Genomic DNA, 144,179 nt, shown 5'->3' on the forward strand with positions numbered 1-144,179 from the left:
GTTTCAACAGGAAAGCTTCCATGCATATCTCTTTTTAAAAGTTAAAATGTCATTTGTTTTTAAAGAATTTGACTAATAAATACGGATTTAATAAACTCAAAATGTATAATGTCATGACATTTATATATCTATGTACACACACATTGTGTAATTCACAGCAATCAAATTAACACATCAGTCATCACTCAGACTTTACATTAAATCCCTAAAACTTGTTCCTCTTATGAGTGAAACTTTATCCTTTAATCCATATGCACCACCCATTCCCTAACTTCTAGCAGCCAGCGTTCTACTCTCTACTTTTAAGTGTTCAAGTTGTGTGTGTGTGTGTGTGTGTGTGTGTGTGTGGCATGTTTTACATCACATAATGTCATGCTTCATCCATGCTCTTGCAAATGACAGTTTTTTCTTTTTAAAATCTGGATAATATTCCATTTATATCTGTACTTTAATTTATTTCTCCATTCATCTTTTGATAGCTCCTTAGTTGTTTCCATATCTTGGCTGTTGTGAATAAGGTTTTAACTAATTTAATAAAGAAATCTAAAGATGTATGCCCTGAAAACAAACACTGGTGCAAACAATTGAATAAGGCACAAGTAGACAAAAAGGTACCTTCTGACTGGGGGTTAGAAGAATTTCTATCATGAAAACATTGGCACCATCCAATGCAAGCTACAGATTCAATGCACGACCTGTCTAAATTCTAATAACAATTTTCAGAAAGTAGAAAAAAAATCCTAAAATTCTCATGACACCAGAGAGGACTCCAAATAGTCAAGGTACTCATTGTGAGCAAAAAGAACAAAGTCAGAGGCATCACAAGACACCACAGTGCACGATGAACATGCTAGCTTGTTTTCTGATGCTATGGCAGAATGTGTGGGAGTGGATATTTCATAAAGAGTAGAGATATGCTTAGACTACAGGTCTGGAGGCTTAAAGCCAACATCAGGTGTCCACATCTGGCCAGGGACTCAACTTCCTGATAATTATGCTGGAAAAGCAGAAGGACCAATGGGCAGAGACTAATGAGACAGACACAAGAGGCGGCCTTGCTTTGTAATGATCTGCTCTCAGAGAAACAAATCTGCCAGGAGAACCCATCTAGTCCCATTCATGAGGGTGGTGCTTCCATGATCAATGGCTGATCAATGGCTTTGGAAAAGTCCTACCACCTCTCAGCACTGCACGTGAAGAAGCAGTTTTTCCAGCACTGGAATTCGTGGGGACAGAGACTAATCGTGGCGATGGGGAAAGAAAAAAGTGTTTCAACAACTGGCCAGAATGAAAGGACCTTGCCCAGCACCAACACAAAAATTAATTCAGAAAATGTTAAAGACTTCAATGTAAAACCGTAAAACTCCTGGAAGAAAAAATAGGGGAAACACTTTGACATTGTTCTTGGCAATGATTTTTCCACATACAATACCAAAAGAGATAAGTAGGAAGACACTCAAAGCTTTCCACAGCAAAGGTTTAAAAACAACCAAGTGAATATGGACGGTGGAGGATAATTGCAGGCATGTTCCTAACAGAGTTTAAAGGTCTCCACAATAAAAGAAGCAGATTCAGAGGTGGAGAGCTCACTGGAGAGGGCTGCAGCCCTGCCAAGTGAAGCAGGCTGCTTGTGGAGAGGCAGAGCAGCTGGACTGGCCCACAAATAAATGGCAAAGGATTGTTTCGCTAACTGCGGTAGCATCGCTACCATTTTAAACCAAGTTATTTCTCCCTGTTTACAAAATAGTGAAATACTTTAGGGAATCCATTTTCATTGTAATGGGAGAAATTTACAGACTATTAAAATTAAATAATAATGTTTTATTTCACTTTAAATAGTATTTTAAAGCATTTCATAGATAAAAGGAAAGAAAGATGATTATAATGACCTGTGGTTCTGTTTCCCAGATAACGTATATTTTCTTAAAGAAATAACAATAGGACCAAGGACTTAGCTCAGTGGTGTAAGCGCTTGTCTGGCAAGAGCAAGGTCATGAATTCAGATCCCTGGTACCAACAACAAAGACTCCTATATTATAGGAGTTAGAACATTTAAATAGTACAAAAAGTATAAAATTAAAAGAAATTTATTTCTCCTATAAGTGATCTTTTATAAAGACAACCAAGATTTTTTTTTTTTTTGAGAGCGAGAGAGGGCTTCACTGTGCCATTCAGGCTGTTTTGAACTCGGTGATCCTCCTGCCTCAGCCTCTCAAGTGCTAGCATTACAGGAAGGCAACCAAGATTAACAGGAACATATGCAAACTTACGGAAACTAAGACATTGCACCCTTGCTAGACTATGCACACTTATGTGTACATGTGGGTACTGTGTGTTAATATGCTCCCCAGATGTCTGATATCATAGGTACTAATATCAATATATTCTTACTTTTTACTTTTTAAAATAAATTTGCTCTGCAGTTCTTTCTACACAGATTAACTTCTTTATTTTTAAAGGCAGTTTATTTGTTATCTTCTCTCCTGACAAACATTTCTTGTCAAAAAAGAAGTATTGATCTACTTTACTGTCAATAGAATCCTCATCAATTTTAGATATCATCAAACATTTATAAATTGATAAGGTATCAGAAGGCTGAGACATGAGGATCACTCTGAGTTCAAGGCCACCCTGGGCTACATAGTGAGTTCAGGACCAGCCTGAGCTATATAGTGAGAGCCTGTCTCAAAAATAAATAAATAAATAAATAAATAAATAAATAAAGTAAAAATGATCTCTTAATTTGTTTTCTTTTTATAATGAGAAGTCGAGAAACTTTTTATTTACTCTTCATTGGGTTTAAATTTTTTATAAGATACTTTGACATTTTCCAGAGTTGCTTGTCTTTTCTGTGTTTACTGAAAAAGCAAGAAAACAAAACCATGGTAATACTGTTATAACACCTATATTTTTTTCTTTTACAGGTTTTTTAATAAGAATTTGGTCTTTCTCAGAAATGTTACAAATATTTATCTATCTGTTACTCTCTTACAGGTTTTTAAAATTTTATTTTAAAGAGAAGATGAAAAACAGAAATAAAACAGTTTCAAATTGAGCTATTAGGAGAATAACAATAATCACTACATTACGTATTGTTATCTCCACAGTAGTTACTCAGAATACAAAATGAAATATTGTCCAAGCAATATTAACACATTTTTCTTTTCAGTGTGCTAAGAGAAACTAGCTGTATAACTACGTGAACTATCTTGTGTGTGTGTCTATTTCTCCCTTTCATTTTGCGCTGTTTTGTTTTTCTTGTTGTTTTTTAGTATGTGCTGTCTTCCGATTTTATGATGTATTTTTCTGTATAGAAATTTTAAATGTTTCTGCAATTGAATGCATTAATTTCAGTTTTATGATTTTTGTGTTTTTTGTCTTATCTCAAAAGGCCTTTTCGTACTCCAAGATTACAAACTCAACAAGGCTCTTTTATTTTTTTTTTATTTTTTTTTATTTAAGAGGAAAAAGAGAAAAACACAAAACAAACCAAAGCGGCGTAAGGGTACACGCAATACAGAACTACAAAACAAAACAAAACAAAACAAAACAAAAAACCATAACAGTAAGAAATTACCTGCTAGTAGATTACACACTATTTTCTTGAAAACAGTTCCTCAAATCACAGTATCAAAGAACACAAGGTGGACATTCAAAGAGGGAGACTGCAAACAGCTGTGTTCAATGTTCCAAAAACATTAATATAGTCAGCTATTTAACATCCCTAAACACACTTGCTGTTATATCCGTTAGGGCTCTTTTTTTTTCCCTCCCTCTCTTTTTTACAACAAAATTTACACATCTTGGATTTTATTACTCCTTAGCGCTTATTACTTTCTTTTGGGGGGGGGGGAAGAATACAGTCAAATATGGCAAAACAAAGCTGTCAGTCAATACCAAGGATAGACATAAGGGCTCTTTTATTTTAATAGGCTCACTATTTATCTTTGAATCTCTGACTCATCTGGAATTTATTTTTATTTGCCAGTTTCTCATCGCATTTATTGAATTATTCATCTATTATTACTAGTTTGAATGCTATCTTTATCATGTAATATACTATGTATATTTAGGCATCCTTCTTTGACTTGTCCATTCCATTTTATCTTGTTTCTTTTTTTCTAAGTGATTGGCTAGTCTCTTCCTGTATATAAAGTTCAAGAAACAGGGGTGATGTGTGTCTTTTTGTGGTTATGCACATGCCATTTAAACCGGTGCCTGACATATCTTCAAAAACATTGCATATCTTTAGAAAACTGCTATTTTATAATTCATCTAGATAAAATCTACTGAGTCTCCATATAAAAAATTGGTAAATTAATACACTTCCCAATTTTTCCCTTCACCTTCTAATTTCCTGTTACTTTATTTTCATTTTTATGATTTTAAGAATTAGAAGACAAAAACTTCTGAAATCATATTTTCCACCTGGAATTAATTTTAGTTCTGACTCCAGTGCATATACTGCAATCTTATCAAAGTTCAGGACATTTTATTACGAAGAGCTCATGCCCTTCATGAGATTCATTTTTCTCTTATACAATGAATCAGCTAATATTTATGTACTTATTTCAACATATCAGACAACATATTAGACACTTTATTTTGCACAGTATTAAGCTAATTCAGTCACAGAAAGTAATAGCTCTTGAAGTTTCACAGATACTGCAGTTGGTGTTGGGTGTACATGGTTATTTAGCCTGATTTAATGATTTTGCATCAGCCGGCCCTGTACTCAGCCATCACATGTCAAATAGTGCAAAGACATTCCTCTACAATGCACATTACTAGGTCAACTTGCTACTTCTACTGTATTCCTAGGAAGATCATCTTGATCATCAAAGATATAATTTTAATAAGGTCCGTATTTGTGTATGTATACAGGAGTCGTTTGGTAGTTCGCTCCAGAACATAATGATATAACATGTTTAGTAGTTTTGTTAGTTCAAATCATTTTAATTCAGGGAACATTTTCTTGGATTATGTATTCTAATCCCCTCTGCCCCTGCTTGTTTTGGATGATTTTTCAGGTTCTCCCTCAGAATATTTCTGTACACATTCACTGGCCTGCCCTCCTGCCCTCTTAATGAGTGTTTTTCCAAGCTGGAGATAGATGCTCATTTACAATCTCTCCTCCATCTGTTAGTGAGAGGTGTATTTGGAAAGCGTTGGGGGAGACACTGGAGCCTCTAGGTTTTTTTGTAATCTGGTTGTTTCTCTTTGAAGATGTCTATTTGAGCAGTGTATTCTTTCTTTTATTTGTTCTCTAGGGGCATACTTATTTTTCTTCTTTTTCTTATTCTTTTAATTAAAAAAACTTACTATTATGTTTCATTTGGTCATTTTTCTTCAAGCTACTGTGCATCTACCATTTATTCTCCAAGCAGTATTCCACATGCTTTAGCTGCCTTGTTTAAAAGCAATGCCACCATGCAGGAATAGCCTTATAATCTCACCAAGTTCATCGACTTCGAGTGACTTCCTCAAGGCCACCAGAGGATTACAGTGGATGCAAGCCTTATCTTACTTTCCTCAGGCAGGGTGACAAAAGGAACTATGTTAATAAGTTGTTATGCAATAGCCTTGTTATTGAGCACTTACACTATGTCTGTTACTCTAAGTTAGCTCATTTGATCCTTTCAAAAATACTGGGAAGGTAGGCACTTTTATTATCCTCATATTATGGAGGGAAAATAAAAGACAAATGTGGTTAAGTAATATATCAAAAACCACACAGCTCTAAGTAGTAGAAATGAGGTCTCAACACTAGTGACAGTTTAAGTCACATTAAGCTTTCCGTATGGTACATACAGACTTCAAGAGAAGTTTGGTTGTCCTAAAAGCTGAGATAGCTTCCCAATTAAGTCAATATGTTCAACTTTGTCCACTCATTCAGATAGTTCCTATATGACATTCCCCACGATTGGCTTTATTCAAGTGCTTGCTTAACGGATTGGATGATTGTATTTCACATTGATACATCTTTAAATGAAACAATAAAAATAATTGTAATTATAGAATCATCCACATTTGTTTGCATGTTTAGAGATTGTAACAGAAGGAAAGTGATTGTTATTATTTATTTTGAAGTTGCTGTCTTTTGTTTACTTAGGTACTGGCATGAGAGGAAAGTACACATCTGGCCATCAGTTATGTAATTACAATTAACCTTGACCATGAAGGTGCACTAGATGAACCAGTCAAGTACTCCAGTACCTATGTGCATGTGGAGTTCCTGGCTTAGACCAAGGCACAGAAGGAAGTGTCCCTGCTTTGAATTTGTTTTATGTGCCAATTGAATTGTTCCTTTGGGACATATCATAAAGAAATGTCATTGAATACTCCTATCATGGCATTCACTAGAGCTACTTTTTGTTTTAAAAAAACAGCTTTGGTCACAAACTCAAATTTTAATCAAAAACAGAATTGCAGTGAATGGAGTGGTTTTTCCAATATTTTTTGACTTACATTTTTCAATAGTCACTAGCCCCATGGGTTTAACCTATATTTGAAAGAATTATGCAAAATAAATTCAGCATTTTACAGTTCAGTTAAAATGGAAGAGCTTTTTATTCCCTCTAAGGACAGCGCACAACACACACACACACACACACACACACACACACACACTCTGACATCACCTTACCAAAATGCTTTTTTTTTCCTTTCCACTGAGTATTATTCAAAAAGTATCTCAGAGTTTAAGATTTAAACTTGGCAATTGTGTAATCCTCCCAAGGGAGGAAATTCAGGGGAATTTAAAGAAAATTGGCTTAGCAATGTGTTTTGAATATAGGCAACAGAACATTTTCTATTGGGTACAACTACATCAATGAAACTTGAGTCAGTGGAAGTCTTGTCCTATGCCATTTAGAAGGTTGTCAGAGTTCAGGGAGGTGTTAGAAGAATACCAGTTGGAACAGAGAACTGCTTTCAGGAAAGACTCCATTTCCTTCTGTTTCCTGCCATAGATAAATGAGGACCCAATATAGGAAACCATAGGTCATTTCAGCAAATAGAAACCAATCTACCATTCTGGATATCATATATTGTGGTTATTGCTGCTGATATTTTGCCTACTGTGATAGATTCAAAGCATGACTGCAAATTCCTTGACACTTTGCCACTCCTCCCACACTCCTGGGTCTGAGTGGGCTTGTCACTGTTGCAACCAAGTGGGAGTTACATGAGATGATTTTGGAGGCCACATAATAAAAGGCTAGGGAGGGTCCACCCTGTTCACTGCAGCTCTGAGCTACTGTACAGTCACCCAGGTTGCCTGAAAGCTTCTGTGTTGACAATCACAGTCAGGTTAATGACTGAGAACATAGACTGACTGGAACTGGAGATACTGCCTGGGCTCAAATCCCAGGTCCTCCATCTGCTAACTGTGCTGCTGCTTCTCTATGATCTGTAAACTTGTGAGAAATAATAGGCAAGGGCCCATCTCCTGTCCTTATACCTGTGCCTTATGCAGTTACTTAGAGGGTCAAATGTGACCATATTTGTTAAGTGCTTGGGATCAAAAAGTGTTAAGTGCCAGTAAATAATGGGCACCATGGAAATGTGTGCTAAATAAAACACGTGTGTCCCCTTCAGATGTGCCTCTGAGGATTAGAACCACTTTGTACTCAGTACAGCTCGGAATCAAATTGTTTGCATTCTGGATTGCAGAGAGCTGATCCTCAAGGCACCAAAGGAAGATCCTTTTAAAACTCTGATGAACTGGAGCAAGTCAGACCAAAGAAAACCGTAGTATCTATAAAACCAGGGATGTTTCCAAAATGCCTTCCTTGCTTACATTTCCCTTCCGAAATTCCTGATGTTTGCTGAGTTTACATCATCAAACTAGGTATTTCCCTATTCATGTCCTAGCACTGAATAAGATATTTGAACTTACAAAATTTACAAGTCTAAAATAGTTACTAGCATGTACTCCCCCACGCCCCAGCTTGATTCACCCTCTGAGGGCTTTGGTTATAAAAATGAGTGAAATCATCACTTCTGTTTACCAAATAATCCCAGTGCTCAAATAAAAAAGGTAGGAGGTAGACAACTACTTATATTTAAGAGAAAATGAAGGTGTGTGGATACAGAAATACCTAACTAGGTATCTCACAGAGTATGCTAGCGGCAGACATATCATGATATGTCTTGATTGTCTTTAATTGCCTTTTGTCCCATTTTTAAATAAAAACAAATAAAAGGAGAAGCTAACATTTGCTAAAGCTCGGTGAAGAGGACATATAACTAGCTAATGTACAAATATGTGCATCTTCTGAAACACCGGATTCACTTTGATCTGCCAGTCTACAGTAAGTTTCATGCTTTGTTTTGGAAACTGCTTTCCCAGGCTCCCTTTCTCCTTGGCTCCCTGACAGATTCAGCCAAAAGAGAGGCTCAGATAGGAGATGGGAGGAACCAGATATTTCCCCCTTTCTCTGTGTTTTATCCTACATCTCCCACAATGGCTATCTCCTCCAGCACTCACCTCCCACTGGAAAGACCTGGCCATGCTGTGGCTCCCAGTGGAGGCAGTCAAGCTCTGGCTCTGGTGACACCATTCCCTCCTGCCAAACCCAGAAGTGGTGCCTGCTGCTGGCTCCCACTAATCTCTGCATTCCATCACTATCCTCTCATAACTTCTGACCCTCTCTTTTCTATCAAGTTCCTCCATTAAATTCCTTCTATTTGATATACCTAGAATAATTCCAGTTTCTCTGCCTTGAACCTCGTGGATATATCATAAGTAGTTCTTTACTTTTATGATTTCAAATATGAAGGAGTGGTGTTGACCTGTCATGTTGTAGATAAGTTATATGATTCACTTGCATTAAGGACATTAATGCATTCATATCAATTTTTATTTTACCATGTACATAGCAACCGATCCAGTTGCTTACTTAGTACGTGTGAATACTGAGTTGCTTAAGAGCGCAACTACTCAGATGAAATTAAATCCCTTTACACTCACTTCCCGTGGGCTCCTCACTGTCCATTCCTTATCATTGTCAAGACAGTTGTGCAGTATGTCAGACTCATCCAAGGGACCCATTACCCAATTGCAAAAGCTTCTTTCACTGCTGTGATTTAACAGATAATCTTTATGCAGGTGACTCTTTCCCTCAAGTAACATTCATACTGACCCTCAGGATTACCTACACTTTGTAGCAATTGTTCTCCATAAGCCATTTTATTTGCTCATATGATGTTGATTCATGTACCTGTACATAAAAATTGTGTCCAGTTCCATCAAGTAATGTCTCTGCACCCTCGGGGATCTACACCTCAGCAGAGAAGCCAGGATCCCGCAGTCAGAGCTAACTGTTTGCACGGCGGCTTTATTGCCGCTGCAGACTGAGTACGTATGAAAAGGTTTTCTGTGCTCACTTTCTGGATACAGCAGATTGCATCACCAGGAATTCCTGTCCTCTCACTAACACATAGTGACCAACACACCTTAATAAGCATTTGCCTTTTTATTTTCAGATCAATCACGTAATGCTCTCTGTTCACACGAAAACAGACCGGTTTTTTTTCCAAATTTTTTTTTAACTAGGAGATTCATAAAATAATAATCCCAATGTACTCACTCTACTATGTCCTCTGCATAGGTAGTCAGCCAGCTTAGTTTAGGAGGAACGATGGGCAAAGTGTGTCTTTAAATAAGGCAGAGTTTCTAAGGCACAGCTTCTGGCAGTGGAGTGTGTAGTCAGGGGAAGGAACTTGCATGTCCTTCCATGAGCAGATTCTGTTGGAGAGGCAGGATATTGGCCCCAGGCAAAGTCAAGGACAGCATCCTCTTAGCAAGGGAGAGGTCAGGTGCCAAACGTTCAAAATTAACACACTCGGACTGAAAACACTGACATCAGGAGTTACAGACATGGGTGCAGCAAACGGGATGCAGATCGTCCCAGTAAGCAAGAGGATCTGAGCGTAGTCAGCAGGCCATGGCAGAAGCAGGGCAGCCCCAGCCAGAGGTGGATGGGGCAGGGGTGGAGGAAGCTGACCAGGTCACAGGCCATAGGTAGGCTGGGCCCACAGAGCAAACCTAGGGCTGCCCCAGAGGGGCTCCTTCTTTCCCTGACTTTCTCCCAACTTCAAAGTCACCATGTTTCTTTAAAAATGCTGGAAAGGCTGTGAAAAGTCTCTGAGCAGCAGGGGCTCCATGGCTGCTAGGAAATGTCTTAAAGGCCTCAGGATGTCTGCCAGCATTCACAACACTCTGTGTTCACCTCTTTATCTACCTGATGGTGAATACTAATTCACAACAGGCCAGTGACTTGTGCAACTCTGGTACTCTCTCTCCACTTCTGAAAGCATTTTTGTGGCTCTCACGGAATGACTGAGTGGAGGATAGTTTGGAGTGTAGTGAAATAGGGATGTCATTGTGGAGATATTTTCATCCTCCAACAGCAAAACACACAAGCGGGAGTTAAATCACCTAAACAGACTGAATGTAAAGGAACAATGTTGTTGTGTAACCAGGCAGGGTGTGTGTGCATGAGTGTGCATGCGTGTACGTGTGTGCATGTGTGTGCCTGTGTGTGTGTGTAACAGTGACATGGTGCTTGGAGAGTAAGATGATTGGGAATTAGGATGTTCCCTGAGAACAGTCGGGCTCCCTCTTGGTGCCCTCTAGAACATTTCTACACTTCCTGTACTTTTATCACTGTGAAATGATCTCGCAGCAACCATCCCACTTCTCACTTCATGCAGACCTTGCATAAGGACCTTCCATTCACGGTCTCATCAAGCCAACAGCTAAAAACTGGTGCTAAGCAGATAATATCTAATTTTCAAAGTATCAGATTGGCCTGCAAACTCCTTTTTTAAATTTTTCAAATTTTTTGTCAATATATAAAACTTGGACTGTTTCCTGCAAAAACCTAGAACTCTTGCTTTTCTTGAAGACAGAGAAAATTGGCATATACTGGGTCTTCACCAGTGTGCCAGGTCAAAGCAATGGGTTATCCATCTGAGTGGGATAGGTGTACCTCAGATTTCCACAGGGTCCCACTCCCTATTGTATCCTAGTGTTGCCTGCTATTTTTGTCATACTCACAATGCTTTTGTTTCTTAATGTAAAATAAGAAAAAAGTGCAATATATATTACACCATCACAACTAGCAGATATAGGAAACCAAAAGAAACCTAGAGTATCTCTACACTCCAAAAATGTTTTCTTACACCAGTTTGGTTTTATTTCACCCCTGTACTTTACCTGTGTACATGGGTAAAATATGGGCACCTGAGTTTCAGAATCTGTTGGACTAGAAGTGTGTGAATGACGGTGAGTTCGACAGTAGCTAACCTCTGACCTAAACATGATTTCTTTTAGGGAGTGGTCATGACTCCCAATCGTGTTCTGTAAACACCCATGTCAGTGTGGACATTAATAAAGCAGCAGTCAACCCAGTTCAAGAATCTACCTGCTCAGAGCACTAGGATTTATTTGACCCATCAAATTTCCTCTTTTATTTTTGTAAGGAATGATTCCTGGATATAGCTTTTAAAGGCTAAATAATATTACCCTTACTACCCGTGTGAATGATTATGTACAGAATTATGTATGCACGGAGAGCTGGGCAGACTCAATGACCTCTTACAGTCTGACAGGCTTAGAGAAGCAGGTTGGAAGGTGGGCAGTGCCCATCAGTCAAGACTTCTGAACGAACAAGGCTGAGTGTTTCTGCAAGAAAACAGAGATTTTTTTTAAAAGTGGCTCTCTCTGAACTATAAAATCCTTCTTTAAAAAAAGAAAACCACAGATGGAAGCATTGTACTGAGGAGCTCTGAAGACTAATACATTTCAGGTTCTGGAGTTTTTTTTTAATAGACTACAGAGGTAGTTTTAAAAGGAGAGGAATGCTATTAGAGCTGAGCAATTAAAACCCTGAAAATATGAAACACACTCACAGGCCACAGCAGTGGCGTGTACTAAGAAACACAGTTTCAAAGAGAAACAAAATCAAGGCAAGCGCTAGATGAGGCCAATGATCAAGATGATATAAATCAATCAGGTGACATGGGACCTTCCTCCTTGGGGTGCCTGGGACTCTGAAAACTCAGGATAATGGGCACACTGCCAGTGTAAGCTCTATATTTTGTTTGCAATGCATCACATGCAGTCTGAAGCATAATTAACCCAAAAAGCAAGCCCACTTCCACATAATGGAATCTGTCTGGATCTTGACCATTTCATTTTTATATGTTGTGCATAATAAAAGGTTGAAAATTCAGATGTGGTTGATTATTATCCTTGCTTCCACTCCTCCCCAAGCTTCCCTGTTCCTTCTCCTCTTTGCTCTACCTTGCTGTGTCTTTGAGGTGCTTATCTACGAATGGAGTCATCCCACCCAGGTTCCTGGTGGCCTCTGGTAGAAAACTGGAGGACAGGAGGAGATGGAGGGATCACAGTACCCACTTCTACACTGTCTGCTGAGCCTCATGCCTGGCAGTGGGTAACTTCCTGTTCCTGGGCTTCATCTACCTTGGGGCAGCTATTCCTAGTCTGTGACTCCCTTTTTTTATGCCTTCAGACCTTAGGCAGGTGACCGCACCTTGCTGTGGGTAGATCCTGGCTATTTCTATGCTCCGAACTATCTCTTCTCAGTCTTTTGCACATGGTGTGGGCATGAAGTTCTGTGTAACAGAATCTTTTATTTGGGTTCCTTATTCCAGGACCAGAACTCGTTTGCTAGAAGTTTTGGGTAACTCTCAAGTACTTGGGCATTAGGATCAGTAATGATGATTATTATAATAATAGTTCAATTTAGTGGAGCTCTTTCGGCAAACCAGGTAGTATATTTTATCTCTATTGTACCAGAGGTAAGGTGTTTTTATCTTCTCTATTTTTCACATAGGGAAATTAATGCTTTGCATCATAATTAAATAATTTGTTCATGGTTTCAAAGTAATGCAAATACTAACCCTGAGACTCAAACTCTGGTCCCTCTGAAGCTATCATAGCAAGACAGGGTGGATAAAAGAGATGTTCTGAAATCGCTAAGGAGCTGCTGGGAAGACTTCAGTCTTTCTCTGCATGTAACCCAAGGGCAGCAATACTGCTGAAGTGTGGGCTCAGTGCTGCTCTTATTAGTATTTAGCAACCTGTTCTCTGTGTAGTGAGGGGCAGGGTGGTGATGGAGGAAGCACTGAACTCTAGTTCTGGGCAATCCCTGTGGTATAAACATGCCCACCATACCTGATGCCATACTACCAAATCGCTCAGCGTGGGCCTAGAAAGAGAGGCACATAGCCATCCTGCAAGTTGGCTTGCAGGTATGAACCTACTCCAGTGTACCACTGGCTGGAAGTACCAAAATATAGATATTTTTCTATATAAGTGGAAGAGCCATCTAAAATGCTCATCAGCTGACCTGTGAAGAAATGAGCTAATCATTTTGTAAGTAACTAGAGGTTCAATAAGTTTTCACGGCCTTGTAGAGGGAATTCCTGCACTCAACAGGACTTGAGTCAGCCTCTGTAGTCATGTCTAATGCTAGTATCAAAAGATTTGTGTCCAGATCACATGCATGCATGGTGAGAGGAAAGAAAAGAAATGTCACATGGATTCTATGGGAAAGAAACTTGAAGAAAAAGGAAAAAAAGGAACAACAGTCATACAAAGCTAAATGTCCTGATCTCAACGCTGCACAGAGCTGTGTGACTTTGAACAAGGCACTAAACCTTCCTGCGCCTGTGCCTTCTCCTCTCTAAAGTGGAGGTAACAACTCCTTTTCTTCTTGATTAAATGAGTGAGCTGAGAGAGGTCATCAAAGGCACTAGCTGTGCTCCCCACTCTCACATTTTCATTCACTCCTCCCCTACCTGCGGTGGAGGTGGACAGTAAGCACCCATATGGGCATCACTCTATAAATAAGTCAGTGGATCAGGTTAAAACACAAGACCTCTGTTCCATGGTTTGATGTAGGATATGAAAAAGTGTATAGCATACACTGAGTTGCTTTATAATGTGGCTCCGCTGGAATTGGCTGGAAATTGAAAGAAAAGAGAAAAAGAAGTCTACTGGGACCTTGACCACTAAGAAACTAAAAGCCGGAGAACCATTCTGATGTTCTCAGATCAGAAATGGAGCCAGCTGGAATGTTTTTGCAAGCCTGCCTCCAGTGTAGCGCTATCAGACAAAACAAACTAACAACCCGCCAAATTGGCTTTAGACACAACAGTCTACACTGGCACTGCACAGTAGTGTTCAAGAACAAGAAAAATAATGGCCACCCTTGCAAGCCCCGAGTCCTTTGAAAGGGGAGAGTCAGCACCTGACACTCAGGTTTGCCTGGCCATTGACAAAGGTGGCCCCAAATCTCAAGGCTCCAGCAAGAAAGCCATCATCACAACTCCCCTCCCTCACTGATGTTCCCAAGAGCTGGTTTCACTGCAGGGATGTGTGAATTTTAAAAGCACAGTTCATAGCAGAGACGGATGCCACTTGTATCAGCTGTCCTTTCGGAATCTCCTCCTCATTACACTGGGCTAAGCAAAGCGAAAACAAGAGATTACACATGGAGCGATTAACTAGGTGTGTCTCAGAGTAGGTGTGGTCCCCAAGGGCCCTAACCAGACTTCAGACGAGACATTCTCCTTAATTTTATTTCCAAAAAAGAATTTTTAAAAGTTTTAAGTCTAATTCTAAAGTTGTCACCTAATGTAGGTAGGATACTGCTTGATTTCAGAGAGGCTGGCAAGATTGGTTATGGCCAGAGCAACCTAGAAGTCTATGGACCATTCTCTATTTTCACCTCTTACAAAACTGAGCGTTTGAGGTGAAGAGCTGGAGAGTCATCGTTCCAGTGCCTATGATGTAGCAGACACTTTGCTGTTTCTACGTTGAAACTTTCTGAAAACTTTGTCCTCTTCTTCCCCTACAAGAAAAAGGGAAACTCGGTCACAAAGTAACTTTTCAAGAGTATAAAGGACAGGTCTGGGGAGACAGATCAGCAGCATATGGGACTGCCTGGCAAGTACAAGGTCCTGAGTTAGACTCCCAGCGCCAATAAAATAAAATAACCAGTCAAGTATATTTAAATCCAGCTCTAACGTTATAAACTTTTTTCCTACTCTACCATTCAACTTTCCACCCTATTGAAAGTCCTTGAGTGGTTGTAATGAACACTGAGCATCTAGCTAAAGCTACTAGACATCTGAGTGACTGGGTGGGAAGTGCAAAGTGCATCCCACCCAGGACATAGCTCAGGTCCGTCTCGATTGAGATCAGCAGGCTTGCTGTGCAGATAGAACCCGCTGAGCTAGACTTTGTCCCGGGAGGACTTAGAATCTTGGGAAAACAGAATCACACAAGAAAAACAGCAGATGCCACTACCCCGTGGTTAATCAATATAAATGGGATGGTTCCCCAAATCATCTCAACAAGAACTCAGCCAAAGGGAAGGCGGGTAGAGCAGATGTGCTGGGAGCACAGTAAAGCTGGAGGCTTTGGAGAGGGAGGACGTCGTGGTCAGGTTGGCTCTTATTAAGTCAGGGGATGATTAGAAATTAACTGAAGCCCAAAAGTGAAGGCCCACCCACGTAAAATCATAATACAATTTTGTTACATGCATTCAGAGGAACAAAAGTAAAACACTGGAAATATCAAGCACTCATAAGGATATGGAGTAACTGGAGCTCTCAAATACTATCGCTAGAGGAGGTGCAGATTGGTCATGGCCACTTTTGAAAAGGATTTGGCAGCTTCTTCTAAAACTAGTCACACAGCATAGATGTTCACCCAAAGACAAAATGTTAATCACAGCACATTCACAGTAGCCAAACGGGAAATTATCCTCATGCCTATTAACAACTGAACAGATTTTGTATAGGGAAATAGTAGCAGCGGAAGGAATGGGCAATCTAAAATCACAGCCCAAAACAAGGATAAATGTCTCTAATATTGAGTGAAAGAGGGAAGACCAAAAGAGTACATTCTGTGATGCCATTTATACTGTCAAAAATAGATTAAAACAGGTAAACCATTGCAAAGCGGACTGCATTGCTTTGCACTACTGTAAGTTAGGACAGTGGTTATCCTGGGGGAGCCCGACTGCAAGAGGCATTAACAGAGACGTTAGGGGTATAAGTAATATTCAGTTGTATAACCTGGGAGTCTGCCACCAAGGTATGTTTGATTTGGGAAAAGCATACAATTGTATACTTGAAAAATGTGTAGATGATCTATCAATAAAAGATTAAAAAGTAAATGCATGTGTAAGTGGCAATCATTACACAAATGAGTATTTCTTGAGTTTGTCTTAATACCAGTTTTTCTTTTTAAAAGGAAAGGGAGCCTGGCCTTGCAGAAGGGTGGTCTCTCTCTGTCTTGTTGTCATAGCTATAGTGACACTTGTGGTGGATTATGGAAAGCTGAGTCACACCTCCAGGCAAAGAGGTATGAAATTGACACCAGAAGCTGAGAAGTACCCTTCTCTTCTGTGCCCCCCGCCTGTGTCCTCCTGCATCTTCCTCCTGTGTCTGTATCACCTCCTGCTAAATCTTAGCCTCCTAAATCAACATATCTTGATCTTAAACCTCATAGGAAGGAATGTTTGCTTTTGTAACTGGGTTCAAAGTACAAACTACAGTAGTTGGCTTTTGAGGCTGTGTTATAGGCTTAATTTTCTTTCTCAAAATGAAATGAAGAATACATTAAAACTGAGAAAGAAAAACACCATGATTTATGAACTAGCTTACATGACTACAGCTTCTTAATCAACAACAATATTAGGTACATTCCTGTATTACTGAGATCAAGCAATATGCCTGGATCTAAATGACACAAAATGGTTTGAATTAGAGCCAAATAATTGCCATTCGGAGAGAACATAAACTTTTCTGAGGGGATTGGCAAACGAGGATAAAAAATAACTAATAAAATCTGAAGCAATGCTCACATCTAAGACCTAAGCTTCAAAGCTCTTTAAAAAAGGAGCCTTTTTTTCTGAGAGAGAGAAAGAGAGAGAGAGAGAGAGAGAGAGAGAGAGAGAGAGAGAGAGACAGGAGGAGTGGTTTTCCCAAGCTGATTTTTCTTATGGGGTGACCCAGCCTGGGTCGGAATGTGACCATGTGATCAGTCCAGACCGCTGCAGTGGCCCAGTCTCAGCACAGAAGTTAGGACTTTCTGCAGCATCATTAAAATAATTGGGAGAGAAAAAAAATGTTAAGCTCCACAAGCTTGAATCACAAGCCTCTTGGAAAGGTTAATAAGCTTTCTGCTGTGTACCTCCTCCCCTCTCCTCAATGCCCCGCCACCCCCACCCTTCCGACTTGCAATGACAGACTGGTTATCAGTCCTGGAGAAGAGAGGATTCAGAATAAAGCCTTTGTTTCCAACCGCTGAACAGCCCCAGCCCACTGTGGATGTTTTGGAGATTCTTGATTATGGCCATGAACAAGGAGCTCCAAAAGGGAGTCTCTGCCTTTGCTTTCATGGCTGGGAGCTACTGAGCCAGCAGACTCTTGAGGGCCAAAAGGTGTATAGATCCCTCAGCGTAAAAGGATGCCTGGGAGAGGAGAGAAGAGGGCTGGGGTGTGTAGGGCCGAGGCAGAAGCTGCAATGAGAGGGGGAAGCACAGATCCAGGGAGAGGAGACTTGAGCCTCCTTTATCCAGGGAAGCAGAAAGGGTTGTGGGGCAGAGAAAGTGTCAGAGCGTGGAGCCAGTTCAACTGCATGGGTCCTCTGCCAACTGGAGGGCCGTGAAATTGGATAACTGGCTTTGTGTCAGGAGAGAGAGAGACAGAGAGAGAGAGAGAGAGAGAGAGAGAGAGAGAGAGAGAACACATGGGAGAAAGGGAGGGAAAGAGACCAAGAGATGGATAGAGACAGAGATCAAGCAGAGGGGTGAGCACTCTTCCTCCTCATCCTTACTTGGCTTGTGGTCAAGATGGGCTTGACCACAGAAGACTATGGGCCAGGCTACTGTCACCACCTGCTGCTTGAAAATAGGACACAGCATGGTTAAATGATGAGACGGCTCCATGCTTCTCTCCATCATCAGGAACCTTGGGCAGGCAAGGCGGTACTCATGCTAGCTGTTCATGGGGCCGCTAGAAACTCGCCTTCCATAAGGAGCCAATGGCAGCTCGGTTTGGTGAAAGCTGGTTGATCCAAGGAAGTGGAGCCCCTAAGGAAAGAGAGAAGTACAGTTCTTAAGAAAGATATTTCTGACCATGACCAAGGGAGCCAGGACCCATAGGGGAGCTCTGCACACCCCTGCGTTGAATGGAAGATCTTGGGAAATGTGCACAGCTGTTTGTGTTTTGGAGCTCAGACTTCACAAACGCAGCTACAGCTCCCCCACTGAGTTCCACCTTCTGGGCCAGTTCACCATTGAGGCCCTCCCAGGAAAGCCCATCAGACCTCTTCAGCTGAATCCTTGCTCAGTTGATCAACCTTTTAGAATTTGCTTCATTCCATATCCTAATCCCAAGGACTCCCATACTGTGGGCTTCTTTCAGGAGATGAGCAGTCTTGTTAGTGATCCCCAGAGGTTAATTTTTAAATGTTATTTATAGGAAACTCCATGTAACCACTCAGTGATCCACACTCTTCCCATCTGCAGCTCTGCTCTCTCTTCTAGGGCTTTGGAGTCCTCACTATTCAGCTCCAAATGGGAAGGTAGATGGTATAAAAGACAAAAGGTTAAGAACGCTTCATTTGCAAGTGATATATACCATCTCTACTCAAAATCTGGGGAAATGTACTCACACAGCCCAACCCAGATTCAGGAGAGACTGGGAAATGTCATCCTTTCTAGAAAAGGACTTCTCAGCCCAAGAGCCCTTTTGGTCTTAAAACATAACTCTTTGGTAAATAACCAGCTGTGTACAACTTCCCATCGGACATGGGGATACCTGCCTTGGCCCCAACTAACTTGCAGTACCACTGCAAAAATATATGCTCTTACTAATATATGCAATATATGCATGACTAAAAGCCATGTAAATTAGAGGATGTCTTTGAGGAAGCTGAATTTTGAAATACAACAAACAGACAAAGCTCAAGGGGCAAAGCGTTCAGGTAAAAAAAAACTGATTCCCATTCATGGCAGAGTATAGGGGTAGGAATCTACAGTCTTACTGGTGAATGTTTTCCAGTTTTAGTATTGCAAGTACTTGATGGTAAGTCACATGATCAGAAAGGTATAGTGACAAGATTCAAACTCTGATCACCCTGGTTTGATACCTTATTATTATTGTTATTATTATTACTTTATTCATTGTTTTCCTATTCAGTGTTTTCCTCTCTCTCTCTCTCTTTCTCTTTCTCTCTCTCTCTCTCTCTCTCTCTCTCTCTCTCTCTCTCTCTTTCTCTCTCTGGTTGAATCCAGGGCCTTCCCACTAAGCTACATCCCTACACTTGTTCATTTTTAAAATTATGAACAGGGTCTTTCTAAGCTGCCCAGGCCGGACTCAAGCTAGTAATCTTTCTACGTTAGCCTCCCAAGTAGCTGGCTGGGACAAAAATGTGAGTCATTGAATCTGACAATAGAACTTCATAATATTTTTGGTAATAGGTTATATTTTCTCAGTTCCTGTGCCCTTATTGTTTCTGAAGTGTAAGTTCATAGTATTTAATACATTATCCACCAAAAAATGGAGTTAATTTTTCTATATCCATAGATGGTAGAGACTAAGTTATTTCTCTCACCCCATCCCTACTTCTGTGACCACAATGAGAAAAACACAACACAGAAAGATGCTCATCTGTCTGAGTCCTCAAAATGTGACAGATGGAGCAGATTTCAACCCAATCCTAAGCCTAGATCAGGCCTCATCAGCTCTCAATCTGAAGCAAGGTTGCCCAGGTTGACTTGCGAACCCACGAGGGACAAACATAAATTCTTATTCTCAGCCTTTAAGAATTAAAAGGATTTATTATTCAGCTGACTCATAAAATGTTCATTAGTTAGCAAAGTTACATACAGCTGCACTTTTCAAGCACCTGCTATGAATGTTTATATACAGCATATTATTTTTGATCTCATGTAAACTAATAATTCTTGCTTTAGCTTGAAGGGCAACCTGTGTCCTCCATGGCTAACAAAACTGAAGTTCTTATATGAAGGAAAAGTTCCTGTTTAACCCTAGAAAAATAGTAGATTTTGGAGAGCATCAAGAATGACATTTATGAAAGATTTAAGATTTGTCCATCTGTCTTTTTCTTTTTCATGCATTCAGGAGATTATTCGTGGCCAAAGGGGGATATCATTTCTCTCTGGTTCCAGTTCAGACCAAAAATCTCTTTGCTTAATTCTTCACCTAGCTTTTAGGTAAATGGGAAAAACAAATCAACAGTTATAAAGATTGGCAGCATCATTTCCCCCATTTGCACATCTTTCTCTGAGGCTCAATCACTTAGAATAAATAAACAGAAAACACAGAAGTGAAGGGATCAGGCCCTAGGTAGCATTTTGAATATGCATATGTCAAAGATAATTGGAATTTCTGAAGTAAAATTGTAAGTTTTCCATTGTTCATCCCTTAAGTTAGGTAATAGTCTTCAAATCTTTCTCTTCTTTGTCAGGGCAAAAAATAGAATCATATAACCAAGAACTCTACAGGCTAGGCATAGCCTGAAATGTGGTTTCATCCTGTTACATGCTGAAATAAAATGTCCAGATCTCTACTCCATTTAATTAGTTACCACAGAATTTTATTTGACATTAGTTGTTTGCGTGAACATTTTGCTATTGCGTATATACGATGTCTGTGTGACATTTCACTGCCCATCACTTACCCCACTCACCACAAAGGCACTGTCATGGCAGACATAACTAATCCACTCCCAGCCCTCTTCCTGCTAAGCCTCATATCCTTTCTTAGCACGGTGTTGCTGCCAGCAGTCACTACTAATTGATTCGTCTGAGATAAGATCTCTTTATTTTTCTTAAGATGTTATGTGTATTTTCTATATTATTATTTGTTTCAGGTACATTCTACCTTCTGTTAGTTTACAGTGTATAAAGTCACCTTTCACATAACAATCAAGGTAATTCTAAAATGACAGCAGTCATAAGTTATAATATTCCTAATTCATACCACATTCTTTTTTTTCCCTTGGACTTGAAATGGTCTACAGATAGCGATCATCATGATTAACAAAGGCACTGAGAAAATTGAAAGTGTTGCTTACAGAGAACCAAGAAAATTAACAAGACACATAGGAAACTGCCTGTGTCTTTCAGAAAAATTCCATAAGAGCTAGTTAAGCGCATCCTCAGAAAGCATGAGAAAGGCTCTCCCTGTGTCTCCGTGATTTACCTACACATTGGGAGAATCACGTCCAAAAGCAAGTAGCTGCTTTTGGGTCAGAAAAACAAATTTTATGTTGTAACTGGGTGAGATTATTCATAGCAAACACAGTATAGTTTCAGACAAACTAGGGGAAATGTGCTAAAGAGAAAACACATTATTAGCATAAATGACTCATGGGTGTTTTCAAACTGATTAAAATGCACAACTCTGAATTTATCAGTGCAGGGCTCCCTCTGCTCTCCACCCCTTCCCCCCGCCCCTGCCAGGCACCCCCTCCAATGTTCCCTTTTCTCCTATTCTGAATGCATCAGTGTCCCAGAAATTCTGGCAGCCCTCCTAGGCCAGCTGCTGCCTCTGACCTGGACATTCCCAGCTTTCTACAAGGTCACAGGACATGTTGTATTCTGGGATTCTTCTAATGCAAGATGGGAAGGGCTTGAAACTACACGTCCTCACTGTCCCCATGACCTGAGTCCCTGGTTGGCTGGTCCAGTTTACAAACTCAGACTTTGATTTCCAACCTTGTGGTCAGGATTTGAATTAAAGGTAATCCTTCATTTGTAAATTCAGTCCTTCATTCAGCCCAGCAACTGCCAAAATAATTTATGGAATAAATATCTGCCCTTCAATATTTCAGAGAGAAAAATTTAGACAGAAGTGTGTAGGTTTAGATGTAGTGATTTCGATGCTTTATTGCTTATTCCAGAGAAGAAAGTTGTTTCTCTACCCATAAAGACTATCCACACCTGCATCACAGGTGTTGAAAGCACCGTTGGCTGGGTATGTAGCTCAGTGGTGGAGTGTTTACTTGCCATTTGTGAGACCCTGGGTTTGATATCCACTGCTGCAAAAGATGGCATACATTTTTTAAAAAATAAAATTATAAAGCCCCCTCTTCAGTCTTCCAATGGCCTTGGCTGTTCAGTCCATCGCTGGGTGATGTTTACATACTTTCTGTCACTTATGCCCGTTGGCTTGTTTGTGCCGGCATGCTGATGGGAATGGAAGCCCTTCTAAGGAAAGTCTTGGTTTTGGGCTCACCTGGAAATGGATGGGACACCCACCCAAACTGTGGGCACACACACGTGTCTAGTCACTCTTTCCTGGCAGGTCCCGTAATTGGGGCCTGATTCCAGTGCTGTCTGGCAGAGGCCACATGAACAGAGGCTGCAGCAGGAAAGTCCTGCTCCCTCTCCATCTTCTTCCCGCCATTCTTACTGTAGAGAAAGAGCCAAACAGCATGTCCATGTAGATTAGAAGGAATGAAGTAAAGAAAACAAAAGTAAATAAGGAAAAAGGGAAAAATGAGGGAGATTTTTGGGTTGTCAGAAAAGGAGCAACTGGGTACTCCTGGCATAGACTCAAACCTGGAAAGCCAGCAAAGTCTGCCCATCGCTAATGATCACATAATGTGTTCCCCAGGGAGGAGCCGAGAGAGGCTATTAAAATACCAGGGCTCTGGTGCCCTAGAGGAGAGGAGCCTTCGGAAACGTGGTCCCTGTCAAGTTTCCCTTGAGAGTCAAAAAAACAAAAGACTGCTGTTTGGCCCCTGCCAGGTAAAATGATGGGAAAAGAAGCTGGGGAGGTTTCTCTTCCCAGTCCAAGATTTGGAAATGCCTGCATTCGGCTTGGGTATTTTAAACGTGGTGATGGGCCAGCTTGTTAAGTGTGCTGGCTGCCTAACCAGGTGACTGGCAGGCAGCCTTCAGGGAGCGGAAACTAAACCATTTGAGGGGTATGAAGTGGCCAAAAGAGCCAAACCCAGGCCTTTGTGATGTCTTCAATCAAAACTTTCTTTCAAAAGGTGCTGGCAAGTTTGGGTTTCCTTCTAGGGTGATACGGCTCTCTGGCTGTGTACACGTAGTCTTTGGGCACCCTGTGATCCCTATGGTAGAAGAAAAGCCCTAATTTGAACAAGTCTTATGGATTACACATGGCAAAGTTTGGCAAAAGGGTTTTTTAAATGGTTTTTATTGAGGTATAATTTAATACAATTAAATTACCCACTTTAAGTATGTAGTTCAAAAGGTTCTAACAAATGTATACACTCATTTAACCACTACTGAAATCCAGGCAGGACATTTTCACTGCCCTAAAATGTTTCCTCTTGCCCCACATTTGCAGGCAGGACTGTCCTCCAAACCCAGAAAACCACTGATTGTTGTTCCATGGCTTTACCTTGGTTTTGCTTGTTCGAGAAAGCCGTACAAATACCATCATGTGGTGTGTATTATTTTGCCTGGGGCCTCTTTTGTTTAGCATAATGTGTTTGCATTTTGTTTATGCTGTAAGTATTCAGAAGTCAATTTTGGGGTGTTTTTTTTTTATTACTGGGTAATGTTTTGGGGACTGAATATACTGCAATATACTTATTTACTTGTTGGATACTTGGATATCTAATGGAAAGAAGAAACAATATAACAGAGTAAGGAGAGAGAGGTGAAAATGGAAAAAGTGATTTAGGAAGCTGTAAAAATATGAGAAAAGGCTTAAACTGACACTGCAATGAAAAAGATATCCAAATAGCCAACATTCACAAATCAAAACTAAAGCAGGTTATCACTGTGCCCTCATCAGAATGGCTGAGATCAAAATCACCAAAACTAGTGTGGGCAAGCAGGGAGAGTCAACACAGCTCATATGCCATGCACAGAGGAAGGTAAACTGATAGCATGCTTTTGGGGAACTGTTTGGCAGTATGCGTTGGAGCAGAACACCTGGAAACCTGTGACCTGGCAATGCCACCCCTGAGACTTTGTGCCAAAAGAATAGACACCTGTGTGCATCAAGGGATGCATGCCAGAATGTTCACAGTAGAACATTCAAAATAACTCCACACTGAACATCTGAGTATCCGTCAGCAGCAGGAAGGCTAAAAAATTGTGATACATTTATTATTACACACCAGTGAGAGCCAATACAAGGGATGATCAAAATACACAGTGAATGTCTAAATTAAAGATTGTATTGCAGTAAAAGACACATGGCCATTAATCACCCTCAAAGTAGTCACTGTCACTTGAAGCACACTTATCCCATTCTTCTTGCCACTTTCTGAAGCAATTCTGTTGGATGTACTTGGTGGGCAGGAAGGAAATGCAATAGGAACTTCACAGGGCTGGTAATGTTCTGTTTATTGATCTGATTAATCAGGCTTTCCGTTTGTGAAAATTCAACATCTGAGCTTAATAATTTTTGTACTTTTCAAGTATATTATTCAATAAAGCCTGTCAAAATAGAAGCTCCTTTATATTTTCAATTCTCCATACTCATTTACACACACACACACACACACACACACACACAGAGCTGAGAAATTGTTTACCAGGCATGCTGCTGTTCATAGGATAGAAACAGGTGCTTGGCAGTACATGCCATGCCACTATCAAGAATCCCAGGACATTTGTGGCAATAGGGTGATGTCCAGGAGGTAAAGCCTTGAGGCCCACTCATGGAGGGAGATATTTGTGATAAATAAGCTATTTATTTATCTTATTAAGTTCTTATTTATCTTATTAAGCTTATTTATAGCTTATAAATAAGCTATCAGGCATCACAGAAATTGGTGTAACTCTCTCATGTGAATCCATGAATGCCGTTTCTCATTTTTTTAGCATGAGAAAGAGGCATGATTAGTTGAACCCACCGGCTCCTGACTTGTGTTGATCTCTCACATGTGTCAGTCTTTGCTTTTGGTTTTTCAGCAAGTTAACTAAGGCATCAAGAAAAACAATAGTTTGCAATCATGGTTGTGAGCAGCACAGAGAAAGACAAGTAATATAAAGAACCTATTTCTCAAAATTCCTCCCCCAGTATGATTCGAAATAGCACTATTGTAGAAGAGTTTGTTTTGTTTAAGGTGTCTCACCTATAAAGAAATGGTTTGTTTAAAACAATTACCACTCATGGGTACCAAGTTCTTTGTCCAAGGATATTTGTCTGAGTCTCAGCTCTGCCACTTCCTAGTTGAGTGGATTTAAGTAAGTTAAAAAGCAAACAAATAAACCAATAGCATTAACTTCTATTTAAGGTCGAGAAACATCCCTAGTTTGTAAATTAGGAAATGATAATGTAGAGAATGTCTCTGACACGCAGTAGGGGTCCCAAATTGGTATGTTTTATTCTTGTCTATTACATCTTTAGTTACTTAGTTTCCACTCCTTATAACTCATCTTGGCCTATTTCCAGGGAAAATCCTGCTCTGGGCTGCTCACATGAGGCACATAACTACCTGGTTCTTAGCTCTTGAACTCGACTCCTGTGTAGAACTTGATGATTCAAGGGAAACCATGGATCTTCATGGCCCCAAGGATGCAGCTGTAGTAAGATTTTCTTTCAAATGGAACCAGGAAAAAGAAGAAGACTTTCTATGACTCAGCAGTGATTAGCCTCCAACTTTCAAAACATTTGCAAACTTCTGCGTTTGGAGAGGACACATAGATCTCCGTTTGTTTCTAAAGGCAATACCAGTGGCAACCAGCCATTTAGGATGAAAGTGGAACTTGGGTGGATTTTGCATCATGTCATTTCTGGTGGCATTTCAAAGTGAAGTGAAGTCCTGGATTAAAGTGAAACAAAGCAGTGATGAGAACACCTCCACTGCATCAGTTTGACTTGGATATTACTCTAAAAGCAAATGAGTACAAGTTGTGCAAATTGATGTGTCTTTTACACAAATGTATGTGGAATCTTCTTTTATTGTTTTCAAAGAGTAACTATAAATCACTAGCAAGGTAGACATTTGCGCCCCATACCCTTCTCTGTCATTTACCTGTTACATGGCATTAGAAAGGTAGCAGTACTTGTCATCAACTTGATTGTCACCTGTACAAACCTGTGTATGTGCCCACATACTCTGGATATGGCAAGTGATGTGGCCAAATGACAAGACCATGAGTGCTTGGTAAGAACTTGATGAGTCTGGTAAAATCCAGACTCAGTCCGTGCCAAGCACCTGCTGTACACAGGACTTACAGAAGGGAAGAGTGGATGTTGCTAGCCAGGATATTTTATATTTTGATTATAAAGCTAAAATTTGCATTTTGAAGAAACAGTGATGGTCTGTGGGTGAAACTGCTTCAACAGGCCATACATGTAGTGTAGTCTTTTAGATTTTGCTTGAAAACACTTGTGGCACTGAGAATTCATTTGTCTCACAAAGATTCTTATTCCACTGCACCAATAGCATTGAAAGCCCCCAAGTCGCTGTTGGCAATCTTTCTCTCTAGACCAAAGCAGGGAGAGGTCTCCGCACCCTTTGTGAGAATTCCTCTGATACTGATGGGAGTTAAGGATGCTATATTGTATAGGCTCCTATCTTCTAGTCTACATACGTCAGCTACTGTAAGATTTGGTGTTCAAATTCTTTCTATACAGCCTCCTATAAAACTCATCTTAATCCAAACTTAGCCAAGTATAATTTGACTAGAAATACATACAAAGATAAGCTCAACATAACTAATGGGTCCTGTCCCTTAAACGCTTCCATTCCCCCTCACATTCACGCAGATTTTCACTGGCGTCTGTAGTACTGCTCTCACTTCTTTAATTTGCATTGTAATCCATTATCACAACTTGCGTGTGAAACTTCTCTTTTTCGTCTTTTCTGTTTCTTCCATATAGTTCTCTTTATAATCTTCCTGACTGCTGTTCTGCTAGTTCTTTCCTCCCTTTCTTTTTTTGTCCCTCTCATTAGAAATAGCATATGAACTGATCTACATACATAACCCCAGCTATTAGGGCATCACAGTAGTTCCACTTTATCCACTTTCTATGGCTTTGCTTTCTATAACTTTAATTATTCTTGATAGCCTGTAGACCAGAAATACTAAATGGAAAATTCCAAAATTAAGTGTAAGTTTCAAACTGCGTGCCTTCTGAGTAGTATGATGAAATTGTGTGGCTTCTCACCTTGTCCTACCCAAGATGTGAAGCATCTCTTCATTCAGTGTGTCCACACTGTATAAGCTACATGCTTGTTAATTACTTTGTACCAGCTCAGCTATCAAACTGACCGGCATGTTACTACATTAGTTTCACAGTGCTTGTGTTCAAGCAACCCTTCTTTCATTTAATAATGGCCTCAAAGCATAGCAGCAATAATGGTGGCAATTTAAATATGCCAAAGAGAAGCTGTAAGGGCTTCTTTTGAAGTGAAAGCTCTTGATTTAATGAGGAAATATGTAGGTAGCATCCTAAGGTTGCTAAGATCTACATAAGAACTAGTCTCCTGTGAAATTGTGAAGGAAAAAGCAATTTATTCTAGCTTTGATATTTTCCCTCAAACTGCAAAATGGTCACGTTGTAAATACAGGGAAAAAGTATGATATAATATATGGATAGTTTGGTGCTGTCTTGCTTCAGACTTACACCCGTAGTCTGGAAATATATCCCATGTGGATGTAGAATACTACAGTTGTTTCTGATTCAGTGTTTCATTTCCTGCATTTCCTCATGTTCTCCCTCAGTCCACTGAGTTCAGGCCTACCCACGTGACTTGCTGTGGTTACCAGGATAGGAGTGGACACTATGGATGGCCTTGCTGAGCAAAGTGCTTGTGTGGTTGGCTCTGTGACCCCCTCTTGTTGTGTTCTTTCATCATTAGGGCAAAGTTCCAAATGTTGCTATATCTAGTAATAGAGCAGTGGAGCCGTCTCCACTCCATGGGACGCTTGCTATGTGCGCAGCAGGAGGCTTATGTTGTTGTAAGCTACTGAGCTAGTTGTTACACAGCATAAGCTAGAAAATGTGACAAACACAATATTCTCAAGTGTACCATGAGCTTTTTCTAATACCATATATCTTATGTTTCTAATTGTATGTCTTGTTGACATCTACCTAGTTTGGTTAAAAATTAACTTGTTAGGATTTTCTGATTTTTTTTTCTGCCAAAGAAGTTCCTCCTTATAATTTCCCTATTTCTATAAATAAGATCTTGATGCCTTGAGGCAACATGAACTTTGAACCTTGGAATCAGCTTCAATTTTTCTCTTTTTGCTACTTCTACATTTAGGTAACTGCCAAGTCTGTTAAACATACTCATTTTATCTCAATGAATGTTTATGACACCTATTTTTTGTTGTTGTTTTGTTTTGTTTTGTTTTGTTTGGTTGAGACAGAGTGTCACTATGTAGTTCAGACTGGCCTTGAACTTGCTACATAGCCCAGGCTGGCCTTGACTCACGATGATCCTCCTGCCTGAGCCTCTCAAGTGCTGGGATTATAGGTATGCATCACCACGCCTGGCTAGGACACCTATTATAAATCTAGCATGATGCTTCTCTCTATGTGGCTTAAGGATGACTAAATCACAGCCTATCCCCTCATGTTTTCAGTCTTGTCTGGCAATACAATCATAAACATGATTTCAGTGTTCTGAAGTTCACATAGTGCTAAAATTATTTGGTAGATGGACAGAAGGATGTATAACCTAGCCTGGGAGAAGCTGGCTAGGGGAAATGATGCCAAGTTAGCATTGCAGGTAAGTAGTTCTGAGGACAGAAGATGGGGATATGGCAGACAGACAGACTATTCTGAAGAGAACAGACTATTCTAAAAAGGACAGTATGACTGAGTGTAGAGAATCTGGGCAGCTACATACTATTCAGTATAAATATTCACATTTAGTGACCCACCTGCTCAACAGGCTTATGACCAAGACGTGCTATTCAGACTTACAACCCATCTTTTTTCTTTTTTATACAGTTCTGTACATCTTATTCATATGGCTTCAATATCTTCTTTTGTGCAGTATACCTTGTATAGTACTATAATTTGTGCTGTATAATACAGTGCTACAGTTGTATGTTCTGTTACACATTACAGCGCTGCATATAAGAGTCATGCAAATAAAAGCAAAGTCATCAAGTTGGAGATTCCTCTGACCATTCCTTTGCTCTGGATGCTGTAATGTACATGCTATGTACGAGTCTTCATTTAGCCACCAAATCATTTAACCACCCAGTCACAGGAACTGAACTGAAACTTTAAAGAAAAAAGTCTGCACTCCTTAGAAAATACGGTGAAGCAGGGTGTGGATGGAGATGAGATGGGAAAATTAAGCAGAATATAATAGGCATCCTGAGATAAGTATAGGGTTCAGGCCTGCAGAGTGTTGGAAGATAGGCAAAGTCACATCCTTCTTCAATAGAGACGGTAGATCATTTTTATGTTAATTAAAACAGGAAGTATTGTATAGCACCTACAATATCAAATACCATTCTAAGTGCTGTATACATATTAGCCCATTTAACCACCCTAGCTCCCTTAGGAAACACACATTACTACATACTATGATCTACTTTTTACATATAAATAGAAGGAGGGAGAAAGAGATGAAAACATTTTTCTATGGACATAACTAAGAGGTAAGAAGTCTAGATTTGAACGCGACAGTTTGACATCCATATTCAGTTGTTGAACTACTATATTTTGCTATGATTGGGTGTCAAGCAACAAGTTAGAAGGTGACTGAAAAATGTTTGGTAAACAAGGTAGGGTTAGCGTGGTTATCATGGGTTAGCTTTAGGAAAGTTTTATGTAGTTGTGTATGCAAGGCGTGAGATTGACGGAATGAACGAGAGCTCTGGAAAGAAACTCATCAGCCTTGACTTGGACTGACAAGTTTGCTTGGTATCATTAGTGGTGTCATAAGTGGAATGTGAAACATGTGGGGCAGCTGATTTGGGAGAGAAGTAAATTCTATTTGGCACATGCTGAGTATGGAAGCCGGACTATAGTAAAGTGAAAACTTACTTAGGGACAAGAAGATAGGAAAAGCAAGGTTCCACTGACACCGTGCTAATTTGGGTGCTTTTTACTCACATCTGAAGTGTGTGGCAGCAGCCTCCCGACAGACTCCCTTGGTCATTATCGCCCTCCTTCAATGAATTCTGCAACCAATGTTAGCATAATCTTCTGAATGTGCCACTTCAGTGATGTTCTCCACTGCACACACATCTAAGGCTCCCCAGCTTCTGATTTCTCCCCTCTCCCATCTGAACTCAAGGTCTCAGAAAATCAAGCCCCATCTGTACATCTAGCCCTGTTGCCTCTCTTCTGGCTTTATGTTCTCAGCTGTTTCCTGCCTTCCCATGGTTTCCTGTAACTTTCCTCTCCCATGGCTAACTTATAGGTACCTGCCCTCATTTCGATATTCATAACAAAAATCTTTTCTTTCATAAGCTTTCCCTAATTACCCTAGCCATAAGTGGACACTGCTGCTTCTAAGCTTTGACTGTTTCACCAACTATTTCATAGGCTTGTACACAAGAACTAATTATCAAAGGCATTTACTTCTCACCTTAAGATGCAAACATTTTGTACCCCTGTCATCTTCCACCTATAAATGTAAGTTAATAAATTCACCAGTATCAAGGTAAAACTGACCATGTCTTCAAGTATACTAACCATAAAAAATAGCTCATCTTGGGGCTTCACAAAGGAAATAGTTATCTTTTTCCTAACAAATCTTACTGGTAACTATATCAGTTGGCTTTGATTATATTTTCACCACCTCTGACATGACACATATACAGGAGCGATGGGAGAGAAGAAGGAATACACATATCATTGAGAATGTGTTGAGAGCCCTAGACTATATTTCATATGAGTCCTACAAAATTGTAAAAGCAGAGTGTTCACATGGTGGTGGATCAGCTCATGAAGCAAAGACACTGGAAAAAGCAATCTGATAGTAAATGCAATGCAAGGAGTGAGAAGGGATATAACCTCCACTCAAGTTTCCAAGCTCACTTACTTATGGCCATGTCAACCTCCAGTTCCGTCCTTTCTATAAAACAAGGCCTGTGCCTTAACAGTGCCACTCCCCATGCGTATGATATGCATAGGTTGACATGTTGCAAGCATGATTCTTTAACAGGTTATTTTACTTCTTAAATGTGGAGAAATTGGCTTTAAGACCTAGATCACAAGTGATATGGGAACAGAGATTTGTCTCTGGGTTGTGGATTCCTAATAGGATCTAGTGAAGAACTTAGAGGAGATGCCTTATAGACAGTTACTATACAATAATCCCTAAAATCTCAGGCATGTCCTTTGGGATCAGACTGTTTGGTGGGAAGAAAATGCTGTTCCAGAAAAGGCAATCCTGGGAAACAAAGACAAAACAGAAAGCAGCAAAGACAAGACAGAGGGCATCACAATATGTGACTTGAAATTATATTATAAAGCTACTGTGATAAACATAGCATGGCACTGGCAAACAAACAAATGAAAGCCCAAAGATCAGTGGAACAAATTAGAAGATTCAGACAACTCCAGACACGCTAAGCCACCTTATCTTTGACAAAGGTGCCCAAACAGACTCACTGGAGAAAGATAGCCTCTTTTATAAGTGGTGCTGGAAAAACTGGACCCATATCTTTCTCTATGCACTAAGCTAAAATCATAACAGATCTAAGATCTCCATATTAAGACAGAAACAATGTGTTGGAAGATAAAGTAAACTCTTGCAGACATTGGTGTAGGCAAAGATTTTATGAACAAAACCCCGATTGCATAGGAACTATAGTAAGGAATCAACAACTGGGATCTGGCCCTACTGAAAAGCTTCTGCATAGCAAGGGACACCACCAACAGTGAACAGAAAACCCACAATGTGGAAGAAAATGTTTACCAGGTGTTCCTCAGAGAAAGCGTTACTATCAAGAACATATAAAGAGCTCAAAAAAATCAGTCCTCTCAGATTTAAGGGCCCAATCCAAAAATGAGTATTTGAGATGAATACACACTTCTCAGATGAGAACATACAAACAGCAAATAAATATGTGAAAAGATGTTCAACATCACTGGTCATTCAAGATGCAAATTAAAACAACTCTGAGATTCTACCTCACCCCAGAAAGAATGGTTATCAAAAAATCAACCAATAACAAATGCTGAATGGGCTATATGGGAAAAGGATCCCTTCTTGAATGTTAGTGTGAGCACAGACTGGTGCAAAACTGTGGAAATCATAGTGGATTTCCTTAGATAACTAGGATTGGAAGTTCCATTTGACCCAGCTATTCGCCTTCTGTATGCCTTCTCAGAAGAATTAAAAACATCATAGCACAGCAATATATGTGCACTCATGTTTATAGAAGCACAATTTATAACAGCAATATCTTGGAAACAACCTAAATGCCCATCAATCAAAGAATAGATTTAAAAGACAGTATTGTTATACAATGGAATTCTACTCAGTGATAAAGAAGGATAAACTGGAGACTTTTATAGGTAAATGGATGCAACTTGAGACCATACTCATAACTAAAATAAATCAGACACACATGTGTAAACATTGCATTGTCTCACTAGTGTGAGATGCTGAAACAAATATGTATATAAATATATGTGCTACATATATGTATATATATGTTTATAAAAGTAGTTCAGATATACTACTGATTTCTCTGAGTTCACTGAAGAGAAAGATGTGTGCCGGTGTTGTTTGGAAAACTGAATGCAGATGTCTTGTGCTCTGGGTGAATGATTTAGGAATAACAATGCACAATGTATGTACCATTGTTGCCTCCTGATTGATGTGTTCTGAAATTTTACTCTTTTTTTCTGTTTGACATAAAAGACTTGAAAAAAAAGACATTAAAAAAAGAAAATGCTATTCCAAGTGAGATAACCATTCTTTATCAAGGTGACTTAAAGAAATTAGGAAGAGAAGGTTAAAGTAACTCCATTTTAAAAAAAGAATATATTATTTATTTTTATCTTGGACTTTTAAAGCAAGGGTTTTATTCATATATAGGTATGTGTTTGTGTGTGTGTGTGTGTGTCAGTTCATTTTCTACACAGCCGTGCATGCCTACTTAGAGAAGTGCTGAAGAAATTGCCTTTATCACATCTGTATTTAAATGAGGCACTAACGAAAATCAAGTATCATTATCTCAAGCCTCAGCTCACACTTAATGAAAGAGCCCGTGTGAATTATTTACGGAATGTCATACTTCAGGTTTTAAATTCAATATATTGTGATACAGATGCTGCATAATTTAAGAGGGGGACAGATTACAACATGGCACCTGCCTACACTTCTCCATTCGGTCATTTCTGCTGCCTGGGTTAAAATCTCCCACGCATCAATAATTTAGCAGGGACCCTCCAATTCTCTCCTTTGAAATAAGCCGGTATCCAAAAACCTACAAGGGAGAAGCGATCCATTTAGCTTAGGACAAATCTCATATGCTGAATGATTTAACAGTCCCATTCTGGGCTTCAGTACGGCGCTGAAGCATGTTGTGAGCAAGAGATCGAATGTGAGGAAAGAAAGGCTCCCAGATCAGCTCTCTTTCTTTTGCTATCTTTGGGTCACTGTTCCCAGTGTGTTGATTTTTTGTTTGTTTTCTGGCACTAAACTCCCTGCCTGTTTCCCTCTCCCAGGCCTGAGTGCACTCTGCCTGTCCTGCTTGTTACTTTGCTCTTTCTCTTTCCTCTGTTTTCTTTCCCATTAGTAATTATTTATGAGTCTCTGAGGTGCAGCCCAGGATTTTTCACGGTATTTTTCCCACTTCCGCCAGCCCCTTTGGTCACTGCTGAATGTTCGGAAAGGAAAGTAGGCTTTGACATGCGTGGTTATGTGGATCTGGAGCAGTATGCTGGAAAAGCTATACAATTACCCATTCCCTGGCACCAACTGCTCTTAGCTTTTTGGCCAGCAGGAAGTGGATGAAGAGGAAATGCGTTTCCATGCTTAGAACACACAATGGTGGAGAAAACTGGGGCCCAGCTCCTTGGTCTCTTGGATTCCCCACCGTTGCTATTTCTAAGCACCATGTACTTAAGCAATTACATTTTACCACCCATTCCCACCCCTCACCAAGGTAAGAAAACTTTGGTTTTCAGCACCCTCTTACCTGGCATAAATGAATCCTAGACAAGTCCACTAAACCTTCAAGGAATTAAAGCAAATGCATTTAAGATGCTGTTGCACCCAGAATTGGGAGTACCATTTTATTATTCCTTGGAGAATGTTAATGTCTCATGTGAGCATCCAGAGAAAGAGCTGGGATCACTGGAAATAATTTAGCCAGCATTTCCCTTTTTATCTAATTATCCTCCCTATTTTTAGAATAGTGCTTCTAGAATTGCAATTGACCATACATATTAATTAACAATCTTGTTAAAATGCTGATTTCCATTAAGGGGTTCTGGGTTGAGGTATGAGATTCTGCAGTTTTAACATGATCCCAAGAGATGATGAAGCTTCTGGTGTTCAGATCACCCTTACCAAGGCTGTGCTGGAGAATTCCAGCTCCCCACTATGTCTTCCTCCCATACCTGTACTGTCCACTCTGGCTACTTTGTCCACTCTCCTTGTGTCCTTGTGAAGCAGTCAATTGTGCTTCATTGTGTGGACAACTGTGTCCATTGTCTCAGCTCTATCATGACGGCTAGTAGTTTTCTAATTGCAAAAGTACTTTCTCATTCTTATATGAGATAGTCCACTCTTCCTGAAACTCAACCTACATCATCACCTCTATTTCCTTTGTCATTGTCCCTTGTGATCTGGTCTGTGTCAGTCATTTGGTGAAGACTGGTACTTGAATCAGTACTATCATTACCAACCTACCTTCTGTCTAAAATGCATAGACAACCACCAGCTGGGTATCTGCCCTCACATGCCCTACACCTGTTTCAACAAGTAAAAGTGAACTTCACCTCTGCTCCAGAGCCACCACTCCAAGAGCCAACCTAGACTTGGCCACAACCCAGAATCGCTATGCTTCAGAGAATTTAAGCCCTGATATCCTACCCCATGACTTCCTGTGCTTCCAAGTCCATTCTACTCTGCCTAGGCTGATGCTGGTTCTTTCACTGCCTCTGCTCTTGATGTCTCCACTGTCTTCTCTTGCCTGGGTCTCCTATATGCTGATCCCAATTCTTTTCTCATAAACATACTCAATTTCAAGACAGGGATATAGCTCAGTGGCACAAGACCTGCATGGCAAGGGCAAGGTTCTAAGTTTGATTCCCAGTACCAAAACAGAACAAAACAAATTAAAAAATGCTCAATTTCTTGCACTTCTATTCTTTCAATGCTATACATCATCTGTCCTTATTTCTCATGCAGCTAGAAAACTGAACATGGTTATAGGAAAATCACCGTTATGTCAACTGACACCTTCACACATTCATTGGCTCAGTTTCCTCTGGGACCTTGAAGAACTCAACCACTCAGTTCTGGAGCTGCTTCTCCAGTCTTTGACTACTTCCTTAAAGCTCAGGTTCAGCCCATGCCCACACCCTCTCATCTTGGTAAATGATCTCTCTTCCAGCAGAACAAAATTATAGAAACCTTCCTAAATTATAATAATATTGATGATATTACCTTCAGATTATTGGCATAAGGACTCAATATCCTAATGTGAGAATCATTTAGTACCTGAGATAACTCAATAAACAGCCGGTTTTATAACAAAACTATATTACTGAATGAGCTTTAAAAAGCTATCCCTGTGATAAAACGCACGTATGTCTGAAAAGAAACCAGCACAATGGAGCCTTGTGGAACCAAGGTGGCACGTATGACATTCTCTGCTATCTGTAAACTTATCTTCATCCACACCCATCTTTACTTGCTTCTTTCTCTACATTCCCGGTTGATGAGTGTCCTTCCTCCTGTTGAGGCCACACCAAGTCACCTGTGCCCTGCTTGCATCTCATCTCATCCCATTGCTTTCAAGTTTACGTCAGTTGCTGACACCGGTTTCTTCCCCTTCACCCTCTGCTGGCCTGCGGCTTCTTTCCCCATGCCACCGAGGTGCCATGGACAATGCTCCTCCCTCATTTTCCAGCCTCATCTTCCCCATTCTCCCTGCCTCACAGTTTACTTTACACACCATGCTACCTCGTGCCTAGATCATCTTGCTGAAGTCACTAATGGAATTACTCTTTCTCCGCTTTGTGCTCTGGGTGACTTCTATTCATCACAGTTATCTGGCTGCTTCCCAGTTATCATCCCACCCTTAAAAGCTTGCAATAGCATCTTATTTTCTGAATTTTACTGTGTTATCTATTTGTGTGGCTATCTCCCCTGTAGATCAGGTGCTCCTTGAGGGCAAAAACTCTTGCTTTATTTATTTTTGTATCCTGAATGACTGGAACACTGCCTAGAATATTGTGATTAAGAAATAAACATTGGTTGAATGAATGAATTAATGAATATTACTTGCTCATAAAATAAATGCTGTCGTTCATGCCAGCAAATGGCTTCATTGCATAGATCTCTTTTGGGGCATAAGTGCATTTTATCACAAGACAGCTTTTAAAGCTCACTTAATAACAATAACAATAATAATTCAATTCTGACATAGCAACAACTGTTTATTGAGTTGTCTCAGGTACTATGTTAAGTGATTCACACACGTTATGCCGTTGACTCCCTGTGACGGTGCTCTGAAGGCAGTATTTTTATCATAACTTTGGAGGGGAAGAGCTGAGGATCAGAGAGGTTAAGTACACACCTAATGCCCCATAACCAGGAGGCTGCATAGCTGGCTTTTGAAACTCAGCCAGGCTGGCTGACAGATGCATGCCCTGAGCATTACATTTAACTTCCCTGCTTGCCCTTGGCCACTCTTCCCTGGACCCTGATCTCCCCTTTCCCCGCTCCACACAGTGCCTTTCCTCTGGCCCTGCAGCCTGAGCACCCTCCTCTTGCCACCATCTCAGAGCACTGTTGGAACAGTGACTTTCAGTTCTGTCTCCGTACATTTAATCTACAAGGCCTAATGACTATTTCTGAGGAGCCCTAGGGTTGAGAGAATTCATTTCTTAATAATCATGAAGTAATGAAATGCTACTTAGTTCTATTTACCTTAGATAATTAGCACTGTACAGTATGAGGCACTCTGCGGACGGTTTTCACTGGAGCACAATCTGAGATCCCGGAAAAGAGTGAATTCTGGCTGGATACTTCCTCTCTGCTTTGACATTAAGGACACCTTTGGGTAGGACTGAGGCCTAGCATGTCATTTGCCTGGGGACTAGGGCTTGGCTTAACCCACACTTCTTCCAAGGATGCCCGATACAGGGATGCTTCCACACTCTGGATTTAGGAGGAAGTCAGATTTAAAAGACTTAAATAAAGAGATTATCTGATCATTCTCATTTTCTAACTGTCAGTTATGCTGTACAATATTCGCTTATGCATAGAAGTTCAATAATTTTTTTTTTACTGATATCTGTTTTTCAGACATGATGCTAAATAATTATCAGGGTCTTTTTATAGGATTGTCACTATTTTTAAATTCCACTCAGCTTTCTCTGGTCTGCAATGCTAAAGTATTTTCATGCTTGTTATTAATGCTATGTTTTAGTTGGTAATCCTTAAACTTTCCCACTCAACCCACAGTTCAAGTCTGCATTCACTTGCCATGAATATTTCACTCAATTAAATTAAAAAATATATGTTTTTCCTAATAAATGAAGAAAGCAGACACATATGTGTGTGTTTTGAATATAATAAAACCTAAACAGAGAAGAAGTTTAGATCATTTGGAATGCCCTGAACATTTATCAGAGCTATAAATCATCCTTGAATGCCTATCTTTGATATATATTATCTAAATGTTATACTTATTTCTTACTACTGATTATTTTTTTAAAAATTCTAATGTAAGATAGAATCATACTGCATACTGCAGATGACATGTTATATGCCATCCTACAGGGCTATTTTATTGTCGAGGAACAACTTTTGATTTTTTAAATGCCAAGTAACACTTGAATGCAATTGATACCATTTCAATGCACCAATTTCTTTTTTTTTTCTTATTTCCTGAAACAAAATGTATGCAAAATGAAATGCATATATAAGCAATTCCTCTATTGGCTTATCTCAGAGAATTAACACCTTCTTCAGAATGCATATAAATAAGCTTCCAGACCAAAGATCTGGATTTCTGCAAAGATTTCCCTATAGGCAAAGGAAAGACTATGCCCTTGAAGGTCACTTCTAAATCTGGAGTTGCAGGGTTCCTGCAGGAGGTGCCTATAAGAAATCAGGAAATGAGGGAAAAAAGAACCCTGGAAATTTATCTCCCTGATATCACCTGATAATAGTTGATGTGTGAGTTAAAACTAGAATGTTTTAACTCCTTGCCCATAGTGCTAAACCTTATTTTTCAGTGTAGATAGGGCCTATCTTCCCACATTTTTTTTCTATCTGAGATCAAAATATCCCAATTGTGACATCTCCATTGGTCACTGAGGAAAGCATTAGGTTATGAAAAATTAGGGCTACTGCCCTAGAATGAAATGATGGAACAAAGGTAACACAGGAACGAAATTCTTGTTTCCTTCATAAATTCTTAGCCATGTGTGAGGAGTTCAGTCAAGACACCCATGGATTAGGAGGCTTTGGTTCAAGTTCTCTGGGAGAGGTTAGAAAAGTAGCAGATTAACCTGTCTGCTACCTTATCAGTCAGTTTTGCGTAATCAACTAAGTTAACATTCTTACCTTTAACAAATCATTAATTCATACAGAAGAGATCAGGAAATCTCCTAGTTCCTCCAGCATGAGGTATGACTGGAATGTGAGGAAACATCAGATTAAGAGGACTTTTCCCAACAAAGGATTATTAGCAATTGCCTTGAAACTTTAACCCTTTTTAATCTGTGTAAAATCCTTCTACCTTAGATTAGGAAGATAAATTGCTCCTGATTTGTGGCTGTTTGATAGGTTAAACTGGATCCTAATAGAATTGCACTAAATTCTAAAAGGGACAATACCAGCACCTTTACAACCCCAGAGTGTCCTAAGCATAAGCACAATGCTGCAAGAAGTGTCTGAATTAAGCCTCACTTCATTCTTTATGGTTTTAGTTAAAGAACAGCTGGAAAGACTGGCTTGTAGAGAATCTTTTTGCTCTCCCTTTCTTCTCTTCCCTATCTCCTGCTTTTTAGGAATTGAATGAATGATGCAAATGAGCACTTTCATTAATTTACGTACCCCTGAAAAATTCAATACAAGTCATGGAGATACATGAAAAACCACCACACTGTCCAGGCAAACATGGTTCACCCAAAATTGGTTCACCTTGGGGATCTGTAAAATAGAGACATGATGAATTCTTGTTGAATATGTAACTATATTTTTAATCCAAGTCCCTGAAGATAAATCTTTTGCTTATTAAAGGATGTATGAGGGTCAGAATACAATATAAAAACTCTGAGTATTTGTGCATTCCTATGCCAGAAAGCAGAGCTGTAGAATACACAATCAGATTGGTCCAGGGGCCAGCAGGGCCTAGAACAGCAGCCGGGGAGAACTTTTGTGTCTGTCCGTTGCTGTGGCTAGATGAGACCTGTAAAAATTGACAGCAGGGGCAACTTTGAAATGAAACAAATAATAAAATACAACCCAAAATGAGTAAGTATTTGCAAGTAGGAATTGTATTTTATCTTTTTGTCCCATGAAGGAGCATGTCCAGCTGGTGGGGGTGGGTTGCTCCTTTCTCTCCCCCTTAGCAATGCACATATGAACTAGTTGAATGGGCAGCAGGAGCTGATCACAATAACCCCACCAGCTGCTCCAGCCTACAGTCTGTAGAAACACCCACACTCAATAGATACCTAAGAGAAGTTTCACTGCCTGCAGAGGGGGATGAGTAGACTGTGCATCTTAAACATGATAGAATCTCTTGCAAGTCTTTTATGCTCCTCAGTTTTCCAGTCTTTTCCTCAAAGACCTATGCTTTGAGAACTTCTGGGTTTTATATTAAACCAGAATGACAAGGTACTGGCACTTCCCTGCCTAAATCTTCTTCTTCCAAACCTCCCTGGGTGCATCTTGAATTCTTCCGTTCACTGTTGCTTTTATAGTCAGGTTAATGCACAAGGTGGTCTCTAAGATTCTTGCCCTGTCCAATCCCAGTTTCTCTGTTCTCCAAAACAGATATTTAATATGCCTTAGCTAACCTTTGTCCACTCAGGACATGGCCAGGGGCATTCCCTGGTACAGAGTCATACAACACAGTCACTGTTGACATAATAGAAAGACAGTTTGAAACTTAGGCTTTGCAAAGACATTTAGTCCATTTCCTGCGTGAAGAAGGGACCCCCCACTTCCTCTCTCTACATCCTGCATTGGTGTTTATTCTGTGCCTTCCTGCAGATTTGTATTAACTAAGAATTTACGAGCCTTTTCAGCTTGCTCTGAATGTCTCTGCCCTGTTCCAGAATCCATGATATCAGCCTATACTACCTGTTTGTTCCCCTCATGCCTGTGCTTTGGCTAAAATGACTATGCTGCTTGTTGTATGGGGTACAGAATGGAAAATGGAAACTGATGAGAATACGAGAGTTCAGCCCCACCTTGACATTGACCCTTTGTCCCCTATTATAGGCTGACTTCCAAGAGATGATCTTTGCTCCCTGTTAAGAAAGCCTGTGAGTAACAAAGCTAGGATGCTTTTTGAATATACATATAAGTGGATACAAGGTCACATGCTTTGTCTGCACCTTTAGACTTTAGTTGAGCAGTTGTGATAGGAGGAAGATTTCAGCACAATAAAAAAAAGAGGGCATCAAATAAAACATAATTATTATCTGAAAATAATATGCTTTGTGTACACATAAAAGATAAATCTATATCAAATATGCATTTCACTTACATGTTTGCTCAAAAACATAGGATTATTCTAATTCCATTGTGCAGTGGTTTCTAAGGGTCAGACCATGTTAGAAATATAACAAAAAGGGGATAAATTATTCCATCAGAAAAATATAGATGTGTACATTTTATATTCATTTCAAGACATTTTCTTGTCCTCTAAGTTTTGTCCTTAAGCTTAAGTGTAAAGAATTCTAAATGAAATGAGATGTAGCCTTTTAGCAAATTTCAAGGATAATAAAGATGAATTCAAAGTGAATTTATTGCGAATTACGTGGTCAGGACATTTGTATCCTCAGCATTCCATTTTAATTAATGTCTCACATGGATCTTATTACGTAGGTGACCTTCTGCCCTTTGGTCATCTCCACCTTTCTTTCAAAAGATCTGATGGCAGTCTCCCGTAATAACCAGGCAGGCTTTTAGGCTCGTGCCTCTTCCTTGCGGGGAAAAGGCCCTCTTAATCTGTGTCTCACATGCATCATAGTTCTGAGCTTTGTAAGAGGAGGATCCTATCCCAGAGGGTGTTGGTGACAATCCAAATTTCACATGAGTACAATCAACCAAAATTATCAGTTGTTTTACATCCTGTCTGCTATTCAAAGAGATACACAATCTTCTAGAGAAACATAGACAAATCTGCAAAAGGTCATGCATAGCTTGGGCATTTCTGAGACTAGGTACCAGCTGCATTTTGATGGACAATGTGAGCGGATGCCTTGTTCATAATAATTTACCATTTAAGAAGCATTCTAAGAACAGTCATGAAATGCGAGCTAATAGTTGATTTGAAGGTAATTAAGGTTTTCTAAGAGGTAGCTCAGTGCCACTTTTTGTTCATACAAATCAAGTGCAAAGAAAAATCCAACTGGCCAGGTGATTTTCATCTTACATATTTTACTAATTTGTCTCATTTCTAAATTATTACAGACTTGATCCTGACTATGAAGAGGAAAATAAAATCATGTAATAACACCCTGGGAAGGTACAGTGTCTTTTATCAGTGATCTCAAAACGTCTCCTAAGCAGTAATTATTTCTCCAAATGTGCTGGGAGGGAGAAGGGGTTATGACTGTGGTGCTGATGAGGAAGCAGATGCCAGGTCAGGGATCGGTGACTTAAAACAAACTGCGTGATCTTGACCAGGCCTGTATTAAAAAGTAAGGAAAAGGACCAGCTCCAAGATTGAGTTGTGGAGCTCCTTGTCCAGTGCAGCTCATCAGCTGCTGTCAACCACGCTTCTACTCCAGCCATCATTGCCGTTTCCTTGTTCTTATTTTTCTGATCATTAGTCTCATCACCAGGGAACATGAGCCACTCTTTGGAGCAGACATTGTCCAAGCAGAACTTTGCAAACTGGGCTTACAAAGAAGATAACTAAATATTACAATTTCTCAGGCCTCCCAGAGGAGTCACTCAAAAGATGGGCTGGGTTGTATCTTGCAGACAACATCAAACCTTCCTTGCCCCTGAAGACTCGATTTTGAAGAATTGTTCTTCTTCTGGGCACTGATGATGCTATCTGGTCCCTTGGCACCCCGGTACACTGGGTGAAGTGCAGCTAATTTTAACCTTTCTTCCACCTTGTAGTCTCCTGCTCTCAGAGAGTGCTTGCTGTGGTCTGCCTGTCAATCCTTTATCTTTATCAATCCTCTTGTTTTCCCAACTCTCTCCACAAAGTGCCCTTTAAGCCTCAGAGTCCGAACTGCTATCAGAGCCACAGCAAAGCCACATCCTTAACTCTCACAGATATCATCTTCTCTAGGAAAATTCTCAATGCTCCTCTACTTATCACAGATCCTCAGTGAACGGCGTGTCCCCATGTGGTACTGATCTATCACATCTTTGACAAAAACCGAAGGACGTACATCATTCCGAATATCTCTGCTTCCTACTCCTCTACTTTGCCTTCTCTTCTCCTCTGTCTTCTCTGAAATAGAGATCAAGAGATTAAGTCTCAAACAATGAGAGCCACTGTGGAATCATGGACTACACAATAAAATCATGATAAGTTAGTTCCATGTCACGTCACTAGAGAGAAAGGTTATTCGTGACTAAGAGAAAAAAAATATTTTTTCCATTGACCCATTCAAAAACAGCCATGAATTCACTGGGACTGGATATCTGGTGAGTTTTGTACTCTGGAATTTAAGAATTAGAGGAAGGGGACAGGGGGAATTTTAAAATAAACCTAGAAGGGTGGTCAAGCCTGGTTCACAGATGTGCTGCTCTGGGTAACCCACAGCCCTTGGGGAGCTACAGCAGTGATGTGTTTTACTTTTCTATTTTGAGCCTGTGACTCACATTATAAATATTGACTTCTATTTCTCTATTAGCATCAAAATTTTTTTTTCTTGAATCCTCCAAATTGACTTTGACTATAACTTTGGTTAATATTAAACCTCTTGGGTCAACACATTTTTATAGCTGTGAGCTGCTGTGGCCACATGGAGTGGGGTTTGGCAAAGAAGATGTACAACCAGGAGCAGGACATCGGTAAGGCTCTTTCTGGACCCCTCCACACTCCTGGCCTACTGACTACCCAGCATCCTCCTGCCAGGTTCATCTTCCCAGAGCACAGATGGATCATAGTGAAAACCTTCCATGGCACCCAACTGCCCAAGGAGGGAGGTTTGAATGGCACACTCACACTCTCCAAGGTATAAAAAGGGCTTCACCCAGGCAAACCCTAAGACTTCATACACTAACTCGCCCATATACACATCACCCTTGCCTCGGTCCTCCAAGCACTCTGAGTCTGTCTTATGACACCTAAGTAAACTGACACATAAGCAGATTCCCTCTCCTTCGTCACGGGCTCTGCAAGGCTCATTCTGTGCCATCTATGCACCTAGCACCAGAGCCAGCACATGCGAGATAATGAATAAACATTTGCTGAGCTGAATCCTGTCTCAAAGTTTATCTGTTTCTTTTAGGCATATGATTAATAGTCACATGAAGTAGTTAAAATAGCCGTACTGCAAGACAGCTGAAGCAACATGTCTCGGGAAAAATCAAATGGTTTTTGCTAATAGCCAGTTTAAACAAACACAGGTATTCATGTCTTTTGCCATCTTAGCTAAGGCCAAAAAGAGGCATTGTTGCCACAGTTACCATAAATGTTAAAACATAGGCCACAAGGAAATAGGAACCCTCAGGGAACACAGCATCCCAGCAGCTCTTCTGTGATAAAGTCTGTTTGAGGTCACTCAATGACAGACTCAGGGCATGAGATGTTTGTCTTTTGCGTTTCCTGGATGATTATAAACTGGAAGCAATAGGAAAGTGGGAAGAAGTAGAAAGCAGGAAGAACTGCAGACAAACTTAAAAGAAAGGAAAGGAATCTGAACAGAGAGTACCTTACAAAACAGAAAAGGACAAAGTCAAGTGAATTTGACCTCTCTCCTTCACAGAGTTGAAAGTAACCGGATAAAAACTCTATCCCTTTGTTTGCAGAGAAGGAAACAGAAGGCCAGGAAGGCTAAATTATTTCCCTTCCTCAGAGTACAACTATTTGAACTAAAGCAGACATTTGGGGCCAGTGTGATTGGATGTTCAACGCAGGTTACTTCCAAAAATAAGGGGTTACATGCGCTGCTGCTGGTGCCTTTTCGTTTGAAAGTGTTTATCATGTCCTGGCTCAACAGCAGGCCATGCTGTAGGTTCTGAAGACACACAGGGACATTTTTTATCTAGTCAAATTAATACAAGAGTATACATGCACTTTTTATACGAAGTGATGGAGAAGCCAAATGCTCAAATGACTGTAAAAGTGGGTTCGCAGACAGCATTGTCAGGAACGCTAGGCAGGTCCTTTTTTTACTCTAACGATGTGATAAATGCCTGGGCCCATGTATTATACAGTGTATGTCCAATCACTGATTTGAAGCTAAATAAATGTAGTCATGGCTTCTCTGATCTAAGACTCATGCTTTTGGGAGTTCCACGCAATGACCAGGATATCAATCTTTCAGCTAGAAAGGTCTAGAAATACGTGAAGCTGCTACTCCAAGATTTCTGCAACACACACAGTGGTCTGAACACAGTCTGGGCCTTCCATCAGCTCTTTTCGTCAATGCTGACTTCAAAAACATGGAAACCCATTTTGTTTTAGAGAAATAAAGGCAGCAGGAAGCTTTTTGATTACCAACATTTCTAAAAAGTCTCTGAGTGATTTGCGAGTTTTCTCATGGTCTGTAGCAAGGGACATATGTTTCCATTTGATCAGATCCCTGTGGATGCTGAAAGTCCATATTTTCCTGTTGCTAAAACTTAATGGAAACAAAACCAAATAAAAAATCCCTCAAAAGGAAAGTAGCAACACTTCTCTTATGACTCATTTTCAATGTCAATAGAAAGATTTGTTTCCTCTGAAGGAGCACTTCAAAAAGAAAAAGCAACCAAAAATTGTGAAGCAAAATAGAAATCCTGGCAAAAAGTCTATCATTGTAAGACCAAAAAAAAAAAAGTTATATGACCGAACTAAGTTACTTCCTTATTCTGGCCTTCTTTCTCTTGGAGTAAACAACTAGATAATCTTAACTTTCCTGTGTAAGAATGTATAACATATTTGCAGTGGAAGTACTATTTTTCTTTCTCCCTCTTTCTCGTCATCTTTCTTTATTTTTCTTTCTTTTATCCTTCCTTCCTTTCTTTTTTCTCTTTGTTTTCTTTCTTAATTTTTTTCTTTCTTCTTTTTTGGTGGTGAAGATTGCACCTATTTCCTCATACATGTATATGAAACACACAGTTTACCATGCACCAAAGTCCCATCTCATTTATGATAAAATTGAACTTGCAGTACATTTAAGTTTGTTAGCAATCTAGCCTAAGATATGAAAGAAAGCAATTCTTCCTAGCAGGGGTTCACTTTGTGTCAGATATTCAATGCAACTTCATTCATGGCAACTTATCCCTTGGCTGAAAACACAGTCCACGAGCCAATGTCCAATTCAGTTCTGATCACATTTAAATATTAACAGCAATAATGAGAGAGCCTGCTAAGTGTCAAGCCCTACCAGACTTTCTCTAACACACTGCTTCACTAATTTCTGAAGTGATTTCACTGGGAATCCCCCACTGGGTTTTATCATTTTACAAATTTTGTCTAAGTGCTGATTCAAATTGGAATGGGGTTACAGACCGAAGTTAGAGGCCAAAAGAAAAATTAATAATAATAAAATGTGAATCCAAGATGCCCAGAGCTCAAGAGAAGAGATGAGGCCAGGGATTCATACTCAGAAAATCACTTTCTCAACCTCTCAGAGCCTTCAAGGCAAAGGAGAGAACACCACCCCCCCCCAACACTTCTCTGTACCCCTGGCTTCAGGTCTGCTATCTGCCAACGCCTGCGGTTTCAAGGTTGTTAAAAATCCTTGACAACTTTTCCCTTACACACACTAAGTAGGGTGGGATTAGCCCGTGATCTCCATAGGATTAAATACTCAGCTTCCCTTTCCTGATTTCCCTCTGCTCACAAGACCTGCAGGCCAAAAATACCCTCTGCCTGCCGCTGCCAACAAGGTCACAGAGCCCTGTCATGGTGACTGCCCTCTGGGTGCCCTTCCCCGTGTTTTGACCCTTTCGCTATCAGAAGTTTCTTTCCTGTTGAGCTTTCGAACTCACCAATTAGCACAGGCAAAATGTCCAGAGGAAAACTGCACTGCACCTCCTCCAGTGCACCCCAGCCTGCCCTTACGCTCCCAGCTTGCCTGTTGCTGGGCTGTGGTCTGTTTGTCCTTCCTGCATTCTGTACCCTCTTCTCCCACAGTAGGCACAGCCTGTGGGTTCCAAAGTTGCTACTGCGGCCACTTCCTGGACTAAAACTTCTCTTACACTAGCTTCCTCTCACTTTCATCACATATGTGTTTCATTTAAAGATGCTGTGATCACATCCAATGCCATGTGCCATTATTTTGGGGCCTGGGTAGGTGACCGTCAAGGAAAACTGGCCAGATGGGAGTATTGTCTATCCTTATGTGACACTTGTCTTGGAGTGAGTTTGCCTTCCTGGGCAGGAAAGCACACATTTGCAAAGGTTCTTCTGGATCTCCTGGGACAGTGGGGATTTGGGCACAGCGGGAAGTCAGGGACTAGGGCTCTTTGGGGAGGCTTCTTGTCATGCCAGCAGGTAAGGATTGGCACTAGAAACTCGGATTTGTTTTCCCTCCCTGCACTTGGAAGCCTGTCCTCTCTGTGGCCCTCAGTGAGGACCTGATAAACCATTGACCTCAATTAATAAGTGTGCGGCAGCAACAATATTAAACCTGACTCCTGGTTCCCTGTTGAGCTATCATGTGTCTCTCAGCAACTTGGCAGGAACCTTTTCCTCACCCCATGTCCTTCCTATTACCCTGCAGCAAGCCCCGAGCCCTCCCGAGCAACCCCAGAAGCACAACTCCAGCTCCTCGGGAGTGACATTGGGGGCCACCTGTGCTGGTACTTTTTGCAGGTCAGCACTTCATCAACAGACTCCTTCCTTCCCGAGCAGTCTGAAGGTCACCAGGGTCCCAAGAACCACCCTGTCAATCACTGCCCATGGCCGATTCCTAGGAAGCAGAGCTAGCCTCCCGAAAAGGAGGCTGAGTCGTTCTCCAGTGAAGAGTTGCTTCTGTGTCCGGGTTTGTCTCAGAAGACGGCATTGCCTGAGTAGGAACTCAGAGACGGGATCTTTCATTTTGGGAAACTCAGCCTGCAATTTCTAGAATAGGGATTGCTTCATCACTAGCCCACCAAATGCCATGGAGAAACTCCATGGACTAGTATACAGTCACAAAAGCAGATTTTGTGTGTGTGTGTGTGTGTGCATGTGTGTATTTACAAGCATAATGTGCCATGTGTATTTTCTATGAAATTTAATCTTCACAGCAAGTCCATGTTATTGCTCACACTTTAGAGGTGAAGAAATATAGAGACAGTGGGGTGCTGTGCTGGTAAATATTCACAATGGACTCTACATAAAAAAGAAAAAATACCCAATGAGTAAATTTGACCAACTTTTCATTATATCTAAAATATTTTAAACCACCAACATGCAATCAATGAATGCAGTCAGGAAAAGATATGCATAATCAGCTTCTTGGAACTGGTTTCAACACACCTCCAGACAGGGAGGTTGCTGTCTTCTCAATGTCACTGAGCATGTCTCGATGCTAAATTTTGAATACAGGTCAGACTGGCTCCAAAACCCACACTCTTAACCACTAACAAACCATAGCCTCTGCCAACAAGAAAGGCCCCCACCAATTAGCGGGTTGTTTGGAGTGCTTATCTTAATTAATCAGGCAATTTCACATTTAATCACAATGGTATTTATTGGCACAGATGAAATAACAGCATGTCTTGATCACTTTTTGTCTTCCTGCATTTAAACACCTGGGTGCTGCAGACAGCCATAGACGCTCACAGGATTTCATGGAATTGGATAGGCCTGCATTCGAGGACTGAGAGATGTCCTTCAAGGCTGAGGCGACTACTGGACAGGAGATAGATGAGAGCCAGATTGGAGGCTTGGCAGAGAAGGGGGAAGAAGATTCGTTTAGCAGTGTGCTTCCATTTGCCTTTTCTCTTAAACTGATGCAGGTACTCAGCTCTGAGTAGAGCATGGCTGGTGACAGCACCTGCTGAGAACTCGTTTCCCTTCTTTGCTGCATTAGAACACCATGAGTCACCCTGGTTTGGCTTTCAAGTAACAGGCAGAGACCCGAGAGACAGGCAGATCAATGCCTGCAGCTACTCAGGAAGACTGACCTCTCACTTCTTTGTATCTAGGTCAAGGGTGCAGTTTGCAATTTCACTAACTTCTGAAGGAAAAGAAATTGCAACCTTCTGTCTGCCCGATGTCATCAAACTGACTGACCCAGGAGATAAAGAGGGTGGTTGGGTCCCTCTGTAAGAAGTCCACAGGAAAACCAGTCAGTGCCTTAAGCCACAGTTGGACCCCAGGGCCTGGTACGATCACTGGTTAAAACAAGCCTTTATCTGGGCCAGACATAGCACATTTATATCCATAGTCTTATTTGAACCTCATCAATTCCCCCAAGAAGACAGTTTTTAATGTCCATGTTCAAAAAAAGAGAACCTGAATACATCTCTGACCTGGAAGGGAGCTCCCTGTCTGCTCTGATAATTTAGCTGTACACAGACGTGTGCACAGGTGAGAGAAACAGCAGAGGGGGCTGACAGTGATGGGCAGCAGGAAGGACAGGGCAGTGTGACTTGGTGCCCGAGACCCAGGATGCACTGCACTGACCAGACCCCAGGACTGATTGCTGGGGAATCTGAACTTCAGCAGGGGTACGTGGGGTACCCCTGGTCTTGCTCTAGCACTGACTAGAAGACAAGAGACAAAGAAAGTGGTCCCCAGAGTCAGCTTGTCAGGCACATAGCAGGACACAGGGCAGAGGCCACATCTCAGGGGAAACATAGAGATTATCCAGCAGCACATGAAGGGACTTTTCCAAATCTGCAGAGTGAGCTTTTGTGGAGCCTGAAAGAAAACATAGCATCCTGGTCCTGAAGAAAGATGCTGGGCATATAGAGCCTTGAACAAGCCACTTCTGGTCCTTTGCTCTTGGTTTTTTCACCTTTAAAATGAGTTATTAGATTTAGTCAATTATGAGACAGTGAACTTAAATACTTAGAATTCTCAGCCTTCTTCAAATGCTATTATTCACAAATGCCTTGCTAAAATTGGAATTGATTTCTCTCTTCTCTCTTTGAACATAAAATGCTTAGGGCATGTTACACCAGAAAACAACAGAACTGCACCACAGTGTGACAGCTCCCAAGCCTCCCTGGGGCAACCCAAAGAGCAGGAATAAGAGGTGGAGAATCCCTGACAACCAGCGCAGCAGCAGCAGGTGCTCTTCTGCTGGAGAAGGGTCCAGTGCAGAGATTTTGCCAGGGGCAGCACAGACCCCGCTTCCATGTCTACTGCAGGGAATGGGGGCTTCAGTGGGGTGGGCACTGGAGGGTGAATGGTAAAGCATCTAGATGCATAAACACATAGGCACAGACACACAAATGCATATGCACATGTGTTCCTACACATAGGTGTACAGACATGCACACATCCACACATGCACACGTATACATACATAGATACACACAACAACATACGCTGTATCTTTAGGATGAGCAGCATGTGCCGCACTGGGACTGCTGAATACTATGAAGCAAAGAGCAGCACAGATGCTTCGAGGACACCCAAGTTCCCCAAACACTATCTGTTCTAGACCCTGGGTAACCTATTTCACATTGAATGAATTCAGGGAGGTGGAAATTGCTGGTAAAATACATTGGAGATAGTTCCAACACATGTATGTTTATTCAAAAATAAAAGTATTTCTAAGGATTCATGTAAATGACATCAAACATGACCCCCATGTCTGGAATGTGCTGAGTTAATCTTTTGCTATGTACCTCCTTCTAAAGGGAGAACAATAGGCATTTTCATAGTCATTTTTCTGTAAGAGGGACAGTTGAAGGACAGATGTCAGTGAACCCGGATGCATCTGCACGCAGATAACCCCCTTCTCTGTGTGTCCTGGCTGGCGGCCCCTCTCACCCCAGGCCCAGTCCTCCTGAAGTTGTTGCTTCCCCATCCAGAGGCGGCCTCCTCCGTCTCAGTCTGAAGCTGACCTCTGTCCACTGCACTGTGCTCAGCCAAGTGTCCAGGCATTAATGGTCCAGGACTCCTGCTTAAATCATAGGAGAGAGAAGTAGGAGAAATTCCTGGGGTTTCTGACCCCCTTAGTGCAGTTCTGGGATACACTCCATATGGAATCTCAGGAGTCACCTCAGTTGCTCTCCAGGCTAACCAAGCATCAACACACTCCCTCCCCTTCCCTCCTCTCCCCTTCACTTCCTTCCCTCCTTCCCCTTCCCTTGTCTTCTCTTTCTACTTCCCTTTCGCCTCCTTTGTTCCTTCTTTCCTTCCTTCTTCCCTCCTTTCCTTTCTTACCACACTTCCTCATTGCCCTTCCTGAAATTCCCCCCCACCCCCCACTCCCGCCAGTTCGCCTTCATTCAAAATCTTGCCTAAGGCCTGTTTTTGGAAAACTTTTTGTACAAATCAGAAAAAGATGCATCCTCCTCTGGGCTGGTTTGCAGTATGTTGGGCAGAGCACAGACTGAATTTCAATCCCTGCCCCCTGTGCAATGCATGACACACAGTAGGTGTATGTGGCATAGTAGGTCCCTTCCACTACTTTTGAAATTTTGACACTAATTTTCTCACTATCCATTCATGACTTGCAAGTGACCTCGGACATTTTAGGGAGATTTTGTCTTAAAGGGTTGTGTACATTTAGAGGGAAGATACCATTTTTAACCTCATTAATAAAAACAGATACAAGTTTGATAAGCTGAACCAGACCCTTGGCCAGTTTAAAGCAGCCTGTGAGGGAGTTCAAATGCCCACTGGAACACCTGTAGAACAAGCCGCCTGGGGAGGGAAATGTTGCCTTGAGCCCAGAGCTGTTCCTTCAGGAGCTCCCTGGGAGTCCAGCCCTCCAGTAATGAGGGCATGAGAGATCATTCAAGGACACGGAGCTTTGCCGAGTCTGGGCTACTGGCTTGCCTGCGTTACCCGAACTGATTCGCTAATTCAGTGAAACAAACGGTTTGACTAATATTTTTGCCCTGAATCAACCAGTTATTTGGGCACCCTGCAAACACTGGCTTTCTGTGAAAGAAGATCCATGACAAACATCAGCTCTGCTCCGACAGACACACGCAGTGTGATGCAAAGTGTGCTTTGAGAATAATGGTAAGAAGATGGCTTGAAGTGTGCTACTGTTGGGAAGAGAGGGAGAGCAGGAGAGAGAGGCAGAGACAGAGACAGAAAGAGACAGAGCCAGAGAGAGAGGCTTTTATTACTATTTGAGCTTGAAAAGAAACTGACCACTGGCACTTGGAGTAGGTGTCAGCGTGGCTACGTGTGTATCTGTTTAAAATCTAGTAACATCATGATACAGAAAATGATCACATCCTAACCAGCTGTTTTGAAACTGTGTGGTGAAATCCTGTCTGCTTGAGCTCTGTCCCTGACCTGGCTTTCAGCAGGCCATGAGCATGGGCTGAACCTACGCTCTGCACACCAGAGAGAACCTGAAAGTGGCCTCCGCTTGCATAGCAGCAAAGCCTCCCTCCCGGGTGGCACTTCTGGGCCCCAGCTGCCAGAGCCAGGAAGGCTGATGGAGCAGTGAGCTCTGCGGATAGGTGATTGATGGAAGTGAGCTTCGAGGCCCAGGAGTAAATGAGTCAGCTGCGTGGAGCAGGAGCGATGAAACAGGGGTATTCTCCTGAATTCTTGCTTATTTTGGGACAGTATGATGCTCTTCTCAGAGAGAGCAAATAAAGTGCTGGTGGAGGGAGACAGGCTTATGTAACCCATTGCTAAAACAAGTGGGTGACGTCACCGAGGGAATCAACACCTTAATTAAAGAAGTTAAATAGAATAGATGTAAACACAGCTGGCCTCCTGTCCGTGTGGTCAGCTGCTGTCCTCAATGTTTCCACTCACTGGCTGTGTGAACTGGGGCAAGCCTGCTGGCCTCAGTTTCCTCAAATAGAAAACGAAAGGGTTGCCCAAGGCAGTGACCCAAGCACTTTCCTGATCCAGTGGACCTAAAGCTCCTGAATATCCATGATCGGCATTTTAATTCTGGATGTAATGACAACAGTTGCTAATATTTATTGAATGCCTTCCCGCATCAGGCACCATTCTCGATGCTTTAACAATATTATAGCAGAACACAGAATTTCGTTGTTTTCTTGGAACAACTTCAGCAGATACCGAATGTAACTATCCTGATTTTGCGTATGAGGAGGCTGAGGCTCCAAGGCTAAGCCCCTTGGACGATGTCAGGTGCAACCAGGAAGGGCTCATCAGGAATGAGGGCACAAGTTACAGCTGAGAATAATAGAATATAGGGGCTCTTTGTGGAGCAAAGAGAGAATGGTCCGGCTAGCAGGACCAGCAACAGCAAGGAGCTGAAGTGGGCACAGGAACCTGGGCATCATTGGAGCTGGGGGAGGGTAAAGCAGAGAGAGCAGAGAAAACAGGACACCAGGGAGGAGCTGTGGCCCCAGCATGGTCTCCAGTGGAACCAGAGAGACGCTAGAAGTGAGAGGAATAAACACCCCAGGCCCCTTCACTCTCCCCCTGCCCTCTGACATTCTGCTAAAACTGCTACTGCCTGACACACCCTCCTGGGGCAAAAGCAGGGCAGGAGAGAGGAGAGAACAGAACCAGGAGTCAGTGGAGAGGTAGCAGGAAAGGAGAGCCAAGACCTTGCTCCCTGGTTCCCTCTGGGTCTAAACACTGCACCTTCTCACTTGGTCCATGGTGACAGATGCACTAGAAACAAAGATGCTCATTCTACTCTATAACTGGATCGTAGCAACTGGGGAAACCCTGACTTCCTGGCCAGCTGATGTCCAGGTGGTTCCAGTTGTTGATGTTAATAGCATCACAGCAGCTCCTGTCACAGTGGCCTGACTATGCCAAAGAGAATTTGCCCTGGGGGCATATCAGTAGTCTGTCAGTGTCGCAGGAATGCAATGCTATATGGCTTCTCAGGCTTGTCATAAATAATCTAATAATGTTTAGCTTTGCAATATGAATTCCTAGAACGAAGCAAGCTCAGATAGCCACAAACACGTGTAGAGGCATACACTGAGGTCTGCTGTTCCGAGCATGGGCCCTACATACTCCCAACCTGCGCTCGCACCCATCTGTCTCTCTCTCCCCCCACACACATAGGGCCGGTGGGCTTGCCACCCCCCCACACACACACAGTCCCTCCCCACCAGGCCGCTGCCTCAGCCCGCAGCTACTTCTTACTTCACGTGGTGAAACCAGATTCCTTCTCCAGGAAGCCGATCAAAGTCCAGCTCTCCGGGAAGCCTTCCTTATTTCCCTGCGTGAGCTCTTATCTTCATTTCTTTGCACTGACTCCTGTAACCGTACTTAGACATTGTAAAGATTTCTGTTTGCTTCTGAACTGGACTGTGGACCCATGAGGAAGTATGTTAGTTAAAAAAAAAAAAAGAGGAACAACATGAGCTAACATTTATTTAGCACTTACTTAACAGTAAGCACATACATCCATTCAGTTAACCTTGGTAGGAAGCCTAGGACACAGGTATGATTTCTTCCCATTTTCCAAATGAATAAACTGAGACCTAGAAAGATGGACTTGCCTAAAAGTTTACCTAAATTTATGAATGCTTTTGAAAGTCCTGTAAGTGAACAAGGTCTCTCAACTAAAATATGTGGAAAACAGAGGTTTTATCGTGGTTGATACTAAGTAAATACTTCTCAGGATTGATGAAAATAAAGAAGACAGCTGTGAATGCTCACAAAAAGATTAGTACAAAGCAAATGAAAATTCAGACAGTAACAGCTACATGAATTCCAAAAAGTCATCACGAAGTATGAAACACTATCTGGTATCTGAATCTTGGATGGGGTTCTGAAGGCACCCAAAAATAATCCTCTGGCTCTTGAAAAATATTCCCTGAGAAAATCATAATTCCACTCAAAAGCCAAGATGTTCATCTGCTGAGTCATTAAACATAACAGGACAATACTAGGCATCACTCATCTCAAAAATGCACGGGGATGAGCAAAGCTCCCACACCAGGTTTTAGTATCTTCCAGTTCGCAAATCTTTGGGTGGCTAAGCTCTGTTGAGTTTGTTCTCACACTTGTTTTATAAATGTGCCTGTGTGTGCATGTTTGTGTGTATTTCCGACTTAGTAAAGAAACGTGGGGTGAAAAAACAAAGTAGAAGTTCAAGATATGGAAAACAGAGATTCGGTTCCAACGTAAGATGAGACTGCAACATTTTTCCCAACTGCATGTAAAGAAGAATGCCAACTCGGGGACTCCTGCCACCGTGTGCACACACAGAACAGAAACGGCCCTGTCCTCACCTGAATACTCCGTGATACCACAATTCTAGACCACAGAAGAAAAACAAAAAGACTAGCTTTCAGTTTTAGATTGGCCAAGATACCTTCGGGTCGATGTAAGTGTGGTAGGATATTCCTATCCCACCTGCAATCAGTTATATTCCATAGATTGGTATAGTGAAATGCAGCCTGCCAGAAACATGAGCAGAGAACAATTTCCATTTCAAGATTCTTCTTGTTCTGTTTTTTTACTGGATATCTCCGCTCATTTCCAGCACAGGGTCCCTAAGAATCAATGGATGATGTACAACAGTTATGAAAGGCTTCTTAGGGAAGTTTGAGCTCTGACAAATTCCCCTGATTGCTACTGGGAAATGAATGCTACTGAATATAATTCCTCACAAGGCCACCAGTTACAGCTACACGTCACTCAACCAGCATGAAGTTTCTCACCAACTTTCCCCTGCCTACCTTAGGAAGGCCCTAAGTCTTGCCCTCCACGTTTGAGCTGCCGTCAGCATTTCAGTCTTTACTTTCCCAAATCCCTGGCTGCACCATATGTAGCTAAGAGGTCCCTGCTCAATACTTCCTGGGAGATTCAGCACTACCAGGTACTCCCCAAAGCAACCAGTTTTCATAAGAAATGTGATTTTTAACATTTCAAAGTACAACACTCAATTCACTTGTTAAGAGTCAAATCAGAACGGGGCTGAGGATTTAGCTCAGTGGCACAGCACCTGCCTGGCAAGTTTGAGGTCGTGAGTTCCATTCCCAGCACCATTAAAAACACATTGTGCCTCGTCCTTACTTCATGATTTAACACTGATTGATATTCCTATGCATTCAGGAGGCATCTCTTAACACAATCCCCTTACTCCTGAGGGCCCCCAAGGACCTGAATCTGGTCTTGAACAGATCAAGATCTTTCCTACCTACCGTGTCTTGCCTCTCCTCGCCCCTGCTGCAGCAGGCTCCCTCCAATCCCATCGGCGGCACTGTGTGTCTACCCGGCCTCTGCTTACTTTTCTGTAAAGACTCAGCCCTCCCCACCTTAGAGAGTCGCTGTCATGATTGACATCTATGCCCTCTTACTATACGCCAGGCATTCTTTAAATGCTTTGCATGCATTTCTCATTTAAGCCTCAAATATGTTTTTATTATCTCCACTTAGATTAAGAACTTGAAGCTCAGGGTGACTAAGTAGCTTGCTCAAATCCACATAGCTAGTAAGTAAGAGAGGTGAAAACAAACAGGGATTCTCCCTCTCCACCGTGGCAGCTTCCCAGACTCTATTCCCCCACGGCAGTCCTGTCTCACTTTGTTCTGATCTGTCAGTTGTCTTTTAACCCGTCTGTCTGTACTGTGGGACTGCAAGGCCCTGAGTGCTCAGCCCTTTGAGAACCTGCTAGCATTGGGGGAACCCCTTAGGCCCCAGGAGTTAAAAGGTAAAGGGGAAAAGAGTTCTTCCAATAACCCTGGAGTCACTGTCAGAATCTGGGATGACGTTTTCCAGGGCTCTTCATATTTTCCATGGTAGCCTAACCCAGTTTCCCACTTTTCCTCATTAATGTTCAGTTCCATTGCAGGGAAACAGCATGACCCATGCCTGGGAAGGCTGTGTGCGTTATGGTACATAAAAAAAGAAGCCTTACAAATAGCAAGTGTTTTGAAAACCCTTTACTATATTCCCATCTCCCCTACCTACCTCCACCCAAAAAAAGCTGGAGTTATGAAACACATGCTAAATATTGAGCCATTAAACTTAGGAATATTGAGGGAACTGTTTTCTCAAAAGCTTATTTTTTTCAGGTCTCCTTGTTTTGCCCTGAGTGTTTTTAGCAGTTCAAACAGGTTGGGTTGCCCACAAGGAGTAGGGCACAGGTTTTTTCCACCCTGTAGCTAGAGGCATTCATTCCCACTTTAAACTTCTCTAAATTTATGTGCCAGTATTTTCCAGGGAGATGTATTTGTAGATATCTTCAGGGTAGAGCTGGACATTCGCAGTATTGACGGAGACGGGGAGATGACAGCTGGGCAAATTCGAGGTTTCAAGCTTCATCCTTAGCCTGACCTCTGGCAGCAATAGAAACGTTTGCACTTTGCAAAGCTTGTTATTCTCTGCATGTGTGAGCGTGTGTGTATGTATATGTGTGTGTGCGTGTAAAACGGGGTAGGATTTGGCTTTTGAGACTACCATAAGAACTGATGAGCTGAGGCAGTCCATGCTTGCTCCCATTCTGTTTGACCTCTGAAAAAGACCCTGACACAAAGTCTTACGTTATTGTCAGATCTCTTTTTTTTTTTTTTTTTTTTTTTTTTTTTTTTTTTTTTTTTTTTGTCTTTTTCCTTTTTATCGGTACCAGGGATCAAACTCACGACTGCCTGCTTGCAAGGCAGGTGCTTATGCCGCTGAGCTAAACCCCCAGCCCTTATTGTCAGATCTCTTTATGGCTTTTATGATTCTGAGTATCTCTTTCTACTCCTCTTCTCCATGGCGCCACTATTGAGATTTTCTAGCATAAATCTACCATTTTTCATTTTTTCTTTATTGGAGGAGGAGGAAGGAGATCCAGTTTACTGAGATATTTATTGCATGATTTTGACAGATGTATGTAGTCAGGTAGCTGCACCACAACCACGGTACAGAATAGTTCCTTTGCTCCTGTGCTGTGCTGTTTCTGCATAGCCAGTCTCTTCCGTAATCCCCAACCTCCAGAAAGCACTGTCAGATTTTTGTCCTGACAGCTTGACTTTTTCTAGAATGTTCTACAAGTGGAAGCATACATGATGCAGTGTTTTTGTGTCTGGTTTCTCCCATGCAAAATAATGTATTGGAGATTTGTGCATACGGCTGCATGTGTCAATAATTAGTTATTTTTTCCTATTCTTAATAGAATCCCATTGACTAAATGTGCCACAACAAGTCACTGGTACCTCATTGAGTGTTTCTATATTTTATCAACTATGACTAGGGCTTCTATAAATGGCTAGATATAATTTTTGTGTGAGCCTTCTCATTTCTCTTGGTGAATGCTCAGAGGGTGAGATTGCTGTTTTATATGGTAAATATATATATATATATATATATATATATATATATATATAACTTTACCAGAAGGTACCAAAAGTTGCCACAGGTAATTTGTCAGTTCTTCATTCACTTAAAAACTTCAAAACACTTCAACAGAGTTCCTGACCCTGTTCATTAATGCCAAAATTCACGTTGGGGAGCAATATATAAATGACATGAGTACAAGCACAGTACCTGAACTGCAGACAGTTCATGGTTTACAGTGATGCAGATGTGTGCACGTACAGTCATTCTGTTTATCACTATCATCAGAAGATTTAATAGATTTCATGAAGCATTTGACACTCAAGCATAAGATAAGCTTGGCCTCAGATGATTTCACCCAACTCTAAGGTAAGTGTGCTAAGTGAGTTTAAGGTAAACTGAGCTAAGTTGTAGTGTTATGACCTTACATATGTTAAATTCATCAAAATTTATAATATTTTCAATTTTTAATGGGTATATCAGGTTGTAACCTCATTGAAATTCAAAGATTATGGGGAATTATCATTTTCCAGAATTTTTAGGCTGTCCTTTGTCACAGAATTATGGCCAGAAAGCATTAACTAATTTCCTCTGGATGACTGTGTCCCCAAGTGGTGCATAAGTATTTCTGCCTCATGGGAGAGCCACATCTATTATTAGCACCTATTTCCCCATTTCCAGGAGGAGATGGTAAAACCTGAGGAGTTGAATAATGACCTTGAATTTAGATGTGCTAGTACCTAATTCTTACTGTTACTTACTAGGTAATTTAGGTACATTAACTTGATCCTCTGAGACTCAATTTCCCAAAGTCCAGGATAGGATTCCCTATTGATTCAATTCCTTCCTTGGGGTAAAGAAAATTAAAAAGTAGGAAGAGTGTCATACAGGGGCATTGTATGTCTTGACAGTGTCAAGACATCATGGGCCCGGGCACCTTTCTTCCCAAGTATGACAGAGGTCATTATTATACCATTCCCTAGATAGAGACTCTCATAAAGAGAGGTTACATGACCAGCCCTACAAAATACGATGAGTCAGAAGAGTTCAAAGAGTCCTTGGAACTCTTGACAATCTTTTTGAAGATGCTCACTGCCCCACTGAATCCCTTCCTTCTAGAATAACTGCATAGTTGAAAATACCATGGAGCATAAATCTCAGCACTTAATAAGTGAGCTCATCTATGCATAGGACATGTTACCTTTAGGTGTCCTTTTCCCCACAATCAAAATTCTTTAAGAAACAGGTCTAAGATGGCCTTTAAGAGATCAAATGAAGGAGGAGATCCTGAGCTGTGTTATAGACTCGACCTACCCACATCCTCTAGAGTTTTCTTAGTCTTGCTGTGTTCAATACCCTAACTTCCTGTGGCCCACAACTGCATCTTTTCCACGGGCCTGCTGGTGGACTTAAAACCCGTGTTGCTCTGAATGCTACCAATCTCTGTGGCTGGCGACTCACCTCCTACAAGGGAAAGCCCTTGCCATTGACGATGAGTGTCAAGATTTTCAGCCTGGAATAACACCGAGGTATGTATTCTGTGTAATTTTCCACTTTCCTCAAAGGTTTGAACTTCAGTCACCTGTGTGGAAAGTGCCTGAAGAGTCCACCTGGGTTTCCTAACTTTTCTCATCCTGTCAGCCTCTTCCTTTCCCTAACCTGCCCCTTGTGCAACCCAAATGAACTACTTGCTTTCAAACTCTTGCCCTGGGTTGCTTCTGGGAAGTCTAGATGAAGATGGTCATCAACATTTATATTTACATATATGTACACATTTTTTTCCTGAAGGCATCCATAGTCTTTCTCAACTTCTAAAGAAATGTATGACTCACCTCAAGTAATTAAGAACACTGGGGGCCGCCTCTCTCTGCGGCTTCCGGAGTGGAGAGGAGTGGTTGGGGCCAGGACCAGAAGAGAGCCAAGGCGCTTCTTCCCTCTTCGCGTCTCTTTCCTTGGAGGTGTGGGCTGTGATGGTTGTGTGGGACATCTAACCTTTGACCACTCTGCCCTGCACCTTACCTGGGGGCTGGAGACCGACCCTGGGGAAATCTAACCCCAAGGAGCACAGTGCTACTGGGCTTCTGGGTCTTCCATGCAGGTCTCAACTTGGTGTCTGCTTTCTTTTGCTCCACGTCTCCTCTTCCCACCCTGTTTTTATGCCTTTCCAGTTCCAATAATAATAATAATAATACACTTTTGTAACACATTCTTTTACTCCTTCAAGAATCCTCTTTTCCTCCTTATTTGTGTCCCTTTCTAGAGACGGGGTTAATAATACTGATAATAACAATAAAAAGGACATTACTAACACATTATTTTACCTCTTTGAAAATTTCCTCTCCCCACTCCTTATAACTCACTTCTTTCACAAGCCTCTGAGTGTTACTCACTTATTCACCTACTCACAAACCACCCTGCAAGAACCTTAAATTTATGCACCTTAGTGTTTAATCACAACTGTTGTTTATACTATTGTTTATAACTAAGGACAAATAATTCCCAAAGATATTTTGGCTTAAAGTAATATTGGAACACATGCAGAAGATATAGGTTTTATATTTTCAAGAAACTTAAATAATTCTAAGTACCATAGGTAAATTTTCAGTCAAAGCAGTAAGGAAAAAGAGTTAATTGCTGAGTATTCTTCTAATAAAACTTATGTTTCATCACACAAATGAGGCTCTGATGACTGAATTTATATATGAATACATAATCTTACATGTAGACCAAAGACAATTACAAATCTTATAAGCATATAGGGCAGGCACAATTGCTTTTAACTGTCTATAAAAGAAGAGGTGTGGACCTTTTTAGAAAGGGTTAGCAGCTAGGGGGTAACACTCAAATAGTTTTACTTGCTAATTTATGACCTGTGATTCTCTTAGTGGTACTTTGTCTTCGAGCTAGTTCTCATGCACTGAACACACACACACACACACACACACGGCTTTCAAATGAAACGCACAATATGTTTTCAGGTCCGGTATCACTATCAAGGAATACGAAACATAAGGCAGACAGTCTGAGCTTATTTTCTGCTTTCAAGGAGCTGCCAAAATGTACAAAAGGAAACACTTTGATTCACAGCGGGGCTTTTTGTCAGTTTACCTGATCTGAAATTCAACACTGTCATAACTCTTAACATTCTCACTTACTTGCCTGAGGAAAGAAGTGGGGGGACTCTTTTTCCCTAGCACAGGGCTACTGTCTGTTTGACAAAGCCCGTGTTTGATCTTCATGTGTCTAAGCCTAGCCAAGAAACACAGATCAAATCCCACTTCTGTGATGGGGGGAGAAAAACAGCCTTGCAGTTTACTAAAGAAATGTTGTGAATGCGGCCGTTGCAATGGGCGTATTGTCAGCTGGAACCACTGGCTCATGAATAGAATCCAGTCACTGAAAATTAGCAAGAGATGTGGACACCACCAGTTCCACAGTCGGGAAAGAAGAAATGTCTATGCTTAATTATGCCCACTTCCTTCAAGAACAATTGACAATCTAGCATCCTTTATAAACTAAATAACACCACTATGTTTTAAGCTGAATGAGCTAAAATCGCTCACTCACTGCCTGGCAGCCCCATGGATGCTTGCTCAGAAGGACACATCAGTTCTCAGAAGCACTTGCTTGCACTTCACAAACAGGGAAGATTCCATTTGCTATAACTACATTACACACAAGTCTGCTTAAAACACAAAAATCATCAGTGCTTCCAGCTTTGTTGGTAGGATTTTGTGCTGACTTGGAAGCATTTTTTGCTCTTTTGAAGAAAACTAGATTATAGCCAGGTATGGTGGTGCATGCCTGTCATCTCAGAATTCTGGGAGGCTGAGGCAGGAGCACTAGTTCCAGCCTAGTCTGGACAATTTAATAATTTGGTGAGACATTGCCTCAAAATAAAAAGTAAAAAGCCGGGAGATATAGATGAGTGAAAGGCTCTACCTTCAATCTCTAATCCCACAAAAAGAGTTGAATTGTGAGACTTATGATTTCACAGACACAGTTTTTCCTTTAATTAACTTTACTTACTCAAAATTTTCTCTTTTCTTTCTCCTTCATTCTTCCATTTTCTGTTCATCTTGTAATCGATCTGTAGTTTTTTTTTTTTTTTGAAGTACAAAATGAGCACACAAAATGGAACACAACTTGACTTTCACCAAGTGAACACAGTGTAGAACCAGATCCCTGGTTAAAAACAGAAAATCATCAGCACCAAAGAAGTCTCCATGTGACCACTGCTAGCCACTGCTTCCTCTAACAAATATAACTACTCTTTTAACTCCAGGGACCCATCTTGCCAGTTTTGAACTGTAGAAATAGAATTATACCAATGTAACCTTTGTCTCTAGCTGATTGCTATTGCTCAGTGTTAGCTTTGTAGGAATCACTGTGGCCTTAAAGGACAGCTCTGCTTTGTTCATTCGCATTGCTGGGTGCATATAAACCAACTGACACCACAATTTATTGATGCGTTATTGCATTTGTGTATATTTGGATGATTTCCAGTCTTTGCTTTTACAAATTGTGTTGCTATTAGAACTAGTGTTATGATGATCAAAAGCATGCACTTCTTTAGGATATATGTTGAGGTGTAGAATTGTTGGCTCCCGTGTTAAGTTTAATTTCGGTACACACTGTGAAATGGTCTTATAAAGAGCCTGGCACTTAGTGGTTTTTTTTTCATTTTAGTCATTCTTCCATGCATATTCTTTTGTTTTAGGGTCTTTTATTTAGTTAGCTAGTTTTTGTTTTCACTTCTTTTCTAGGCTTGTTTTGGTTTTAGTTTTGGGAACTACATGCTCTTGCAAAGAATGTCATAGATCCAAATGACCAGGCACTGCTCTTGGAAACTTAGCCTTGAAGCCAGGTGGAGAGAGAAAACAGTGCATACAATTCATAGTGGGGAGAGACACAATCAACAGAAGTACAGTGGACACCCCACAGAGGACTTGATCTACTCCCTAAGAGGTAAGAAAGGATCTCTAAGCTGGCTGAAGAGGAGTGAGAAGGGTTCAGAGTTGAAGGTAAATCATCAAATAAAGAAAGAGACCGATTAAAGGTTCTGAGTGGCTGCAGTGCTGGGCTCATGCTAAGGGACTGTGGGGAAAGCAGGCAGAAAGGTGAGTCCAAGGCCAGAGGGAACAGCTTGAGACTGCTACAGGAGAGAACTGAGCGTTTTTCCTATTAAGTCTTTGTAAGGTTACAAAAGTGGTTAAGCAGGAGAGATGGTGATTTGATCAGATTTTTAGGGAATGGTGTTTGTGACCATATTAAGTCTGCAAAGGCAGAAGTTACAGGTGACCATCACAGCTAACCTGCTGTCACAGGTGCTGTAGCTCACTGCTTATGGCCCTACCACCCATCACTATGGGTTCAGTCCTGCCCTAGAACTTACTGGTTGTATGATACTGGCCACTAGGCTTTGATTTTGTCAGCTGTATGATGGCAGGTCCAACATCCCTTAACTCCTGGAGCAGCTGGGAGAAGATTATCCAAGCACAAGCCTCAGCTGCATGCTGGAAAAACATAAGAGCTCTGGAGGTGTTAATTACTAGGTTAAACAAGAACATTAAAAAAAAGTACGAATGATGAGTTATCCTTTTCCTGTGGAACACCATGGGTGTTTTATGTATAAATGTAGAAGAATAATGAAGTGGACATACTTGAAAACATCCTACAATTCTAATTACAATTTCATGTATTCAACAAATCAGCATTATGGGCATTCTACACACAACATGGAAAGGTAGTAACTTCAACATGTTTGAACATCATGATTTTACTTGCATGCGTTTAACAAATAAGCATTATGGTTCTCAAGGAGACGGGCCTTATGCTGGATACTCTAAATGTGGAGGGAAATAGACAGAACTATTTCTGGTTTGTGGACACATGATTACTCAGAGTGACTAGTGCACTTGACTTATGACCCAAAGACGTATGGAGAAAGCACTTGATCCTGTCTGGGATAGCCAAGAGGGATTTCCTGGAGATGACAACTACACAGAGATTTGAAGGGTGACTTGAACAAAAGGGTGCATCGGGGGCAGAGAGAAGACATAACACTCAAAGAGAACAGAATTTGTTAGAAACACTGATACAAAGAGGTTATCTGAGAACACTCTTTCTGGCTGCAGTGTGATAGTCATAGGATAGTAATAAAGCATCTAATACTATATTCAATATTCTTTATGAAGTGCCAACTTTACACTAGAAAGTGTTCAAATTAATGGAAATACAGAAATTGACATACACTTGCCATCTTGGATTTTATATTCTGCTTGTCAAGACAGATGAATAATAAGAATATGAGTAAATGAAATGACATACAGTGATAGGCGACAGAAAGAACACAGAAACAGAAAATGATCATGTGGATGGTTTGATAGAAGAGATCAGTGTGAGAAAGTATCTCAAAAGAGGTCAAAGTGGTTTTAAAAAAAAAAAAAGCAGAGAAAGAGAAAGGGACTCTAACCCCAATACTGCAAGGTCGATTTGAACTGGAAGGCTTGGATAGGAGTTGTGGGGTGTAACAAGCCCAAGTCATAAAATCTCAGAGGTCAACATCAGATGTGGATTTCATTTCACCTGCAGTGGGAAGCCAATGGATGGGAAAGTCAAGCAGAGACAGGGCGTGCCGGAAGCTCTGCTGTGTATCAAATGATACTGCAGCAGTGCAAAAGAGAAGTCTGTCCAGCAACCTGAAGTGGTCTTCAAGGTAAGATCCAGTACCTTTTTTAAAGTCAACAAGATCCAGATATGACGAACATGTGCACAGCTTTCAATCCAGCCAGTCAAAGGAAAGGGAAGCCTGTTTTCATCTTGAAAGACACTAGACCATTCTGAAAAGCTCCTAAAACTTTAGTGGTTGTAAATTTCTGAATAACAATTCAGCCAATCAAAAATATCCATTTCTACTAGTCTGTCAGCCTTCATGGTGGGAGCTAAGTGATTCTATTTGTCTTAAATGAATCTAAAGTAAATGAAAACATTTAAGATTTTAATCCAAATTAAACAAAGGGATAGAATAAAAGGAGCCAGATGCCAGTAGTTACATGTGTTACTTTTCCCATGGGGCCATCAAGGGAATTTTGGATGAAATCACCCCCTTCAGCTTCCTGTAAATGTTTAGGGTTAGGTTGATGAGTTTCTTTCCCTATATATATATATATTTTTATTGATACCAGGGATCAAACTCACGACCACACACTTGCAAGGCAGGTGCTTATGCCACTGAGCTAAATCCCCAGCCCTTTCTTTCCCTATAGTCCTTCCTTGTATGTCCCCTGTGAGTGTAACTTGGCTTGTTTTCATTTCACTGGAGGATTGTCAGAATATGTGACCTCTCCTGTACTCCTCTGATCTCTCAGTAGAAAGAGATATTCATATAGCCATACTACATACTCTGAAAATGAATGTAAAAGACACAATTTGGGGCTCATGTATTGTTTGGAAGACATTCCACTCTGTCTCTAGCATTTACTACATAGCTGGTTCACACGATTTATGCTAGCAAGGAGTCTCCGACTCTTTAGGAGTACATTCTTCACAGGAAAGGCTCGGGTGTGTAGCACATTGAAGAAAAAGTCAAATGATCTTATTGCTCTGAATTTTAAAAAACTATGGACTTTTGGCCATATATAGGAAATACATAATTTCTAATTTGGACATATCTAAGAACAGTGGTTTCATTGAAGGTAAAATAAGAAACAACTAAAATCTTGACCTTCTCACATGTCTGGGTACTCCTATCTCGGTTATTTCCAATCTTCAGTGGTAGACATCTGGCATATTCTGTGACCACTTGTGCACACTTTTCCTAGCAAAATGAAAGTGTCTGTCCTTTGTCATTCAGTGAAATTCTGGAAACCTGTTATTCCTACTCACTGAGCTTTACAAATGCATTTAATTATTAGCTTAAACAAAATATAACTTTACTGAGAAGAAGACATCACAGAATAAGTCTCCAAGCTGAGGAGCACTAAAGTTGCTGATTGTCTTTACTGCTTATGTCCTCACTGACATGGCTTAAGAGTTATTTCCATTCATTCCTAAAACCAAAGCTGTGAAGTTTCTATTAAATAACCTGAAGACCATAACACCAAACAAATCAGACACGCGTACGTGAAGTATCACATCATTCCTTTATAGGAGGAGCCCAAAGTATATAAATAATTTAAATGAAAGATTTATTAAGAGTAACAGGGAAGTAGACCTTTAGAAGGTGGGAGGTGCATGTGGGGATGGATGGAGACGATGCGGGGAAGGATTAAGGTGTGATACACATGTACCAAGTTTCCATGATGAATGCATTCAAACATGTGGTAATCAAAAATAAATAAAACAAAGTTTCTAAAACACACCAGCTTTTCAACAAGTACGTGAACCTAGTGAAGGTTGTGTGCCTTGTCTGTGGTGTTTCTGTTCAGACCAAAACCTACCAAAACTCAGCTCAGCCTGGAGCTTCTACCCAAAGTATTCAGAATCCTTTCTGCCTTGAGCTTTTTGTCACATTTTTGTTCCACAGAAGTAATGTACTTAGACATCTGAAATATTTATCAAAATAATAATACTTAACATGCTTGTCTTGATATTTAAAATTAGCCAATTCCTAGAGGATGAATTCCAAGCTTGTTACTCAGGAGCAAGCTTCTTTAGTGGATTTAGAAATTTCAGCTGTGAGGGCAGTGATCATAAGTTTGATTTTGGACTAAGACCATGAGTGTCCAAGTTATTTATGAGTCACATCAGGAAAGAGGTGGGCGTTGGAGCAATGCCTTTATTGTGCCCTTTAATCTCTTAATTTATGCCACCCTATTTTTTAAGCAAGTTTTCATTTTCACTCAAATATTCCATGGATTTTGTTTAGCCTTATATTCAGTGATAATATGTTATCAGACTAAATGTAACTGAAATTAAATTATTAAAGGATCAGAAATGTGTTTCATCCGGAATCTATAGTGAGGTTGTTAAAAAAAAAAACAGCTCTGTAGCTCCCAGGAAACACTTGATACTATCTCCTACTATTGCTAGGTAAAATTTTTCTTTCCTATAATCTTCACCTCCCATTCTTCTCCTTCCCTTAAACCAATCCTCCTAATATAAAATAAAATAAATTAAATTAAAATAAAGTCAGGTCCATCCTTCTAGGAAGCTTCCTCTTTTGATTAATACTGATGTTCATGCTGCCAGACTAGAACTCCATTTAGGATTTGGTTTGTTTGGTTTTAGTTAAGTAATAAGCATATATTTTTTATTTTCTCCTCCAAGAATATGTTTGATGTGGTCCATAAATGCTTCAAAATTGCTGGGTATTTTAAGGATCTCTGTGATTGGAATGTAGTTGATAAATGTGATATCCCCCAAGAGGGCATGTGTCATCATTTATATGGCACACAAGGAACTTACATCTATTTATGTGTATGCCCTAACAATGCTTAGAACAAAATAGATGCCTTATTTTGAGAGGGAGCATTGCACATAAAATCCTCTGATCGTTGAACTTCCCCTAATAATTGTTAAATGCTTATTCTCTTATGTAGGAAGTCTCCATGTCTGCTACACGTAAGTATTGTCTGAATTAAGTTGCTTTTCATTCATGGACAGTGTTGCCAAAGTTACTCATATAACTTTATAGTATTAGAATAAGGAAAAAAATACTTTGGTTTAGCTTAATCCAAGTTCTTCTTTAGCTGAGAAAATCGAGAAGTGGGGAAGACTCATTAATTTCTTATGAACTTCATTAGTTAGCTTTTTATTGCTTCTTAAAAAAAGATTCAATGCAAATAACAGATAGAAAACAATAGAACAGGAAGTGGAATAGGCTCTAACCAGTGGATCAGTTACTGAACTAGAGACCAGAGTTCTCACAGAGGACTGAGAACAATGCTTCAATCCACTACACTCTTAATTAGAAAGCAGCCTACCAACGTGGCTCCCCGACTGCCGTATCAGTTTTAATTTCCTCCGTCTTATGTCTGAGCTCTAAGGGCAGGGAAAACTTAATATCTGCTAGTCTTCCAGAGTCTTGGTAACATGTCACAGAAACAGTACTCATCAAAACTTAAACATGAAGAAGAAGAAGAATGAGGAGGAGGAGGAAGAGGAGAAGAAGAGGAAGATAAAGAAGGGAGGAGGAGAAAGAAGAAGAAAAGAAAAACAGGAGAAGGAGGAAGAAGAGGAGAAAGAGGAGGAGAAGGAGGAGGAAGAGCAGAAGGAGGAAGAAGAGGACAGGAGGATAGAACGGGTGCCCTGTAGCCTTTATTGTCTGCCTGAGGACCATTTAACTGAAAGATAGTGGCTATGAATTGTGTTGAATCTACTGTTTCCCATCCTTAAAGGCAGTAGCATATAGTAAAGACTGATTTCAAATGTCAAAAAACAAGGAGAAAATATTCGATTTATTTTAAGGGGTAATTGCTGGAAGAATTTCTTTTGCTTTGTTTTAAGCCAAAGTTTTTGAAACATTGTTTCAACCTCTTTTGTGCTTTTACCCTATGTCAGGCACTATTCTAAGAGCTCTGTAAGTACAGACTCATTCAATGGCCAATTTAAGGCTTTATCTAGTGTTCTCATTTGATCTGAGGCAAAAGTGCCCAAGGTTTAACAAGACACTTTCTTTGCTCTGATGCATGCTATTCTTCGATGTGTTAAACTTTTCTCCCTTTTCACTTTCCTTACCACCCTGATGGCTGACGAGAAGCTGTCGATATTTGCACACTTTGAGTGAATTCTGATGAGACTGTTTGGTAACTGGATTGATGGCTGTTGAGACACATTTGCAATAAAGATTTGATACCTAGAATCTCTTCTAGAAATGACAATCAAGGTGATATCCATTTAAATGAATGACACTGTTCCTATTTCACTAGAGTCTGAAAAAGAAACCAAAGATTCACAACAGAAAATCTTTTACAATGATAAATTGCCATTGCGTAGATCAGTCCACACTGCTGTAGTCACAGAAAGTAATGCAACAATCTAGACCCAGTGAAATGTTGTGTAAGTATTACCTTCGCTTTCAATCATAAGTAAACACCTCTACAAATATTGTGGAGGCATAAATATTTATTACTTATCAGCTAGGATCCTATGAACAAATAAGTTTATCTTGAGAATTTTTTTAGTTTTTAAATATTCATATTATATAGTAAATACTTTGAACAGGAAATTATTATAATTGCACAAATACTTATACATATTGTCTATGAACACACACATGTATACAGTGTATTAGTTCCCCACGGACACAATGATGTTGCAGAAACAATTGCACTCAGACGCACTGACTGAACTTGTCTGCTGCCTGGCAGAATTGACTGATCCAGACAGCGCTTGGCTGAGCAGGTCTGACCTTGACTAGATTATGAGGGTGTCTCTGTTCCAGGTGACTTTGCCCTTCCTCCTGAGACTTCTGGGCTTGCCTGGGCATGTTCCTCTTGAGAGGATGCAGAGAGGAAAGAGTAAGCAAATCTAATCACGTAAACACATTAGCAAGCACGGGCTTAGGTCATAATTTTCTCCAATCCCGTTGGTGCTCTCAAGGGTGAGGCACTGCACACATCCACAGCAGGAAAGCACTATGTGCAGGGCGAAGAGCAAAAATACCGAAATCAGTAGAGAGGCGGGACCCACACGGCAATTTCTTATGCATGCATTGTTTGTGTACACAGCTTCACCTCGATTCCTCTCACAGATGACATCTTTTCACCAGAGACATTTGAGAGCTCACTCTTCTTTCCCAGTAATGAATGGGCTAACATCAAGTATGAGAGTGGCCAGCATGTGCTAGAGATTTTACCAAATACTAGCTACTTTTCAAAGGCTTTGGAGGGGGGTCATTGCCTAATTTAATTTTTTACAACTTAGAAATGAAAGTTTTCAGATCAGAAATGCACACAATGCTCTTGGCTACTTCCTCATCACTGGGACAGAATGCCTAACGTGAGAAACTGAAGAGAGAAGAGGTTTTGTCAGGTTTAAACACAGAAATGGCCTGGTAGGAGGACAGTGGTGGCAGAGATTACTCACAATGTGGTGGCCAGGAAACAGAGAGAAATGAGGAACTGAGGAGGGGAATGGAACCTTCTGGGTCGCGTCCCCAGTAACCCACCTCTTCCAGTCACATGCCACCTCCTCACAGCATGTACAGCTGTGGGCCTGGGACTCTGTCACCTTCCCAGAGCCCCACTATGCATGTGTAAGGCCTTGATGGGGCACTCTTGATCTGAACTGTAGCAATGACATTAATCTCATCTTAAAAAGCAGTGACTGAAGCTCAGTCAGGTAACTGAGCCAGTAGGTGGAGAAATGTAGACTGAAGCTCCATCGCACATGATTCTCAAGCTTTGCTATTATCTATGTGTTTGGTTTTTCTTGTTATACTGAAGCCTTCCAGCTTTCCAACAGTTCCCAACACTGTCTATTACTCTTCTTCTTCCTGCCCATTAATCTCTAAACTGGTCTCATGTTAGTGCATCCTTTGTCTAAAATGCTAATGTCTTCTTCTACTCTGTAGGCACCCAAATTCTCTCTATGCTAAAATACTGACTTCAAAATCCTATTCCTAACAGTCCAGTGGGGAGGAGGAAGAAACTTTCTGACTTCCGTCTTCCCATGGCTGCAATCTATACCTGTGCACCACACTAGCAGTCGTGTTCTCACTTAGGATTAATGAAGTCAATTGATAGGCTGAGAAATCAAAGGAAACCTTTACATTCCCTACTAGCACTTACCTCACACTCACCGAATGAGTTAACAAACATCAATTTCTTCGGTCCAAATTTGGACTAACCATTGACTGTTCTTGGAGAAGGCCACTTACTCAGAAAGTAATTTCTTCTTGCATACAAAATTCCTCGGGAATTGAAAGAACATTGCTAGCATATTCCCTGGAAGAAGACATTTTGTTGTGTATAAAGAATGGTTGATGATTAGAAGAATTAGAAAAATGGAACTAAGACAAAGAGAGATAAATAAAAAGCATGATAGAGTCTACAGGAGAAGGAAGTGACAGAGAGTGACAAAACCCCCAAACTCATAAGTGGAAATTGTAATCTTTAATGAAGATAGAACCCTCATAAACTAGGCCCCTTTAAAAAGGGATTCCTGGGAGAACCCTCACTCTTGCCACCATGTGAGAACCCAAGGAGAAGAGTCTTGTCTACCTACAAGAACTTCCCCACCACAACCGGACCGTGCTCACACCCTGGTCTTGAACTTCCAATCTAGAATGATGAGAAATAAATTTCAGTTGCTTCTATACCACTCAGTCTGTGATATTTCTCGTAGTAGCCTGAACTACTAAGATGCAGTTCTAGGCAGAGGGGACAGGGGGTGGGAGAGAGATGGAGAAGAAAGGTAATCAAGCAGGGAATAGGAAATCAGAATACAGCAGCCTGAGCAAAGTGGAACTAGGATGCTGAAAACAAGTCATTTGGAGCGCTCCAGAGAGGGCAGAAGTGAGCAATCTTGTTTCAGTATGCGGCTGCGTTTTCTAGACGTGATTGTGGTCCTAAAGGCAGTGACGATGTGTCCATCCCTGAAACAGCACTTTTGCCTAAGTGTATTTAGCTTTGGCTTAATTCATCTTATCCTTGAAACTCATTTTTCTAATCTGAGAGGAAGAAGGATTTCTAGCAATCTCTGAGTTATTCACTTACACATAGTATTTCATCTTTTCCAGTCCTCTTTGCCAGTAGCAGAGAGGATTCACTGAAAGATCATCAACCAGTCTAGTACTGAGGCTCATCCAAAGTGCCCAAAGATTAGATGCACCCAAGTGGTCCACATGAGGCTTCATGTGGCATTTAAAACACTTTGAAGATGGAGTGTCTTCTCTGATCTTCGGCTGAAATCCCACACCTTCCAAGAGCAATAGCCTACTTCCTTCCTTGGCTGTTTCTACCTTCATATACTTGTAGGCAGAAACATTTCCCTTGGACTCTTCCAGGAGTTTCATAGTCTTCCTGAATGTGTCCTAAGGTGATTGTTAAGGCACCCAGAAGGCCAAAAGGATTTGATTTATTTAATCAGTGAGCCCAGATCCAAAGGCATTTCTCTGGCTGCTGAAACTCTAGCCAAGTCACCTACTCCCCTCCTGCAGTGAGGTGCCAAATGTGGAGATGGTATTCCAGGTGAGGCCTCCCCAGGACCCTGGGGAGTGAAATTGTTTCCTTTTGCTGTAGATGACATGGAGCTATTCCTCCTGCTGCTAAAAGCAAAACAAGTTCTTTCCACCCTACTATCACGTTGCAAACTCCTATGAAATTTGCCCTGTGTCATATTCCTCTGCATCTTTTTCTGGCCTCACTAATTTCCAGGTTCTGAACTCCCATGGAATATCTGTGTTTCTCATTAATTTCCGCAGATGTGTTTCCCTTTTCACTAAGTGGAATCTTGGCATCCTGAGCTTGGTCTAGGTTTCTAACCTACAGACCTTATGTACATTACTGTGGTCTTGGAGAACATTCTCCTTCGCCTCATTTCATCACTCTCAGGTAATGGACGTGGGCAAATGAGGCCAGGTGACGTTGGGCTCGGTCAGCAGCGTGTATGGTCCCTTACTCACTGGCGTGGCTTCATGCTGTCTATCACATCTTGAGTCATCACCAGATGGACCGGCCTCTCTCCCATATGAGTACATCAGTGGCAGTCCCTTAAAGCATGCACACTAAAGGGATCTGAGTTTGAATCCTGGCCTACCAGGTACAACATTTATTTAATATATATTAACATTATTCCACAACATGTTCAGAGGAGCTATTTCATTCAGGTACCAGAAAGTGTAACATTCCGCCAACCAGAGTTAAAAAGCAAACAGATGCTGCATTGCTTTCACGGCTTCATTCTGGAAGAGAATTTTTCCATCCCCTCAGAAACCCATGAAGCACCCCACTCTCGCTTGTAGGTCTGCTGTAACCTCCCTCAGGACAAACTGGCCAAATGGAATTTCCTAAGCTTCTATGAGCTGTTGAAGGGTGACAAGAAAGGTTTCATGATCAAGTGAGATGGGGGACATTTCCGTATTCCATCTTTCCCTTAGAATATGCACATTGAAGTTTCTAAGAAGGTGGGATATGTGAAAAATTATTTCACTTAATTCAAACCAACGTTGCCTATTTGCAATGACTCATTCTAGTTCAAATACACAGGACAAGGTTACTAATGAATGAGTCTCTTAGCTTTCCTTGTCAGCTTGCTCACCAACGAAGATCTGGCGTTTTGTTTTGTTGTTTTGTTTTGTTTTTTCCACTTAGCTTCTTTCACTGCCCCCCTCATGCCCTTTATAGCTGCTCGACATGTTTTTCTGGGATTCATTTGTGTAAAGTGAAAGACTTAAGAGCGTCTTATCGGAATTTCAGAGGACAAAGCTTCATAGCATATTATATTTTCTGAACAGATCAAACTACTGTATTCCATCCCACGTGCTCTCCTTATGCTGTGACTTCTCTTGAAATATAGGGTCTCTGTTCACATCTCTGGAACCTGGAAAGCCTTTGTTTGTTACTGTTATAGCTGGATACATGCTGCTGAAGTGGGCTAGGAATCTTCTGGTGCTAAGTTGTAAAAGCAACACAGTGCTTACCTGGCACCCCACCACCAGCAGCTGCCCTGTTGAAAGGAAGCTCAGAGTGCATGGGAAACATGAGAAGGCTACATGTAAGCTCTCTGGCCAAGCGAAGCTACACATAAGGTTTGTGGCCTAAACTAGGACCTCAGCTAAAAGCTAGTACCAGCTGCCAGGCATGTCATCCTTGTGACTCCTTGTGAATCAGTTAATGCTGACTGCTGTGGGGATAAACCCTGCCCCACTTATAGATCATGACCAATATAAATGTATTGTTTTAAGCCAAATGGGGTAATTTGTTATGCATCAGTAATAAGAGGGGGAAAGTTTTGGGGTGAAGGGGATGGGTCAACATGGTTTAGCATGGTTTTAGGGATGCATTTTGATGGGGCAATTGCCAATCAAAAGCAAATGAGTCCTCACAGAAGAACAACTGTGTTTTATGCTTGAAATGCCTTTGAAAGTCCCCTGGAAATTCTGGTTTCCTTTTCACTTATCAAGAAAAAACATTTTAAATATTCATCGCATTCCCTTTTGGCATACTCTTTATTCAGTAGTTTCAGTAATTCCAGAGGGGCCTTGGCCTGGACCTCCAACATGTCACATGACTGGCTCCCTGACCTCTCCAGAATGAGCTGAACTTGCATCTCGAAATAGAAGCTCTCCTGCTCTCCTAACCAGGGATTTCCTATCCAGGCACTTCATAGCATTCATCTTTATCTGAATTATTTCACTGGTTTGAGTATTTATTGGTTGCCTCTCCCCAATAAGGTGTAATTCTTTTTACTTTCTTTATTCTTCTTTGCATTCCCCATGCAACACTCAGTTAGAATGGGTATTTGTTGAATGGGTGGATAACAGAGAAAGGTAATTGAAGTTCACTGCCCTGGTGGGTGGGAAACTGCCTTCTGGTGCTGTGTTGTGCTGGTAGTGGCACAGGTCTAAAAGTAAGGTGTCTGTATCTGCACTGTACCTGTCATTCGGGAGGTAGACAGACAATCTCTGAAAGTCCCTCTCAGCCACCTTCTCATAGTTCAAGCTCTTGAGTTTCTCATATGGCCTGGAGTTCAACTTTAATAAGTCTTTATACTATTTAAGCAGATTTTTTTTTGTTTAACCACAGAAGTTGGATTCAATCATTTTAAGATCTAGGTTAGAGTTTCATCTGATAAAATCATTTGTTTTTGGAATGCGCAGTCCTAGTAGACACACCTTTGTTCTCAGTCTACGCTATCTGTTCCAGACATTGCCCAAAGAGACAGGGGGTTAAATTGGAAAGGCTTTTGGTGGTATTTTGTGACTTTTGTCTTAAGTAAAAGCCCTGCAACACAAAGATATAATTTATTGCCCAAACCAAGAACTCTGAAGAGGAAAATAGGGTGCTGTTAATAATTACTTCCAGAAAACAACCCTAAATCAGAATTGTTCCGGGCAAGCCCAAATGTCTGGTGATTCTTCATTTGATAAAGCTCAGACATTGTCACGGAAGTACAAGTTTTATTCCTTTTAATTGACTTTCCAGCATTTGCAAAACAAAAAGAACCAATAGTTTTGGGTCTGATGGATATTTCATAAGGGACAAGAATTTGGAAATGTTATCATCTTATTTATTTTCTTTGTTTCCATGAAGTTGTTTTTTTTTTAATACAACTGACAATATTCAGGAATTGGATAGAAAAGATACTTTCCTTGAAACCAGATATGGTAGAACACATCTGTTCATTCCAGTTCCTCAGAAACTGAAATTGGAGAATTCTGAGTTCAAGGTCAACCTGGAAAACTTAGCCAGACCCTGCCTAAAAGAAGAAGTAGACAAAGGAGAAGAAAGAGGAGGAGGAAGAGGAGGAAGAGGAGAAGGAGGAGGAGGAGAAGGAGGAGGAGGAGGAGGAGGAGGAGGAGGAGGAGGAGGAGGAGGAGGAGAAGAAGAAGAAGAAGAAGAAGAAGAAGAAGAAGAAGAAGAAGAAGAAGAAGAAGAAGAAGAAGAAGAAGAAGAAAGCAGGAGAAGGAGAAGAAAAAGAGGAGGAGGAGGAGCAGGAGGAGAATGATGAGAAGAAGAAAAAAAGAGGAAGAAGAAGAGGAAAAGAAAGAGGAAGAGGAAGAAGAAGCACAACAACCACCACCACAACAAACAACAACAGGAAGAATTTTCCTGAAAACAGATGATAGGGATGATGGGGATATGCATATAGATGTGAGTTCTCTTCCTCCTTCCATGTGTGTATTTACTTAACATATTTATTTAGTAAAATTTACTTTGGAGCAGTTTTAGATCTTCAGAAAACAGAGCTGAAAATACAGAGTTCCCATGTACCTCCCCTACCTTCCACAGGTATCCCTGTTATCAACAACTTGTACTTGGTGCAATTAGCTAAAAAGTTTATATTTAGCATTAGAGTACATTCTTTGTGCTACACATGCTATGAATTTTGACCTATGCACAATGACTTTTATTAACCATTGCTGTATCACACAGACTAGTTCATCAGCTCAAAACCCCTTCCTTTTACCCGTCCATCCATTCCTCCTTTTGCCATATCTTTGGTAACTGCTGATTTGTCTCCTATTCATGTAGTTTTGCCTTTCAACTAAGTCGCATAGTTGAAATCATGGATTGTGCAGCCTTTTTGGATTGGTTTCTTTCACTTAATCACATGCATTTAGGGTTCCTCCTTTGTCTTCATGGCTTGATGACTGACTGCTTTTTATCTTTGAATAATATTCCATTGTATGGATGATAACCATTTTTGCATACATCCACTTATTCAGAGACATCTTACTTTTGTTAACTATAAGTAAAGCTACTCTAAATATCTATGTGTAGATTTTTCTATGGAAATAAGACTTTAACTCATTTGAATTATACAGCAAAACTATATTTAATTTGTAGAAACTGCCAACTGTCTTCCAAAATGGTTATACTACTTTGTGTTCCTACAAGCAATGGATGAAGGCTTTGGTGTTCTATGAGAAATGGGCAGTTTTAGTGAAAGCCATAAAAGGTGTTGAGAAACTCTGACTGGCAACAACTGGAAGCCTCCAACATTCTTAGATCATAGGGCAGATGAAGGAAAGAAGAGCTGACAGAACTCAGGAAGCACTAGAATCAGTGCCATGTGCCAGGAGCAGTAGTCTCGGATGCCTTTAACCAAGACCAGGAAAAGGTGCCCAGACTGGGTGGAGACAGGAAAACTACACTCTGATCTCCTTCCCCTCCTGTCCCCTAGCCCTGCCAGTGCCTCCCACTAGTACAGCCCAGGAGACGCTAAAGAACAAGAGAAGCCAAATATTTGGTGACTAAGAGTCAGTCCAGGAGACACAGCAGGGCAGAAAGGCGGTCACTGGATCGGCCAGTGGGAGCGAGGGTGAAGGCTGGAGAGAGGTACGTAAGCATTGCAAGGCTGTGGTCAAGACAGTGTGGTAAGCAGTGACGGGTCCACTAGTGCTGGTTGGGAAGTTTCTAAACAATGAATTGGTATTTTGGGTGTAGAGCATATAACTGAGTCATTAAACTTTGGAGATGAGGGAGCCTTGTCCTTATCTGTCAGTTACAGAGCTTAATGACACACCTTCGTATGATCATTTCCAGACAAAACTTCACTGGAATCCAAAGTCTGTTCTCTGATTCTGCACAACAGTTTTACGGTCAGCAGCCCTGTTTCTTGTAAGCCTCTCTTAGGAATCCTTTCCCTCACAAGCTCTTTTTCAAAAGGAAGTCTTGAAACTCCCTTTTGTCCAAATCAAGTAAACAATTTTCTTATGAATGTGAAAAACAAAAACAAGTCAGCATTTGTCGTCTTCATTTTTGCTGTCTGATATGCAGAGTCCTCCAGGAAACAAGCCAGAGAGGAGGTGGCAGGCACCTCTTGTCCTAGATCAGCACTTTTCATCCTTGGTTTGCTTTGACATCTTGGCCTGCATAACTGTCCTTTGTTGGGAGCTGTTCCACTTGCCTATGAATGCTGAGCAGCATCCCCAACTTTGGTTCACTAGATGCCTGCATTCTTTTTCCTGATTATGACCCTCAAAACCAAGTGTCTTCCAGAGGCAAAGTCTCTATCCTCATGCTTAAGAATCAGTGTCACGGTCAAAGGGAAGCACCAGGTTCTGACCATGCTGTTTCCATAGGAATTCAATGCCAGTCTCTGTCACTTGACATAGATGTGGCTCTGTGTTTTTGTTAACCAAAAAGTTGAATCCCAACTAGTTGTTGCAAAATGTTACCTTCTAGAAAATTCTATGTGGAGGAGGCGTCCTTTCTGGCCTGGGTTATCTTCCTTACTGTCCTCCTCCTTTTACCCACACTCCTATGATACCAGTTTGCACCTAGAACTTCTTAGCAGATCTCACAAGAATGCTTGGGTCATTGGTAAGGACTATTTTTTATTGATGACAGCTGGAATAAAAGATCTGGGCTTTCTGGTACACAATTAGCAAAACGTGAAAGCCTGGGTTAGACTTCCATCAAATCACAAGGTCTGCAACTGCTAGCCTCCCGTCATTATAGTAGGTCTCCAGTGGTCTTTGTTTATCTGTGTTGCTTTCGAAGTATAGAACACAACAGCTATCCTCTTTTTAGCCCTTACCTTCCAGTGTTTCAGAAGAAACAAATCTTCAGATTGCCCAACCTCCTTTTACTTTGGAGACAGCCTCACTTATTTATTTATTTATTTAATATCCTGCTTCATTCCTAAAAAGGTTTGAAGGAGAACGAAGAAACTGAATGGCACGGGTCAGTGAAAAAGAAACTGGAAACGACATTCCCCAATTCAGCACTGTTTTCTGAAACAATGTCAAGCCCTTACAAGGATGGGAAAATAACGAAGCCACATACCGTGAAAGTCAAGGATTCTCTCTTAGGGAATAAGTGTCCTCCAGCTACTGTCCTCCCAGTACATTTGTGAGCTTAGCAGTTTGGAATGTCAACAGAAAGGGTGATTAGGGGCAGAGGCCTGCAGGAGGCTGCATGGGGCACTCATTGATCAATGCAAGCAGAGGAGACAAAGTTGGAAACTGTTTGGAAGGAATGTGCAAACTAACCACTTTGAATTACCATGCCAGGGAGATTTCTGTTCCCCAGACATGAGACAGAGTACAACCAAGAATCTGGAGTGAGTAGAACTTCTGAGTGCAGTGCCATACAGTGATGGGGATGAAAACTTGTTTGATAAATGATGAGACCTTGTGTTGCTTATCTTTCAACATCCCTTGGTAATTAACCTTCCAAATATTCAGTCCAGCCAGGGAGATGCAACTGGTCAAGACCAAATCTGGACTTAAATTTTTCTGTGTTGAATCATAGGAAGAATAAAGGAAGGCAGGAAGGAAGGAAGGGAAGGAGGGAGGGGGAGAAGAGAAGAGAAGAAAGCAAGCAAGAAAGGGAAAGCAAAAGAAATAATAAGAAGAGAAACAAAGGAGGGAGAGAGGGAGGGAGAAGTGGGCAAGGGAGGAAGGGAGTGAGAAAAGAAAATGAAAGGAGGAGAAGAAAGGAAAGAAAAAGAAAAGGAGGATGAGGTGAGGGAGGAAAGAATGGGGAAGGGAGTAGTGTATCAGGGTGTAGTTGGGGATTCTCAGGCTGCCATGGTCTTTCCAAATTGGATGTGAAAGTTCAGAATCCAGCTTTCAGGTGAAAGTTCAGTCCTCAGGGAAGGCTTTGAGCTCACCAGAAGACAAATGCTATTGGAAACCCTTGCATAGTTGCCCAGGACATCCCTAGCTGTCAGCGTCCATCACAAAAGCCTGTGGTAGACACTAATAACTAGGACTTGCGATGTCACCGCACTCACTCTGCAGGTAGTAGTTATTTGGGCTAGAAGAGCAGAGGCCTTGGGGCAGCCTGTATGGCTCTGACTCAAATATCTTGACTGGAAGTAGGGTTAGAAGTCAAGGCAAGACGCAAGGTAGATCGGAGATTTAGAGCATGAAGACAGAAATTTAGCAAACCCAGAGCAGTGACAGAAACAAAATGCAATAGGACTGAAGTACAGCCATATATAATTTCAAGTTTTCAAAAAGCCGTTTTAGAAAAGAAACAAATTCTAATAACAATTTGATTTATCCCAATGCATCCAAAATAGTGTCAAATTAACATAAAATTAATATAAAAAATTGTAATAATCAACAATCTTTTCATAGTGTCTGATATATGTTTGATATCACATACTACTTAAACATATGAGCCTACAGGCTGCCATATTGGATACTGTCTTAAGAAATTATACACGAGCTTTAATCTTCTAGCAATCTGGCCTATTTCAAAAAGTCATCACATATCAACAGAGTGACTCCAGCAGTGCAACTTGAGAATAAGGTACAGTTACACATAGGGAAATAAAAGAGTTGAATCCAGGCTCTGTGGCCACTGAGTACTGTGACCTTGGGCAAGTCACTGGATTTCCTTTTTTCTCATCTTTCTTTTGAGATTACTCTTTATGCCAGTTGATCACCAAGTACACTGAAGCTCTAAAATCTCCACAGTCTCTAAACTGTGAAAAAAAATTTGGGGGTTTTAAGGATTGGTCACAATTTCTTGAAATTTGTCCTTACTAGAGGTGAAGCCTAATATTCTACCCCTTCACTGTGTGTTGGATTCTGTGATGTACTTCTAGTGAGAACAACAGGCAGAAGTTTTGTATGAAAAGATATAAAAAGTCACTTCTGAGATTTTGCAGCTTTTGTTTTAGGTCTCTCTCCCTCTCCCCCCACCAACCTCTCCACCTTGCAAGTCAGCTATCACATCATAAGAATGTCCATGCCATCCAGGCCCATGTGGTGAAGTACTAGGACCTGTCAACATCCTTGTGAGTGAACTTAGAAGCAGATCATCCCCCAGTTGAGTCTTAGGGTAACTGTAACCAGGACAAGGACTTGACAAGCAACCTCATGAAAGACCTAGAGCCAGAACTACACAGCTAAACTACTCCTGAATTCTTGATCTATAAAAGCTGCCAGATAATAAATGGTTGTTATTGTAAGCAGCTAAATATGGGAGAATTTGTTACACAGCAATAGATAGCTAATGAAACACTCCTGGAGTATGCTAGCCAAGGGGATGATCTTAAAAAGAAAAAGAGATTGGCTCTAAGTAGGACAGCACAAAGCCATCCTTTCCATCAAGCATGGGCAAGCTCAATAACGTTAACTGAGCCCGTGCTGGGTACTGCTCCAAATATTAACTCGCCTTAACTCACTGAAGCCTTATAATGAATTCTAAGGTGTGCAGCACTCGACCTTACTTCACAGATAAGAAAACACAGCAGGAAGAGGTGAAGCAATATTCCTAAGATTTTTCAGGCTATAAAAACCAAAGCTATGCTTTAGACATTCAAGATCTTTACTTCTACACTTTTAACAGGAAATTACTTTTACAGTAATTTAGGTGAATTTTCTTCCCAGTGCTTGGTTCACAGAAATGATGCATGGACACAGTGAAAACCCTTCAAATAACAGTTTTCTCTGAGAACAGCATGTGGGTCCCAGGACTTCACCAAGTTTGCCAATGTGCACGCATGACCCTGGCAGCATCTCCAATCACATTTTGGGTGGGAGAATGGGGCTGAGATAGAATGATGGTTTAGGGCATTTTTTTCTTAAAAATAAAGCCTGCCAATGTTATAAATGATTATGTAGTCATTCATCAAGGAGAATTAATGCCCTCTGAAGGTGCAGGAGTTGTTATTTCAGTGAATTCATTTTTTATAGCAACATAAAAGAACTGAAATATTTTCAAGGTATAACATAAATGGACAGAAAGTAGAGTTGTTCTTTTAACTGGAAATGAAAACGTGGTATGAAACCACAGAAGATAACCCTGAAGTTCAAGGTTAGTAGGGATTTCCTGCCAGGGAAGGCTATGAAACTCCAGTCTGCGGAGTTTCCTTCCCTGGAATTTCCCCTTTCAGGTTTTTAGACTATAGTACTGAAAAGAGGAAGAGGTGAACTCCATTGCAGAGGTCAGAAGTATGACTTTAAAGTCAGAGCTGATTTGGAGAGCTTTAATTTTGTCATGTGCAAGTCACAGAAACTCAGATGAAAACCAAGCCTACCCTCCAAATTCTGTGAATTGAAGGTTCGAGCACGCCTGTATTTTAGGGAATTTATAATGATTCATAATACAAATTGACCTAAGTCAATTTGCTCCTTCAAAATTACTAGTTCCTTTTTATTTGGTGTTGGAAGCTTCAATAATTAGAGTTAAGTGGACCTTCCTCTCCCCAATCTCTTCATTAGACACCGCATAACAATAAGAGTGATTCTCAGAAAAACTTTCCCCAAGTACAAATGTTAATTTTCAAGTAGGCACCTCGTTTTGGGGATTCCTGTCTTAATATTTTGCCCAGCTAAAAGCTTCTTCAGAGCCTTACCAGAAGGTTCACTTGAGACAGATGAGAAAAAAATATTTTAGAGGCAAAATTTAGCCCAAGTTAGGAAACAAAATTCTGCCATACACAGCTACAGACAAGAATATTTTCTAATCCTAAAGAAATACTATTCAGAAATTTGTTAATTAGATGTCAACCAACCTTTTCATGCAGGGAGAATCCACACAGCTTGGACAACCCCAATGCTACCAATGCAAACCCATTTCTGGTGTTCATTATGTCAATTTAGCAGGTTTTTGATGTTCACCAAAAGTAGGGTTTTGGGCAGAGATTTTGAAGTGCAGTGGTATTCTAATAACCTGTATCTCAAAATTGCATTGTTTTCTGACTCCCAGGACACATATAGTAAATTTTGTAAGTCTCTGGTCACACTGACTCCATGCTATTAGCTTCATTTCTGAATGCAGACTTCGAAGGAGGTGTGGAAACTGCCCCCCACCCCAAGCTGGTTCAAGCTGTCTCCACATCATCTGCAAGAACAGTCTTACAATTTGAGTTTTCCAACTTTGACTACCAAGTTCTCAAGAAACACCCAAATGTTAACAGATCTGTGGTACTTACCATGTGTTGTATAATAATATGACCCCTTCCTAGCATCTTAAACAGTTTGCATTTATTATCTGTTTCTGTGGCTCGGGAATCTTGTCATAACTGAGCTGAGCCCTTTGTTTCAGCGTCTCTTTGAAGGTAGTGATCAAGGTGTTGGCCACATCTGTGGACTCACTGGGAGATCTAACTGGGTAAGAATTCATTTCCAAGCTCGATATTGAGGGTGTGGGCCTCAGTTTCTTCTGAAAATTAACTGGAAGCTACCCAGAGGTACATGCCATGGGAGACTTGCTTGTTTCATCAGCACAGCTAGCCCTGAAGAAAAGTCAAAAAGAGACAGAGAGGGAGAGGGAAAAGAAGAGGAGTGAAAAGAGAGAGTGAGACAGAGACAGAAACAGAGAGATAGAGAGAGAAAGAATGTGAGGGAATGAGCCAGAAAAAAGAGTAAAAGATGGCATTCATAGATTTTTTATAACCTAAAACGTGACATCCCAGTACTTTTGCCATATTCTATTCATTAAGTCACTAGATCCAGTCTGTATTCCAAGAGAGGAGAATATACAAAGAAGAAATGACCAGGAGTTGTAGGTCACTGGAAGCCCTTTTAGAAGCAACATATCATGAGCTCCTGGAATACAACGTCCTCTGTATCCATTGGCTCTGGATCTGAGAGTTCAACTAACTTCAGGCAAAAATATTTGAGTAAATGTGAATGTATATTGGGTATTTTCTTATCATTGCTCAATAAAGCATAAAAACAATTTATGTAAAACTCACATTGCATTAGTTTTTAACCAACCTAGAAATGATTTAAAGTATATGGGAACGTGGGTACATGTGGTACACTAATACTGTGCCATCTGAATTTCTTCAGATTTGGATATTAGCAGGGTCTTGGAATCAGGCCCTGCAGCAACTCAGAGGTGACTGTCTAGGTAAAAATGAACTCCCAAGCACATCCCACACTGTTCACAATGACAATATTTCCAATTTAGATAATAAGCAATGTTAACCAAAGCAAAATGAAAATGTTCAAGAATTCTTCCTCCTTTTTTCTTGTCTTTAAGTGTGGAAGAATTAGAAATTCTGTTAGGAATTGCAAACTGGTCACTAGAGAGCTTCTGTTCAACCAAGAAAATGTGGAAGACGCTTGAGGTTCTTTCTGTGTGCTGTGCTCTGCTCTGCTCTTCATCCCAGAAGCCACCATTTCCCTTGGTTTCACAGAGAACAAGTTGCGGTCTTAACACTGACAATACTGCTTCTAAGCGACCTGCCTCTGGGCCCCTTGGTATGGGCAATGGTAAATCTGAAGAAACCTCCTCTGGACACCATCCTTAGTCTCTTTTCCACTGAGCCAGTTTGTCATTCAATAAATATTTCTCCAGTGTTCTTTGGGTTTCAGAACAAGTTCTGGTAAGTCATAAGGCTTAGGCCTGGGAAACATATAATCGTATGGCTTGGACTAAAAGTCCAAGCTGTATCTCATTTTTTTCTCTCATTTCCAACTCTCCTATTTCTAAAACAGCCAATCCACTGAAATGCAGATGGCAACTGTCACAGGCCCTGAAAATTCAAGAAGTAGAACCTCATTCCTTGAGCAAAGTAGCCCTCTTCATGTATGCTGAAGTTAAGTGAGGTAGCCCAGGAAGACATGAGGCCACAGCCAGGCACTAGGGACTAAAACAGTGGTTCTCAAAGTGTGGGCCTCAAACTAGCAGCTCCGCAACCCTTGGGAATGTTAGAAATACAAACTCATGGATCCTTCCCAGAACTCCTGATTTGTAACTGTGAATAGGCCTCTTCCTCATTTGTTATATCAAGCTTTCCACATGATTCTCATGGTTCTTCCAGTTTGAACCACTGGACTAGGGCATATCAAAGCTGAGAGGTAGCTTAGGGATAATATGCTCAGTTCCCTCACTAAAAACTGATGAGAAAACCAAAGTGCCAAGAAGAGACACGGCTCTCATTTCACTCAGCAAATGAGTAGCTCTATCCCACAAACACAGGCATTTTGAGACCTGAGATTTCAGGCAGATCAGAGGCTGTGCTGCTCCTGTCAGCCTTGGGCTCCTGCCTAAACCCATTCCTTGCTCTAAGTAGATCAAGCACCTCTGTCCAGTCATGCACAGCACGTCCTGCCAGGTGGATGGGTGTGGTCTGTGTACTCAAAGGTGTGTGCTGGAAGAGTTAAACAATTACCAACCTTTGATGGCCTTCCTGCTCTTTAATGCCACATACCTGCCCCATTACCTGCAAAGGTGAGCTCAGACAGAGGCTGTGATCACAGCCCTCCCTGGACACCTGCCAGTGTTAGGGAGCTGGGATGGGACTGCTGGGGTTGCTACCATGTTCATGCAATGAGTGTTTCCACAGTAAGCCCAAACTTCCCACACACTGAGGCACAGGAGCACGGGGAAGAACACAGCATCCCTGGCTCGGGTATAACCCTTTAAATCACTCTATGGAACCCTCAGACCTCTCAAGCATCATATAAATTTGAGAACAAGTTGAAAATGGCATGACAACCAAAAGCAGTGTCAATTAGAACAAAAGTTCCCTTAAATCAGACGAGCGATGGGGATTTTTAGCCCTATCTTTTCATCTATGGGAGCTCGATTTGGGGAAATATGAGCAAAATCCTCCAGAATTTTTTTCAAGGTCACCACTTCCTCTAAAGAGACTGGAGAGAGATAATATAACTGCAAAGCACAAATTCTTACCCAGGAGTTTGGACAGGCTTTAGTTATTTGTGAACAATCCCTGTGTCAATATAGAAACATACTTTTAAAAACTTGCTTTATGGTGGATAGAGGTAGATGGGCAGTGGGTGATTCTGAGTCTAGAGCATCATGCTTTTTACAAGCAAATGAAGCATTCAGGTGGTATAGTTACAATTTCTAAATTTCTGAGGACCAGTTGTAATACAGAGGTCTGTTTCGAACAATACTTCTCAACAGGGAGCAGTAGGGGGGGCTATGTTCCTAAACCTTTTAAAAACCATTTTTAAAACTCAAATGTTCCTCTTGTAGGTTTAGAGTAAGCTTCTTGGAGTCAGGAACAAAGGGGTCCATTTTCTTGTTATCATACGCAGTGACATCTAGTCAATACCTCTCCCTAGCCTCGTTCAACTCTCCTCACCTCTAACAAGAGGTAACATATAAAAATCCCAAACAGTTCAGTTTTAGACTGTGTTCCTCCCCCAAAAAGAAACCAAAGGGTAACCATCAGTTTTTACAGTCTAAAGGACAGGTCAAACATCAGTGGAACCTCTCATATCTAGCCTACAAATAGGCTTCACATTGTACAAACAAGACAGTACATTTAACTCATTTTAAAAATAAAATTTTGAATTTGGCACTATGGCAGGTTGCACTTCTCAGAGGGGGTTGTAGTAATACCTCCTTCCCCCACATGCTGTCTTAGCATGGGGACTTGTCACTCCTCAAGAAAGACCCAGAGCCCAACTGCTCTCCCTTTGAATTTGGGTGGCCTTCTGACAGCTTGGACCAAGATAGGAAGGTTGGAGTAGCACTATGGCGTTTCTGGGTCATAAAAATCCTTGAAGTGTCTTCCTTGTTTGTTGGAACACTAATATTTGATGCTCCCTGCCACTACAGAGGAACACCCTACTACACTGAAGCCACCATGATGGGAAGACATCTGGCCACATGGGGAAACCACATTCAGCAATTCTATTGGTGGCCCGAGACATTGAGTCTTTCCAACTCAAGCACCAGACATGTCAGTAGCTGCTCCCAGCTCTGTAGCCTCCAGCCTTAGACTGTTACCAGCTGACACTGCAGACATGGTGGATCCAAAACAATTCAGCTGGACTGTGCCTGTAAACCCCAAGGAACCCATGAACACAAGAACAAGTGTTTTTAAATAACTAGGTTTTGAGTTTGTTTTGCATAAATAATACCAGAAGTTTCTTACTTTTTTTGTAAAGAAAAGTATCACATTTCTCTAGAGAAGTTGGAAAATACGGCATACGCAAAACGAGACGCTAGCGAGCTATCTCTGACTCTGCAAGCCCAGATTCATCCCCACAGACTGTTAATACAACCTGTTGCTTTCTTACGCAAGAGAACTTGTTTGTTTCCGAGTGAGTACACAGGAGGCAGAAAGGGCCCTTGGATCTTTTCTATCAGTGCTTTCTGGCCTGGTTCCTGCTTATATTTGTTTGCAACCCCTGCCCTAGAATATAGTAAAGCAAATACATGTTTGCTGAATTGTGAAACTAACCCATCCTTCCTGCTGATTTTGTGTTTAGTTCTGAATTCAGCTGATACAAAACTTTCCTAGTGGCTTCGTGGTACTAAAGACTGACCCTCACTCCTTCCCTCACCTTTGCCTCCCTTCCCTCCCATCCCTCCCTTTCTTGCACATTTTCACACTCTTGTATCTGCACTCCCATTTGCATATCACATCCCTGCACACTAGCCATCCATTCATCTCTCCTTCTGAAGATAGTAAAGTAAGAGCGTTCAAGCCAGCAAAGGCTTGTTCAAGATGTCCCTGCTTTGAAAGAATTTAGGAAATTCTTCAAAATATTGAAGCAAAGGCCCTTCCTCAGACCCAGCAACTCAAAAATCTCATCCATGCAAAAACCTGGACTTCCTCAAGTGCTTCAGGTAATCCTGGTACTCATGTAGGTTTTGAAAACACCCAAGCCTTCTTCCAACAGCTCAGTTTTCTGTTTACTGTCAAATCTTAGAATTACAAAGATAGATCTGGTGTGACCAGGGCCATGGGTCAGGGGATGACATGGAGGTCAGAGAACGTGCAGAGGGCCCAAGGCAAAGAGAAGAGAGGAGACACTGAGAAGTTGGGGCTGGGACCTCCAGCCGCACAGGGTGGGAGCTCAGCTGAGCAGAGTGAGCTCAAGCAGGACTCCCCACTGCGGACTCTGTGAACCCTAAGAGGAGAGAAATTCCTTTTTATTTCTACCAACAGCCAACTGAAATATTTCCTTTCCTTTAATGATGAGTGTAGGCAACAAACCCCAGAAATGCAGTACACATGACTGTTCTTAGAAGAAATTACAGAATTTTTACATTGCAGGGTTATCTCCTGGCATCATTTTCTCTTGTTACTACTCCAGAAGTAGGACAGTGGGAGTCCCCCTGCCTGTTCTAACCAGCTACTTAATAGACTAAGAGAGAAATACATCTATTACAATAGAAAAAATTTTTATATTTTGATATAAATTGGCTGTGTGTAATCCAATGTGTTTTATGCAATGGCTTTAAAACCTCCCTCAGGAAGGAATCCAAAGGTTTCACCAGACTGTCAGAAGTCCATGAGCCGGAAGCCCTGGTTTACAGGACAGGTAGGCTATGATACCAGCCAACAGCACCTCCCAGTAACCCTGAAATGAGTCTGGCTGCCACCTCTTCCTGCTTATCCACCTGAGCCAAAAAGGACCTGAGGCCTCAGATGAGAGGCCTGGAGTGCTCTCAGCAGAGCAGTGGGCTGTCCATTCCTCCTGGGGGTCCGCAGACCCCATCCTAGCCTTGGGCTCTGTGTGCACCAGTCTGCTGGGCACAATCCACAGCCCCAGGTTGAGCCAACTGTCTGCACTCACGCCTAGGTGGCATTGGGCCCATGATGTGAAATGACTTAGGAGTCTCCCTTTGTAAATAGCAGGGTGCCCTGTCCCTTTGTGAGAAAGATGCCAATGTCACAATAACAATGCCCGCCCCTGCATACAAACTGAAGGGCCAGGCACTGTGGGGAGCAGTTTATTCACCTTCAAAACCTTTACAAAGTCAAGGTTTTCTCCAATATCCAAAATATGTCCCCTTTCCATGTGAATATGAAGAGACTCTGCAAGCACCACCACTATGTAATATTAACATTGTAACTGCAAATACTACTAATTATCAATAATTAATTACAGGTTGTAAGTATTAATAACATGATTATCATTTTGACACCAACACTATTTATTATAGTAATTATAGCTAGCTGTTATTTTCCAATCATACAGTATTAATAACAGCTGATAGTATTAATAACACTATGGCATTATGCCATGTATCAGAATGTGGCTTTGCATCGTGCTGTCACCGTTTCCTATCACCTCAGCTCACCTCTCTAAGGTGGAAACACTACAGGACCTCAGTCCTCAGCAAGGAATTGGTTATTTCCCTGGGGCCTGGTGTTTGAATTCAGCTTGCCCAACTGAAAGGCCCTGCCTGCGCCTTCCATTCAGGTATCTGGTTCACACTCCATGCTGATGTCAGTGCCCCTGGAGCTTTACATATTTCTCCTGCTGGCTTTCCAGCATTATGGAGTCAGTCGTGGAGCCTTCCAGGAACAGGCCTGGTCCAGCAGCCTGAGGGCCTCAAAAGTGATATTGGGGCTTTCCTTCAGGCCAAAGTCCTGCAGCCTCCACTCCCACCCCCAAGTCGTGGCAATTTGAGTAGACAGCAGACCAAAAGCCACAAAGACAGTCCCAAAAGGTTTAGGGTAACTAGGAATAAATACAGACAGAGAGCATTTGAACAAAAATGCACAGAAACTTGGCCACCAGAACATGTCAGGACATGCCAGCTCATGGCTTAGAAAGATCACTGCTTTTCTTATGAACATTTGCAGTCCCCTAGCTAAAATAATAATAATAGTAATAGTAATAATAATAATAATAACTACTGTGTACTACTGGAGATTATTTCAGATCTGTAATATTGTACTGCTCAAGCTCTACAGCTGGGAAAGGGCAGCTGTGGAACCAGAGTTAAAATGAATATTTTCTTGCCTTTGCAGGAAGGAGGTGCAGGCTAGGGTTGAGGGGCAGAATTTCTCTGGCTCATTCCATGATGCCAAGACCAAGGTTAGGAATGAACTGAACCACCTTATAAAAAGCATTATATATAAAGTCATCTGTTTTCCTCTCTGTTGCTGTCACAAGCCCCATGTTCCTATCAAGGGCTTAAAGCAAACACTGTAAGCGGCTCAAAGAATAACCTCATTTCTGATTCTCTGCTAAGACCTGATTCACGTACAAAATGGGCTTATGAACTTTCAGTGTGGGGAGGGGAGCCCCGAGGGGAAGGACAAGAACCCTTTTATTTAGCATCTTATTCACAATGAAAATTGGCTCAGAAGCCAACCACATACATTAACATAGCTTGGGCAAGTTTAAAGTTTATGAATACATTTCTGTGGAAAAATGTGAATATGGAAAATCCCCCTCTCTTAGTTTGCCTTTTTCCAAAAAAGCAATGAGTTCTGGGCTCAATGTGTGTCCATAACCTCACATAGAATTGCCAAATGGGACCGAGCTGGGGAGCTCGGGTTTGAAGGGAGATGAAGGTCTGCTGCCTTGGAAACCAGAGGAGAGGAAGGAAGGAGGCCTGCCAACTTGCTCCCAGTAAGATTTCATCATAAATCAGAGAGTGGAAGCCCATCCAGAATGTAACCAGGTTCTCTAGGTCTCTCTAGTGACATGAGTGACTGATGCAGAAAATGTGTTAAGGAGACAGGGACAGAGACAGAGCTGTGTTTCAAAGCTTACTGAAATTGCTCTAATTAAAAGAAGAGTTATATATAAAAACTTACACACAGCAATAACCAGTCTTCCAGGATGAGACCGTCACTGAGTTTTACTCATATAGTTTTTTCCTATGAGTAACATTTAGGTTATATTTCCTTGAGAAACATTTAGGTATTTAGAATGCAAGGTAATTAATCCTCCTAAACACAACGCAGAAGTTAGGGGCTCCTGCTGATAGTTCCCTGCTGTTTATTTTTCAGACACTAGCAGACATTAAAGGAATAATGGGTTTGACAATTCATTCACAGAAAACAGAGAATACTTTAGAAATTAGGCTAAAACATGTTGTCTACAATTTCAGAGCACCATCCACCAGTACCTTCCATCCATCCATCCATCCATCTATTCATTAACTCTTCCATGCACCCAAGAAATATTTACTAAAGATTGAAAGGCAACTCATCTACCCCCATGCAAAAGTCTGTAGAAGACCTAAGAAACATTCACCATTCGTGCAGTTAACCTTCACTTCTTGGGCACAAGGGTTACAGGAGAGCTGGTGGAGATGTGGCACATACAGAGATCGTGATATAGAAGAAAGATGATTTATGAAGCAAGTGGCATTCTGAGTAAATATATAAGCAAACACTTTGCTGGCAAACATCAAATAAGGGAAGAAAATAATCAGAAACCAACAATAGTCACAGAGGAAGCAATTGGCAAGAAGCCATCAAGCATCTACTTTGTGGCATAATCTATGCATGCCCTGGACATAGATGTGTTTTGCAAGTCTCACACTCTGTTCCATGTGTCTACTTGGGAAGGTGCACACAAGCAATGTTCTTGCATTATGGAAAGTGAGACAGGTCTGTGAGAGCTGATACCAGAGCATGTGACTGTTCTACCAGCTCAGGGAAGAAATAGCATGCACAAAGGCCCTGTGTTGCTAACACATTGGCATTTCAGAGGAAATGTCTGAAGACCTGTGTAGCTAGTGACACAATCATCTAAGGTCTTTGTAGGCTATGCTAGAGGTTGTAAAGTTACTGATGATTTCTGTCGGGGAAGATACAGTATTAGGATACTTTCTGGAAGTATCCTTTGGATTTCGGGAGTGGAATGTGGATGGAGGCAAGGCATAGACGCAGGGAGTCCACTGGGACAGGCATTCAGGAAAGATAGAGGTGGCCCAGACCTTTGGCGCAGAGATAGAGGATTAGATGTAAAAGCTGTGTAGAGGGAAAAGCACTGCAGGAGAGAATGAAATCCTAGCCTGTCCTCCAGAAGCAAGTGAATGGGTAAGGGAGACAGTGACGAGTGGTGGATGAAGACACAGTGAGCATTGTAGGGGTCAGCACGAGACAGGGGACAGAGAGCAGATTCTGAGCTCCCGGAGGCACAGTACAGTTGTTGAGGTAGCTGTGGATGAGCTGTTCTTGAGGCCAGATGCCAGCCAGCTTACCTGCGGGGAGAACCCCTGTGTCCAGCCTGCTCCTGGAATGTAGCTGCATCTCCATTCTCTCTCCCTTCTTCTGTAGACTAACTAGCTCTGTAGCCATTCTCTATGCATCATGAAGTTCCTGAAATCCAAAAGTAGAGGAAAATGACAAGGCTTTGATGTTTGCAATTACAATTTTTCATACATTTTCAGAATAAAATTTTAGCAGCCATAGAAGTAGATGTTCAAATAGGAAAAAAAGGTTAAAATTGTTTTCAATTTAAATTTTGAAAGTAGTACAAGAATTCTGTTGACTTGAATGATAATGCTGTTCTCTTTGACCCAAACCACACATGCCTCACCTTCCCAAAGATCACAAGCTTTCCCTTGCACATGCAAATACGATGTGACAATCACCACCATCACATTTGTATTGTCACTTTTTGTGGAGATGATCTCCATTGCATTAACAATAGCAGGTCAGCACTCACCTTGAACTTTCTGCTAATAAGCTTCATTACCATCAGAGTTCCTTAAATGACTGGCAAGTTGGACCCAGATAATACATGACAAAAATTTGTCACAACCTTATTCAGTTTGTTGTATATTCTTGGCAAATGATTTTTCTTTAAACCAAAGAAAATTCCATATTGCCAGTCTGTTATTCAAAAAGTAATTCTGACTACTCTTTATAATAGCAAACTGGACCAAGAGTTCTAAAAGTATATAATAATGAAAATAGGAAGGAGGAGGAAGAGGAAGAGAAGAAAAGGAGAAGAGGAAGAAGTTGTTGTTGTTTATATATTTTAAGAACACTTCCAAATCTCATAAGAATTCCTTTTCCTTTCTTTCTTTCTTTTTTTGTTGCTGTTATAGAAAAAAGAGAGGTTGGCATAGAATAGAAGGTGGTTCTTGTTATTCTTTAAAACCAGTTCATCTTTATCAATGAGTCATATCTCTGTGTCAAGACTAGGTTCATCCACATTCCCACTGGCCTCAGCCTTAGGATCCCTGGGCGTGACTCATGGGTCATGATCCTGAAGACAGAGCCTATATTTCTCCAAAAACAATCCCCCCCTCCACTGGTGATGCAATGATACAACTCTCTATAAATCAGTGCGAGCTTTTATGAGTTGACTAATATGTTAGCACCCTGTGATCCAGAAATGGAGTTGCCTAAGCTTTTTTTAGGCTGGGTCATATAAATTGTGTCTCAAGCAGGGGTTCTAGAGTTTTTAATGTCTTCAGGATGATGTGGCAGGATGACACACAAACACACACACACAAAATGGATGCTTGTTATGCATGGATTTGTGCAAATCTTACCCACTTTTTGTTTGGAAAGAGGTCAATTCTTGTATGTTTACAGTGGCTTTCAAATATTGGCCATCGCTCTTGCCACTGCAAGTGGCACTTTGAGAGTTCTACCTAACTCCCAGGGTAGGAATTAGAAGTTACGATATTTGAACCTTGTATCTTGAGCACACAGTGCCATTTGGCCCATGTGAAAGGCTGAATAGGACCCTTATCATCACTTGCTTCTAATGTTTTATACCCAAAAAGTTTGCAGTCTGCAAGAGCCTCTCCTGTCACCTCAACAAGTTCCTCCCTGGGAGGTCAAACTCACTGCGTATTTTGTAGGCAAATAAGAAGACAGCGTTGTTTTAAAAAGGAGAATCAAAGAGGTTTCTTTCAATTCAATGTACCCATTATTAAATGGACAGGGTTTCACAATCAGGTCATGATGGCAACTGTCGCTGAACAGCAACCATTTAGTTGCTACCTGGGCACAGGTTTGGAAAGAATACTGGCTCTGAGGAAGAAATCACCAGGCTAATTACTGATCTCTGTCGTAGACTTGAAATTGGGTATTATTGGCTTTAATGTCATCTATTCAATATCCACATCCTACTTCACTAGCCAGGATATCACTGTAAGTAAAATGGGACATAATTTTAAGATAATACATTTTCTAATATATTCCCATTGTCCTAAGTATTATATATCTGTTGTCAGTCAAGGAAGCCCTGTAACTAATAATCAAAGGAGTAAACCAGGAAACAGTTCCTTTGTGTTGGATAACCCCATGCATGCGTTCAGCATGGGACAGGTCAGTGACTTCATGTTTATTCTTCAGACTCAGAATCTTCTTTTGGTTTAGGGTTATACTTCCAGTTGTTTATTAGACATCATCATCTCCAGACACAGCTCTCCTTACTCTGAAACAGATTCCTCTTTACACATTTTCTCTATAATTAATGGCATCTTATGAGTTCAGACTACAATCTTGAAGTCATGCTTTTTTGTTTCAATGATTTCACACAGTTACCAAACTTGAGCAACCTTTAATGCTTAATTTCACTTCTATCTCAATCCTAACTCTAACACCTTTGCTTTCGGCACTAAATTTCTGTAGTTTCTGAGTGTTTTTTTTTTTTTAGGAGGAAAAAAAGAAAAACAGAAAAAAGGGTAGAAATAATACAGAATTTCAAACAAAGAAAGAAAGAAGTTGATAAATTATATATTGTTATCTTAGAAGTAGTTGCGCAAGTCAAAAAAAGCATAAAGAGTGGACAATCAAACAATGACAGTACAGACCATTCTGTTTGATGAACTAACAAAAACTTAGTAGTATGGTTATCTGTCTTGCACACTTTAACACACGTACAGTTATATCCTTTAGAGCACTTTTTTTCCCTTTCATTATTGTAATAACTATTATGCATTTTGGATCTTAATATTCTTTCAGTTTATTATTATTATTTCTATACTAGAGACAATACAATATTTATAAATGTGAGTCTGATTTATTTCACTTATGAGGATACCTGTAAAAGCCTCAAGATCATTATATCTGAGTAATATTCCATTGCATAAAAATATCGTATCTTTTTCATCCACTCTGCCGTTGATGGGCATTTTGGTTGTTTCCAAGATTTAGCTATAACAAATTGCGCTGCCATAAACATGGGTACACATCATGTCTCAGTGATATATATATATATATATATATATATATATATTCTTTAAAACCACTATATATAGGCAGTATATATAGGCCTATATATAGATATATATCGGCACCCATGTTTATAGCGCAATCTGTAGTTTTTATGCAAAAAAGAATCAATCACTAACGATTTCCTCCATATTTTGGGGTAAGATGTGTGGGCCTGGGTGAGCCGAGTTCTCAGACCAGGGTAATTCTTATCTGGAGGCTCTGGGGAAGATTTTGCCTCTGTGATCTGTTGGGCCGACAGTCTAGCTCTTTGCATGGAAGAGCTGAGATCCCAGCTCCTTGTCAATACTTGGCTGATGGCTTCTCTCAGCTCTTCAAGCTCACATTGCTTGTCCCAGTGATAACTCTGCCTTCCAAGCTATCAAGAAGAGTCTCTCGTGCTTTGGGTCTCTCATACCAAAGATTCTCGTTCCTCTGCAGCCTTACTCAATTAGCTCAAATTCATTTAAGTAAATCATTCTGACTCAAAGCCAATTGATTGGGGACTCTGATTATTTCTTCAGATCCCTTTATGGTAGCTCTGAGGTTAATGCTTGACTGAACAGCTGGGAGCTATGCATACACCAAGTGCTGTGAGTCTGGGGGAATATCTTAGAATTCTGCCTACCATGGTTTCCATGACCACTGCGTGTAGACCTTGGTGAGGACCCTCGTGTCTATCTTGAATCGAGAGATGCAATGGGACCGGTTTGAAAAGTCTATCTGCAAGGTACACCCAGCAAATACTTGTGGAGACATAAGGCTGTGAAATGAAACAGTAAGGAAAACAGTGTCGGTCAGGTTAGTGAGGACGTTAACACCATGAGCAAATGGACTCCTTTCTGCAGAGGGAGGAAGCTGGGCTGTTTATCTCCCAGCTCCCACCTTTGCTGCTTGGGGGCTTTTCTCCTACTACATAAACTCTCTGGTTTTCTCTTCTCATCTGACTAAAACAAACACAAATAAACAGGAAACAAAACTCTGATCATGTTACTTCTCTTTATAAAAACATCTGTCTGTTCAGACAATCAGCAAACATTTATTGAACATCTACAACATGTGAGAGTCACTGTGAATTCAACAATGAAAAGATTGCTCGTTCTAAAGCTGTGGTAGGAACTGTCCCCAAAATAAACTCTGCATTTCTTCATAGCCACACATGCTTCCAAATCCATCGTGAATCTGTCTGGGCAGCATCTTCCTTTGCCTGTTCCATTAAAATCATCCTCCATTCAGCTCACTCCAAATCCTCACTATTCTTGGAAAATGTGCTCTTTCATGCTCATTTTGACTTTACTTAATCTGAAAATGCTTTCCAATCCTCTGTTCCAGGTATTTTATTTCTTTTACAGTACCTGATTCAACAATTACTCTTCTGATCACCATCTGACCCCTTGGCTTTGTTTTTTAACATTTATTAGTCTTTTTGCACCCACCTCCCTTGGATCCACTGCACAGGAGGGCCTTCTGAAAAGAATGCACTTAAGAAGCATGGAAAATAAAAGAACACAACACACTAGTTACATGCTCTACTACTGAGCCATGCCCCCAGCCCTGCTTTTTATTTTTAAAAAAATTTTTAAGAGATAAGATCTCCTTATGTTGATTCAGGCTGGTCTCAAAATCCTGGACTCTAAGTGATTCTCTTAGGAAAGATCCCTGTTTCATTTATATATGCCTGAAATACAAGGTATTTAGCAGTGATGGATATGGAGATGGGAAATGAGGTGGTATAAAACATGTTTTAAGATATTTTCTATTTTCTATTTCTACATATGGCATTATTCTTGGTTTCAATGCACATCTGTTTCTACAGTTAGCTAAAGATGAGATAAGCACATACATCTATAAGTAGAGAGAAAAGTAACATCATAGACGTGAAAATTAATGAATACATACGTTGGTTCTTGGTATTCTAGAGTTCAGCGTAAGAGTTAGCTCATCAGCACATCCTTGGGGCTGCTTTTAAACAAAAGATCTTATAGACGTCAGGGTTAAGGAAGCCAGAGCCTCAGACTCATATCTTGTTTCAACAATGATGTATTTTCAACTTACACTCAATAGTTTTGTGTATTTTTTCTTTTCTTTGTGAGCCAAATATCTGGAATCATATACGTATATGAATCTTAAAAAGGCTATTTTTTAAAAAATTAAGTTTCATTTCTATGAAGCCCAGTGTATACTGCAAACAGACATAAGTAATTTCTGTTAAACAATATAAGGACATTTTAAATTATAATAGGCCTATGCAATAAAATATGTATTTCAACAAGAACTGTCCTCCATTCAATACTTCCACTGAAAATGGACTGCTGGGCTCAGAAATCTGAAGTACATAGTTGAGATTCTTTTTCTTTCCCCTGAGTCCCTTGTTTAAGAAAACTGCCAGTTCTAGAACACATTTCTCTTACTTGAGATTTTGCTTTTAACAGCTGGTATTGAACTTCTATTACATACTAACCACTGTACTGTGTGTTGAGGTTTCAAAAATAATAAAATTGAAAGAAATGCAGCTAGTTTTTAGCAAAAACTGGTAATTTTTGTCTCACTGAATATTATGCTCAGTAAGTCCAAATTTTTCAGAATTTACAGAAGAAAGACCCGATTTAAGATTTTATAGTTACCTGCTAATATCTACTATTAGATTTCAGATAACTGGGGCTGGAGGTTTAGCTCAGCGGCATAAGCACCTGCCTTAAAAGCAGGCAGTCGTGAGTTCGATCCCCAGTACCAATAAAAACGAAAAAGCCAAAAAAAAAAAAAAAAAAGATTTCAGATAACTAGGAAGCCAATAGTCAGAATACACAAAGAATACTTTCTTGTGTGAAACAAAATCAAGGTCCCTTAGTGATCAATGAAGGTCTAATATACATCAATTTAAAAATTTCCATGTATTGGTAAAAAACAAAGAAATGGTATTATTTTTTATTTTTTAAGTGTAAATAAAAAACAAAAACAATGATACAGAATTTCAAAATAAGACAATATAAGATTAATAATGGTTAACATTTTGTGCATTGTTATCTTAAATCTAGTTGCTCCGATTACAAGATGAAGGCATGAGAAATTGATCGAACAATGTATGCATGAACTGTTCTTTTCCGTGAACTAATAGATTAGTAGCACAATTATTGTATCACACACACACACACACACGTTCTTATCCTGTTGGGAGCCGCAGCCCCGAGCCCGGTCGCTTCACTTGGCGGACGTGAGGCCTGTAGTAAAGAGTGAGGCCTGAGGTAGATTACCCCTCCCATCGAATATGTTAGTTTCCTGCTTACCGCGTAAACAACCCGCTCAACAATATAGTCTGCCTGGCAACTGATGATGTTAGCCAATCAGCTTGCCTTGCTTACTTTAACATGATTGGACACTGTACCCGTATATATACCGGTGCCACCCCTGGGCGGAAGTAGAAGCCAGATAGAAGCCCGGAAGTAGAAGCCCAAAAGGAGCCGCGGAGAGCGGACCGGTAGAGGCTTTGGGGCAGGCTGAAGCACAAAAGGAGTCGCGGGGAGCGGACCAAAGGAGGCTTCAGCTGGGAGAACCCAGGGCAGGCTGTACGGAGAAGGAAAATAAAAAGAAAAGGTTGTCCACTACCAGACTGTGTCGTGTGTCCTTCCTGCCGGCCGGGAGCGGACATCGACATTTGGAGGCCCGCCCGGGGACTGATCACCCCCGCGACGTGGAAGTGGACAACGCTCCAGTACAGAGCTGCGAGACAGGTGAGTTGGGGATAAGCCTGGGCTCTGGGTGGCGCGCACCTACAGGGCTTTTAGACTCCCCTCAGGCTCACGCGTAAGTGGCGGATTCCTTGGGCCTCACGCGGTGAGTAACATATTAAAAGATGGGAAACATGTTAGGTAGCAACACTAAGAGCGAGGGTGGTTGTGGAGAAAGCTCTCAAGAGCTTACACAAGTACGCAGGGTATCTGAGCAGGCCCAGTCAGGGAGCTCCCGAGAGGTGTCTGTCAAGGGGAACAAGGATGCTAAGGAGGAGGACGGGGCTCTAGCCTCGGAGTCGTCTGACTCCGAGGACGAGGGAAAGTTGAATGGCAGGGAGGCCAAAGAGACCAGCTGTCAGGAGCCTAAGTCGCTCAATAAGGAGTCGCAGGGTTCTTTTCCAGCGTCACGCCGCGAATTGCGCTCTGCTCAACCTGGTCTGCGGAGGAGTAGAGAGCTCCTGAGTGCGCCCCGGCGCGAGAGGGAGACGAAGCCTTCCGCCCCACCTTGGGGGCCGTTTCCGGAGGCGGTCCCTCGCCACGAGGCAGCCGCCTGGGAGCTCCCTCCCCTTTCGCCAGAACAGGAAGTGATGCACGGGCCCCCATTTTCCGCCCAATCACGGCCGCTGTCTTATGCTCCGCCGCCGGCGGGTCGGTATTTTTACAGGCGGCTTTGGCAGGGGGGACGCTTGTCTCATGAGGTACATCCACCTGGGATAGATAGTGGCCCCTACGAGATATTTCCTGTACAAGTAGCTATGGGCCAGGGACGCAATGTATGGGAGCCTTTTGAGATAAAGCAGATTAGAGAACTTAAAAATGCAGTTACAACCTTTGGGCCGACTGCGCCTTACACCATTGCCATGCTGGAGAATCTGTCTTCTGGGCCCCTCACCCCCGCGGACTGGATTCAGCTGGCAAAGGCGTGTCTGCCCTCGGGTAGTTACCTGGATTGGCGAGCCTGGTACGCAGAGTTCTCTGCAGAGCAGGCTGAGAAAAACGCCAATCGAGGAAACCGGGGGTGGAACAAGGAAATGCTTATGGGAGAAGGTCGGCACGCTGATGACCAGACCCAGTTCCCCGGCGCTGTCTATGAGCAAATCAATGCCATAGGACTCCGCGCCTGGAAGCAAGTAAGTGGTGCTGGAACAGCCTCCTTGTGTCTTTCAAAAATAATTCAGGGTACCACAGAGCCATTTGTTGACTTTGTGGCCCGAATGCAAGATGCTGCCGATAAGATATTTTCTGATCCGGGAGTGGCTCGACCGCTGGTAAGGCAGCTGATTTTCGAACAGTGTACAAAGGAGTGCAAAGCAGCGATAGCTCCTCATAAGAACAAGGACCTCAATGCCTGGATTAGGATATGCAGAGAGATAGGGGGGCCGCTCTCCAACTCGGGAGTGGCTGCTCTCCTGGCCACGGCTATACAGCAGAGGGGACCTCGCGGGTTAGAAGGGGAATGTAAGGCTAAAGGGTGTTTTGCCTGCGGGGAGCCAGGACACATTAAACGTCACTGCCCAAACAATGCAGATGCTAGGCCTCGTCCTAGGAATGAAGAACCATATGTTTGTGGGCGATGCAAGAAGGGATCACACAAAGCTGAGGAGTGTAGGTCGGTCTTTGATGCTCAGGGCAACCGTATTTGTGGACAAGATGCTAGAGAGCCAAAAAACGGCCAGAGGGGGCCCCCTTCATAGGCGGGCCCCCGCCCCAGAGACAGGACAGCTCAGGATGGCAGCCTTCAACAAGGGCCACCCCTGGGTCAGCAGGTGTGGACCTCAGTGTCGCCTCCAGACTTATATGGGTGTTCATCTTGTCATTTGTCACTCAGCACCCTATAATTTTTCCAAAGGTTACTGCCTCTGAGCCAATAGTCCCAGCAACTACAATATACACAGATGGCTCCAAGACGGGGATAGGCGCCTATGTGATCCTAGGCAAGCCCCCGGTTACCATACAATTTGAACCAGATCAGCCTCAGGTGGTGGAACTGCAGATCGTTAAAATGATTCTTGAACGGTTCTCAGAGGCCATTAACATTGTCTCCGATTCTAGGTATGTGGTCAATGCTATGCAAGTGCTTGAGACTGCCGGTTTAATTAGATCCACTTCCACAGTGGCTGGACTGTTCCTGTCTATCCAGACATTGCTTCAGAACAGGCACCATAAGGTCTTCACCACCCACATAAGAGCACATACATCCCTGCCAGGGCCTATGGCACAGGGGAATGCGGCTGCTGACACTGCCACTCGCCCGTTATGGATTTTTACCTTACTAACACCAATCGAGCGAGCCCGTGCCTTCCATGATAAGTTTCATGTCAATGCCAGGACACTAGCAAACCATTTCCATGTTTCTAGAGCAGATGCACGAGATATCGTGCGACTATGTGACTCCTGTGCCACATACAAACCTGCCATACCGATGGGAGTAAACCCTCGAGGTTTGATCCCTGGTGATGTTTGGCAGATGGACATCACACATATACAGGAGTTTGGGACTCTTAAATATGTTCATGTTTCCACAGACACCTGTTCTCGCGTCATATTTGCAACAGCAGAAACAGGTGAAAAAGTGTCTAATGTGATCAATCATTGCCTGGCAGCTTGGGCCACATGGGGCAAACCAAAAATATTAAAAACTGATAATGGACCAGCCTATATAGGCAAAGCCTTCAATGAGTTCTGCAAAATGATGGAGGTTCAATTAAAACATGGTATCCCATACAATCCCCAAGGTCAAGGAATCATTGAGAGGGCTCATAGAAGCCTCAAAGAAATTTTACAAAAACAAAAAGGGGGAGTAGGCCAAGGCCTGGCCCCAAAGGCACGATTATCCATGGCACTATTCACACACAATTTTTTAAATTTAAATAATGATAATCGCTCCCCAGCTGTGGAGCACTGCAACCCTTCCCCCAACCATAAAGGGTGGGTGAAGTGGAAAGATGTCCTGACAGGACAATGGATGGGCCCGGATCCAGTGGTCAGCTGGAACCGAGGCGCGGTTTGTGTTTTCCCACAGGAATCGGGATGAGAACCACTGTGGATACCGGAGAGACTGACACGGGCAACAAAGCCCTCGACTGAAGATCAGACCTGCCCTACTGGAGATCCATCACAGACCAACCAACAAGATGAATAGAAATAGCGGTAGCCCGAAATGGACAAGAAGATCCTCAGGCATATGCATGGCTCGCTCGCCTAGCCTACGACCGAGTCTAGGGACGGTGAGCTTCCCACACTCCTCCTCTAAAAAATTATGATATAGCAGGGTAGATGAGTCAATGACGGGTAAGAGCATGCCTCCCCAGCATGACTCGACCTAAGCCAGGCCCTACCCCATCCTGCACGTAAGCCGCTGGACTGTTAGATGCTGCCCAGGTCTAAATTTCTCTCCGAGGGGATTTCTTTACGGAGAGAGAATGAGTGCAAGCTTGTGTGCATCCAGGTTCCGTCCAGTTTGTGCCTGGCCCTAGAAAAAGGACGAGGGCCTCAGGGCCTTGGCAGACCATGGGACGGCCGACCAGGGTCTAAGCCAAGGACCTACGGTGGGCCTACACATAGGGCATAAGCCTCTGCACCCAGTCCAGGAAGGGCTACGATGCGCACATTCATAAAAAATAAAAAAGGGGGAGATGTTGGGAGCCGCAGCCCCGAGCCCGGTCGCTTCACTTGGCGGACGTGAGGCCTGTAGTAAAGAGTGAGGCCTGAGGTAGATTACCCCTCCCATCGAATATGTTAGTTTCCTGCTTACCGCGTAAACAACCCGCTCAACAATATAGTCTGCCTGGCAACTGATGATGTTAGCCAATCAGCTTGCCTTGCTTACTTTAACATGATTGGACACTGTACCCGTATATATACCGGTGCCACCCCTGGGCGGAAGTAGAAGCCAGATAGAAGCCCGGAAGTAGAAGCCCAAAAGGAGCCGCGGAGAGCGGACCGGTAGAGGCTTTGGGGCAGGCTGAAGCACAAAAGGAGCCGCGGGGAGCGGACCAAAGGAGGCTTCAGCTGGGAGAACCCAGGGCAGGCTGTACGGAGAAGGAAAATAAAAAGAAAAGGTTGTCCACTACCAGACTGTGTCGTGTGTCCTTCCTGCCGGCCGGGAGCGGACATCGACATTATCCCTTCTCTTTTTCTCTTTTCCCCCATTCTGATTTTTCTTTCTTTTTGAGCAGTTTCTTCCCCTCTGGCCTTCATGATATCTATTATATATTTTGGATCTTATTTACTCTTGAAGTTTTTTACACTATGGAGACAATATGATGTTTACACATGTGCATCTGATTTATTTCACTCAAGTATGGTCTCAAGTTACATCCATTTACCTACAAAAACCTCAAGGCTATCCTTCCTTATAGCTGAGTAAATTTTAAAAGTATGAAATATTTTGCATCTTTACTTTGAACATAGTAACACTTGTAATCTAAAAGTGCAATGCAGTGGAATTATGGTAGCCATAAGATTAGTCCATGCCATTATAAATTACACTATGGTTTATTAGAGATTGATGGATTCTGTTCAGTATTGTAAAACAACATATTTGGCTTAGTCTTTGACCTCTACAATAACATGCGTACATGTGCAACCTCATCTGGAGAAAAGACAAAGCTTTATCTATGAACTTGTTTGGACACGGGAAGCTGAACTCTGAGGTTCTGCTGAAAGGTCCATGAGCGATTCCCTGACCCAAAAGGGCAACGAAGCTGATATTTTGCATACATTGCACCCAGGACTTGACACAGAAGAGAAAGTGCATCTTACTTCAAAAGTAGTCTGTGAAAGTAGGACAGACTTCCATCCCCGCACTCCTGGTACACAAACCAGAATACTTCCTGCCCTTCATCATGACAATGCTTTTTGATGTAAATATAAAGTATTCTGTTACCACCTAACAAAGATATCCCTGGCCTACATTCCCAGTCAAAAGAAAAGGTAACACCAGGGCTAGTAGAAATGAGTCAGGTATCTGAAAATGAGATAAGGGAACAAAGGAGGGGTGAAGGAAGACAGGAGAGGAGGGAGAAGGAAGAGAGGAAGAAAAGTGAGGAAGAAAGGGGAAGAGAAGATAAAGTGAGGAGAAAACAAACAGATCTTCAGGAGAGAAAGACAAGAAACTTTGTTTAGGAGACTAGGGATTTAGCTCAGTGGCATAAGCGCCTGCCTTGCAAGTGTGCCGTCGTGAGTTCGATCCCTGGTACCAATAAAAATGAAAAAAACAAAAAACAAAAAAAGAAAAGAAAAAAGAAACTTTGTTTATCAAGGTGACCATAGAAAGGTACAAAATCTGCAAGGCTTTCCTGCACAGACATTGAAGTTGGGGAGCCAGCCCTTCCCAACAATGAAACGATAGGGAAGTCCAGGGTCCAACCCAGCTCCGGCATAGCTGTGAATAGCTTTCCCCCATATGTTTACAGAATTCCAAAAGTACAGAAATAGCAGTTGAACTCTAAGCAGTTTTTGTAAAATTACCCTAGCTTGGAGATGTTTTCATTCTACCCTGGGGACTCTCTGGTAAAATCTAAATCAGTGGAAACGTTCAGCTATTTTGGTGATTTCCTTGTGCTAAATAATATTCTGTAGATGGGATGAAACACAGAAAAAATGTAGATATTTTCACAGTCACATAAATCAAAATGGCTGAATGTTTAAAAACAAACAAAAAAGTGCCCTGGGGTTGAAACCAATTGTGGAAATTCTTAGCCGAAAGGGATAATTTATTAGATCATTTATAATAAGAAACACAAGAAGCAAATGAAGACTGGTGTCTGTGACCTCAGCTACCACAAACATGGTGATGTTTGTGGAATGATCACAATAAGTTTGTGGAGGGCCCGTGACAGGAGAATCAATCTCTGGGTCTCCAAGAAGCCCGCATTTTCATTCACATCCTGGATCCACCCATTCCACAGCTGGAGGTAACTTTCATTTTTCCCATGCTTCTATTGATTGACCTCACTCACTGGCTCTTCTAGGATTCTTTTCAATCAATCATTCACAAAAGTTCAGTGACAGCAACCATCCTCACTGGGTCAATTCCCATTCATTCTTCAGATAGCATCTCAGACATCACTTTCCTAGGAAGGCCCTCTCTGACCACAAATTCTCCGCCAAAATCAAGCTGAATACTCCGTCTTATACCCTTCATTAGTTTCTGTCCCTCCCTTGGACTGGAATCTCTAAAGTGCAAGGAAAATGGCTTTTATGTCCACCATGACAGCTCAAGACCCAACACAGGGCCCAGCCTTATTGGACACTCAGTAAGCGGTTTTTTTCCTTAGTAAATTAGCAAAGCATCATCAGGAGTTTTTGACTGCAAAGAGCAAAACATCTGATTGTACTTAGTAAAATGTGCAAGAGCAGACATTGCCACAGTTGGTAAATTAGTCCAACCACTGAAGCATGTAATCGCACTAAGTTAACATGGCAGTCAGGTCCTTGGTGGGCCCATAGTCATAAACGTGGTGGTCATGATTATAAGCACACAGCCTCACACAACTTAAGATGAACAAAAGAGAAGGGATTGCGTCACAAACATCAGCCTCTTACAAGGGAAGAAAATCTTCCCTCAGCTCTCACTGGCCAAGATGCCGTCATGTGTCTTTAACCCACCTACAAAGAAGACTGGGGAGACAAATATCTGATACTTTCCAAATCTACAATAAAGAGAGTGAACCACAGGCTAGGAAAAAGTGTGGGGCAAGTGGCCACTGGCTAGCAATCAAATGTCTGTCAGAAAAAGAGATTATATTCTTTACATACCATTATTTTTTTAATAGCTGTCATTAAAATACGAGCTCTGTTGTGCCTGATCCAAACAAGTAGGTATGCAGGTAAATAAAAAAGCATTTCATGAGTAATTATATGCAGTGTCTAGTAAGAAAAGAACTCTGTCCATATTATGACCTCAAACATTGTTTTGAACCTCTTGGATCAGTGGATCATACTAAAAATGTGCCCCATTTCATCTTGTCATTATTGTCTGATGTTATTTAACTGATGATTGCTGACCATTAGAGTTGTTATTTCAGCAAAATGATTTTGTTGGATCTGGAGAAGAAATATTTCATGGTTTTGTTAATTATTTGTTCCCTATAAATGAAAGGTTGCTTTCAAGAACCTATTAGATCAACCAAACCATCCAGTAAGCACTATTAAAAAAGACAAAGTTTGGGGGCCAAAAAGCTCATAGACTATTCAATATATTGATACCATCAGGCATGACTTTGTAATTATACAGAAACCCAATCTTATTGAAAAGTCAAAGATGCGTAGGCCAACCAGCATGACTGGGCTAGGAGTTTTACTTTCAGTGTTGATGCTGGAGATACATTTTATGTCTTTTACCTCCTCTATCCTGATTAGCTTCACTTTTAACCCTTGTCTAAAAATTCTTCAAAAAGATACAAAGTGCTGAAATGTTCTGCTTCAAATTTCTTGGCAAGAATTTGACATGCCTGGGCATAAAAGCCAGCCTAAACCCTTGTCTTGGAGATGAAGGATGCAGTCTTTCTTCAACTTAGAAAGTTGGGAGCACATAGGACCACTTAAGGTCTTCTCAGATCTGGAAGATGAGTGACTCCACTTCTCCCTGGAAGCATTAAACAGATCTGGCAAGCTCATTCAATAGTTGAAATTCACAATAGTATTGACAAGAATTCTGCATTTGTGAGCTGTCCCTAGAGAGGAGCATCTTTACACACTGTGTCCCCTGAAATCAGCTGAAATTTTGACCAAGCACAGGAAATCACCCCCTAGTAAAACCTGCTTAATGAACTGGTATCATAGAAAATTCTTGGTTTGTGTTGTGGCTGTTCAAAGGAGAAAAGAGATCATCAACTGACTTAGGTGGATTTTTCCCTGATTATATTATCACCTTGCAGATTTTAATTTACTTCAACTCAGTTTTTGTAATTATGATTTTTGCCATTTCTAAAAGTTTAAGACCATGCCTCTCAAAGAACACTGCTCCTTTTTTCTCCCCCAATAACAGGCTCCGTAAACATAGTCATTCCTATTTGCATGTGATGTGATTAGCTGCTGAGATGCGTGCACAAAAACTAATGGAAATGGGCTTGTTTATGGGTACAAATGCTAAAAATAACATCATTCCTTTTGGGAAATTCGTTTTTTCTTAAAAAAATTATTTACTTATTTTATTTTAAAGAGAATAAAACTGAACAAGATTAAACAGAATAAAGTTAATCAGAACAGAACAATGAAAGTGATACAGAACTTCAAAACAAGATAATAGGAAATCAACAATGGCTGTCACTTTCCCTTTTTAGACATTTTCTCCTTGATCACTTTTATAATATCTATTGTACAGTTTGGATCCCACTAACTCCTTCAGTTTTATATTCTAGGGAGACAGTATGATGTTCACCTATATATGTCTGAACCATTTCACCCATGAACATGATCTCAAATTGCATCTATTTACCTACAAGAGCCTTGGGATGATCCTTCTTTATAACTGAGAAATTTCCCATTGTATAAAAATGCTATATCTGAATTTAGTAGGCAATCTATATCTGAATTTAGTAGGCAAACTACCTCTGCTTTTTTCTGATTTCCTGTCATGTGGAACATTGTTTTCTTCTCCTTTGACTTTCAGCCTATTGAACCCTTTTTGAGTTAAATGTGTTTCTTTCATACAGCATACTGATGGATCTTGTTTCTTGATCCATTCTCTGTGTTTCTTTTTACTGTTGCATTGAAGCCATCTATATTGACTATTACAACTGGCATGCACTGACTCATCCAGCAATGCCATCTTCCTCCTGTTAACCCATCACTTTTCCCTGTATTCAGTTGCTTGCCCTGTTTGTCAGTCCCCCTCTGCTGCTGTTTGTGGAACTGTGGTCATCTTTATCTCTCTCTAGAATATTCCTCAGCACTCTTTGTAGTGTTAGTTTTCTCTTTCAGCTGTTCTTTATCATCTTAATTTTCCATCAGTTTTGAGAGATAATTTTGCAGGGTACATCAATTTGAGTTGGAAGTTATTTTCTTCCAGGATTTGAAGCACTTCACTCCAAACTCTTCTTGACCTGGTTTGTGTTGAGAAGTCTGCTGTGATTCTGCTGGTTTTCCTTAATAGATGATCTGTTTCTTTTCTCTAACAGCTTTTAATATTCTGTTCTTGTGATGGATATTTGGAATCTTGATTATTATATGTCAGGGTGTAGATTTATTTTAGTTATGGTTAGTTGGAGTTCTATATGCCTCACTTATCTGTAAGCCACATCTTTTACTCATGTTTGGAAAGTTTTCTGCTGTTAGTTCTGTAAATAATCTCTTTCTGTCATTTGCAATGACTCTTGCTTTTCCACTGACGCCTATCACTCTTAAATTATTTTTACTCGTGTTGTCTTGCAGTCATTGAGTTATTATTGCCTGATTCATTCTTATCTTTAGAGATCTTTCCTTTCACAATTGCTAGCAACAATTAGACCTGTCTTCAAGGTCTGAAAGTTTATCTTTAGTCTCTTTCAAGTGGTTTTGCCAGTTTGGATGCAATTTTTAATTTCCTGGGTACCTCTTTGAATCCATTTCATGCATTATAATTCCTTTTTATACCATTCATTCAAGGTTTCAATCATTTTCCTATGCTCTTCTTTTTTTAAATCTATGTCTTCATCGGATATACTCAGCAATTATTTCATTATGTTTGTGATTTCTTCTTTTACCTGAGACCTAATTTCTGATCTGATTACTTTTACAGTCTCATGAAGTTAATTCTTACTTCAGTTTCTATCTTTTCAGAGATTTTAGATGTGTGACTTCCATTTTCTCCCAGACTTGTTCTGTGTGGGCTGGAGGTCTAAAATTGCATTTTGCTCATTCATCTTGACATTTTCTTGAGTTTCTCCCAACAAGCCAGTTGTGAGGTCCCAGTTGCTTCCTACATTGTCTACTCCTCTACAGTGTAGGGCGAAGGTGCCTGGGTTTCTCCATACCCAGGTTCCCAGGGGGACAGTGGGGCATGGGGTAAGCTTCTCCAGACCCATGTGGCTACATCAGGGCTTCCCTGATAGCCGTGAGTGAGTGGTGGCAGGGCTGCTTCTTCTCTGAGCCTGCATGGCTACACTGGGACTCCCCTGATGGCAGCAGATGCATAGGCCGTGTTTGTCTGATTCTCTTAGCCAGTACTGGCTTCTTGTGGGAAGCAAGCATCTCCAATGGTGGCCTACAGGAACAAGCGATGTATCTGGCTGTTTCTCCCTCCTCGCTCTGGTTGACTGAAGGAAGCAAACATCCCAGTGGCATCAGGTAGACAGGGGTAGGTCTGGTGATTTCTCTCCTTTTGGGAAATTTGGAAAACAGTTTGACTTTGAGGACTTCGCATTTCTCAAAGTAATTAAAAATGTTTGACAGAATTAAGCATATTAGGGTAAATTTTTTAAAAATAAGTTATACATTATACAAAGGTCACTCGCATCAAAATTGCCTGAAGAGTTTTTTTTATGTGAATTCTTGTTCTCTTTCTTAAAGCTGTTAAATAAGAATGTTTCAGAGTAGAATTTTGAAATATGGGCTTTTAAAATCTGTCCTTAGTCCTCTTTCTCAAGATGAATTACACATCTTTGAGAATCACAGAAGTCATTTCTGGTCTGTCAGTTTCCCTGATTCATGAGTCATCCTGCAAAAGAGAGGATGAAAAAGTGACCAGCAGGAGACAACAAAATGATACTTGGTTCTGAATATGGTTCTGGTCATCTCTATAACCTGGAGCATAGTTGAAGGACCCTGGAACAAGCCATGGCCTTCTTTGGTAGAGTGAGGAAACCAAAACAGCCTTTCTCAGAATAGTATTTTTAAAAGCATAGTACAAATCACATAGAATTATAAAAATGACTTATATTAAGGTATAATTTTATTAATGACCCCTTTGAGAATCTGTGAGTAGAGATTAAGCATCCTCGAGGCAAGGGACAAAGTGATGTAGCTATTAGACACCTAGTAGCTGGGAACAGCAGGTCAGATTTGATTAGATGCCACCTCATGCTGGCTGACTGATTCAGGAAGAACTTCTCAGAAGAATCCATCTGTGGTTCAGGGAAAGGAATCAGTAAAGATCCCAAGAATAGGGCTTAGCAATAGAAGCAACAGAAAGAGAGTTAGTGTAGCTCACATCTGCTCTGTCTTATTTTGCTACCTTTGCATTGGATAATTCCCCTCAATCTACACGAGAAAAATTCTCTTGCATTTTAAAAACCATATCTTGGTCCTACATTTGCCTCTAGCTACCACTTTCCCCCCTCTCTACACGCTTTTGTCTATCTGTCTCTGTCTCTCTTGTTCCCTCCCTCCCTGTGTCTGTCTGCCTGTCTGTCTCTGTCTCCCTCCCCCGTCTCTGGTGAAAAATCTAGAAGCAGTCATCCATGCCTCACTCTGCTCTTCCCTATGACTTACCTGTCTCCTGTCGCTATGTCGCTACTGCTGCTGCTTCAGCCGCAGTCAGCAGTGTTGGATACCCTGACCACTCCCTGTGTTTGCACTGTGTTCCCCCTCCTCTTTGCCTGGTTTTCTCATTAATAACGACGGTTCTTTTCAGGCTCTCCTCCAGACACTCCTATTTCTCCATCACTCTCAAAATGTCGCTCATCAACGGTTTCCTTCCTCAACTCCCTTGCCTTCCTTTATCTGCAGGCCGCAGCTGTTCTTCATTCTGTCCACACCGCCCTGCTGCAGGTGTCCGTGCTCACCTCCTGCCGATGGCATCACTGCCTAGCACACCCCCTGTCTCATGCTTGCCTGTCTGATCCAGTCTCTACCCACCCCTGGCCGAGCGGAAGCACCCTCCTCTTCAGAGCAAACCATGCCTTGATTTTCTTTGCATGGTTTTCCCAGATTCTGTCTTGGAAGCTACTTCTGTCTTGGTAAGATTTCTCCCTCTGTGTCCCCAGAGTACCCTGCGACCCATACAAGGTTCACACAATTCCCCATTGATTGTCTCCTTTCTGGGTCACAGATTTGAACCTAAGACATACACAGCTCTCGCTCCCATGGTACAGTGTGGCAGTCAGGGTGGAGTTTTAACCTAATTTTCCTTGAGGTTCATTTCCAGAATTGGTGGGACACACTTCTAGGGGAGTCTGAGTAGGTAATAAAAGCATGGGTTTAGGGTCTATGTCTGGCCCTGGCCTCTTCCATTCGGGCCCCTTCATCTGCTCTGTTTATCATGAACTAAGCAGCTTTGCTGTGCCACACACTTCTCCTGCCGTGTCTCTGCCTGGAGCCAGGGCATCCTGCACTACAGCGTGAGCAAAATAAATGTCTCCTCCTTCAAGCACGCTGTGTAGGGTGCTGCATCTCAGTGATCAGAAAGCTGACCAATATGAAGCTCAATAATTCCTCATCCAAGTAGGGAAATGTCTTAAAATGTCTTTTTTTTTCTTAAAAAAAGAGTCAAAAGATGAATTTTAAAAAGGAGAAACATGATAAAATAACTAGGATAATGACAAACTACTACCACTGATTCTCTACTTCTTTGGACAGTGTTGTGCAGATTTTATTTTCCTTTACTGAGGATTAAGCCCAGGGCTTTCCTGCCAGGCTGTATCCACAGTCCTTTTTAGTTTGAGACGGGATCTCAACAAGTTGTGTAGATGGCACTCAAACTTGTGGGCCTCCTGCCTCAGCCTCCCAAATGCTGGAATTACAGGTGTGTGTCACTATGCCCACGTGAGAATTTTTATGCAAGTATATAAAACAATAAGAGACATGATACAGTGAAGGAGACAGCTGACCACTTAGATATGACCAAATGAAGAATCTCTGAATCTCTGGCAGCATTTTATTGTTACCCTACATTTATCTCCCTCAATCATTCATCTATTTATGCATGGAACAATAATTTGGAGTAGCTGCAACATTCCAATATTAAGCATCAGGATTCAGTGGTGCACAAATATTGATAGTGCTACTATTATAGAGCCAAGAAAGAAATGAGTGAACTAACAATAAATGAGTGCTTATAAACTGAAAAATGTATACAATGAAACTTCCTGAAGCATTGTTAAGACAAGAGACCATGTGAACTTAGTTTCTAGTAAGGTTTCTGAGAGCCTGGAGCATGAAATTTGCACTTGGGTGAGACTTAAATAATTCTCTTGTCCTCTGAATTGAAGGCTTAAGCTAGAAATGCCCTAGAAGTGCCTAAAGATGATGTAATTTTCACACACATTCTGTGAGTTTGGGAGCGGATTGTCAGCATACGTATTTGTCACAGTTATTCTAGATGTGGGTTTTTTTCTTGGTCTTTTTGAGACAGTGTCTTGCTGCTATGTAGTTCAGGCTGGACTTGAATTCACTTTGTAGCCCATCTGATCTCATGCTTGAAGTGATTTTCCTGTTTCAGCCTCCTGAGTGCTGAGACTGCAGGTGTGTACCACCATGCCCATCTAGATGTGGTTCTTAATCTTGGCAGCATATTAGAGTCACTCAAAGTATTTTTTGATAGCAATGCCCTGCCCTGAGAGATTCTAACTCATTGATATGGGATGGAGTCAAGACATCACTAACTTTTTAAAAGGTGATTTTAATGTGCAGCCAGGACTGAGAACCATTGGCTTAGGTGATAGGTCAGAAGACTGTAAAAAGCATAACACCTTTCAAAGTCCAAGGAAGGAAGAGTCTCCCTTCTATACCTAAGGCCCATTCTGGGCAACACCCTGACTGAGATGCTTTGGAGGAGTTGCTGTCCCAGCTCTTCTGCCCAAGCACCAGTCTCTAATCTCGGTGATTATGCACTCCTCAGTTCCCCTCCGTAGAGGAAAAGCACATATCCTGTATATTAACGGGGTTCTCCAGTTGGCTACGTTTCCAGCAATATTCCTGCCCTTTCTCTTCAAGCCCTTCCTCTTTCAAATAACGTCTATCTACAACAGGCTGAAATCTCAGTTTCTGTTGGTAATCTATGTAATTACATTACTCAGCTACCAAACCTACTCTTGTAAAATGACTTAAGAGACATTTTTTTTTTCCAAGCCAGAAAGGACGGACCTTGCCACTCCCTGCCAGTAGCCTGGTTTGAGAAGGAGCCTTTATCTGCGTGATAGTGCCTCCTGGAAGAAGATCTCCACCTCCTTGCTGAGCCCTCCTTTTCAGCTGAGCAGGTGCTCATCAGGAAACAAAATCTCCTCCTTGCCCATGGAACTGGCAGCACCTTCAAAGTAGGCCAAAGAATTTGGAGCTTGTCGAACCAGAAATTCTTACCCACTCCCAAAAAATGCATATCCTGTTCATCCAAAGAATGATAATTAGCACCTGCTTCCACCGCTGAACTCCTGTGGGATCTGGCTGGCTGCTCTCTCGGTTCCTCCGGTCTGTCTTGGCCACTGCTCTCTAATGAACCACGTTGGTCATGTGACATGCCACCTAATCCACTAGAGAGGGTGTTGCAGGTCTCTGGGAATTTAGTTAGGTGTAACTGCCCTGACAAAACCATTAGACAGTGCAGTGCAAACGGAAGGATGCAGCTAGGACATAGCCAAGGAGGTAATCCAGGTTATGTGGCAGCAGTGAGTTACTTCCCAGAATGGTTAGAACATCGGAGGATATTAAAGCTCAGACAGGCCTTAGAAATTACCTTGTGCAAATGCCCTCAATACTTTGGGACTCACTGGCTCTGGTTAGAGTTATCAGAACAGTAGACCCTCTCCCCGGAGGAAAGAATAGACACACAACTTTTTTACACAACTTCGGGGAGTTGTGTTACAAACTCTTTGACCTCCTATTTAAAAAGCCTGATATAGTTTTATTCCTTTAGTCATCCCCCCACACACACATGCACATACATGAACACAACACCTACTCTACACACACACACACACACACACACACACACACACACACACACTCATGCTAGTTACACACTTTGAAGACCGTGAAGGCCAGAGAAGCATACTATTCTCTAAGGGACTCACAGGCTCATAACAGAGATACAGACTCCACATTCCTGATTGGAGTCTTAATGGAACTTACCTAAGGACACTATCCTAATGCTTACCCAGAAGATGTTTGGGAACTGACTTTTTCTGGGACCATTCTCCTTCATCTAAGAATTCCCTTCTATGAACTTCACTTTGTCTGTGGGCTTTACCTTTTTAGTGAGATGGGCAGCGTTGCTTAGACAGCCCTAACCTATTCACAACCCTTCCAAGCACCAAGTCAGGGAGTCCCAGAGCCATATCTTCACCACAGCACCATCTGGTGGAGCACTGTAATAAATCGTACCTGTGAAGTGCCCAGGAGGCAGGGCAATTCCTAGGATGAGGGGAGCATGTGCTTTTTCTTCCATTTTTAATGCCACGAAAGCAATTGTGTCCAGATTTTTGATATGACCATGCTCTTAAATATCACTAATGAAACCAAATTCAAAGACTAAGTGAAAAACTGTAATGTGGCTGGAAAACTCAAGTTTTTATACCGTAACTCCTCATACAAAGTTAATACAACAATCCTCCCCCACCCCAACCACAGGTAAATCTAGAAGTGAGGGTAAAAAGCATTTGTCTTGGAGGACCAATTGGTAACTGTACCTGGTAAGTAGAACAGACCTCACAGTCCTGGGTCTTTACGCACTGCGGTCCCATCGCCTGCAGGCAGTGGGATTCTGTCTTTATCTCTGCCATCTAGGGCTATATAATCCTTGGTAAATCATTTAATTGTTCCATCCTGACACAGAGATAATTCAAAACCAACAGGCTATGGCACTTTATCAGTACTGTATGACTTTGACAGTTTATCACTTCAACTTCCTGTATCTTGATTTCCTCTTCTTTAAAACAAGGAAGACAATAAGATGACTCATCTCCTATGGTCATTGGGAGGATCAAATTGTCTAATTTGTCCAGTTTTATGACATTTTCTGCCTAATGGAATGATATGGGCTTTACTGGAAATGTTCATCATCTGAAAGAGCTATATATTTTTCCCAAGGTCATTTGTTGTCAGGGAGTTGCCTAACATACCCACATGTCAAGCGCTCTGTGTAGGACCAGGGTCAGCCTGTCTGTGAATGTTTCTTCCTCTTCCTCAGGCCTCTGAGGGAAACATTATCTATAAGCTTCAGCATCACAAAAAACCATAACTTTCATTTATCAGCACTCCCTGGAAATATCTCACAGATTTCAATATCCCATGTAAAACTGGCATAGTATTTAGGCATAGAGAAATCAGATATTAATGAGACAAGGGAACCAAGAAAGAAATGATCAAGTTCACTTGCTTTCTTTACAGATGATGAAACTGAGGTCTGGGTCACTCGGGGCACACAGCTACAAATGGCAGATCAGGAGAATAACTCAGGACCTTCACGTTTAGTTCTGCCTCCAATCATGACAATGAGGGAAAAAGAAAGAAAGAAATATACGGAGTTAAATACACTGGAGTCAAACACAACCTGTGACTCATCAATATACCTGGGTTGCTAAGCTGCAAACGCTGGGCACAGTGTCTCAGGCTTCATCCATGGTCTGAAAGGATCAAGTTTCCAAAGCTTTGAATGCAGAGCCATTGGTCAAACTCCTCTTCTCTGAAAATCCCAGGCCAAAACCCACGTCACTGTGCAGTCAGGCCTACCTGCCCTAGCAGGACACGGGGCACCATCCCAGCTGGAGCCTGTGAGTGCCTCAGCAACTAGAAGCTTCAGTTTCTTGGAATGGAAAAGCAGAAAGTTAGTGTGGCATGGCACAATAAGAAAGACTGCTGGGGCGTTCAAATGACGTGGCTTCAACTCCTACAAGTCCTCCAAAGCCCTAGGACGCGTCAAATGAACCTCAGAAATGGTTCATCTGCTCTATCGATTTTGCAACTTTTTCAGAAAAAAAAAATTTTCATCACAGTCAGCTAAGACAACTGTTTCTTCTCACTCTGACTGCAGCTCAGCCCACTTCTCTTTGTGTTAGGTGCCATTGAGTGGTCAGGGATATTTTGGCATCTACAAAAGGGAAAGTAGATTTGGCAAGAGATTTAGCTTTGTGGGAAATAATACAGTGGTTCCCACTCACTCCTAGCATGTGAAGGAAGCTGCCGTTTTTCACCCACACGTAGGAGTGACCTGAGGAATAACCTCGCTGCCAGGCTGTAGGCTCGTGCAGTGTCCTGATGGGAAGGTCCAGGGCCCTGATGGCATTAGAGCGTGAATGTGTCCTGAGGTGGCTGACAGGAAAGCTCCACGAGACTGGAGAAGAAACAGCACAGGCGCGTGGGAACCAGAAGCTTCTGTGGGCTTGGCAACGTAGCAGTGAGAAGAACTTATCAAAACATGAATTCTTTCCTACCAGAATATGATGTTTCCCACAGCGTACAACCATACATGTACAATTATATATGTTTTTAACACAATTATAAATGCACTAAAATTATAATGTCTGTTACTTTTTATAGAAACAAATGAAGCAGAATATATCAAAAAAGACTATTTGAGAATAAAAATTTATTGCAATATTAAAGAAAGCAGGAGTAATTGTGTGTGAAGTAGTATATGTCATACATTTCTCCCACAACTAAATAATAGATTTGGATCAACTATACTATCCTGAACACAAAATTATCCTTCTATTCTCTTGTATAAAGCTAACTAAAAGTGTTTCTGTAGGGGCTGGGTATTTAGACCAGTGGTGTAAGCACCTGCCTGGAAAACACAAGGTTGTGAGTTCAATCCCTGGTACTAAATAAATAAATAACAACTATTGCTAAGGCAATCAAAAGATAAGAAAAAGCCAAAGCAATTTGTTAAAAAAACAAACAAACAAAAACCCCAGCCATTACTTTGGGGATTATATGATGATTGAAGCACTTTTAGTTTTTTATAATTTCTGGTGATTTCATTTTTTTTATTTTAAGTAATGTGCATGGCTATTTTTGTAATTATTTCTTCCTCTTTCCCAGGCCTCTGAAGAAAATATTATATACAAACTCCAGGATCACAAAACTTACCTGTCCACCCTTATCAGGAACAAAGAGAAAGAATGAGAGGAGGGAAAACAGAAAATGGAAAAAGGAAAAAAGACAAACAGAAGGAAAGAAGAAAAGTCACACCATCACAAGAATCACAAGGGGTTTGAGACACCGTGACCTCTGAGCAGGTCTTTTATCCACTAAGAGACAATGACCTCCTAAGTGTTCTTTTCATCTAATGTACTCTAAGAAACACAGAGAAGTTTGACAGCTAGTTCGTTTTCCTGATATATACGATGCTTGAAGACATCGAAACCCACTTGGTTTGGTCCATGGATTGCAGGGTTCATCCACTGCAGGTATTTATCTTTCCCAGGAATTTGCATTCTCATTTTGTCCAATGTGGCATGGTTTATCTTACATGACAAAGCCAAAGTATGAGTAATTCAAAGAGCAGAAGAAGATAGAGGAAAGGAAATAAGGGAACAAATCTTTGGTAAGCCGGAAGGGGAGCAAGAGACCGACGGAGGGGAGAGGGAAGGGGAAGAAGAAAGAGTAAAGATGTAGTACGTACATGTATCAGCTCCTCATGATGAATGTAATCATGTTTTGCAAACATGTACTAGTAAAACTTTAAACAAATTTAATAAGGTTACAAGCATTTATCAAGGAGCTAAGCAAAGGAGATTGGGCTAACAAAATTTTAAAAAGTAGGCCTTTAAAATGATGGTTCTATAGTATTCTGGTAAGAAATGTAACATGGTATTACCAGGTTTTACTTTCTACTGGCTTTGATAGCAATCATCCATCTTTCAGATTTACCCTAAGTAAATTCCTTGGTGTCATTTTTAACTATAAAATTTTCCTTCTGAATCTCCTTGTGGTCTTCCAGATGCTAGTAGCAATGAGAAAAATAAGACAGAATTACACAGCAAATATGTACACCCTCCACACAGAAGCATGTTGGAAAGTCCATGCTGAGAGTATCCAAATCATGGTGGCTCTCTTAGTCCCAATTTAAATTTCCCAACTTATTATTAAAAAAAAAGATAACAGAGAGACTTCAAAGTAGCTACCATGCCTAAAAACATAGGCAGAGATGTCATGAATGATTTGCTGATATTATATGGAAAGCACATACTAGTATAATAACGTTATCTGTTGTAGGCATGATGGCTGCTATTGAGTACAGCAACAAAATGGGAAGTTCACAATTAAGCACTGAACCTTACAAAGGGTTAATGCCACACGGCATTGGGCTGATAGGAGGTTGCAGAGTGTAAGATTTGCAGATATGAGTACTCACAGGGCAAGGAAATATTCCCTGAGGTTGGGCAAAGGAACAGGAAAGCAGATAAGAGCTGTCATCCCTTGGCCTGCTGCCAGGATCTGAGACAGTTGCCATATGGAGCTCTGAATCCACTCAACAAAACTCAGTGTTGCTTGGAAGTTCTCTGAATATGAAAGGAATGTCCCAGCTTGGTGAAGGAAGGACAGAAAAGGCCTCCTTAGGGACTTCTTATTCCATGCCTGTGGTTTCTCTGGGAAGGACAGTTTCATGCTTCATTATTTTCCTTAGTCATGACTTGCTTTAATTGGGAGAAATACAAGCAGAAGCTGTGAAGGGATATTCCGTTGAGACTCACTGGTTACAGCCTGGGATCCAGTGTATAAATCCAATATTGTGTTCAAAAGGATATCATTTTGTGCATCCTATGTATCAGTAGTGTACATTACCCTATAATATAAAAAGGAAAGGTATACTTGTGAGCAATGCAACCATCTGTCACACTACATACAACATTAAATAAACCTTAAACAGTGGGGGGGGGGAGAATATTCAGGAAGAAAGAATGAATTTTGCTCTACATAACTATGTGGTAAATTTTACAAGTATAAGGTTAAGCAAAAGGCTCAAGTGACAAAACTGCTCAGAGTGTGAATTATAGGGCTTCATTTACAGAAGAATGCAAAACTAAGCCACAGCATGATATCAGAGAGTCACCATTGTAGTCACCTCGTGGCATGCATAAGACTGAGAGCGATAGAAATGGAAATATGCAGATGGTCCTCCTCACAGCTATCTAGAAGAGCCATCCTGGGCTGGGAAGGCAACACAAGAGCTGAACCCTCTTCTTTCAGATTTCCAAATGCAGCCATTGGGCTGGAAGGAGGTGGCAGCTGCTGGCCCAAAGTGGACACTTGCTTTTTTGGGCACTAACTCCTATCACCATTGCCCCTCTCTCCGTTGTCAGGCAAGTCATGAGCTCTGAAGGAGCTCTTTCATCTTAGAGCTCACTAACCTTAGTGCTCTGTCCTAAAGCTTGGTGACTCCAGAGAATATCACACTCCATCTCTAGAAACAGAACACTGATAAGATTACACATGCAAGTAAAATAAGCATAACTGAATAATCCCTCCAGAATAAGAAGCAGAATGAATCTGGGAAGTTACACCATCCTGAAGGAAGAGAAGTTCATACACTCGGAATGGGAGATATACATAGATATGAATCATGGATCTAGCAAGGATGTTAATAACTCATACATACTTACTACCTTTTCAAGGTAAATATAAATCCCTTACATAATCATATGTGTCCTTCACATGTTATTCAGAACTAGCTAGGAAGTATAAAAGACTTCATGAAGGTAAATAAAGGAAAAGATCAAGGTGTCATACAGAAAAAAGGCAAGAAGCAAGAGGGATCTACCAGATACAAGAGGAATGGAAAGTGGAAAATGCACCAACATTTTGCACCTTCTTGGTATCAACTGGACATGTGCTCTGTTAGTAGTCAGCATCTGCACTAATGTACCCTCCCAGATATTATGGCCTTAAACGCATACTATAATTGGGTAGGAGATGGCATGCCAGGGGTAGAGTCACAACAGATTATTACAGTGTGACACCATATTAGGTGAAAAAGTGGATCAGTGCTCTAGAACCAGGTTCACGATGCTGTGCATCTGCATGGCTTTTAAACCACTGCCAGGAGGAAGCTGTCGTGTTAAGGGTGAACCCTTCAGGAGCAATAAAGAGGCTGGGCGTAGAGCTTTCAAAGCTACCAGAAAGTGAAGCTCAGAGTTGCCAGTGTCGCTTGCTTTGTTTGCTTGCTCAGATATTCTTCGCTTGTCCTATGAGCTTTACTGCTTAAAGTCTCTTACAAACTGGCTTATTGGTTAATCAGTGAAAAGCATTGAAGCATTGGAAAGTATGGGGAAGAAAGAAGCCAGAGTGTGCCCCCACTTTCTCTATGTTGGGCCAGGCCTGTTAGTAGCTGTGACCCCTCTTTGACTCTTGATCTCAAAAGAAAACTTCTATCAGCTAGCTCCTGTAGGTAATGCTGATTCTTAGATTCTGAATACTCCAAATAACTCCTTTATCTGTCTTGTCCTTCTAGAAGTAGTAGCAGCTTCAAGCTATTGCCTTTCTGGGCTCTTTTTTGTTCAATTCTTCTAATACCAGTGTTACTAGCTTCCTTTATTAGTTTCCTTCTGCTGATCTCTGTGCTCCTGGCTGAACTCTGATGGACAGAAAGAGAAAGCCCTTCTTCTGCTGTACAGTGTGTTTACCGGACATTCTTCCACAGGAATTTCCACTAGGAATTATTGGAGAAAGAAGACTATTATGGCTAGTTGAGGATTTCACAATAGTTGATTGCATGTTTTTAAAGAAAGTTAGTGTACCAAGAAAGGGATAAAAAAAATCACTATTCAAATGGCAGAGGGCTTATAAAATGACCAAAGGACTCTATCTAGCTTCCCACTCTGAAAGGAGGAGCAGACACCCTAAACAGGCAAACTTCTGGATGCCATTAGGAATCAAAATATACTTTTATTAGGGAGAGTAAAAGCAAATGATGCAGGAGAAGAAAAAAGTGAACCATGACTTGGAACACAGTAGGAAAATCTTGTGAAAATAGAATGTCATTTGTAAGAAAATGTAGAATGATCAAGAGCAGTTTAGAAAGGCTTCTCCTTAAAGTCATTCTTTAGGGAAGGCTGAGAATTCACATAAGCTGGCTTCTGGATGGATCTGGGCAATGGGACCCACTTCTGGGAAATGGGAGGATACTCTTCTCCCTCTCTAGTGTGGGCAGCATCTCTGCCCAAGGTAGTGGTTCTATCTTCCACCTTGTGATTCTAGTCCTTAGGTATATCACCCCTGTGTCCTTCCAGCCCACAGGTGGCAAAGAATTTTAGCTGGTGCTATTTTCTGGGTTGTTTCTTATACTTTAGTAGGCTCCCAAGAGCTTTCATTAACTTTATAGCTGTTTTCTTGCATAGTATTTTTTGTATATTTGTTTTAAATACTCAAGAAGCTTCAACTTTGACTAATACACAAACTCCATTAGATGGTAAAGAGACCAGAACAGAAGTGGTACCTGGAAGTGATGGTCTTTGGTCCCAGATACAGTCTCCTCCTTCCAAGTCAGAAAATAATCAAAACAAGAAGAGGTCAGAATATTTCATGATTATAATGCTTTCTTTCCCTATACTATAAGTGAAAACCACAAATCTAAATCAATCTTTTATTGTTTCTCCTCCTCTATTTTATGAGTAAGTGCTTGGTAGAAGTTCAAGGTTCAGGACACTTAGATGGCAATGGGTCTATGTGACCCAGGAGGTCAGATTTTAATGTTTCAAACTATTGGGCACTTACACAAAATGAAAAACACCAGCCTGTGTGTCAACTCCATTTAAGCAGCTCAGACTTCCGCTTCATTGACCTCCAACAGCACAGTCAAACCCAGGCCTATAAAAAAACCTCCTGTAAGCATATATATCTATATATGTCTTGGACATCTAGTAGGGAAAAAATAAAGATCCTTTCAGTTTCATAGTGACACTGAATACTTTTTATGTAAAGCTGTAAGAACAGAAGGTTAGTAGGAGCAACAGAATATGAAGAAAAGCAAACATGACTGTGGCCATGTTGCATGGCCAAATCTAGAACTAATTTAAAAATTTAGGTTTCTTGTGGTTTTAGTCCAATCAAAAATGTTGGGGGTAGGTAGGCGCCTAGCTCAGTGGTAGATCCATACCATTACAAATATATGATATCTAATATATATGTTCTGAAACCTAGTAATCCTATTAGCAAGAAGGCTAGGTAACACTTTTGGATAAACTCAGACTTTCCCTTTAATGGTAGTGCTCCAAATATTAAGGTCATCAGAGAACTCCACCCATGCAAAAAGTTCTCCTTGAGCTTTAAAAAAGATGTATTGTGAGTTTTGGGGGAAATATTTGGAGTTTCTGGTGAAGGCCAATCTAGTCAATTGGGGGAAGCAGAGGTAGAGATAGAAGGATAAATTAGGCCATTCCGAGCTTACAAAATTGACGTTGATAATTCCCCAATTGTCTGAAAAATGGGATGAGAGACTGAGAATAAAAGTATGAGCTGTGGGTGAGTTACTTCCTTCCTGTAACTAGGTTTTGGGCTATGGAAAAAGGGCTTCTTCTGGATTTTAAGTAATGTTCTAGGTGTCTTGCTTGATTAGAATCAATTCAAGAGATCTCTTAAAGAACAGAATTGATTCCAATCTCATAGTCTAAATGTAGAACCAATTCTGATGGAGTCAGGCACTTTACTGTTTGAATGTCTACAGACCAGATAACACTAAAAATGGTGAGGGTTTAAAATCCAGGAGAGTGTGTGATAGAGGAGACAGAAGTTCCCAGCCCAGCTGTGACTACTGGGTGTTTCAGGCAACCGGTGCAGAGTAAAACAGGGGTGTAGTCTTGACTTATCCATTAGGGCTTTTCAAAGTGGCCTCGAGCTGGGAGCGCTAACACTGCCCCTGCCCTGGGGAAGTGGCTGGTAGATTTCATCCCAGTAAAGATAATGGGGCACACCATGAGGCCAGGTCTGGGGCAAATCTCTGTCCTTGACCTACGGGGCACCATATTGATTTCATAGTGGTACTATAAGTATCTTATCAGTGATTACAGTCATATAGCTACATTTCTAACCAAGTTTTATTGGTAAGAAACATCTAGAACTCTCCAGGTTGTTTGTTTGCTTGTTTTTCTCAACAGTCAGATCACTAGGATCAACTTCAGCTTTAAAAAATGGAGCATCCTCAGAACCATTTGAAGAGAGATGGAAGAAAGACAAGCAACCAGACCTTGTGATGCTAGTGAATCCTCCCTTGGGAGTTTCTTGCCTTAAAGTAAGCTATTATGGCTAAGTGTACAGGACTCACTTTGTCAAACACAGATTAATAGAAATATTTCCTATGCATTTTCACTAGTCTAATGATTAAATCTGCAAGTTTCATCTTAATTATGGGTTATCATTTCTGAATCCACTACAAAACAGGATTAAGCCAGACACCTGCAAACATCTGGTGCCATAAGTCACATAACTTGGCCACTGAAGCCACGTCTAACAAAAGGATGTGAATAGTTCTGAGTTGGAAGGTGCTCTTACATCTGGACACTGCAGAGCCTTCTCTTGCTGCCTCAGATGGGGGAGGGAGGTTATATGAACCAATTTGGAGCTATAGTCAGTATGGAAGGGAAAGAGGTGATGGAATGATAAGATTCATTAGAAAGGTTATCACTGAGGTGTAGTCCTCAGGACACTTCAGGTAGTTGGCCCTGAACCTGAACGCACTGTGATCCCACACTTGAAAAGATCATGTACAATACAGCTAAGTAAGTTGTGAGTTTTGCCTAAGATGGTAGAAGATGTTCAAGCAAAATGGCTAATTACACTTGACAAAGGCACTAAAAATCACAGATGACCAAAGTAACCTAGTTAGAAACAGATGAGACTAAAATTCAGAGAAGTGTTAAACATTGATTTTTATTTTTTAGTTTTTGCTAATTTCAACTTTTTATGTTTATTTTTCTAACTAATGCAGTGAAAATGACTTCCTTCTAAGAATTCAGACCAGTTCTATCAGCCACAAAAAGTCTCTACAATGCTACCTTCAGTAGTCATACCCGCCAACTATTCCTAATTTCTGGCAGTTGCTAACATGCTCTCCATCTATACAGTCTTCTCTATCTGAGAATTTCATATAAATAGAGTCATATAACATGTAAGTTTTGAAACTGATTTCTCTTGCTTACTAGGATGCCTTTAAGATATGTCCAGGTTATTTTTGAATACAATAGCTCATTAGGATCTATTACACACTAATATTCCATCACATAGATATGCAGCTTGTCACATCTGAGTTACTTAGGTTTCTGAGAAATTGTGAGTAAAACTCCTGTATTCATATAGAGATTTTTGTGTGAATATAAGTTTTCATTTCTTTAAAGTAGATACCTACAAGCGGGACTGATGTGTCATATGAGTGTATTCCTAACTATAAAAGGGAATTCCAAACTGTTCTCTAAAGTTTTTGTGTTATTTTGCCTTTCCATCAGAAGAGTACGAGAATTGCAGTTACTCTGCATTTCTGTTGCAAGTAGATATTTTTTAGACTTTATCTAGATACGGAGTGGTATCTTATTGCAGCTTTAATTTGCGTTTTAATAGCTAAAGTTGTTGAGCATCTTTTCATGTGTTGTCAGTCTTATATCCTCCTTCGTGAATGCACAATTTGCAATGCAATGTTTTTCTTACTTTAGAACTTTGGGAGCTCTTTGTATATTCTAGATACAAGCTCTTAGTCCAATATATTGTTTGTGTATCTTTTTTTTTCACATGACATAGCTTAGCTTTCATTTCTTAATACAGGAAACAAAATCTTTTACATTTTGATAAAGTCCTTCCCTCTATAGATCACAGTTTTCATCTCATCTAACAAATCTTTCTGTAAATGCCCATTTTCTCCCAGGTTACAAAGACATTCCCTTATGTTTTCTTCAGAATTTACAGAGAACTGTGATATACAAATTTAGCCTGAAGCAGAAAGATTGCCATGAGTTCAAGGCCAGCCTGAGCTACACAGTGAAACCTTGCCTCAAAAAAAGAAAGAAAAAGAAAAAGAATTTGGTAAGAAAATAATCCCAAGTATCTGTAATTACCAATTAGTTGTATGAAATTTATAATGAAGAATGTTAGATATTCACTGTTTAAACTTTTATGTGACATAACTCTAACATCAGGAAAATGTATTACAAATAAACATGTATGATTACATGCATGTGCATGCATTTATATGTGGGTGCATGTGCATGTGTGTGTGTGCGTGTGTGTATATGTGCATGTGCTTTTCCCGGAAAGCTGGTTGTTAAATGTTTACCTGCACAGCCCTGTATTGGTCTGAGAACACCACGGTAAAGCACACACAATGGTTTTCAGCTGGATTTTGCATTTTGGTACATGTGACTTCTAATTCTGTGGGCATCAGGTAAGCAAGTTAAGCTTTCTTAACTTTCATGTAATTACATGTAAAATGGTTAAGGAGGCTTAACGCTCACTTCACAAGTTTGTTTTGCATGTTGAATCATCTTAGCTTTAAATAAGATTTAGAACAACACCTGACACACAATAAACTTCAAGAAAGTCCACGATTATTGAATCACATTTTAAGACCCAGTTTTCCTATGGATTCTGTTCTACTCAATATATTTTATTTAAAGATTAAAAAGCAAGCACTGAGTTTTAGATTGATTTCTGTCAAAGCATTTTAAAATAAAAACCTAATATCTTAAAAAGAAGATAAGTTTTATGGAAGTTGCCTGGAGAATTCCCTTGGCCAACAACCATAAATTATTTCTATAGAATTTTACAGTTTATAAAGTATATCACAAAATGTATATAACACACCAACCTCACTCAATCTACATAACCAGCAGATCTAGGTTGACCATAAGCCTCTCTGCAATGTTTCTGGCCTAACTGGGAACTCTTCTTGTTTATAGGAAACCAGAAACAACTTTCCTTTCTTTAAAAATCAAATGGAAGCTGCCCTATGACTTTTTGACCTCAAGGAAAGCTGATCAGCCCAAGGGAAGTCTAAGGAACTCTTCACCGCTGTTCTCATTAACCTGTAACCAGCATGCTAGTTGCTTTTCCTGTTTGCCAATTGCCTTTGTACCAAAATGTTCCCTCCCCTCAAAACCCTCTGCGCCTCACTAAAAAGCAAGAGCAAGATAACAGGAAGTGGAGGAAAACTGGTTTGTGCTGTGGTGAACAGCACAGAAGTTAATGTGTCACTAAATGAAGGTTCAAAAAGACAACATTTAAGATAACGCGGCCCTTCCCCATAGTTTAGAGCAGTTCCAGTTCTTCATGTTACTTGTTCTTGTGAAGAACAAGGTTACCAGTATTTCTGCCAATGGAGACACAAGTGAATGCATTTGTTGGTACTCGTGCTTGAGATATATATATATACATACACGTATTCACCCATGTGCACTTAATATGTGTACCTGTATTTAAAAGACGTTTTAATGGTAGCTTAATTTATATGAAGCCCAAAGAATTCTCTATTTATTATGTGTGCTTAATAGACTATATACTTATTTTCTTATTTTTTAAATTTTATTTAAAGAAAAAAAAGCAAAATGAAAAAGGGTAGAAATAATACATAATTTCAAAAAAAATAAACAGTAAGAAATCACCTAGTAGATGAATTACGTATTTTCCTCTTAGAAATAGTTGTTCAAATTACAAAATTAAAGCATACAAAGTAGCAATTCAAACAGTGGGACTGCAAACAGTTCTGTTCAATGATCCAACAAAAAGTTAGTAATATAGTTATCAATCCTACACACTTAAACATACATGCAGCTATATTCTTTAGAGGACTTTCTTTTCCTCCCTTTTTTACAATAGCAACTACACATTTTGGGTTTTATTACTCCTACAGTTCTTATTCTTTTCACACTAGAGACACAATGTGATATTTATAAATATGATTCTTATTTATTGCATTAATGAGGATAGTCTCAAGTTGTCTCCATTAACCTATGAAGCCCTCAAGATCATCCTTTTATAGCTGAGTAATATTCCACTATATAAAAATACCACAGCTTTTTCATCCACTCTGCGGTTGATGGGTGTCACGGTTTATGTCTGTGGCCCACAGGCCTCATAAGTTTGCATTGTGCATTTGTGATGCTTCATTGTCTAGTGCTTGGATTGATGGTGTCAGTGCTCCACCCACCTAGGGGTGGGGCCAGGATGTGATGTAATGGCAGGAAGAAGGTGTCTTGCTCTTCGCTGGTTCCCGCTTGCTGTTTGCAGCCACCATGAACTGCGGCCCAGCCATGCCCACCTGTCTTGGAGCCAACTGATTGTGGACTGAAACCTCCAAAACCTATAAGAAATAAACCTTTCCTTTCCCAAATTTGGGCTTCAGGTATTTTGTCTCAGCGACGAGTAAAAAGTAACAAAGACAATGGGCATCCTGGTTGTTTCTAACATTTAGCTATTACAAATTGTGCTGCTTATGAACATGGCTGCACATATCACTATGATATGACCTTTTCAGTTTTTCTGGGAAAACACCCAGGAGGGGAATAGTTGTATTGAATGGAACTTTCAAACCTAGTCTTCTTCGAATTCCCCATATTGATTTCCATTGTGGTTGTACCATAGACTATATATTTAAAGGATTTCTTTGTTACTAGGCATGAGAGCCTTAACCAAGATTCACTTCACTTTTGCAAATATCCAATGTCTAAGAAGACAATAGATAAATTTCTGGATAATACATGTGATAGATTAGTCTTCTAGTATTTGTAATAAACAGGATATGAATTTTGACATAATAGCTATTTTTCTCAGTTTCATACTGTCTATAAGTTGAATGTGCATGTCTTAAAACGCATTTATAATATTTTGTCTACTCATAACGTACCCTTTTTTGTGGTAGAATCACAATTTTCTTTTTGAGAACCATCCCTCTTCCATTATGATAGAGCTGACTCCTGGCTTCATGGGAGGAGTGGCTTGGTCCTCACTAATCCCCATGCTCCGTCACCCTGGCCACTGCTAACAAATCAAAGACTGGGCACAAGACTAATTGTGTGCATGAAAATTGTCTCAGAAATTCTACTGGGAACCACTCTCCCTGCCTGAAGTTGCTAGTCTGATAATATACATGAAAGGGATACACAGCCATCCTTAACACCATACAGCGTGAAGCTGATAGAGAGGGCAGAGCCAAGTGACATTGAGCAAAGGATATTTTTCACCACATTATTCAATTTTTATTATCTAAGCTCTACTTGCAGTCTTACTTTGAAATTTTCTCGTTGCCTTTCTGCCAGGAGGAATGGTAAGCATCCTTCCCCACATGCACATCAAATGTTTATTGTAATGTTGAACTAAAAATCAGCACTCTCTATGCAGCAATCAATCTTTGCTGAGTTTCAGTGATGGTTTTGACATTCTACCAGCTATAAACACACCATCTCCCTCTTCTATTGTCTTTTATCGTTTTGTAAATGTTTATGAAAAGTTTTGTAACGATCATGATGATTGAAATACATACATGATATCTGCTTGTCCAAAAAGTGACAGGTAAGTATGTTATGAATGCAATGTATTTTTCAAGTGTTGAGGACAATTGTCATTTTTTTTTAATATAATTTAGAATTCTGTGTTCTTCCCAGAAGGCACATTAGTTCCTTTTAGAGAATGAACTATAACACTCTGTGTCTTGGCAGACAGGCAAACCTGGTTTCCTGCCTTGGACTAGGATGGCCCAGGAGCCCAGAGACTTTTTTATGTGCCCCAATAGGGCAAGGGGACATATTTGGGACTAAGCATGAGGAAATCAGAATTTCTCCCCTGACGCTTTGAATTTTGAAGAATGGTCACATGAAAAAAAGACATGGTTGTTTACCCTGTTTCATTGTGGAGGGCACTCCAAACCTTTCTTTGTATAGAACAGTCTTTCCAGCTTTCAATTACCTACAAATTAACTGACAGATCACTACTTGTTTTTATGAGAACTCAAAAACAACTTGTAATAATGAAGTTTGTACATTTTTCCAGGACTTTCTCTATTTTATTGGTTGTTCTAACTCACCTTTTCTCTGCTTAAAAATGTGCTGACATTTGATGTTTCCAAGTAAGTAGGAATTTTTTCTTTACCCATGATTTTTTAAAGGCTTCTGACAGATCTGTAGACCACACATTGTTTTCATACTCCTGGATGGCTTTCACTTGAAAATCTGAATTTGTTTAATGCAAAATCTGAACTTGTTTAATGCAATATGATATCTTCCCAAGTTCTTCTCCAGCTCATCTTCAACTAATTTAGAATAATTTTATTAACATTTTCCACCTTAAAGATCATTAGTTTGCTGAAGAAGAAAAGAAAACAAGGATGGGGAGCAGAAATTTTAGCTATTGCTCTGATCTGGTATAAAAGCCCTTTCCCTGGTTGTACTAAGTTTATCACTCACCTGTTGTTTAACTTGAATAATATTTTCTCAATCAAGACAAAGCTCAAGCTGTTAATCCACCAATTGGAGACAGTGAGCTTTATTTTATAGGATTTGCTTAAGAATCTGCATATAGCAAACTTCCACTAAATGCACATTTCTATTCTCTTGTCCTACAGACAGGAAAGTCGTAGCTTCTGTCCTCTTGTCCTTGCTGCACACGTAGATCTCAAGGTTTTTCTCTTGTATTTGATGCTTTTCTCAAGACATAGACCTTCCAGATTCATCTGTTCTTAGTTTAATCTAGTCCCGCAGTACATGCTGTCTCTTTGGTATTTGCCCTTTAGTTATAAATTTCTGGCTTCGGTGAGAAGGTCCCTAAGCACTGGACATAACGGTGTATACAACTGTTAATAAAGAATAAAGATGGTCAGCCACTCATCTTACAATTACACAATGCCCCTTAAACAAGTGGTTACCTTACTTTAGGATTTCATAAACAAAGAAAATTTAAAATGAAAAAAAGTTTCCAGATTGCAAACTTGTCAAGTAAGAACACTAGAATAAAAATAATAAAGGATGAAATTTCTACTCCCGTGGATTAGGAAATAAAATTGTTCCATACTGAGAAACTTACCAAATCTTTACAAGCTGTAATTTCCAAGCTCTGCCCATCCAGATGGTTTTGGAAGAGAAATAATGGGGAATAGCTGAGCAAGGCAAGTTTCTTACTCCAGGAAAATCCAAGCAGTCACAGTTTTTAGATGGCTGTGGGCAGGAGGCTGGGTGAAGATCTAGTGACCAAGATTGTTTGCAGAGAAGCCTTGCTCAAGGTGGCACAGGATTGCCTTTCTATGTCCTTACTAACTTGGCTCACAGACTGTAAACTGGTTGACTGTGGGTCTAATCTTGTATGGCTATTTTATGCTGTTTTTTTGTTTCTTTTTTTTTTTTTACTCAGAGAGAATTATTTCAGATAACAATGAGTATACTTTTTATCTCAAGAGACATTATGTTGCTTTTATATTACAGTTATTCTACTTTTTATTGACACGGACTTTTTGGTCCCTTAAGTATAGAACTCTTCTATTAATAGTTTAGAACAAGTGTGAGTTCTAATACTTTACACTTTAGACCAGGCAGGGATAAATTATAACTGTGAAGGCCACATAACTATTATATTAGACTTTATGGGTCTTATGATCTCTGTTGCAACTAATCTATGTTGTCATTGTACACTGGAACAGCCTATCAATAGGTAAATAAATGTGTATGGATGCTTTCCAAAAAAACTTAATTTACAAAAATAAGTAATGGGCCAGATTTGGTCCCAAGAGCCATAGTGTACCGATATCTGATGTAGACTAAAGAGCTTATTACAATACTGAGTCTTAGAATGCTCTTAAGTGAAATACACGAGACCCCCGTATATAAATACTGCATTGTCTCCCTGGTATGAGAAACTGAAAGAGTAAATAAGGACTAAAATGTACAGTAGATACTGGGACATAGAAAGAAATTACTCAAAAGGAAAGAGAAACTGGGGGAGTCAAGAGAGGAAAGAAGGAAAAAAGAAAAAATGATAAAACAAGGACAAAATCGAAACAAATCTTTAAATAAGGAGAGGAAGAGACGTTGAAGGTAGAGGAGGGGATTGAGAACAAAAGAGGAATCAAGATCTATCATGCACAGCTAAAAATTCCCTGGGATGAATATGAATTATGTGTATCTAAGTTGTACCAATGAACTTAATATTTTTAAAAGTTTGATCATATATATATATATATATATATACACACACACACACACACACACACAACCAGTTTAAGTGACCAATCCAAAAATTAATGAGTGACGAATAATGACCGGTTAGGCTTTTCAGGTGAACTTGGAAATGTCCATGACCATTTGATTAGCCAAACATCACTCTGGACTCCAAAGTGCTATTCTGTACTGAAAATATCAGACTCATGAAAAAACATTGCTGTTGTTAAAGGTCAAAAGGTAGGATACATTTACAAAATAGAATTTTAAAAAGTAGATTTTGAAGAAAAGTCTCAATTGAAATCATGATAGTGAGGTTAGATATTCTTGAGGAGATGCCACATAAAGAATTTAATTTGTAACTTTTCCCTTGAGGTTTACTAATGGTTATATGTATTATAAGACTATATTTTTATCATCTGTTATTATTTTTAGATATCTCAAATCTGCAGAACTGCTCAGTTGGCCAATTAATAGAATTCACCAATATCCATTTTTCTCTTTTCTTTGGTACACAGCTGAATTACCACCCTCTCATAATTAAGTCCCCCACATATTCAGTGTCTCCCACATGTTTGGTCACTGTGACAAAGTATCCAACGCCTCAAATTTAAGGAGCAAAGGTTTACTTTGGTATATGGTTTCAGTCCACAGTTTACAGCTGTCCTTCTCCTGTTGATTAAGCTATTCCCACAGTAAGGTGGATAAATCGGAAGGTTTAGCTGCTGTTAAATATTTAATTTGTCCAAGTCCTCATGCTCTTATACAAAGTATCAAAGTATACAAGTCAAGGTGAACTCAAATAGCATAAATAGGATGACAGACAGACATGGCAGAGGATAAGGCTCATAACCCATGATGATCAGAAGCAGAGAAAAGATAGGAAAAGTCAGGGACAAAAATGCACCCTTCCAGGTCATGCTCCCAGTGAGCCACCTCCAACCAGGTCCCACCTCCTAATAGTAAGTCATATAATATACTCACCTTCAAAATACTTGAGATATCTAGTATTTTATTTTAAACATTTTAGATTTAAGCCATAATAGTCAATGAAAGCCATATGCATGCAAGTGCATGTCAATGGATTACGTATGAAGTGAGATATGTGTATCTTTTTAAGGACAGGCTTACGGCATGGCTCTCCCTCATTTCCCTCTCATGTAGTACCTCAAGAGGGCAATAGTGAAAGGCAGCAGAGGTGCAAGATGAAAAAAAGCCTGGATCTCTGAACTAAGTCATAAAGAATATACAGCCCGGATCTCTGAACTAAGTCATAAAGAATATACAGCCCATGGAGCTGGCTAAGACTTTATGTGAATAAGAAATGAATTTTGTTTTGCTGATTTCTGAGATTTAAAATATTGTGTTTGGCAGCTAATCTTCTCTAGTACTTATTTACGCAGCCATGCAAATGTTGAGATAAGCATATCGGAACAGGTCCAGGAAGAGTAGGGAGATGTGCAAAGCGTTCGGGAGACCGTCTCCCTGTATCATGGTTTGTGTAGATACGGAAGCTGAGTGAGACAATAAGGAGCAACTGACAAATGAACACTTTCAGGACACACTCAAAAAAGGTGAGTCTTGAAAGGAAGAAGATGCTGTATAATACATATACATATGTATTACATATATATGTTATATTTGTATATATATATGCTATATATGTTACAATCTATATGTTATACGCATGGGATATACATGTCAGGTTTTGTGCACTGACTTTTCTCATTTTGCCACACATAGTTAGAAACATCATCAGAGATGATGTTCTGAGAACTATTTGGAAACTATATTTCTATACTGACCAAGTTTTGCTGAATGATATGGTCAAGTCTAGAAAAAGAGAACTAAAGGAGAAATAGGCCATCATTGGTTACACTGACCCTGACACCACTCAAGGAAGAGAGGGTCACGATCGGTCACCTTAGGTACACTGCATCCCTCTAGGAAGAGCATCCTTAACAGGAGTGCACAGAGTTGCTAACCACTAGATTTTGGCTGTCCTTCTCCTGTTGATTAAGCTATTCCCACAGTAAGGTGGATAAATCGGGAGGTTTAGCTGCTGTTAAATATTTAATTTGTCCAAGTCCTCATGCTCTGATACAAAGTATCAAAGTATACAAGTCAAGGTGAACTCAAATTTGCCCACCTTTCTGGTATGTATTGTAAGTAATAATTGATCTTTCAGTTTTATGCCGCCTTCTAAACTTGAATAACTCACAGGACGGAGCCAACCTTTCATGTATCCATCGTAAGAATTTGGATTACATAAATTCAGTTTAGAAAGATGAAATTGCTCCTTTTTGACTTTTTAAAATTTTAAAATGAGAAAAGAATAAAAATTATGATACAGAATTTCAAAGCAAAAATAGATTAATAATTGTTAATATATTGCATATTGTTATCTTCAAAGTAAGGCATTACTCTTGATGAATTGCCAAGTTCAAGTTTCTTATTTTGAAAAGCTGAGTCCTAGACTCTAGACCATGATACTTTCATTAGAAAAGCAAATGTCACAATGAGGTTATGTAGCTGACAGGTCTTCTTCTCCTGTCTTGCGTAAAGCATACTCTGCCATACTTAATTTGAACATTTTTCTAGATTGCTTTTCTATAATTCTACCTTTCTGCATGGTCTTCATCATTAAAAATGCTTCTGTTGTGTGTAGTTTTCAAAATTACAACACACAGATTTAGGAAGTTAGCAGATAAAGACAATCCCTATAGGTTTTTGACAATTCATGATCATCACCTCTCCCCTCATCGTTAAATGAGTCTATTTCCTGTCCTGCTGAATCTGAGCCGGCTTTGTGATATCCTTTCATCAAGTACTATGTAACAAATTAGAATTTTGAGATTTAGAAATCCTGGGAAGTTTTCTTTGTTACATTTCCTCCCACCTTTTGGCTTCTTTCATTTGTCACATAAACAAGTATATAGAAACCATGAGAAGACAGGAACATCTAGCCAGCCTCTGGTTGTTCTGGATACCCCAGTGAGATAAATAAGGGACTGCAATATGTGAGAGATGCCATTTTGGTGGGTCTTGTCCCAGTCAAGCCCAGACTTGAAAATTCATTTGTATTAGTGACCCCAATGATGTCATACTCAGAAGTAAAAACACAAGAGCCCAGCCAATGCTCAGAATAGTGAGAAATAATAAATGTCAATATCCATATGTTGCCCTATAGCAATGTGCCAAAATACACAAACTTTACAAAAATCATGTTGATATCTGGGATGGATTCTTCATGATAAACAGCAATGACATGTAAATTTAAGATAAACCTTACGAAGAAGGCTTTGGAGACTTTTCAAATTTCTGCTTCTTTTTACAGATATCTGCAGGATAAGAGATAACCAAATAGATTTGATTTTCAAATTCAGAGATCTAGAAAAATGCTGGCTATATCATATCTATAATTAGGGAAGTCAAAAGTTCAACCATTTAGATAAACATGAATCTACTCTTTGGATAATTCCATAGAAAGGATTAAATCATTTCTCCACACTAACACAAAACATGTTAAAAAAAAAAAAAAAGCATACGCCCCTCCACCTCATTTACTGAGTTTGCATTCTGCACAGGTCATGTTCAAAGACATCATTCCACCTGTACATACATGTGAGGTTCAGGCAAATCATACCTCATTTTCCTGAAAGGAAACTGAGGCCCAGATGTGTTAACAACAAACTCATTGAAGCCATGGCTTTGAAGGTATCAAGCAGGGCCTGATTCTGAGTTGTCATGTCTCTGACAAGTAAAAGTAATGGCTGGTATTTTTAAGTACTTACTAGGGACACGTATGATGACATGGGCTCTGCATCATAGTCATCCCTTGATGTATGCGAGAGACCGGTTCCAGAAACCCCCTCAGGTACCAAAACCTATGGCTACCCAGTCCTTTGCTTAAGATGCCCTGACATTTGTATGTGACCTAGGCAAACATTTTAAATACTTTAAATCATAGGGAGATTATGTATGATGCCATGTAAATAATGGTTATACCATATTGTTAGGGAACAGTGACAAGAAAAAATGTGCACGTGTTAATTATGAATTTTTACTTTTTTATTTTATGGAAAAAGATAAGACAAAATTTCATAATGAAAGGAGAATAACAATACTTAATACATTATGTGTTGTTATCTTTAAAGTAGTTGCTCAGGATACAAAATATGGGCATAAAACTTTCTCCAATCAGTATTGGCACAAACCAGCCTTTTTGGTGAACTAAGAGACACTAATAGGATAACTGACTTGCATTTTTTCTTACTGTCCTTTCCTCTTTCATCCGTCATAGCTCTTTTTCCCACTTCACAAATATCTCCTGTACCCTTTAGGCCTTATTTACTCCCCTAGTTTCTCACACCAGGGAGACAATCTGGTGTTTACACACGTGAGTCTGATTTACTTCACTGATGATTTCAAGTGAATTTGTAAAAATATTTTCAATCTGATACCGATTGAATCTGTAGTTGCAAAGCCCACAGACACAGAGGGATGACTATATTAATTCATTTAATCTTCAAATCAATTGTGGTGTAGGTATCTTACCCGAAAACCACACAGTAAGATTAGATAGAAAATCTGCACCATTTGTAGCCAGGACTCACATTCTGGCTTTCTCTGAATGCCTCACTTAAAGGAGGTAATTGCTGGTCAGCTTGGGGGTGTCATTATGGCATGGATTCAGGCCAAAATTGCCAGTCCTCCGATTTCTCAAGAAATAGTTTGTCTTTCCTTAATTCTGGAAAATCTTTGGTCAAAAGGTCTTTGATACTTCCTTCCCTCTATTATTTTCTCTGTCTTCTTTAGATATCCTATTACCTGGATGTTGGCTTTTTCTATTCCACTCCACTGTCAAGTTTTACACATACTTTTCTATCCCCTTATTCATTTCTTCCTTTTTTTAAGTTTCTTTTTTATTTTTTAAAATTAATGAAATCTATTGGTACAGTTAGGTTTACCTAATGGTCACATTCACATGTACCTGTACATGGTATAACTTGATTCTTCTTTTTCCATTCCCCTACCCTCCCTTCAACCCCTCTTCCTTTTCTTATTTACAAAAGCTTTGTTCCCTTTTTTCCCTTTTTTCTGGTCTTTTTACTCCATTTCCCTCCTTCCTTTCCCTTTCCCCTCCCTAATTCCCCTTCCCATTTGAACACTTTCTTCCTATTTCACAGTATCTATTATGCATTTTGGACTTTGTTTAGACTTTCAATTTCTCATATCAGAGAAACGATGCAGTGTTTATACTTGTGTGCGATTTATTCACTTAACAATATGGAAGATTCATTTGACCCAGATATTCTGCTTCTTGGCCTCTTCCCCATTGAATTAAATGAATTAAAAGCACTATACCACGGTGATATATGCACATCCACATTTTAGCTAAATCTTGGAAACAGCCCAAAAGCCCTTCAATCAATGAATGCATAAAAAAGATATTTTTAATACAATGGAAGTATAAAGAAGGATAAAACTGAGACTTTCTAGCTAAATGGAGGAACCTACTCTTATCCAGTTCCAACTTCACATGCCAATCCTGTTAATTGTTCTTTAGCTTTAAGTATGGTTCAGTCCAGTCGAGTCAATCAATTTCATTCCTTATGCTGTGGTTTTCAAATTGAGTAAGTCACAGCGTGTATGCCTGGGAACACAGATGCAAGGAACTTCTGATCTGGTAGATCTATGGCAGATCCAAGAATCTGTGTTCTTACCAAGTTCCCAGGTAACACAGATGCTGTTTCTCTGGAGGCCAGATTTCAGAAATCACTTTACTACAATTCTTCTGTCTTTTCATAACTCATTTTTCCACTTGTGTTTTCTTTGTAACTGCTTGCTTCTGCTCCATTTTACCAAACCCTTCCATATCACTTGGAACGAATCCATTTTACTTGTTTTAAATTCTTACTCTGTCCTAATATTTTTGCCTGTTTTGTCAAATCGAAGTTGTTCAAAAATTTTGCTTTGCTGCTTTTCTTTTTTCACACTTTAGCCTGTATAACATACATTCAAGTATGTATTTCAGTATCAATACCAATGTATGTATATGCATATGCATACCTATGTTTCTATGACCACTATACTGGGGACATCAGAAGTGTGTCCAGCGGAAGGGATACGGGCAGACCCTGCCTAGTGCCTCTCTGGATGATTTTAGAGAGTGGATTGCAGGGTACATCTCAATAAAGAGCCTGACACTCTTGCATGAAGCACTCAGCCATCTGCCACCTCCCTACCAAGTGACTTTGCTGCGGGAAACCTTGTTTGTATCTTCCCAGCGCTTGGAGCTCATTTTCCCCTGCAGACCTCCTGGGTGCACAGCCCAGGCTGGGACTGCACCAGACTGTTTGCCGCAGTCTCACACTCCTCTATCCAAGCGCCTCACGCAAGCCCCCTGCTCTGTTCTCTTCCAAGCATTTCATTCAATGGAGAGACAGAAAAGAGAGCTGTGGCCATACCGAAAGACCAAGTGATGTTCTGGTGTCTAGAGTATCAGCAGCCATGGAAAAGCAGAATGGCTTTGCTGATTACTGTTAGTCTAGAATCCCTGTCACTGCAAAAGTCACAGGAGGCTGGGTCATGCTATGCTAACAAATAACTCCAAGTACCGGAGAGTTGAAATAAGGAAGCTTCCTAACTGATGGAGTCATACACTGGTAAAATTGTAATCATTTCTAACCTATTAGAGTTCTCCCCCTCCATCCACAGCTTGGGATCTCGGCTTGCTCCTATAACTTGTTTTAGCCAATGGGACATTAGAAAGATGGAGGCAGTCATCAAAAGTCCCCAGGTTCATGTCCTTTGGAATTCTTGGAACATCACGGTAAGAAATCTAAGGTCCTTCTGGAGACTGAGAAACCACCTGGAGCAGAGAAAATCTACCCCCGTGAGAGCACTTAGAGATGAACCAGCCTGCCAGCCACCACAGAGCCGAAGGATGTCATCGCAAATCAGTTATCTGCGGTGTTAGAATCAACTTGCTAACTAACCACAGGCCATGAGAGGAGCAGTAGAGATTGGCAAGCCTGGCTCAGAATCATAGACAAGTCAGGCATGGTGCCACACATCTATAATCCCAGAACTCTGGGAGGCTGAGGCAGGACAGTCACAAGTTCCAGTCCACTTTGAGCAATTTAGTAAGACCATGTTTCAAAATAAAAGTTTGAAAATAAGACCGGGGATGTGGGTAAGTGTGAAAGTCCGAAGTTCAATCCCCAGCTCCACAAGCACCCAAAATAATCGGACACCAAGAAACACGTGAGCTACATAAAATGGTTAGCATTTTAAGCCAGCAAATTTTAGGTTGGTTTGTTACAAAGTAAGTTTTTTTAAAAATTAAAATATCAATATTCCTTTGAGGACATAATCACTCGTTTATGTCTCCTCTTAGCTAATGACTTTTCAAGGTCCTTAATGAAACAGACCGTATTGTACGCATTTTAAAAAGAATTCCCTAATTGCACTAGGCACTGTGAACAGTGCTGAATGTGGTGTGGGAATTCAGACTTTTTTCAACAGAATTAAATAATGTTTTCCATAGTGCCTTGGCCAAGTGTGAAATATACATTAGGAAAAATATTACACCGATTTTAAAATACCAACAGCACCTAAAAGTATTCTCCCCATCATAATTTTATCCCAGTGGCATTTTCTGTCATTAATTATAACACCCTCCTGGGTAATGGAAATGCCTTTGCAACTTCTAAAGGAATTCCAGCCTAACCATGTTAACTATGACTCTGTCAAAGCTTGCTAAAACCTCTGTTGATCAAAAAGAGAAAGAGCTACATGAACCCAGCAAAGCAATATGAAACTTCAATTAACCCACTGGATACCAAATGCTAGAAATCTTCAGTAAAGGTGAACATGTGATTTATACACACATACACATTTAGATTTGCCGATGAACTTTCCAAACGCCTTGTGAATTATTCAGGGTGGAATGGAAATTTTCCATGTTGTTATGCATGTGTCTCAAGAAAACTGCAGAGGTGAAATGGAGTAGCTGGAAACTCTTTTTCTGAAATCCTGTAGAATTTCAGAGTGCAAAAATTTCGAATAACAGCATGATTATGTATCAGTAGTCTCTTAAAAAATACAGATTTACCACTTAAACATAGTGATACTAGAAGCAAAAATAACACTGTTCTTTTAAAGAAGAAAAATTATTATCTTGATACTCAAGAAATAATCTGATAGAAAACTTCTGTTTTTATACAAATGATTATAGAAGTCACAAAGCCATGTAGTTATTCAAGATTATCCATCCAAAAATATCCCTTTTATCCCCATCATTAGTCTTCTCTTTATTCAAATCATTAGGTATGTATTGCATAAAAACATTCATTATACAATTAATATATTAAAATTTTTACTGTAAGAATTCTATGATGTATTTAAAATGAACACACATACAAACACCTTAGTAAGATAGATATTACATATTTTTTTCTTTTTATCTATAAGGAATTTGAGGAACAAATGAAGCAAACAATTAGCCCAAAGTCATTCAAGTGATAAATGGCAGGGCCTTGACTTATGATAGTTGGGAATCCAATTCATGAATCAAATCTACTACACAATTCAGAAACCAAGGTGAACTTCCATGGAAAACATTTGGAATACCATGGTGTGATATGGGACAAGTCCACAGCTTCCCTGAAACCCAGGCATCCCACATCAACACACCGAGAGTGAGCCTCTGCAGCCTGAGAATAAAGAGCAGCACTTTGCAATATGGCAGCCAATAGCCACGTGTGCTACTGAAAATTTGACCAAGTGATTGGTCAGGAAAGGATGAATTCTGTGTGTCTAATTGATTGAGATTTGCTATGAATGTACAACACTGGATTTTAAAAGGCATAGAGCCAAAGCTGTCATAATACTCCTCACTATAATTTTTATACAGATAATATATTAAAATGTTTTTTGAAATGTTGGACCACATAAAAATGTATTACTGAAGTTCATTTCTTCTACTTCTTTTGACTTTGTTTTTAAATTGCATACTAGAAAAATTAAAATTGTATATTGGGTTCATACTGTATTTTTACTGGACCACTTTGCTTTAGATGATGAGTGGGAAAGTAGAGGGGAGTCAGACATGCAATTGTTACCTTCAACCCTGACTTTTATTCGTGCTACTTTAGCATGAGATAAAATAAAGAGAGTTTCTGGACTTAAGAAATTCTCAGCATTTTCTTCTCTGGAAAGAACTTTATTTATGGAGCTTACCTATACAAAAATTTGAGGCAATATTGAAAAAGTCACTAGGGCAATATTTTACTTGTTCTCTCTCTCTCTCTCTCTCTCTCTCTCTCTCTCTCTCTCTGTCTGTCTTTGTCTCTCTGTCTCTGTCTCTGTTTCTCTCTCTGTCTCTCTCTCTGTCTCTCTCTGTCTGTCTTTGTCTCTCTGTCTCTCTCTCTCTGTCTGTCTCTCTCTCTCTGTCTCTCTCTCCCTCTCTTTCTCTCTCTCTGTCTCTCTCTCTCTCTGTCTTTGTCTCTCTTTCTCTCTTTCTGTCTCTGTCTGGCTGTCTGTCTCTCTCTCTCTCTCTGTCTCTCTCTCTCTGTCTTTGTCTCTCTTTCTCTCTTTCTGTCTCTGTCTGGCTGTCTGTCTCTCTCTCTCTCCCTCTCTGTCTTTCTCCCCTACTCCCATGCAGTATAGCAATTTTCTGGAGAAACCTGATTTACAGAGTCTTTCAGTTTCCATGGTGTAAATACCCCACCGTGGCAGGTGTTTGACTACCAACATGATGTCACTGCAGGCTGAGTAGGGATAAGATGTGGGCCTACACCACGATCTCCTATTACCACCGCACAGATGTGGCTCTGATCTGAGCCTGTGCTTCAAAACTCATGGCGTGGAAACTTAACCCCTAGTGCAGTAGTGGGAGCTGGTTGGGACCAAACCTGCTGTGAAAAGGCCTTGTAGGAGTGGGTTCTTGCCCTTCTAATTTGCTGTCATTAGAGAGCACTGAGTCTTCCATTTGGGGCTGTTATATTCTCCTACCATGTGAAGATACAGAATTCATCTTGTCCCCTTCTACCTCCTACTGTATGAGGACCCAGTAAGAAGGCTGATACCAGACACTGGCACGTGATCTTGGACTTCTCATTCTCCAGAACTGTGAGAAAATAAATTTTCATTCTTCATAAATTACACAGCCTCATGTATTATGTTATAACAGTGCAGAGTGGACCAAGACAAATACAATACATATAAATAACCTCAAAAACATGTAAAAGTGAAGTGAGATTATTAGGAAAGGATGAATTCTATGTGTTCATTTAGTCCCTTTGTTTTTAGTCAAAGTGTAAGTTTCTATGATTCAATTTTTAATAACAGCCATGTCTAACAGCAGACTTGCTAAAAGAAAACAAAAACCTAAACGTTCACAGTTGACACTCTGGCCCATCACAACTGGGCATCAGATGGAAAGGAAACAAAGCTTCTTTTAAGACTTGGGGAAAATACCAAAATATTCTTACCCCTAGTTACAAGTCTCAGCCTTGGGTAATGGCTGTCTTTTATAGAGACACAGCACTGTGGTGACAGGTAATTTAGCTGACTCCAGTGCCCTTCACCTTACAGAAAACAGTTGAATCCTCCTCAAGAGCCCTCCCAGCCTCCCTCAGCAACACGCAGGAAGTCCCTTCTCATAACTGACCCAAATCCCTTTTGCTGCAGTCACCTTCTTTCTGTCCCTTGGTGGCAGTGGAAACAGCTGGTTACCATCCCTTGCGTTAGAACCCTTCGTGTAAGGAAATGAAACACCCCAAACCAGCTTCCAAATCTGTTCAGCTGTAAAAACAGGCTCTTCTTGAGCAAAAACAAACAATAAATTAAATGGAATTGGGAGTTGAGAAGTGCTGCGTATTTCACTCCAGGGAAACACCTCAAGCCAGGTTATACCCTCGTCAGCACTTAGTGATCAAAGGCACATTCTCCCTGGAAGCACACTCAAGGAGTGAAACAGATGGGATTATTAATCAAGTTGCTGTGAGTATTTTGGGCCATCTTACAGAACATCGTACAGAACAGGAGGCAGCCTGGGCTTTATCTTGCAATAAGAATGTAAGATCTTGGCAAAATGTGTGTTGTCTTGTGTGCTGACGTCCTGCTTGTTATATCCAAGGTATTTTTTTTTTTTTAAGAAGAAGAATGCAATAAATCAGAGGAACTGCAAAAACCACATCTTAGGTCGTACAAATAGGCCAGCGGAAGTTAAATGCCAGCTCGTATTCAGAAGTATACCACCCACATTTCAGTACTAAACTTCTTACTTTTCTATGCTTGGATCCTTAAACTACACATTGCTGGGGTTGTGCCCTACAGTCAAAGCTCCTTTCCAAGGAGCCTTGGAGAGTCTATGACCCTGACACACCCTTACCCCCTGAGCATCACCTCCTCTGTGGACACTCCCTGACTAGCCTGCGGTTTCATGAGAAAAGGTTTCCAATGTGTCTGGACCATGTAAGGTGCAAATAAATCTTCTCTAGGGCTACATAATTTAAAACCCACTCAGGTTTGATTCACACCTACCTGTGAAGAGCCAGTGCCCCCAACAATTCCTACTGACACTCAAATCCACACTCTTGTAAGCTAGAGCAGTGAATCCAGCAGGCTAAACCCAACCTGGATGGATGTGTTGAATGGTTTCCTTGGAATCTTTTAAAAATTACTCTTTGGATGGGTTGAACCACATGTTTACATCAGCAAAATTGAACTTGTAAAGCTACATTTCTAGCTTTTCCAGAGGATTTTGTCACATAGTGCCATGTTCAAACATAACAAGTGTCAAACGGATGAGTGAGACTACATCCTCTAGAGAGCATGTTCCTCCTGACCCTGGCAACCCCAGCTGCTCCGTGGCTGGAAATTGCCCATTGCTGTTTATGACATTTGCTCTATTCTGTCTGTTTCCAGGCTACCTTGAATCTTTGGTTTCTTAAATACTACTTAGCCTGGAATATTTTAAGAACTGAGAGGCAAAGCTATGCCCTGAAAGAAGGGACAATATGAATGAGAGACTGATTTTGAGACTAAAGAGATTGCATCAGGCAGAAAACAGGTGCTCTAGAGCCAGTGCCGGTACTCAAATGTCTGCTTTCTTATCAGGCACCTAATCATGAGTTGGAAAAGCTTGACAATAAAGATTCAGGAATGCTGCAAAAATAAATAAATAAACCTGACAGCTTTTCAGTTGCCTTCATGTATGAGTACACAAATGGTCAGTAGCAGTTTCTCTCTTTTTTTCCAATATTTGTTTTCTAACATTATTATATATGTTATAAAAAATTTGGAATACTTAAAATAGAGGAGAACATTCTCTTCTCACGGTAGGCCCCGTATCTCTACTTCTTAAGTAACCACCATTATCTATTTCTTGGGAATGATTTCAGAAAGTGTCCAGGTGTCTACACATATTCACATCCATTGTTATACCCAAATATTTATGTTGATGTTGGTTATTATTCCATTTCTGTCTTGGATGATAGGCACTCATTGCTCTTTGCTCATTCTAGCTTACAATATTAGAACATATATTTTATTATTCTGTTGAAATTGAATTGTCTTTATAGTTTTATTTAAAGTAATGGATATTTACAATAAATAATTGAAACAATTAAAAAAATTGAAATTACTTAGGATAACTTAGATCCAGAATCAAAGATTACATTTGAAGATCTTTATCACAGATGTATAAAATATACATATGTATATATGTAAGTTTATATATATGCATATACTTCTTCATGCATATATGCTTATATCCAGATAGAGGCTGGGTAGATGAGAGAATGGATGAGAAGAATAAGCACAGATGCATGATAGTTTGATAAATTAATCAATATTTATATACATGGGAATCATGCCATAATATTTTGAAATAAAACATTTAACTGTGATTTTGCTCGAATTTAAGAGTAAAAAAGAAGCTAAAGAGCAAATTCAGGAAAAGAATGCTTCTCCATAAAATGGATAAGTTCCCAAAATTCTCTCTAAAGGACAATGTGAAAAACTGCTATTAGATAATATCTATTCACTCTTCCTGATGAAAAATGTGGAACTAACATTCCTTGTTTTATTATGTATATTATTTTTTATATTTTAGTTTTATGACACTTACATTCTGTTCTGTAACAGTAACTTCAATGGTTTAGTTTTTATGGCTATAGTTAAATAACACCAATGTTTACCATCAACAACCTTTTTTGATGGCTATTCCATTTGAGTCTGTTTTTACATTGGTTCTTTAACCCACTGATTGAGTTAAATATCCTAGTACTTAGTTTATTTGATTGATTGTTTTCAAGAAGAGCTCTTGCATGTTGTACTTTTTGAATTTATGCCTGATGGTTGACTGGCTGGACCTACAATTCTCAGCTCACATTTTTCCTCAGAATGCTTTGCACAGTGTTTCCCTGTCTTCCAGGACTAGCCATTTTCTCAGTAGATTTTTGAGAAAATTCAGACCTGTTCCCAACAAATGACTGTTTTTCCTGTCTAGAGATCCATGATAATCTTTCTATAACATTCGTGTTTCATCAACTTTGCTAAGATTTACACTGGAGTTGGTTATTCCATTTCTGCCTTGGACAATGTGTACCCATTGGACCTGGAGAGACAAGTCTTATGGGACACTTTTAGGAAAACAAAGGCATGGCAAGGTTAAGTAGCTTGCTCAAGGTCACACAGCTAATAAATGGCAGGATCTGGAGTTAAACCCAGCTGTTTGATTCCAGAGCCCGTGTCCCCTTCATGTAGGACAGTCTGTCCTAATGGGAAAGTTAGCTGCCCTCACTTTAAGCTGGTTAGTCAGATGGCTAACCATGATTTCCTCCAAAAATGTTTGCATTTGGCAGGTGCTGGGCAATCTAGGAAATGATGAAAAAGCAGATTTCCTTGCAGTACTGCATTCTTTGGGAGCAGGAGGAAGGAGGTGGAGTGAGAAGATGGAAAGACGAAGCCAATAGACCAAAGAGAACAGAACACACTCAGAGGGGCCCAGTGTAGACCCGTGGAAGCAGGGTTTGCTCCTTCTGGTTATTACTTCTGCCAAGGACAACAGAACAGAGCTGGCATCATCTCCTGACAACCATGTTGGTCTGTCTGTCTGTATTTTTTCTGCAACTTCCCCTGAT

At 40.7% G+C, this 144,179-nt stretch overlaps 4 long non-coding RNA genes across 4 annotated transcripts; 1 reads left to right on the top strand and 3 right to left on the bottom strand.

Moving 5' to 3' along the window:
- Positions 1-14,607: 14,607 nt before the first annotated feature.
- On the bottom strand, positions 14,608-113,699 carry LOC134476062 (uncharacterized). The gene is made up of 4 exons (XR_010047507.1): positions 113,590-113,699; positions 91,343-91,460; positions 17,885-18,140; positions 14,608-14,888 (listed from the first exon to the last, which is right to left on the bottom strand). It is a non-coding gene; the product is annotated as an uncharacterized LOC134476062 (long non-coding RNA).
- LOC134475886 (uncharacterized) lies at positions 22,735-26,720 on the top strand. The gene is made up of 3 exons (XR_010047214.1): positions 22,735-22,829; positions 23,398-23,496; positions 25,462-26,720. It is a non-coding gene; the product is annotated as an uncharacterized LOC134475886 (long non-coding RNA).
- On the bottom strand, positions 25,694-39,339 carry LOC134475887 (uncharacterized). Its single transcript, XR_010047215.1, has 3 exons — positions 39,242-39,339; positions 38,750-38,818; positions 25,694-25,831 (listed from the first exon to the last, which is right to left on the bottom strand). It is a non-coding gene; the product is annotated as an uncharacterized LOC134475887 (long non-coding RNA).
- Positions 48,202-62,078, bottom strand: LOC134476061 (uncharacterized). Its single transcript, XR_010047506.1, has 3 exons — positions 61,911-62,078; positions 53,754-53,918; positions 48,202-50,601 (listed from the first exon to the last, which is right to left on the bottom strand). It is a non-coding gene; the product is annotated as an uncharacterized LOC134476061 (long non-coding RNA).
- Positions 113,700-144,179: the final 30,480 nt, after the last annotated feature.

This window comes from Cavia porcellus, unplaced genomic scaffold, assembly GCF_034190915.1.
Source record: "Cavia porcellus strain 051 isolate PalLab524CR breed Dunkin Hartley unplaced genomic scaffold, mCavPor4.1 scaffold_5, whole genome shotgun sequence".
Lineage (NCBI taxonomy): Eukaryota > Metazoa > Chordata > Mammalia > Rodentia > Caviidae > Cavia > Cavia porcellus.